At 40.7% G+C, this 135681-nt stretch overlaps 3 protein-coding genes across 5 annotated transcripts in view; 1 reads left to right on the top strand and 2 right to left on the bottom strand.

The window, feature by feature from the left end:
• Nucleotides 1–790, top strand: part of klf4 (Kruppel-like factor 4) — a 3853-nt gene extending 3063 nt beyond the window's left edge. The window contains exon 5 of the mRNA XM_012869006.3: nt 1–790. This exon is cut by the window's left edge and continues 99 nt beyond it. Coding sequence (XP_012724460.2) covers nt 1–77 — 77 coding nt within the window. The 3' untranslated portion in view covers nt 78–790.
• Nucleotides 791–3352: 2562 nt separating this feature from the next.
• On the bottom strand, nt 3353–10806 carry rad23b (RAD23 homolog B, nucleotide excision repair protein). Its single transcript, XM_012868999.3, has 10 exons — nt 10595–10806; nt 9856–9937; nt 8056–8135; nt 7637–7836; nt 7494–7549; nt 7097–7224; nt 5567–5705; nt 5336–5463; nt 3996–4166; nt 3353–3863 (listed from the first exon to the last, which is right to left on the bottom strand). Exons 1-10 carry the CDS (start codon nt 10658–10660, stop codon nt 3750–3752), a joined length of 1164 nt encoding a protein of 387 aa, XP_012724453.2. The 5' UTR covers nt 10661–10806; the 3' UTR covers nt 3353–3749.
• Nucleotides 10807–20350: 9544 nt separating this feature from the next.
• On the bottom strand, nt 20351–81370 carry znf462 (zinc finger protein 462). 3 transcript variants are annotated; one of them, XM_012868974.3, is made up of 13 exons: nt 81043–81370; nt 47866–48134; nt 42442–47636; nt 40652–40786; nt 36510–36940; nt 33858–33976; nt 31697–31894; nt 29013–29280; nt 28783–28922; nt 27468–27691; nt 22781–23192; nt 21995–22124; nt 20351–21539 (listed from the first exon to the last, which is right to left on the bottom strand). In XM_012868974.3, exons 2-13 carry the CDS (start codon nt 48092–48094, stop codon nt 21320–21322), a joined length of 7701 nt encoding a protein of 2566 aa, XP_012724428.2. In that variant the 5' UTR covers nt 48095–48134; nt 81043–81370; the 3' UTR covers nt 20351–21319. The 3 variants fall into 3 exon arrangements, with proteins under 3 accessions (XP_012724428.2, XP_012724430.2, XP_012724429.2); XM_012868976.3 differs by having other exon boundaries at nt 36510–36937; XM_012868975.3 differs by lacking the exon at nt 81043–81370 and adding an exon at nt 80061–80146.
• Between the last annotated feature and the right edge of the window lie 54311 nt (nt 81371–135681).

Below are 135681 nucleotides of genomic sequence, written 5' to 3'. Positions count from 1 at the left end.
CGTTCCAGTGCCAGAAATGCGACCGGGCCTTCTCCAGGTCGGACCACCTCGCCCTCCACATGAAGAGACACTTATGAGACGCGGACAAGACGGCGAAGGCCCGGAGGCTCCAGTATATATATATATCTGTATCTTGTTTTGCAAAATCCCGAACAAACACTTGTTACCAAAACCTGCCTTCAAGCTGACGTCGAGCAACAAGACACGCTGTGGTTGTTCATGGCACAAAGACATTAATAGAAAAAGCCAAAAAAACTGAAAAAAAAAAAAAAAAGCATTACTCCTTTAAGAGCCCCGCTCACGTTGTGCAGGTGACTCGACGAGGCCTCTCAGCCAGGGTTGTAAAACTTTCTGAAAAGGGACCAAACTGGAATTTGTCTTATTTAACCGACAAAACTTGGTGGACCAGGTGCCAGCGGCTTTTAACTGGAAAATTCAGGGAAACCAGGAGCAACAGACAAAACATCTCCAGAGGCCTTCTAGAAGCGAGCAATGGCAAGACTCTACTCCTAATACACACTGTTAAGACAAAACTTTCTGAGTAAACGCAGCGATATTTATCATCCTGTTTCACCTGCAGAAGCCATTCATTTTCAGGTACAATGTTAATTTATACAGAATGGTGCTGAGTAACACAGAAGGTTTCTTTTGGAAATAAAAAAAGGTACCAAAGATGATGGAAATAGATAAAAAAAAAAAAGGGTGAAGCAAGGATAAAAAAAAATGGAAAGTGCCATATAGTTGTTTGTGTTTTCTTCCAAAAAGTATGACTTCAGGTGAAGACTTTTTTTAAAAAAAAACAGCGACGGCAATCTACACCGCACTGCAGCTGCAAAGTGCAATAATTTATATGAAACATTCATATTTTTGTATTGAATGAGTAACTCTGAACAAAGATTCTGTTTTTGTTTATAGCCAAAAAATATGTAATATAAGGTTGAACTTTGTACATTTGTACATAAAAAAAAAGTTTTGTTATTGTTTTTTTTTTTTTTGTATTTTACAGTATAATGAAATAAAATTGTATTTGAACAAAGAACATCCAAGGTGGCGTTTGTAACCCTGATCTCATCCGGATTCCTGTTTCTGTGATGAGGAGCTTGAGGTCAGTAGAAATTTCACAACCCCGTAAACGGAGGAGCGCGTTTAAGCGGCAGCGGCGGCTGACGGTCGAACCGGTCCCGTATAATGATGAGACCGCTGCAGGGCAAACTAGCACAATGTTGCCATTTAAGAGTTTTCCAAAAAGAAAACTCACTCCCTACAATTGTCCTGTTTCTGTGCGCCTTTTGTTTTTTTCTTTCCACCTGTCAGGCAAAGAAAAGAAAAGGGACATATATTCATGGATGACACCAGATCTGATTGCTGCTCTGTGCCGAGGTGTTATGAACGGACACACACACACACACACACACACACACACACACACACACACACACACACACACACACACACACAAACAAAACAAGTGACACTAAGCCTTCCTGTTTCCTATTCATTCTCTCCTCATTGGAGAAAAACTGACATTTAAATCTACCAATGTTGGCAGTTTAATAATAAAACGAATTTCAGTATTTCTCCTTAGTGTCATTATGACTCAGCGACATTTTTTAAATATTTATTTCAGCTGCTGTGAAACAGTCAGAGTCAACAGAAGTCAACACTTCATTTACTCGCTTTCTTTTAGAACAGGCAGCACTAACCAAAACGTGGGAAAACTTCATAGTGTGCAAATTATTCAAAACGCAAGCACTTTAGAACAGATTTTTAACGTAAGCTAGACATGGAACAACCCGAAGGATGCAACTGAAATGAAACATGAGTTTGTAATGTGAGAGTAAACATAAAAGTGGAAGTTAATGGGGATTGGGTTCAACAACCTGCCAGAGACTATGCGTAAATACTATTTTAGAGATTCAGGAATTACTTCTCAATGGAAAACAGTTTTTTTCTTCACATAAGGCTAATAATGAATATAATCTGATTTAAGGCCGGACAATAAATCGATATCAGTATATATATCGCCGTAGACACCTGATCAGCATCAATATGAAATATGTCCGATAAAATGTTCAATAATTCCGCTGAACTCCGACCCAGAACCACACGGTATTCTGGGGGATATAGACAGAGCAGAGGACTTAGCCTCTCATGGCCAAATTTAGCAAAGTTGGCAGTAGGGCTGACATACTTTACAGCTTACATTTAAATAGGGTCACAGTCTAAATTCTGTTTTTTTCTTGTATCAAATAGGTAAACAAAACACTACTCACTAATTATTGATATCGTGATACATATTTCAGCCGTGTCCCACAGCCCTAATCTGATTCCTAGAGTTTTTGCTGATTCGGGTACAGAGGTCAGTGTGCGGCCTCAGGGATTCCTCGGAACGAACAATCTCGTGATCTAGACGTATCTTAAAATATTAGCAGGTAAATAAAGGGATGGATGAACGCATGAGGAGTGGTTATAGTTGACGATATATCTAACACATGGGAAAATAGTGTTTTTCTCTAAAGCACACTGGAAAGCGTTAGGGGAAAAGTGAAGTTCTTCTCAACTTATTAATGGCAAATAGTATTCAGAGGTTGAGGAAGATCAATAAAGCCATTTGTTTTCTCACACTTTCCAAAGAAAAGTGGTAAATTCTGTACAAAATCAAGACAATTTTTTTAAACACTTCTTTCCTTAGCTGTCTGTTTCACCTGTCCAGGGTGTACCCCGCCTCTCGCCCATTGACAGCTGGAGATAGGCACCAGCACCCCTCATGACCCCAATAGGGATAAGTGTGTTGGAAATGGATGGATGGATGTCTATGCATCCTTTTTTAATAACTCTATTTCAGTTTGTTCTGTAAATTATTTCATCATATTTTGTCACATTGAGCTAGAAAAGCTCTATATAGATAAGAGTAGAAATGTTTTTACTGTCTCACACCACAATAAGTGCAATTTCATTGTCGTGGTGTGAAAAAACAACACAATAGCAATCTAGATCTTAAAAAATGGTTAAGTTTGAGAATTTGGTCTTTTGCAATTATGCTGCACTTTACAACAAAAAACGGCTTATAAGCACATCAGGGGCGTTAAAGGGCACAATAATCTTTATTTAGTGCAGTAAAATATCAGCATTTAACCCATTTTTGGACATTAAACATGCATTATTGACACATTCATTTGGATTAAGTTGCATATTATGCCGGGGCTTTCAAATGTGGAACATTGTGGTCTATGTTGCCCCCTGCTGGTTGTTTTAGTTAAAACACCCTGATTTTCACAAGGGGAAACGCTTTCCAGGTCGTCTTTGTACTCATTGGACTTCATATAAGTGGAGACAGAAATATATTGGTTTGTTTTGGTAAAGATTAACATGTTTAATGGTGTAAACATAAAGAACGACAGAACAAAGGTAACACAAGTTGCTTGTTTGGTTCCGATTTAATTTCTTCCCCCAAGGAGCCAATTCATACTCTGAGATTTACCCTTATTTCTGCGAAAAAACATTGCTCTTAAGTAGGAAAACAAAAGGCACATGGGCGAGCTCTGATGCAAAAAGTATCGGATTTTAATTACTCCATTTTATCCTGTTAACAGCAGCCGCCAACAGAGAATCATCCAGTGTCATCATGAAACTTCGATTTGGAACTGGTGAATAAAATACACTTTGGAAAAGGCTTGTTTGCATATATAGTGAACACGAGCAACTGAACAGTGGAGGGAGAAGGGTGAAAACAACTAAAAGCGGTTCCTTTAATCGTCGTCAAAGTTCTGTTGTAAAAGGAAGTTGGCCGCCAAGTTCTCGTTCTTATCGCAGGCGAAGTAGGCTTGGATGACGAGTCCTTCTGGAAAACCCAAGGCTTTTAGCTGGATGGAAAGCAAAATATGCAAGTTAGTCTAACAAAACTGGAATCAAGTTTTTATCTTAAGCTCTAGTGGTGAAACTAAACTGAAGTTCAGGATGATCCAGAAACTGGAGATTGCCACGCTCCACCTCACCCTCTCGATGGCTTCTTTCTCCTGAGGCGTGACCTGGATGTAGCTCGTCTGACCCCCGCCAGGTGTGCCACCCCCCACCCCTCCAGCTCCTCCTCCGCCGCCTGCTGGCACCGGGTCTGGATTAGGATCGTTCAGCATCTGGATGAACTGTTCTTGGTGGCTGCTGATCTCCTAGAAACGCGAAGGAATGGATCAGTGTCGCCGAAAGAAACGTGCAAAGAGGGCGGGGGGGGGGGGGGGGGGGTTGGGGACAAATTAAGAAAACTGCTTGCATGCACGAGTGTGGAAGGTGTTTTACGTGGCAAGAAACCATTTAGGTGAGTTTAGATTATATCAATCCATTTTTTGCAATTATTCTGCAATCTAAGTAAAATTGTGTTTCAGTTGTATCGTGGTGGAGCTCTGTAAGTCAAATAATGTTTAAGTTTAAGCTGCAAGATGGTATTTTTTTTAATTCTTAAGCATCAATTGCATCCTTCTTAATCTTAACTTTTCATATTTCATCAAATTACAACATAAAACCTTGATAAAAAAAATAAAAAATATACAAAATAATATATATACATATACACATTATATATATATATATATATATATATATATATATATATATATATATATATATATATATATATATATATATATATATATATATATATATATATATATAAATACCGACACAAAGTTATTGTAATTACTGTATTATTGTAATTACTTGAGGACTCGAATTCCAACATATAGAGGAAGGTGTCCAGGTTATATTTAAATATTTATGGCCCATTTACCAAATTTTATGCTGGAACATTGACCTGAATATACAGTATGATCCCCACTTTAAAGTTTGGTGGTGGCAGTATGATGCTACGGGGATTTCCTTTGTCCAGGGAGAAGCTGGTCAGTTGATAAGATGATGGGTGAAGCTAAATAATGAATTATCCAAGAAAAAAAAACATTAGAAGCTGCAAAAGACTTGATCGATGCAGAGGTTCACCTTCCAGTGTTACTGATGGGGACTTATTATGAACACATGGCAGACTTTTTAGGTTTTTACTTGTTGAAGAAATACTTGAAAATGCTGCACTATTTTTGCTTTAGCTTATCACACAAAATGAAACAAGCATAAATCTGTCAATATACGGTTGGCTTTGGTGGCAATGTATCTTTAGAAGAGCTAGAAGTTTTAAATTTCAGGCCAAAATATGATGCTAGACTACTAGGGAAGTGTGTCACAAGTAAACTGGCCTTTTGTTGGAACCCCCCCCCCCCCCCCCCCCAACAGTAAACCATAAGAGTTTTTTAAACTAGAAATGACATTTTCTTAAGGTCTGCCGCTTCCTCACCTGCAGCAGCTCCGGGTTCTCCCTGCCGATCTCCTGCAGCAACGAGGGCAGCAGGGCAGGATTCTGCTGAATCAGCTGCCGCATCACCTGGAACTGAGGCTGATTTCTGAGGAAGCTCAACGGATTGCCTGGAAGCACAAGTTAAACCGTTAAGCAGCAGAGGAAGCGTGATTCCTCGCCTCGTTTAGGGCAACTTTAGCTTCTCTTTTGGAATCGGGGTCTTTCTTTTACCGCCTGCTGCAGCGCTCGGTGACGATGCGGTGTCGGCAGGAGAGCTGACACCTCCAGAAGGAGCGGCTGGTGTTCCGCTCGCTGGAGGCGCTGTGGCGTCAGGTCTTGCGACAGGACCCTGATCTCTGGTCGGCATACCCTGTGGGGGGGAGGCAGGCCTTACACTGGTTGGCAAATCAACAGCGAGGGAGGATGACTATTGCATTTCTTGTGAAAGTACTTTTTTTTCCCCTGTGCATGTTCATGGGTTTACATAAAAAGAAATAAAGTGTATTTTGTGAAACCATATCTATCAAGTATATAAGATTTGTGCGCCGCCTATTGTGTAGAACGGATGTGTAGTAGGATGAAGGGTGCAAAACGCTGTTTACTACTTAGCCAGGAGGGAGCAATGTCATTTTTTTCTCTCATTTTTTGATACCTAATGACTACCAGACCATTGTAGGCTGAAACTTCAATTCTATGTCTACGAGTGTTTAAAAAATGATTAGCTGAAATATTCAGAAATATTGGTCAAACGGCCGTTAGTTGAAGCATTCAGCATGCTGAGGTGAGTAAATCCTCCTTGCATGGGGACTAGGGGTGGGTATTGCCAAAGAAGTCACGATTCGATTCAGATCACGATTCATCACGATACTTGAATTATTGCGATGCATCGCAATGCATTGTGATATTTTCACTGAACACTGTTAGAAAAAAATACAGCCATTACCAGTGGCTGACTGGCGGTGTATGATCTGGATAGTGTCTTCAATTGATACATAATTATTTATACATAGCTGTATATATTGAAACGACTTTTGGAGGTATTGTCATGAAAATAAATATTACTATTACTGGAGTGGTCACAGTGACAAAAAGTGCTTAGGATATATAAAACTTAAAATAACAAAATAAAGATAATCCGTGCCGTTTACATGGCCTCAGTGGTCCTTTAAACCAATGAAATGAAAACATTCAAATGTATGCACGTGTAGATGTTGGAGCTAGCTTGCAATCGAGTGTTGTTTGTTAAATCAGTGCTTGTAGCGCTCGCGGCTCTTGTTTTTCTGGATGGCGCCTCTGCATGTGTGCCTTTAAGTTTGTTGTGTTCCCACAGTATTTCATTATGATGCAACAGTGTTTGCAAATTGCGTGCATCATATCAATTTTGTTTTTACCTTCTTTGTTTTTAAAGCCAAAATGTGTCCAAACATCTGACTTGAAATTTGATGGAGCCGGGCGAATTTTCTCAGTCTCCTCCATGTTTTGTTTATGAATGACTCGTCGCAGTATCCCACGGCCGGAAATGCTTGTGACACATCCGCAGCGACATCTACTGGACTGGAAGTTGTATTCCACTTGTTTTTGGCTGATGTTCGCCAACCATTCATCCATTTTATTTATTAGTTTATTAAATTAATAAATCGATACATGGCGTCAAGAATAGCCGGAATATGAAAGCATGGACCGACAAGGACCTCAAGTCAGTCAAGTGATGTGGAAATTTGCTCACATGCGCATTTATTTCAATGATAGGACTCCTCGTACCGAGAGCAGGTATTCCATAGCTCTGTCGGGGTTGTTGAAGCTCGCTCTCAGAGCTGACACCACTTCCTCTCTCCCGTAGCCCAGGAGCATCATCTCGTTCACCATGGCATCATACGACGAACCTGTCACTAAAGACATGAGCACAGACGCTCGCCGGTTCATCAACTGAACTTTAACAGAGAAATCAGAAAGCATTGATCCTAACAGTGATCAGAGACAGCATTCATTAGGTTTCAGGTTCTCTTCAGCGCTCAAGACCAAACACAAAGGGAGACATGCGGGTTCACTTAGCAGCAACACGTTTTCCACCGTAGGGACCTGCAGACGTGTGCTTGATGATTATTAGGCCAGCCGATAAATAACCAAACACAGAAGAGCGTCATAGACACGGCCTTACCAAGAGTTGAAACAGCTTCACTGATCAGGTTTGAGCTCGATGACGACTCAGAGCTCCTAAAAGGAAAAAAAGAAATATAAACAAAACATCCTCGTGTCACTTCTCCACAGCATGATGCAGCCGACCACATATCTGATACTTACCCACTACTGCCACTAGTGGTGGAGGACGGCTCAGCAGTCGGAGATGGTTTCTCCTCTGGCTTGGCCTCCGGCTTGCTGTCCCCGGACGCCGACTCTGCCGGCTTGTCTGCGCTGGTCGGAGCCCCAGGAGGCGCTGCGGGAGCGGCGCTGCTGGCAGCTGAAGCGGCTGCCGCTTGTGTGGTGGCTGCAGCCGCTTTGGGCTGAGAAAAGGGTGTGTAAAATATCTTAGTCAGATAAAAGCTTCTACTTAACTCTCAGTTGTGTTTTATGTCATTGTCCTGATTCTAAATGATGTCCATTGAACAGTAAAAGTCATTAAAAACCTCTAACTTCTCTCCTCATTTGTTATATGATACAATCGTCTACTGTCTGAATAAACCAGAAAAACACTGCAAGTGTTAAAACTGTAAATCCTGAACCTTTGTCACCATGACCACCACAAAGTTCTTCTCATCGATGTTGTACTCTTTGAGAAGCGTGTCATCGTTTAGGATTTTACCTGTTAAAAAAACAAAAACAAAGAAGTAAACGACTGTTTGAAATTAGGCACGCTTCATTGTTAACCAATCACATGCTGAATGAATGAAACATCGATAATGTGGGTGAAGAATTCCCAGGAAAACAAACGTCTAATGGTCACACTGCAACACACTGCAAAAACGGATCTAAAAATAAGCAAAATGTTCTTAAACAGTGTTTTTGTCCTTGATCTAAACAGGTAAATATGATCATTTGCCAGTGGAATGAGTATTTTGACCCCTAAATTAAGATAATAAGACATCCTGCACTTGAAATAAGATGATGGAGATGAGTTGTTACTATTTTAAGTGCACAAATCTTATTCTATTGGCAGATCATCTTATTTACCTGCTCAAATCAAGGACAGATACACTAATTTTAAGAAAATTTTACTTATTTTTAGTTCCGTTTTTGCAGTGCATGCTTTACACTGAAATCTAAAATGCATCAGATAGTGTTTAATAAACAGGGAAAAATATCTGAAAGTGTTCCAGCTAAACAGGTAAGTTTTAACGGATTAGTTACAGTTGCATTAGTTAGAATCACATCATTTGTCTCACTTTAGGGATGAGGGAAAAGCCTTAAAATAAATGTCTGTCATTGCTGTGGCATTATCTCACACTTTACACATAAAAAAATAGTTTTACTTTAAGGACATTGTCTTAGTGGACTTAACAATGTAGAGTAAGACCAACAGTGGCACAACTGTTGGTCCCGCTGCTGTTAATGCTTTATACCGCCTGCTGTTCATAATGTCGGAGCACACAGAGAGGGTGATCTTTGCTCTAGATCAGAGTCCTCTGTCATACACTATCTTTTTCTATTGCTTTTTGTGGGACGTATGTCTAGAGGCTGGTTTTTGAGTTTTTCTGGTAACTGTGCCGCACGTTTTGGATCATTATGAAAGAACCAACCGGGACGTTCACGCAGATTTCTTTCCAAAGTCTCCTGGGTGTTCCAACGCGTTCGTGAACTTCAGGGAGATACGTTAAAGTATCGAGGCTTTAAAGATGGAACCCAGGAAGAAAAGATGAAGGAAATGAAAGAAGGAAGGGTGGATGGATGCAAGTACGGAGGGAATCAAAGAATGGAGGGATGAAACGATGGAAGTAAGAAGACAAGTGAGGAGAGCAGAAAGGAAAGACAGAAAGGTAAATATGAAGGAAGAGATGGGCACAAAGAAAGACAAGATTAGGAAGAGAGGCATGAAAGGAAGGAAAGAAGTGTGGGACGAGGGGGAGGAGGATGGAAAGTAATGAAGGAAGGGAAGAATAAAAAGGAGTGAAGAACTGAAACCAAATGTCTGTATGTTGCAGAGTGCAAAAAGACCGATGGGAGGGAAAGAGAAGTCAGGTGGAAGGAAGAAGGCACAAATGGAAGGAAGGCAGACCAGACAGATACGACTTTTAGACCATAGGATAAGAAAAAAGGAAATCTGGAAATAGAAATATTTTTTCCCCACTCGTTTCTTTTTCCTTACTTATCCAGACCTGGAAAACCAAATTACTTACTTCTCGAGAGTCCAGTTTGCTCTGTGAGATTATGCCACAGCGAGAAAACGGGATTTATCTTCTGGCTTTCTCCCCACAAATCCTTACCAAGTGTTTCCGACAAATGGTAAAGATGAACGGACACGGATGGAAAAAAAAAAAAAAGCAAAAAAAAAGCTGCCCTATCTGATGGAGACGTGCGTAACATACCAGCATAGATCAGTTTCTGTCCGGCAACAGAAAAATTCTCCTTCCCCTTCTCCTGTTCAATCCTCTCTTTTAACGTTTTTACCTAAGGGGGGAAAACAAAGGTGGAAAGCGTTAACAATGGCGTGTGTGTGTGTGTGTGTGTGTGTGTGTGTGTGTGTGTGTGTGTGTGTGTGTGTGTGTGTGTGTGCCTCTTTGTTGGTTTAGTTGCTCTGGGTAAATTGTGCAGGAGCTGGCTGCCGTACAGCTGGTCTCAGGGATCAAACCGCCTACAGGAATGACAGCTTTCTTCTACACTCCCAACACAAACTGGGGGGTTAGCTTGACTTTTACACACAAAGTCAAGCTAAAACTACTGAGAGCCGCCTCTTAATTGGAATAAAATGACGTTTTTAGTTCCCGGGCATTGAAAACATGAGCTTACCGAAAGTAAAACTTAGTGGGTTAATCATTTCAAACCTCATCTGGAAGCTCAGGCGGGCTGCGGCTAATTACTGACAACGCAAGTCACTTTCCCCCCCACATGTACAAGTCAGTTAGAGGAACCTGTTTAGAGATGATCGCTGAATTAGACGTAGCCTTAGTGAGGCGGATTAAGGACACGTGAATCCACGATATTCCGTGGATTTCCACGATCCTCTCCGCAAAGCCGCCTGTTATGACATATTGCAAAACTGTTCTCGGTTCCAGGACATACCCGACTCCCACTCCACCCCCCTTCACTCTTATTTTTATCGCTCACCGTCTCCTCCTCATCGATGTCAATTTTAAAGGTCTGCTGCTGTAAAGTCTTCAACGTCACCAGCATGTTGTCGGCCGAGCTTTATCCACTAGACTGGTTTAAACCTACTCAATCCAACTTGGAAGACTCTTTACTGCTTGTTTTTCTTTTTTCGTCGGCTCATCACAAACTGTCAGCCGCCATGACTATTCGGTTTTCTTCTTCGTGGGTTTTACGTTGAGGTTATGGGTCCACCTAGTGGCTAGATAGTGAACTGCATGTCAGGTGATAGTACGCTTAGTATTTGTAATGTTGGTGTGACAAAAAAAAAAAAAAAAAAAAAAAAAAAAAAAAAAAAAAAATATATATATATATATATATATATATATATATATATATATATATATATATATATATATATCACTTTTTTAAAACCTGATTAACATGTAATATTTGGTTGTGAACTGTCAGATCTTTCGTCACTTCAGCAGCACTTTTACTTGTTCTTGTACTTGTCTGTTTTATAGATAAAACTGACTTAAATACAGTCTATGGGTCAACCTTACTCATTTAATACTAGCCTTGAGTAGAAATATGGCAGTTTTACCACTTTATTTACACTTAATTTAACGCAACAAGTTTAACATGATTCATGTATTTTAATAAGGGGATTGACTTTTAGTTTAATTCCTGTCTGCAGATTTCCAAACTGCATTGGTGGAAAAGTCCAGTGGCATTCTTTCGGCTTGCTGGCTGGCAACGTGCAATAAAAAGGAAGGAGAGAGGAAGCTAAATTAAGTTACTCGATACATTGTAGCCGTTTTAAATCCGTAACTTTTTACAGCCTTGGTATACCTTGTTACCTGTAACCCATGCCTATATTTGTGGGATACACAACACAACGTTTACAGCTTCAGTGTTTTCAGTGTTGATAGATTTGTTTGTTTTGATTTTTTGTTCAATTGTTTGTGTTTAATTCTGGGGTAATAATGAAAATTTTGTTATATTTAAATTGTTTTATGAAGAAATACATCAAGTTCATGCAAAGTATTAATATTAACACTATCAAGCTTCCCTTGGGTTATCCTGGATGAAACTTGTAAGAGAGTCTGAAATTAACATCATTGTAGCTGTGAAGCCAAGGGGTGGAACTATGCTCTTGGTGTAGGTGCTTTGCTACAAGAGGGACTGGTGCACTTCAGAAAATTGATGCCATCATGAGGAAAGAACCTTCCAAATCCTGAAGGAATCTCTGTAAAGTTTAGCATTTTCAGAAGGTTTGGAAAATAACAACAAATACCCCTTATTACTCTGATATTTAGCTATTAGAAATGTATTTTCAAACTAATCTAAACGAGCAAAGGTTTAATTTGATTTGATATCAGTTAGGAACAAGGATGAACCCAAGACTTTTTTTCTATACATGAATATTTTGTTTCAAGTTGGTATTCAATGTTTTCATTAGATTAATAATGGTTTGGTCAAAAATTGAAAATACAGAAATGTTGACAGGAAACTAACATTATTGACAATTTAGCAGTAATAGAAATGCAGGGTTTTGCAGAATAGTTTACTGGTCAATTATTATTATTATTATTTTCATGCTCTCCAAGTGTTTTTATTTAGCACTTACCTGTTTTACTATGCAGCAGTTTGGGATTTGTGTAAATATAATGTGCATTACAAATCCAATGTATTATTATTATTAGTTTATAATTACGCTACACCTGGGACATGACTAGTATACCGTAACTAATAACTAATAACTAGAGTGACTTTAGAGCCCTGCTAGCTAAGTCGGTAGAGCTTGAGACTCTTAATCTCAAGGTTGGTGGTTTGAGCCCCACATTGGGCAATTGTGTTTATGGGGGAGTGGCGGCCTAGTGGTTAGAGCAGGCATGCTTGTACTCTGACAAGGTTTCAAGGACCTGTTTCAATCCCCAAAGAATACCACTGTGGGTCCCTGAGCAAGACCCTCAGCCCCAGATTGCTGCCCACTGCCTCCCTGGGTTACATACAGAAGGTACATTTAATTGTAGTGTACAATGGCAATGAAAAATAAAGATTTCTTTCTCCCTCTACTGTCTGATTTAAGCTCTGATTTTGCCGTCAAGGAAAACCTGCAACAAAAGACGCTTCCTACCTCGGAATCGTTAGTATCTGGGTTTTTTTTTTTTTACTCCATCAGAAGAAAACAAAACTGTCTGAACGCTGTTTCTGCCCGTTAAAACTTGTATTGTAGACCTGAAACCACAGACCCTTCACTCAGTATTCAGAGCTTTTATGTGCTACAGTCTTTTTTTTTTAAAAGTTGCTGTCCAACTCATACTTTATGTGGCCTGCTGAGTGCAAAAGACAAAATGATTGAGGTTTTCTCTTCAATCTCGTCTAGTACTTTGTTTCCTTTCGCAGGACAAATCAATCTGCCCGTCCTTATCTCCCACTTCTCCTTCTGTCCTTCTGCATAGTCTTTGAACGTCTCGCTTTTTCTGGGTCCTGAGATCTGCCTCTCTTCCTCCATTCAGACAACCCCCCCCCTATCGCAGAAGGAGCAGCAGCCTCACTGGCATTGGCCTGTGCATCCTCTCATCAGGCATCGCTTATGCTGCTCCACTCGGAGGCAGCACCGTTGCCCTCTTTCCCCCCTCTCTTCTCCCTCTGCGTGGCTGTGGCTCCCGCTCTTGTCTCCAGGGGTCGTCAGTCTGCCATCGGGCCTTCTTCTGAAGTGGGGAGCTGCAGAGATTACGGTCTGATCCCTGGTGACACAGAGATATTTTTAAAAGATGATGTTAGACATGTGAAATAAAGACTCAGGCCCCCCCCTTCTTAAACAGGCCGGATAGGAAAGGACATGTGAAGACGCGCTTTCCAGCGAAACACAGACACGTTTTCAGCATACCTCCAACAGCTCAACACCTTTTTGTGGGAACATCTGCGCTGCAGCAGTGCACGCGAGGGGGTCTCGGACAGATGTGCGAAAATAAAACACGCAGAAGTGCACAATGTGTGGCTTCGGTCAGCAGGGTTCTTGCAGGCCAGGCTGCGTGGCTCAGAGCGCAAACAGACGACTGGACGGGTGCCGAGGTGGGTAGGGTAGGCAGAAATATTACTCGAGTAAGAGTAGCACTACTTCAACATATTTTTTACTCAAAGTAAAAAGTACCCAGCCAAGAAATTACTCAAGTAAGGGTAAAAAAGTGTTTGGTCAGAAGGCTACTCAAGTACTGAGTAATTATGCATTTATTTAAATGATTTCATATTTAAAAAAAGATGGACTAAGTCTGGCAAAAATATTAAATGATGTACAGATTCTTGTATTTTAACGACTACAAACAATAAATAGTACAAATTAACAAATTCAGGCAGAAGAATTACAGTTCTAGACAATGTTTTTCAACATAAAACATATGTAACGAAGCAATTAATATTTACAGTAAGTAAGAACAGTGCCAAGTACTTGTGATGACAATATCTACTGTTTACTGTATGGTTACTTGACCTGTAAATGGCTCGATGAGCTCTGCAGACAGAAAATACCATTAAAACAACAAAGCTTGTGTACAAACAAAAAGTCTCACCTTAATATAAACTGTAGATGTCTCTCTGGTGCATTTTTTTTGGTCGAAACAAGTTTGTTCTTTATTCAGTGAAGTTACTTGGTTGGTAGAGTAGCCAGAGATTTTACTCAAGTAAGAGTTGCAATACTTCATAATATTGACTCAAGTAAAAGTAAGAAGTACAGTGTAGTAAAACTACTCCTAGAAGCACATTTTGTTCAAAATGTTACTCAAGTAAATGTAACTGAATAAATGCAACTCGTTACTAACCCCCTCTGGACGGGTTTAACAAAATGAAGGCTACTGGCATGCTGTCTCGCCCAAGTGCAGTGACTAATAGTGCCTACTCCTGAAATTTAACTTTAAACAGTACCTTGGACAAAATATTCATACTTCTATGCCTTTTTTTTTTCCCTCAATGCAACCACAAACTTCTGTGTATTTTACTGGGATGTTATGTGACAGACCAAGTAGATCATAAGAGTGACATCAAAGTAAAACACATGTTTTTTAACATCTCTTTTAGAATATTATAATAAAGACCCCATCCTCTAGTACTCTGATACCCCTGAACATAATCCATTGCAACCTATTGCCTTCAGGTGCTCTGATGCTGGTATAAATTCAGCTGCTCTGTGAAGGCCAATAGACAACAAACATCATAAAGACCAAGGACTACAGCTGGCAGGCCAGAGTCCTTACAGAGCTCCATTCAATCATGATCAGGAAATGGAAATAGTATGGCCTTACTGCAAAAACGAAACAATAATTTATAAAAAAAAAACAAAAAAAACAAAAACAAACAAAGACATTCAAGAAGAAAGCAATTGTAGTAAAGGCCATAAGAAGTCCTGCTGGTGGTTGAGATGCTTGTCTGTAGCAGAGACATGGAAGTTGGTTACAGTTGATGGGAGCATTGATGGGGATGAACATAGGAGTGGAGGTTCACCTTTCAGCAGGTCAGCCCTAAACATACAGCCAGAGATACATTAAAACGGTAGAAATCCAAGCGTGTTCATGTGTTAGAACGGCCTAGTCAAAGCCAAGCAGTCTGCGCACTGCGGATGCTCAATGTTCAAGCTTTGTGAGTTGGAGCTGTTTTGCAAAGACAGCCTCACAAAAGTATTCACCACCTGGCATTTTACATGCATGCAACTTTGATGATTGGTTATGCAGAAAACTTCAACACGCATAACTGTTCACCCCCTCCTTTGTAGAGTCACCTTTTGCGGCAAGCATAGCTGTACGTCTCTTTAGATATGTCTCAGCTTGCCAGGTCTTGCCACTGGGACGTCTGCATATTCCTCGAGGCTAAACTGCTCTAGCTTCTTCATATTGGATGGTTTCCACTTATATAATTTTCAAGTCTAGCCACAGATTCTCAATTAGACTGAGGTCGTGACTTTGAGTAGGCCTTTCCAACATATTTGAATGTCTCCCCTTAAAGCTGCAGCAGGAAGTTTTGAGAAAACCACAGACTTAGCCTGAAAATTCGAACAAGCACACTTTACAGGTCCCTCCCTTCTTGCGTTCTGCTGCGCTTACAGCCCTCCCCCCACAGCTCCTCCCCCACAGCGGAGCCTGCCGAGCCGCTCCAGCGTTTACCAGTCTTTGTTTTCTGAGCAGGCGCCACTCAAAAAGTTGGCAGTTTTTTTTTATAAAGCAGGTCGTTTCTCCGCCACAGGCACTCTCGAGCTTGAATGACGGGAGCGTTGTGCGGGGGCAGGGGTGTGAGCGGCGCGTACACAAGAGTGATTGACGCTGCTAACAACCAATCAGAGCCAGGCATGACTGTGATTGGTTGTTTTGGTCCGGGAGTGGTGTATTTCTGCGAATGGCTGTAGGACCACTGGGAGGAGCCAGGTGAACTTGATTTATTTATTTTTTTCAGATTAGCTGTCTCAATTTTTACTGCCAGGACAAAGTGACAGTTGTAATATATATATATATATATATATATATATATATATATATATATATATATATATATATATATACACTCACACACACAAAGTTACCAACTGCTGCTTTAAACCTTAGCAGTATGCTACGGGTCATTGTCCTGCTGGCAGGTGAAACTCTGTCCCAGTCTCAAATCACAGGCGGACTGATACAGGTTATAATCAAGAATGGAACTGCATTTAGCACCATCCATCTTTGACTCGGACCATTTTCAGTCCATGCTGCTGAAAAACATCGGTGCATCATTATACTGCCACTGCCATGTTTCAGGGGGATGGATGGTGTTCCTGGGGTGAAGGGATGTGTTGGGTTTGGCTGAAACGTTCCATTTTAGCCTCATCTGACCACAGCGCCGTCCTCCATGCATTTGGGGAATCTGCCTTTTAGCAAACCTCAAAACGCGTATTCTTTTTGAAAACATCGTTTTTTTTGCTTTTTTCTGGCCACTCTTCCATAAAAGCCCAACTCTTATGGAGTGGACAGCTTATTGTAGTCCCATGGACAGCTCCTCCAGGGTCTGCTGTGCAGATCTGCAGCTCCTTCAGGGTCACCTTTTGTCTCTGTGCTGCCTCTCTGATTAATGCCCTCCTCGCTCGCTCTATGAGTTCTGGTGGGCGGCCCTCTCTTGGCAGGTTTGTTGTAGTACCGTGTGCTCTCCATTTGATGGATGTGATGATGCTCCAGGGGAACATCAAAGACTTGCATTTTTTTAATAAGCCTACCCTGAATTGTACTTAATTTTGTCCCTTAATTTTGTCCTCACACATGGTGTGACACCTTTTGCTTAGTGGTGCTGCAGCCTCTGGGTCCTTCAACAAAGGTGTGTTTATACTGGAGAGGTCACGTGGCACTTAAGATTGCAAACAGGCCGACTTCATTTTCCTCACTATAGGACTTTTGAAACTAATTTGTTGTACCAAAACATTTTCAGGGCTTTTATATCAAAGGGGGTGGATGTATGTATATGTTTTTCATTTTGTTTCTCATTTCACTTTACCAACTTGACTATTTTGTACAATTCCGTCACATAAGATTAATTAGATAAAACTGAAATATATATTTAAAGCATGGCAAGTCAACAGCTGAAACCTATCATATTTTAAAATGCCATTTTTCACCGTTAAATCATCAGATTTATGTTTTAAAGGCTGTATTTATGCAGCGGATCCTGACCCTGGTCCTCAGGGACCGCTGTCCTGCATGCTTTAGATGCGTCTCTGTTCCAGCTCACTTGATTCAAATGACAGCATGATTGCATGACCTCCTCTACAAGCCATCAAGTGCTGCAGAAGCCTCTTAATCATGCAGTCATTTAAGTCGGGTGTGTGGCAGTGAGGAGACTCCTAAAAGACGCAGGACAGGGGTGCTTGAGGGCCAGGGTTAGGAACCGCTGCGTCAGAGCAGGGAGGAAGACAATAGTCCGAATTCTGATAACTTTATTATCAAGTTAAAAAAAGACAATGAATTACAATATTTACAGCATATCCAGAGATAAATGGAATAAAATTGTAAACAATCATTCTAGGCAACATCACAACCCACCATCAGGTAATCAGATTTATATAGGAAAAAAAAAAGGCAAGAAGGAGAGATTCTAGTTTCAAACTATGGAGACAACAGTCTGAAAAGAGAAATGCTTTTTGAAACAAACTAAACATATGTACAAGCATCCAGTGTGTTTTCAGCGAGGGCGGGAACATTTGGTAAACTGGGGAGTTTACAGTCTGGATCCTGAACACAGTGAAGGATTCATCAAAGATCATCACACAACGACGAACAACGTAAGGCCGACAGCTTCATGGCCACATTTGTCCAGACTCCTCTGGGTTGACGCCAGGTCGGGCGACAAAACCGTATTCCCACAACTACTTTCACAGGGCTTTCCCCTCCGGGGTGGGGTGGGGGAGACGAGTCGGTTCTGGGAAATGTGAGAACAGCGTCAAGATTCGGCACCAACTCAACTGGTTTTAAGGTATTTCAGGAACTGCGGCGCAGATACGGGCTGCTGTCATCGCCTGTTGTTGACTGGGAAGATTAGGAGATTATGGGCAGGTACACATGGACTAAACGAGCCGTCACCGTTTTAGGTAACCGTCAGGAGATAGTGGAGTGACAAGGTTTTTGGAGACGCTGGGGCCCGGCTACATCTAGAGGCCGACTAGAAACCCAGATGGTGGCGAAGCTCAGAGGAGGAGCAAGCGGGTGCATGCTTCTAAAAAGGACTACTGTTTCCATCATCCCTTCATTCGCCACAATAAAAACTCTGCCCGGTAATTGAGAACTGCAGAAGTTTCCTTTTTATGCTTCCTTTTTCTTCTCCTTCCCTGCACAACAAAAAAAAAAAGCAACCAGACATTGTACAACAGCTTGATAATGTTGGATTTGAGAGTTTAAAAAGTCTCTAAAAGGTTATCTTCATATTTTTTTTTCTTCCCCAGAAAAATAAAAAACACCAAAAAGAAAAAAACCGGGGTTCAAAAATCCTTTCTGAAACACCACAATTCACACACTTAACAAGGAGTTTTTGTTTTCTATACATGGCTGCAAACATGTAGCTTTCCTAGGCCCTACATGTTGAACTATAATCCCAGGATTCCAAGGTCCAAACCCAGAATTCGCCATCTCCACCGACAGTTCAATGCAAATATATATATAAAAAAAGACAAATACAGCAGCAAACACAGCAGGCTTCATAAATATTTTGGTACCGAGAACACAGCCCCCATTTGTTGGGCTCCTCAATAAATTTAAAAATCAGAGCTATCCGCTGTTTTTTTTTTTTTCTTTTTTTTTCCTTTTTAAATCACAGATTGTTCACCGTTTCCTGTCGGTTTTACTACCAATTGGACAAAAATTTAATTTAATCATTGTCGTATAAGGCTTTAGGGCATTTAAGCAGCAACTTCCAACAAATACAATCTCTGCTTTTCCCCCCCCCCAAGATCAACAAGATAAATCAATGTTTGAAAAAAAAAAAAAAAACACCACGCATATGTGGACTACTACAGGTTTATCAACACAGAAGAGTTTTAAAGTTTTTTTTAACTTCTAAAAAGTCACATATCTGGGGTGTTCTGCTTTGCTTACACTTGTCTTTTCAGTGATTTCTCTTGTTAGAACTGAATAAAGGAAAAAAGCAAAACACTGCTTCCTGACTTACATTTATGATACAACTTTAATGAACCGATTAAAAGCCAATTAAAGTTTTTTTTTTTTAAAAAAGGAGACATTTGGGAACCTGAAAAACTGAGAAAACAGAGCCCAGACTGGACATAATGTTGGCTAGAGTTTCTCTTTTAGTCCTCATGACCTTCAACAGATTGAATGGTGCCAAAAATATTCCAATATGCCAATCAGCGTGGCAGCAGAAATTGAACTGTTGAAGTTGCCAAAGCTTGAAGAAAATAGCCAAGGATGCATTTAGCAACCCTCCCGTCAGACTAAAATTGTACAATGACATTAAAAATCTGCAAGACTGGCCTCTGCAGAATACAAGCAGAAAAAAAAAAACATTCACACAGAACATCTGTGGTGAGATGATGGTGTTTGATCATGGCTGTGGGAGCTGGGTCCCGGGTGATGCGTGGAGGAGTCTGGTAGCAGCAGTGACCGACTGTCCTGCCATTGCATTGTTGCAACAAAAAGCACCTCCCCAAGCAGCTGACACGGACAACCCTTGCTCATTAAGACCATAATAAAATAAAATAAAGAACATCAGTGCACACACCTCCATATTGTACATACTGGCAGGTTGCTGGCAGATTGGGAATCATTATGGCTAGCGTTCAAATGCAATACGCATGTCTCTCACGTGTACGGGAATTTGACAGAACGTGAAAAAAATATTCTACTGCAGAGGCATGCACGCCTTCTGCAAGCAGCTTAAGCTGCATTTTAATGATTGCGAAGGAGACCATGGGGCTTTAAGCTGGGGTAATGGGGAACTAAGGTGCTAAACAAACGTGATTGAGCAAGGAGCGCGCTACCTTTGCACACACTGGAAGTAAGACTGGTTGTTGAACCATCATGTCTTTAATGGGCAAAGGCAAATAAATATATGTCTGGACGAAAATCCTGCTTCCTTAAAGTCGTTAAACAGCTATTTGGTATGTTTGCCAGTATAGGAGTTGCATTGTAAGGCACTCGTTTCAAAACGCAGCCAAGGACTGAGCGTACTGTGGTCTGATTCTGCGCACGGTGTATTCTGTGCTCGGCTCGTGCTGTCTGGGTCTCTGCAGAGGGGGTCGCACATACACCTAACCCAACACTCAGCACTGAAAAGACAAGTGTAATCTGCCTTCCTCAAGAGGCCATTATTTTTTTTTAAACCTATTATTCAGTTGTTCCTTATTTTTAAAAACGGACATGGGTACAGTTATGACACTTGAAACATATCTGTAGGTCTATTACCAACATGACATCTGACAGGGATAACGGGGAGTTGCGTAATTTCACCAATGAACAGGACAAACAGAAAGGAAAGGATAAAGGAGCCGGGCAGAACAGGTAGAAGGCTTATACTCAGTATAATATAATATAAAGGGACCTAGATTATAGCAATTTGCTACAAAGGCTGGGGAAAAAGTTCAAAATCTCTAAAATGAAGAAAAGATGATTTGGGGTTTTACTAACATAGGTAAGGTGCCATTGATTCTAAAGGAAAATTCCCACACATTTAATACAAAACGGAAAGAAAAGTCCAGAATTTCACCAAGAAATAAGAACCGGTCGCTGTTCAGTGGGGCAAACTTTTTCACCCATCGTTGGTTTAAAAGGTAAAAAAAATATATATCACCAAACCTGGATGAGCCGGGGGGGGAAGAGAGCACGAAGCAAAAGATGCTTGAAATAATAAAATGCTAACTTTAAGTCATCGATTTGGACAATACTCTTCATAAATAGCTTGGTTTCATCAAGGTAGGGATCTTTCACGGTGGATTTGACCAGAATGTCAGCGATAAAAAGAGTTCTGTTCACTATTGGTTACCAATATATTAAGTTCTGTCCAAGGGGACCGCCCATTTAAAGGGGCTCCGACGTTTTTATGCAGCACAACCTAATACTTATATATGTAACACCTAAAAAAAAAAAAAAAAAAAAAAAAAAAATCTACTAATGCACCAACTGATAAAAAGTCACTTTTCTTTCAATTTCTGCCTCCCAAAGGTTTCTGCGCTGATTTTTCCAAATTTATTTTTTTTCTAAGCATGTCGACGCTACAATCAGTTCAAGGAGACTGCTGATCCTTTTTGGTGTGAAGCGATTCTTTGTCCTCCACGTACTGGCTTTGACTAGTCAGTGAGAGATCGGTGGGATCTTCTTCCTCTTTGCCGTCGCTGGCCAGGTCCAGTCTGGAGTCCGCGTTCACGGAGGAGTCGGTGGAGGACGGAGCCGAGGCCTCGATGGCTGAAGTGGAGCTGGTGTCCAGGCGACTGCTATCAACTACCCTGAAGATGAAGGAGAGAAACGTAAGACTGGTTGCATTCTTTGACCGTATGTACACAAAAAAAATGTGTTTCCTGGAGGCAGAACTCAGGCCGATGTCATTGATAAATTCATTTACGGGTTCCTACACCCAATTCTAAAACCCATATTTTCCCCAGACAGAAACTAGGAGCGCTCTCAGACCACTTTGGCCCATTTTTTAGAACTGCACAGATGGCAGAAAGAGAGAAACATGCTTTTTTGCCCCATACTTGATTTCATTTCCCATGCTTATCCAAACCTGGACCTCAAGTCAAGTTCCATATTTTTCCAGACTTAATAAAAAGGTGTAGGAACCCTGTAATTTATTTCCACACTAAAAGGTTAGCATGTGGTATGTTGAAGTGTAGCAGTCCCGTGGATGCTGACGGTGCAGGGACTAGCAGAGCGACAGAGGAACAGCAGGACCCAGGCTTACATGCCGTGTCGCAGGACGTGTCTTTCCCATTCCAGGTTGTTAGTGAAGCAGCGGCCGCAGAACTCGCAGGGAAGTCGCTTCTCTCCACAGCTTGGCCCCGAGCTGGTACTGCTGGGAGATGCAAGGACCTCTGGGAAATGGAGTCGAAACGAATAGTCAACAAAATAAACCAATAACGGTCCAAGTAAATGATAGAAAAAAAAAAAGCTCACAGAGATAAGTAATCAAGTCAAATTTTTGTTAACTCTTTCATCACACCTATCTAGAGTCTGTCCACAGAAAAGCTTTGCTTGTTTTATAAGTCTCAAAATCCCAGTTACTGATTTCATGATCCTGTTTTTAGTTTAGAAAAAGCTCAATAAACGGAAATGCAGTTAAAAAGATAACTTTACTAATGTATGAGGTAACGTTACACACCTCCCGACTCCAAATACGATTTTTTTTTTATTATTATTTGTTGCTCTGCTGCCGCTCTAAGATGAATAGGTGAAGCAAATAATTATCGTTACTACGTGAAAACAATGTACTCCCATCACCTAGTTCATGTTACGCATGTGGCAAACCAAGATAAAATCTTGACTCCTTTTAAAACGATACGTGATGAAACAATACGTTTAAAAAAACAACAATCTCTTGGGAAAGCAAAAATACTTTTTAAGTGATAGTGTGCAATAGCTTGTAGTGTTTCACTCTGAATAATGAAAGTCAACAGCGTACCGATTTTGTGTTATTAAATCTGACACAGAATAAATACGTTTGATAGGAACAGATATTGTGGATTATTACCTTGCGGTACAGGGTTTTCCTTCCCCACCTCCTTGACTTCTTGTTCCTCTTCCTCCTCCTCCTCCTCTCCTTCCTCCTCCTCCTCCTCCTCATCCTCCTGTAGCTCTTCCTCTTCTTGCTCCTCTTCCTCCACCCCCTCATTCTCCTCCTTGATGTTTACCTCCGCATCTTTGTCATCCATTTCCTCCTGGTCATGTACCATGGTCTCAACGATTTGCATTCCATCATCTTCGTCATCATCCTCCTCCTCCTCCTCCTCCTCATCATCCTCCTCCTGCTTGGAGGACTCTCCGTCCACCACCATCGCCAAAATTTCACTCTCCTCGTCTTCCTCCGCGCTACTCTCTTCCTCCTTTATCATCTCCAGCTGGTCCAGGTTGACTCGGCCCATCAGCTCAAAGTTACGGATAACCTGATCAGAGACAAAAACGCAGGTTTTCAGTTAAATGCTTTTATATGCTTAAATCAATTGGGGCCCAACCAGAGTTCAAAATGTGCACAAAATTGGCCCACAAGCACACAGATGGATACTTTTCATTTAGTTTTTAGTTCTAGATTTTCACTGACTAACATTTTCTAAAAATAATGACTTTTCACACTATAGGGCGCACTTGTCAACGAATGGCCTATTTTCTAACTTTTTTTCCACATAAAGTGCACCGGATTATAAAGCGCAGTGAATTAACCAAAACTAGCAGATACATCAGTCAGACTTATTAAACCGGTTCCTTTGCCTGTGGTGCGTCCTGGTCCCAGTTTTCTCCGCAGTGCGGTTCACCTCGTCCAGGTTGGTGATGCGCTTCTTTTCAGTGATCTTGTTTTTGCAGAAACTGTGTGTGGTCTTCTTTACTTGGTGCGCCATAGATTCACTAATGTTGAAATATCTTACAGCAGCTCTGTTCCCATGTTTTACTGAGTGATTGAGTTTGAAGTCAGCGTCGTAAGCGTGTTTCTTGACAGGTGCTATTTTGGGGTCCTTAAACCCAAACACACTGATATTATGGTGAAGCACAATGGTTGCTTTGTGCTTGACGCACGTAGATTCCGCGTAGAAATGAGACACGCGGACACGACGTCCGCAGCTTTTTTGTTCCGTGCGGCTCTTCCTCCAATGAAGCAGGAATTGTTAACACTGTTGATCACAGAGATCTTTATTGGCCGAAAACATTTTGACAGAGCGCAGTGTACCACACAAAATCGCTTCTAGGCCAGTGAGTACAACCAGAATTAATCCATATATAAAGCGCTCCGGATTATAAAGGGAACAGTTGTTTTTTGATAAAAATAAGTACGCCTTATTGACCGGAATACATGATAAAACACAGTTTTGCTTTTTTTATTTTAATTTGACAAACTAGAAAACAAACATCCAGCCAATTCTTAAATTTTCTTAGGGTTGGAGCAGATCGTTAAACCTAATTTAATACAGCAAAAATGGACCCAGATTCCATCCTTGTTGCTGAGAGTAGACTAAAAAAAAAAAAAAAAATGCTTCAACTCCAAAATAGAAAATAATTGACCCCTCAAAAAAAATTAGAAACTATGTCTATTCTTGATAACGCAAACATAAGAGACCCCTTAAATATACAATGGCTCTATGAGGACTTGCATATCCCGTTTCAATAAAATAACAACATGTCACAATAAAGTAAGCTTTGCTCTAAAAAAACAACAAAAACATTTCATTTGTTTGACCCGAGTGCTTTCAACTTGATGATTTTGGCCCTCATTGCAAGGAGACTCGACACTGATGCTTCAAAGGCTGGGACTGCATCAAAAACACTCAGATCCCATTCACACCTGGCACCAACACACAACCCAAGTGATTCAATCTCATCTCAACAGCGCTAAATCGAGGGGTAAACCAACCCAAAAACATCTGCAAGACAGTTTCCCTGAGATCTCCTTTGGAGGCGGCCTAGGACAGCTTTCTATGCATTAGTTTGGAAATCTGAATGCAATCTATCACATTAAAGGACCAGCTACTGATCTGATGTGACCTCCCTCAACTATGCAGTACTCGGTACGCAGCGATCGGCGGAGCAGCTTACTCCTCCCAGTTATCCATCACATATTTTAATGCTAAAGTGCTTCACGTGTTAAAATCTTAAGGGTTTGTGTGACGACAGAGCTCTCTGAAGTCCCATATATCACTTTTAATTGAATCAGTCAGGAAAAATGGGTCTGAGCAAGATCTCCAAGATTGTTGAGTATTTTTTTTTTTTTTGGAACGTTAAATATAAAAGCAAAGCAGGTTCATGTTTAAAAGATGCATCATGGAAAAGGATGGAGTGAAATTGCCCCGTTCATGTTTTCTTTTGTTTAAGAGAGAACCTTTGCAGTCAATTAGGCTTGAATAACTGAAGCGCTTAAAACGGTAATCATACGAGTCACAAAATGCAGATATTCAGACTGTATATTTAATCATACAGATGATTGTTTTTAGAGCAGTGTGATAACCTGAAGCAGAACAGACGAGATCACTCTTTCTTCTGCACCATTTCTATCAATTTCCGGCTGAAGCCATAGGTGTGCGGTGCTCTTTAACTCCCTCAGCGCAAAAACTATTGATCTCAGAACTCAACTTCACCCTGAAACTGAGCTGCCCTCTTCATAACGCTTTTAAAGCGATTTTAATTAGGAATAGAGGCTTATCGAGGGTTTAGATTCCAGTGAAAAACAATACAGAAATCCACCATCTGATACATGTATTCATTGCCAGAGAATAAACAGTGAACCAACTCATGTGGCATAAATGTCTAAAAATACCCCAGAATGTCAATTTGTTGTAAAAGGCTGAAATAATCTTGGAGACAGATCTGAACCCCTTCATTTGATATGATGTCTGCTTTCTGGAGCATCTCTGCTTCCTCTTTTGATAGGATTTTAACCTAATAAACACATAAGATGTCCCTCCGTTAAGCAGATGGAACAACTTCCTGTGTCTACCGTTTTGTTCGGCACAAGGATCTCGAAACCATGACCAAACGGGGCGCCAAGAATCTGTCGCATTGACAACCACTGCTGACCAACAAATATAAATATATATATATATATATATATATATATATATATATATATATATATATATATATATATATATATATATATATATATATATATATATATATATATATATATATATATATATATATATTAGGGCTGGGCAACGATTAAAATATTTAATCGCGATTAATCGCACTGATTAATCGCGATTAATCGCGATTAATCGCATTGTATTTACAAACTCCAAGAATGAATTCAAAAGTAGTGTAAAGAGCACTTGTTCTGCTGCCATATGATCAAAAGTGGTGTAACATTTGTAGCACTTATTTTATACTGGATATTTTCAACCCATCTATTGAATTTAGTGCACTAGTTGATCTTTTCTTCATAAGAGAACAGCAGCACTGCAGCCAAAATATGGCCTTTTTTGACCTGCTGTATATTAGCCAGTCCCTAAGCTTGATGTATCATGAAACTGTTGACCTTTTGGGTTTTGTGATTTTTATTTTATTATTACAATTAAATAATAATAATAATAATAATAATAATAATAATAATAACAACAATAATGTTATGTTCAGTGTTTTTTTGCTAATCCACCTCTTATATATTTCAATCCTTATGTAATTTTGTCTGTGTTGTGTGCACCTGCCTGTTGCTTTAATCCTATAAATTTCCCCGTCATGGGATAAAAAAAGGATTAGCTAATGTTATCTTATCTTAAATAACACTTTTTAATATATGTACTGGGTTCCTTTAAGGTCTTAATTACATGTTATGTGTGGGCTCCAGTAACATCCATCCATCCATCCATCCATCCATCCACTGATCTACCTGGATGTTCCATGGAGGACTGAAACGCCTCAGTCAGAGACATCAGTCTGTGGGTCTGTCGGGGCAATGAGAGAAGTTTCGTCTCCTCTCTCCGTTTCTGGGGCTCGACGTTTTCATGTTTTTTCACGTGCTTAGATAAATTTGTTGTGTTTCCACTGAAATGAACCGGCTTTTTACAAAACATACAGCTTGATTTCATTTACGGTATTAAAATAAAGCCAAACGGTGCTACTTCCCCTGTTTTTTCGCTGCTGCGGTCTCTCTCAGCTGTTTGTGTATTAAGTTTGTGTGAGAGCTCAGTGGGCGGGCCAGGCTGAGCCTGCGTGCTGATTGGCTGGCGCCGCTGAGCCATGTACGAGAGGGGAGGGGGAGGAGGAGTGCTGCCGTGACAGCGCGCTGCAGTCAGCGCGCCTGCTGACTGACACTGACTCAAAGCATGTGAGCAACATGCGTTAATGCGCGATAAAATAAATATCGCCGTTAATAGTCTAATGAATTAACGCGAAATTAACGCGTTAACTTGCCCAGCCCTAATATATATATATATATATATATATATATATATATATATATATATAAACCTGTAGTTATCTCTAAACATATCGAATAATTTCAGCATTTAAAAGGATGTAGTTAAGTAAAATAATAATATTATCGACTATAATTATTTTGCTACTTGAAGCAAACCCTAAAATTGTCTTCATTTATTCTGCTGCTACTAGAATAATCTAAAATCCCTTTTGTAGTTCACCCACCAAGAGGCGGCTCATGGAAAGTTTGGTCATGTGTAACCTTACGGGAAAAAAATGTAAATGTGTGAAACCGCACATACTGGTCTCCGACTGACCTTGTGCTCAAGGCGAAGGTGCTCCTCTAGCTGGCTGCGGCGGCTGCTGTCATAGTAGCAGAGCTGGCACTGGTAGGGCTTGAACTCGTCGTGCTGCTCCAGATGGAGCTGCAGGGCATGGTCACTTGAGCATGTGAAGGTGCACTTGTGGCAGCGAAACACGAGGCCCTCTAGGTGGTGCGACAGCTTGGAGCGGCTGATCTCCAGGGGAGCCACACGTTCCTCTGATGGAGACGGCAGGGAGAATTCGTTAGACAATAACAGAGAAGAGGAGGAAGAGGAGGAAGAGGAGGCGTCGTTTCATAGATCCGAATTAAATGCAACAGTGGGGTGGGACACACTGTGCTGCACTTGACTTTGTGAGTTAAAGCAAACAGAGCGCTGGGACTTCCTGTAGTCCTGACGTCACCGTGAGGTTGCCGGGGAACCAGTGAGAGACCCCGGGGCAAGAAAGAGTAAAGAAGCAGCAGTAGACCATGTTTCCAGTCTTTCTGCGAAGCTAAAATATTAATGCTTATGAATGACTTTTCTGCACTGCATTCATAGGTCAAGGCTTCAATTTAATACTTCATGGAAAACCATATCTCATATGAATGGGTGGAAATTCTGTTTATATAAATAAACAAGAGCTTTAGAGAGGCATATTAAGCAACAGGCCTGGGGTCGTTGTTGGGCGGGGTTACTAGTCCATCTCAGGGCAACACAGAGACACGCGGGATAAACAACCATGCACGCACACAATCACGCCAAGGGCAGATTTAGAGAGACCAACTAACCCAACAGTCATGTTTTTGGGTAGTGGGAGGAAGCCGGAGTACCCGGAGAGAACCCGCACATGCACTAGGAGAACATGCAAACTCCATGCAGGCTGGGGTTCGAACCCAAAGCAGCAGTGCTAGCAACTCATAGCGCATGTTCTTAACTTTGAAAATTAGCACTGCAAAAACGGAACAAGAAATAAGTAAAATGTTCTTAAAATTTGTGTATTTGTCCTTAATTTGAGCAGGTAGATAAAGATGATTTGCCAATGGAATAAGAATTTTGCACTTAAAATAGGAACAACTCATCTCAATCATCTTATTTCAAGTGCAGGATGTCTAATTATCTTATTTTAGGGGTGAAAACACTCACTCCATTGGCAAATAATCTTATTTACCTGCTCAAATCAAGGACAAATACACTAACGTTAAGAACATTTTACTTATTTTTAGATCCGTTTTTTTGCAGTGAGGGGAGCTGGCACTGATTAAACATACACCAACAATCTAGAGCAACTCCTTTAAAACCCATGCTCCCTACCAATGGTGACGCATACCTCTGTGCAGCACAATGTGGTCGATCATGTTGCTCTTGTGTTTGGTGTGGTAGAGGCAGAGAGGGCAGTGCAGCTCCTTATGCAGCTCCTCGCTTCCACTGTTGTTGTGACCAGCCTCGACGTGCATTGAGAAGTTATCCCTGAAAAAGAGACGTACACATGGCGGCCTTTATAATGTCTTAAAAATGGAACAGAGCAACTTGCGTTGAACGTCGGCGGCTTTTACTCACTTGCAGCAGGTGAAGAAGGAGCAGTCTTTGCACTTGAAGAGCTTCTTGCCACCGTGGCGGTCCCTGTAGTGCCGCCGCAGGCTCTGCATGTATCCGGAGCTGAACTCGCAGAACTCGCACGTGTGGATGGCGTCTGCACGGCCGTCGCATGCCGCGGACCCCCCGGGTTGAAAGCTGGAAGACATCTGACTCGGGGAAGCCATCTGGTAGTGACCGAACTGCTGACAGACGTCGGCCGGCTCCAGGTCCGACGGATCCGAGAAAGAGGCTGAGGGGGGGCAGGTGGGATTGTTACAATCGTAAAGAGTGAGCCGCCGTGAGCACATTTCATCTCAGGAGAAATCCAGCTGTTAACTGGAGAACATTAATGAACAAGCAGCGTCATGAAGGCCGACGAACAAACCAGACATGTCAGGAGTGAAGGGGTTGGTTTATGAGGAGATAATCGTTCAATTCATCTTTTGAATGCAGAAACAAGACATGAACGTCCACCTAAACTAGCAGAGAAAAGCCATAATCAGAGGAGCAGCCAAGAGGTAACTCTGGGTGAACTGCAGGGATCCACAGCTCAGGTGGGAGAATCCCTTTGACAGGAGAAATATTAGTCGTGCTCGTCAAATCTCATCTTTATGCAAGAGTGGTGAAAAGAAAGCCATTGTTCCAGCGACATAAAAAAAAAAACATTATTTGTTGTCGGAAAACTAGCACACTATCTCACCCAGAAAACATTGTTTCCTGATGGAGGATCGGAGACAGTGAAGCTGGCTAGAGTTGATGGGAAAATGGATGGAGCTAAGCAAAAAGGCAAGGCAAGTTTATTTATAAAGCGCTTTTCAGTACCAAGACGGTGCAATCCTAAAAGAAATACTAAAACTAAAATATTGGATTTTCTAACGACACAAATAGCATCCAGATTAAGATATCTTATCCGTGGTAATCAGACGGCACCAAATTACCTTTGGTAAAAAAAAAAAAAAAAAACACTGCCATAATTTCCTCTGGCATGTGTCCTACATGATGATTATGCACGTTGCATCTATTCTGCAGATTCGTCATGCTGCGGATGTCCCCTAGCTTACGGCTCCATTGAAAATTATTCACGAGGAGTCTGGATGAAATAGACGGGCAATATTCCTGCCAAAAAGCTGCCGTCAGAACCGTCATGAAGACGAAAACAAGGCAACCGTTTGCTGATCTACAGAAGCCTTGATGTCTGTCTTATTGTTACAAATTACGAAGACAAATCCTATAAAATCTGCCTGAGCCACAAAAACGAGAAGTCACGGTAACTGCAAACCGTTATTAATTTGATGTTTAGTTAAAGCTTCAGGGGTGTACCTGCAATACTGCTTAGACGTTGGTTGATTTGTTGAATGCACAAACATTTAGCATTAACCGACATAATCCACCTACTGCCACAAGACGCCACGAATTGGCAACAATCCTACCGCTGAGCATCTTCATCCTCCTTCCCCCCTCCCTGGGGTCTGTGATATCAGTGATCGGGCTCATACTCCCGTCCTACTTTGAGCCTCCCAACACATCAATAAATAAACGGAAGTGACACTAATAGATTATGTACCCATGTAGAAAATGCCTAATTCAGCAACCGGGAGTGAGAGGAAGCACACGAGAAAAGCTTGCACTTTCTACATCCCCCCCCCCCCCAAGATCCAATTTCAGATTTCTGCAGAAGAAGCAGGAGAAGTTCAGATGATTTAACAGTGCCACAGTTGTTTTATGCCTTAATATCCTCGCCGCACTGTGGAAATGAAAAGAAAAGAGAAAGCAGATATGGAGCAAATATGTATGTTTGCTGCACGAACTAAAGCTTGGGCACCTGTTTTAGTAGCAGACGAAAGGAGAATCCTGCAGTTGTTGAGGGTCTCCATCAAATTAACAGCCACCTCACCAGCTTAAACGTTTTGAGATTCACCACAATGATCATGTCCGAGACTGATTACCGATATCATTTCCAGGGAATCTGGGTTAATACTGCAGCTAAAGCCGAGCATATCGACCAGCGATCTTCACAGCGAAGAACAAAAGACCCGCTCGGTCTGGAGTTCAGACAGTCAGAGGAAGGTAGCTGGGTTTGACGCAGCGCGGAGACATTCAATATGTCAGCTCTGCTCTCTCTCAATGCTTCATTTGTCCTGGTAGCGCACAGCTGACAGCGCTGGATGGTGCACTGAGGAATGCTGCACCGCTCCAGCTCCAGGGAAGATTCCACAGCTCCAGCAGCAAGGTGACAGCTGCTGCCAAGAAAAGCCTGCAAGCTAGCGCCGCCGCTGCAGAAAAAAAAAAAAAAAAACCCACGGCAACACCTAAAAAACACGGCAGCGCGTCAACCTACAGCCGAGCTGCTGCTTCGACTAAAACGTATTCGACAAAGAAAAAGGCGTCAACGACGAAACTGAAGGCAGACCTGGAAAGCAAAAAAAATAAATCTAAAGCTAAATTTATTCGGCGGAAGACTTTAAAGATCCCTGACATAACAAAAAAACAAAAAAACTTGTTAACTTGACTTAAGCCTTTGGGAAAATACACATCTTTATCCAACCCTTTCATAATCTATAACCAATCTATTCCCTTTAAACATTGGAAAACGTCTCAATTCCTCCATTTAATATAATGGAATAGTTTGCCACGTATTGAAAAGCGTATCAAAGATGAAGTCGTACCATCTGGGGTCAGATGTGCGTGGTCGGTGTGAACGGCCTGCCGGGGGAGCCTGATGGCGGCGTGCGCAGCCTGGGTAGCAGCCCGTAGCTTAGGCAGGGTCAAAGCCTCGCCGTGGTCCCTCAGAGAATGCTCCTTCAGCTGGCTGATGGTCATAGAGGAGAAGGGGCAGGACAAGCACTTGTATGTGTGCTGCTCACCTGCAGGAAAACGAACGACCACAGACAGAACGAACATTATACTGTGGTTTGCAGAGATATGAAACATGCAGATATAGAGCCAGGACTTTCGGCGTATGACAAACACACCCAGCAGAAACGATGCCAGATGAGCTGGTTCCTAACAGATGAGACAGCCCTTTGGTATTAAATGATGCCTTGCAAACATATTCACACCATTTGAACTTTTCCAAATGTTGTCATGTCACAACTAGAAACCCGCTGTGTATTTCTTTCATGGACCAACACAAAGTAGCACTTAATTGGGAACTGGAAGGAAAAACGATACATGGTATCAATTGTTTTAAAACAAATAGGAATCTGAAAAGTGTGGCACAGATATGCGTCAAGCCCCCTTTACTCTTCATACCCAGAAAAACTACATCCAGTGCAACCATCTGCCACCGAAAAAAAAAAACTTCATTAGTAAACAGAATACAGGCGTTCTTTAATCTAACCTCGGTATGAATATAGCTGCCCTGCCAAGCACCCATTGGTTTGTTAGAGAGCATTAGTGAACAAACAGCAAGGCAGGGTTAGATTGTAAAACATTGTAGCCTGTTCAATTCATCATCTAAAAAAGGGAAAAGTACGGCACGACCACCAACTAAATAAGACATGACCGCCCACATAAACTGTCTGAGCAGGCATGGGGAGCAATAATAAGAGAAGCAGCCAAGAGACCCCTTGTAACTCTGGAGGAGCTGCAGAGATCCATTGCTCAGGTAGGAGATCACTGTAAATTTTGTGCTTTATAACTTGGGTCTTTTTTGGAAAACATTATGACAAGAAAGCCACTGATGGAAGAGAAAAACACTGTAAATGTGTAAGAGGGAAAAAAAAAAAAGAAGAAAAAAGCTAATTTTTCTCCTGGGTGTAAAATGGTAGTTTAAAGGAAAACTGACACTGCACATGATCCTAAACACATGGTGTGGGCATGTTTTTTTTTTTTTTTTTATTAGTTAAGGAGGTGACAGTTGTTGGGAAGAAAGGTGGTGCTAAATAAATAGATATACAGAAAAATAAACCCATACATGTAGCCAGGGCTTCAATAGAATAGTTTTGTGTTAGAATAAGGACCAGATTTTGTATGCCATTCCTATCACTTCACAATTATTCACCACTTTGTGTTGGTCCATCACATAAAATGAATGAAAAACAATTCAGTTGATGGTTCTGAATTGAAGCATTTGAAGAGGTCTGAATACTTTTCAAAAGGCACTGTAGAAAATCCCGACTTTTGGAAGGCAAATATGAGGAATTTAGCTGTGGTTTAAACCTTTTACACTGTCTTGCAAGTGGGATCCAGATTTTTGCCTCTCAGCATTCGTCTTCCATCAAGACAGATTAAAAAAAAAAAGACTTCAGGTAGAGCAACAAAGCTCAGTGCTTTGCCTTTGCATTAATTTAGTGGTGTTGATTATACAGATCTTGTGGAAAAGATTCATAATAACAAATTGCTTTCATGAAACTGGCGGCCAAGCCATTTTAAAAAAGCTGATCTCTCCCAAATTATCAGTGGGCGCAGCCGATTTCATCGCCGTGTGATCTTCTGATGCCGAGCTTGCACCTACATCAGCGGATGCCTGGGTCTGGTTTAGCCGTTTCTGTTGCACGTGCTGAGAAAGCAAGCACCTTCTCAACGTAGCATATCTGATCAGACTGAAATGTGGTTTACAAGAAGTGGTTTGGCTGGAAAATGCTTCCTTATTGAGCGTTATCTAGGGAGAACATCAGGTTTGGAACATTTCAAGCTCCCAATTGTACAGCAGAAGACAACAGGCATGTTTAATTGCAAATAAAAGATAATTTCCTTTGCAATCCAGTAAGCAGAACTCAAACACTAGTGATGTATAGTTAATAAAAAGCATCAGGTCACTGTTTGGGTCTCATGGATTCTGCTGTGAGGTGTGACTTAATTAAGTGTGTGCAGGTCTGTGTTTACCTGTGTGGGCCTTATGCAGGTGGCTCTTCAGGCGACTTGCGTAGGCAGATTTAAAGGGGCAGAACTTGCACTTGAACGGCTTGTGGTGGCCATGGTGAGACTGCACATGTCTGTCCAGGCTGCCGTGGCACAAAACGCGACAGAGGAAAAACAAAAGGGGAAGGAGGGGATTAGAAGAAGAAAACGGACAAAAATACATGTACATTTAAACAGCGACATATTTGCTAATGACTCCATAACACAGAGCCAAGGGGGAGGAACTCATCTCCCCACAATCCCCTGTGGGGAATGAGTGTGTTGATGATCTGTAGAGACGAGAGGGAGCTGTGTTTTTAACGCCGGGCCCTCAATGGTGGCACGGGAATGCGGCTTCTTTCTGGGTCGGGGCATGTACAGTGCAGAGGGATTACACCTGGGAGCTCAGAGGAGATGAGGATTCTCCCTTTCCCCCGTGTCTCTGCGGCAGATAAAACAAATCGCAGGACCAAAACGCCCCGTCTCTCTCGCTGTAATGTTTGCCCTTCTCTCTCCGAGCAGGCAGGAGATCTCGGGGAAGATTGAAGATTTGGAGGGATTGCGGTCGGGTAAACAGAGCGAGGTGTAAAACTGTGCTTAAAACAAAACGAGCTCGGCAGCCAGGTAATTCGGACGACAGATAGTGTTAAATTGGAAAGGGTGCACAAATGATACGTTTAAACATGGGATACATCCTGAATACATATGTTTGGAGGTGCATGTTGATTTTATGATCTAATTTTGACTCATCTTAAAATAAATAAGTTTTTTTTCTGGGGAAAGTAAACAATGATCTTTTAAAAAGTGAAAGAATCGAAGCACCTACAGCAGATAATGTCAAAGATGATTGCACCAACGACTCAGAAATGATACACTGCAAAATGAAGACATTCTTTTACCAATTTTCCACAAACCTAAGCCTCAAAATTGATATTTTCATAAAGGTCAAACCAGTTCATGTGCTAAAACGGTTGCTTACAAGTTTTCCTGAAGAAACTGGTTCAATCTGGACTCCCAACCTTTGCTGAGCTAAAAGAAAAAAAATGGCTTTCATCATGAACAGGAGGCTATTGGCGACCACTTCAAGCATAGCGAGCGAAATGTTTATAACTCCTGAGTTAGTTTTGTTTGGAGTGGGCTAAATTCAAGGGAGAATACTAAAATGGCTTTGGATCAGTAGAACTAGTGCGGGAATGTGGGTCCATGCCATCCACAGAGATGAGCTAACAATCGCTGCTTCCTTCTGAATTTATAAATGCATACTGTGATTTTAGTCGGGTCTTTCAAATTCACCTACGTAATTTTTCAAAATAGAATTACAACTTTCCAGACTCAGATATCCAGAGTTTACAGTCCTGTTCATTCCTTAAAAAAATAAAAATGCAAAAAACTCCCAATGAATTTCTACACTAGATGGGTTTTATACATGGAAGCTGCAAAAACACCACACACTCACATACAGCAGGTAGAAAGGACAAAAGGAAGGAACAGCACAAGCAAGGAAGGATAAAAGGACACAAGGAAGGGCGAAAGGAAGAAAAAGACAGAAAAAAGTGAGGAAAGGAAGGGAGGAATGAAAAGTGTCGCGTTAGGAAAGGATCACAGCAAAGTGGAAATGACACTTTGATAGAAGGACACTAAAGGAAGGGTGGAAGGACAGAAAAACACAAAGTGGGTGAGGAAACAAAAAGGTGAAGGTGGAAAGAAAATTTGAACAGACAGAAAGAAATAAAGAGGGACACAATGACTGAAGGAGGATAGGGAGGAAAGGGAAAAAAATGACAAGACTTACATGGGAAAGGAAGGGTGAAAGAAAATAGGAAGTACACAAGGAAGGAAAGAAAGTAGGACAGATGCAAGGAAGGTAGAAAGAAAAGATTAAGAATGAGAGGAAGAAAGGAAGTAGAAAATGAAAAGGGAATGACATGGTAGGATGGGTGGAAGGCCACAAGGATGGACTAAAGTAGGGAGATCAGAAATGAAGGAAGGACACAAGGGTGAACGGAATGAATTTAAACAAAAATGGAGATGGGAAGGAATGAAGTAAGAAAATAAAGGAATAAAGTGACAATAGGAAAACACGGAAGGACAAGTGGAAGGAGACAAGGAAGGTCATAGAAAAGGAAATCAAAAAGGAAGGTAAGACACTAGGAAGAATCAGGAGATATGAGATAGGATAAAAGGAAGTCAGGACAAGCGAGAAAAGGACTCAACTCTGAAAACATTTAATTAACAAATTTATATTGGTCATTATTTAGCTTTGTTTACATAGTGATGCAAAATTAAATCTTATCCCATATTTTCTCACACTGTGTTTTCATAAACCCTGCTAGAAATGTTGCATTGTGACATTTGCAATATATTTTACGAATAGTGATCAGAGGTCAAAAAAGCCATTTTGCCTGATAAGAGCATTTCAACAGCAGCTGACGTCTGAGCTAATAAACAGCTGGGACAAGGACACCTATATGCATCCCTACTAAACTTCAGAGGTGGCGCCTTCAGCTAGTGACAAAGAAACCATTTAACTGTATTTAGATTTTTGTTTAAAAAGGACCGTTTAAGAACTGATTCATTCAGCAACAGAACCCCCCTGGATTTGCTGCCAAGATTAAGTTCAAAATAACACAGACTTACTTGTGTCTGAAGGGCGAGACGAAGTGGCAGTACTGGCAGCTGTATTTGTCCTCCTTGCTGAACAGAGCCATGGCCGAGTGGCTCCTCTCGTGGGACCTCAGCCCCTGCATGGACATGAAGACCCGGTCGCACTGGGAGCACGGGTGACCCCCGGCCGCCAGCCGCTGATTCAGCTGGCTGCCCGACACCACGGCCCTGGCGGCGGCCACGAGGGCGGCCGCTCTCCCCTCGACGACGTCCCGGTCCGGCTCCAGGGTCTCCAGCTCGACGTCGTCGACATGATGATCGGCAGAATGCGTTGAGAATGGGGAGGCGAGCAATGAGGTTTCGGGTCTGTCAATGCCGTCGACTTGGGCTGCCTCTTCCTCCTCCAGGTCGCCGTTGGTTAGAGTGTTTGAAGACAGGGTTAGGGGGACATCAGAGACTTCCTGCTGCAAAGCAAGGAAAAGGTTTCTGTTGACCAACTTTTTTTTGTATTTTTTACATTTTTATGCCATTTGTAAAGCCTTTTGTTAGCATTTCTTACAAAAATGTCTTTAAAAATAAACTCCCTTGAATAAGATTTATTCCTAATAACGCCACTGCTTATTAAACAACCTTGCTTCAGCCTGGAGAACATTAGAGTTGAAGCATCTAAGAGACATCACAGGCCCCCTGCTGGACCCCCTGCAGTTTGCTTATCCTCCAAACCGGTCGACACATGATGCAGACACCTGGTTTCAACACCAGCGACCCAGTCATCCTTCACCAGAAGCTCACCAGGCTCATGGTGCCGTCCTCCACCTGTCAGTGGATCACCAGCTTCCTGACTGGCCGGCAGCACCAGGTGAGGCTGGGGAGCATCTTCTCCATCAGCACCGGCACCCCCCTTAGGGGAGTGATCTCTCCACACTCCTTTTTTCTCTGTACACCAATGACTGCCCCTCAGCGGACCCGTCTGTGAAACGCTTGTTGAAACCACTATCATGGGTCTGAGCCAGGACAGTGGCGAATCCACAACATAGACAGGAAGTGGATCTGCTGGTGCAGTGCGTACAGGACTGTAGGGATGGATGGATGTCAGGATTTTACCTTCAGGTCAGCGCTACAGAGCGCCGTTTCTAAAAAGTCTGCTGCCACAGAGAGATTCTCACACCAGACCGTCTCTCTGATGAACACGTAAAACACCTTGCAGCCCGCGTAGTGAGCTACACTGCTCTAAAACTAAATAAGTATGATGCACATTCACAACCTTTTAACTTTCTTTACATTTTGGTCATTTGGTACACATTTTTTTTTTTATGTGTACCAAATAAAGCTCTGTCACCAAAGTCAAACTCGGTGATTGTGCTGTCTGAATAAAAATGATTCTAACTGGTTTCTATTTAAATTAATCTGAGACATCACTTCTTTCCTCACCCAATGCAAATTCCTAATTTATGCAACTTTATTCCCAAGGTGTTTACAATTTCTGGGTCAATGCAATAATTGATATTTGCAGTTATACTTCGCTTGCTGTTTCTTTGTTCACCTTAGGGATATAAGGCATATAAAGGATCAACCTTAAGTCTTCTTTGGTACAGACTCCAGACTGAATTAATATAAAGACGGATGCACCAATCAAATTTGAGTCCACCCCCCTGGGTTAAGTTTTGTTGATTAAAACTCATTTTATCATTACTCTATCGCCATGTCAATCCTCAACCATTTTATCAGTGGTGATTAAGTAGGTTTGATCAGAATGTAAAGCTGCAGCTTCGCATACATAGTCTGCCTTAAAAGACGCAAACAGCCAAACAAAATCCTTCCACCTCTCCATTACCGGCCTCATCTGCTGGAGAGCAGGCCAGTAGCTACGGCCATCAAGAGCAGAAAGACAGTCACTGCACTATTTTTCTTTATTGCCAGGAGAAAACTCATTCTTTCTGTGGAAGGACCTGACCCTGCACTTCAGGCGGCCATAAATAAAGCACCAACCGCAGGCTAAACCAGTTCCTGAGTTCACTACTCCTGCCAGCTCTTCATCCATCCATGTGAGAAGCACTTCCTGATTTAAAACTGCCATTCAAAGACCATCGACAACCTTGATGACTCTTCCTCATATCTAGTGATATTGTGGTCAATAAAATCAGGACGCCAACTTTGAACTTTAAACAACCATGAGGAGAAATGGAAATTATCCATCGCTAAGATGAAACATGGCGGCGGCAGCATCATGTTGTGACAGTGACAGAGAGTGGCTGGAGGTTCGCCTTTTTTTTTTTACGCAAGACGGCAGCGCTAAACCTAAAGCTGCAATGGAGCGGTTCAGATCAAAGCAAAGTTCAGACAGAAATCCAAATAAAGATTATGTGGAAGAGTTGAAAATTGATTTTCCAAAATGCTCTCCATTCAATCTGACCGAGCTTCAGTGACTTTATTAGGGAGGGGTGGACAAAGACTTCAGTCTCTAGAGGCACAACGCTGGCGGAGATGAATCCCAAAGGAATCGCAGCTCTAATCATAATGAAAGGTGGTTTTGCAAAACATATTTACCCAGAGAGGCTGCACGCAAAAGGTACACAACACTTTGCAGATTTTATTTGCAAAAAAAAACAAAACAAAACACATATGATTTTCATTCCACTTTGCCATCATGTGCTACTCTGCGTTTGTTACAAGCTAAAATCTCAACATACTTTTTAAAGTTTTTGGTTGGAACTGAACAACATGTAGGGAAGGTTCAAGAGGTTCCTTTGAAAAAGTATATATACTTAAAATGAAAGCAGAGCACGTCCAGTGTTTCGCTCTGAGTGGTCGCCTGCCTATTTCCTCTTAGACAAGTAAAGACAGACTGAGTTTGGTGGGAAAGTCAGACCTCCATCTGAGTATGCCGTTGGATCCTCAGGCCTGATGTCCTTTGCGGCAGCCTCAGAGGAATACTAATGCACAGACTGTTACCCACGGCCGTCTAAAAAGTTATGGCTCACAGCTCCATCCTCTCGTTTAGGATGGGACAGCACGGCTCATTTTCTCTCAGGGAGGCTCGCAGCCTCCGTCGGTAATGAACATAATGCAGAACCCGAGTCTATTAAAGCAGATCACTGCAGTTCTCAGAGGCTGAGAGTCAGGAAACAACACAGACTCACCAGGGACCGGGAGAGCGTGCTTTTTACTACACCCTAAAATAAGATCTTTGGATCATTTTAGCGCAGCAGGAATCTGTACATTTGCATGGAGTCCCATTTTGTGGGGAGCATCATTTTCTTACAGGAACAGCTTGACATCTTACTGTTGACAATTACAGCAGCGAGGGGGCAGGAATTAGAGTTAGTCTTTCTGAAGCGAATCTGGGACGCAGTCCTCAAGCAGTTTTAATGCTCTTAAAGTTCTTAGGTAGAGGGATCCTACACAGTTTTCACGTGCTATTCAAATAATCGTCCTGCCTTTTTTGGCTGATTTAATCTCTCAGATTAAGAAACTGAACGTAGCATGGATGGATGATGGATGAATGGATGGATGGATGGACAACCCATATGAAATGATGAATGGATGAATAGAGGGATCACAGATGGATGGAAAGATGGACATTGGTGAATGGATGGATTCTCTTTTTCATTCTACACAGATGTGAAAAATGCGTTACTCAAACTCTACATTTTTCCAGACCGTTCTCAAAATAAACTCCAAATGTGTAAATATCTAGGAACTCCAACATCACTCTTTCACACATCCGACTTGTCGAAATTAACCATCTTCCTAATAAACGTTTGAATAAAATCAACAATGTCTTCTCACACCAAGTAAAGATGAGATATGGCTGAAGACAGAGCATCCCTGTTTGCCGACTCACATTTTCAGTCAAATCACTTGCTGCAGTGATTAAAATACCATCCATGCATGCTGGCATGACACTCTGCACGCTTCCTGATAACCATAAGTGGATTCTCGCAATTACATAACAATTAAGTCGTTAAAATGAGCGTCTCAAGACGGCAAGATAATTAACCCTTGATCTAAAAGATACCAGCATTAAAGTGTGATTGAAAGCTTCTTTTACCTTTTGTAAATATATTACTGTTCTGTAACAAAAAAAAAGGGGGCTTGCAATTGGAACCTTAAAAAGAAAGATATGCTTATTACTAGATCCATAGCATGGAAATGTATAAAAATGGTTTGCTTGCCTTGACATGACCCCGTTTGGCTTCTCCGTACTGGACATGCTTCCTAAGATGGTTGCAGATGGCTCGGAGGGTCGGGTGGATCTCCACGCAGAAGTTGCACCTGAATCCTATGGGGGTTTTATTTGTAAGGCTTTCCTGTTGACCAAAAAGAAAACAGACTCTGGTTTGTTTACTGTTCCGCTATCTTTATTAAAGCTGTAGATAAATTATTGAGCTTAAAGATTCCATAAGGACTAAAATATCAATAATCAGTCAGTATTAGTGGACATAGTCAGAGGACACTAATATGCTTTTCACGGCTAACCTTCTCCCCCGGAAGTTAAAACGTGTGACAGTTCTCCAACAAGAAGACTGAGGGTCTTTTAAAAAGGATTTACAATTAAATCACAATGCATTGTTACACCCAGTTACATAAATTAATAAAGTGAACGCTCAAATAGAATTATGCATTTATCTTTTTAACTAGTTATGACCAGGATGAAGAAGAAGTGAAAGCCTACAGCTTTCGGGTCACAAGAAAACCCGAAATCCATTTGATAAAATGAACATACGATATCACGCTATGCCTAAAAGACAAATAGAGGGTAGTCTAGAATTGTGTTTGTGTTTAAAGATCACAAGCAGTTCTTATTACAGTAGACAATAATAATGTCAATAACGTCAGTGGTTTTCGCAAACACTATTTCAACAACCTTTAAGCCAACGCAACATTAATGTTGGGGGTTTCCTTTGTAGAAATTACTGATAGATTTAGTTTTAACATCTGAAAATGGAAAAATATTTTAATTTTCTTAGATTTTATACATACGTTCAAAATGAAAGAAAAATATTTTTAAAGCCATCTTCTTTTGTGGCTAGACAACTTTTCTGGGCCAAATTTGTTTTGCAGGGGGTAGAGAAAAAAAAAAAACATTATCTCTGAATTTTAGAGGTTGCCAACCCCCGAACTACGACAATAAATTGGTTTCTCTGTCATTAGCAACTGGGGTTTCTAAACGTTAAATATATTTACATACCTATTAGGCACAAAGGAGATGAGAGTTGTGAAGGTAATTTGCAGTTATTTTAATAATAAAACAACGTAGACTATGTATACAACATGTTCTATTGTTTCATTCCCCCATGGTGGTTACTTTTCCTTGTATTATGCTTTTGTAATTTAAAAAAAGTGTATAATTAAGCCCTGTATGTTAAAATGTTAGTCTACTGTATAGCCGTGACCCAATGCAGTGACATGTCGATCATCTACAAATTGGATTGCCTGATGTCCCTGGTGCAGGGACACCATGGTCCTGCGACCATGAACAATATTAGTTTCTAGGTTTTTAGGATGCTGTTCGCACCACTGTGACATTTTTGAACTTGGAGCTGTAAGACTGAAGTCCACTTTTGTCTCTGTTCTCTTGGACAACCTAATCTAGATTTATATTAAATGAAGATGAGTGTTAATCTATAAACCGTAAAATACTGAGAACAATTTATTTTGTATACATACACACACATACATTTTTTATATTATTATTATTATTTTTTTTTTTTCTGGGTTTTTGTGGCAAGCTGACAGGAAAGGGGGTTGAGAGAGGGGGGAAGACCCCAGACCGGACCCAGGTCAGCCGCATCGAGGACTAAGGCCTCCGTACGTGGGTCGTGCTCACTACCCCTGCGCCATCGGAGCATGCCCACCTCAAAACATTTTAAGAGCAACTTGTATGAATAATTCTGAACTATGATTTTAACCCAAAATAATTGTATGCTATGCACATTTCTCACATAGAGCTCATTATGCTCACCTTCTCAAGTTTATTGTTCGGCTGCTCGGCTCCTTTCTGCTTGCCAAGAAGCTGCTTCTTCGTTTCAATTCTCATAACCCTCTTCTCGAACTCCTCGTTGTGATTCAGGAGATGGTCCGCCAGATCAGGTAGAGCCGTAAACTTTAGCTCGCAGTGGGAGCATTCGTATAGCTCTGACTCCTCATCCTCGGGGATAGACGACACCAAGAAGTCCCTCTTCAGGTCCACGCTGTGGTGGTCATTGTAGTGCATAGATAGCAGCTGTCCCGTGCTAAAGGACAACCGGTAGCATTTCAGACACTTGAAAGGAAGCCAGTCGTCGTCCTCCTCCTCTGGCTCAAGCGGGACCTCCAGCACCTCCTTGTCCTCTTCGTCCGGCGTGCCGTCCTCGGCCTTCTCCGGCTCCTTGGCGTAAAGAACGGTGAAGTAGCGGCCGAGCTTGCTGGAATGCTGCTTCTTGGGGAAGACGCCCGGGTGGCGTTTAATGTAGTGCGAGACGATGCTCTTTCTGCTGAAGGCCTGGAAGCCGCAGAGATTACACTGCCGCTTCTCCACCGCCAGACGCAGCTCTTCGCTCATTTCCGAGCACTCCCCGTCTGAGGGCGGCTGAGCGATCACTTTGGCGGGCTTGTCGCTCATCGTCTTGGAGGCGGCCAGGCAATGTGTGTAGTAGGCGTCGATATCGTGCCGCTTTTGGTAGTGCGCTGCCAGGCCTTTGCGGATGGGGTTCGTGTACGAGCACAGAGCGCACTTGAAGACGTTGTTTTTACCCTCCGGTTGGGCGCGCACGTTGTTGTGCTTGATGCGGTAGTGGCGAGCGATGCCTTTCCTTGTGGAGCAGAAGTACTTGCAGAGCTGACACTTGAACACGGCGTGTTTCTCTGGCTTATTGATGGGTAACTGAGAGAGGGCAAGGTCCAACTCACTCACCTCCTGGACTTTAGCAGAGCTGGACATATTGCTGCCGCTGCATTCAGCCATCGGCTCCGTATCCCTGCAGGAGGAAAAATTACCCAGAGAGGGGGTGAAAATATCTGAGGCCGACTGATTGTGATATTTCTCATAATGGATTTTGAGCTTCTCCAGCGTGCCGTGGGTGTACGGGCACATTTTGCATCTGTAGGCACCGTAGCCCTGCCTCTGAGTCTTGAACTTGTCGTCGCCTTCGTGCAACTCCGAGATTTGCTCTATGTCGTCCGCAAAGTCCTCAGCGGTGACCTTCACCAGCGGGTGGCGTTTCTGATAGTGAGTGAGGACCCCGTGAATGCGGGAGTTCACGTACGGACAGTGGCGGCATTTATAAACAGAGCTGGGGTTGATGTCTGCCTCTTGTGCAAAATCTGCAGCTTTTACTTTCATGCCCGGGTGCTTCTTGCCGTAGTGCGTGAGGAGGCCGTGGAGGCTGTTGTACTCTGACAGACACACGGTACATTGGTAAGGGTTGTTGGAAATGGAAAGGCGTGGGTGGGAATAGCTTTCTTGTGGCGGGGCGTCAATAACTAGTGTTCCTTCGTCCGACTGGCAATTCAGAAGCCCGTGTTCCTTTGCGACTTGCTGCTCAAACTTGTCTGCGGAGCCGTTCCCTTTGATGATGTCCAAAAGCACCGATTCATCCTCTTTGATAGCCCAGGGGTGAACAGCCTGGTAGTGACTTGTGATGTCCCAAATTGAGCAAGCCTCAAAGGCACAGTCTCTACATTTGTAATGTTTGCCGTCGATATTTCCCCCGTGCTGGGTGGTTTCTGGCCCCGCCCACAGCTTGCTGGCCATGTACGCGTAATCAACGTTATGCTCGGGGTGGCGTCTTTGGTAATGAAGCAGAAGGCCCTGGGGATCAGCATGAGAATAAATGCACCACTCGCAGTGATAACCCGCCTCTAGAATGCCGTCTTGGTACGCCCAGTGTAAAATAGTCATGGCTGTGGCTTTGACAGTAGGGTGCTCCTTCTTCAGATGCTTCTTCAGGGCATACACGTACGGGGTTGTGTAGGAACAGTGCCTGCACTTAAGGGAGCGCATGGGTGTCGCGTTTTCATGGTCGGCAGAAGCCGATATCGCGGTGGAGGAAGCGCTGCTGGACTGGACCATCTGTGCGCGCTCGCGCTGACTCCGCACCACCGCCGTGTGACGCCGCACCAGGTCGGCGTTGGCCTTGGTCTCCCTGTGCTTTTTCTGGTAGTGGATTAGCACCCCTTTCACGGTGCGGTTGCCGTAATCACAGTGCTGGCAGAAGAAGAGCTCTTCCTCCCCCTTCTCCCCGCCTCCGAGCTTGGAGCTCGAGTTTTTGGAGCCGCCGTGGCCGTTGTTTTGAAATTGCTTCAAAAATTGCTTGGGAGCAGCGATCTGCAGTTCATCCATTAATTTCATCAGACCAGGGGTGGGGGGGCCATGCTTAATGTATTTAGCCGTCACTTTCACTTCCGGGTGTCTTTTCTGGTAATGGACCAGCACGCCCACAACAGACTTGTTGCTGTACACGCAGTGTTTACAGTAGTACATTTCTTCATCGGATCCATACACGCTGACATTGGACTGTTTTGTAGTGCTGGAGATGGTAGGGCTGAAGGAGGAGTTGGCTAAAGGGTGCGACTGATCAACTGAGACCACCTTCATTGTTTTCTGTATACGGAAATAAGAGGCCTTTTGCTCGGGGTGTTTCTTTTGGTAGTGGACTAACACAGAGTGCATGTTGGCACTGGAAAAGGAGCAGACGTCGCAGTCGTAGACAACCACATTGCTGATAGTTTCTTTAAGGGGTTCTGTCTCGGCACCGGCCTCTGGAGACTTGGGGACCGTTTTCAGCACTGGGCTTGAGGAGGACCTGGGCGCTGAAGATGATGAGTTAAAACTTTTGGGGCCGGAGTTCAATATCTCTCGCAGCGTTTGCGACTCACTGGTCTTGTTGCTCTGCTCGACAATGTAGCTGGAGAAGATCATGGCATTGTTGATCTTTACAGTGGGGTGCATTCTTTGGTAATGAGGCATCAGGCTCCTGACGTTTGGGCTTGTGTACGAACAAAAGCGGCACATGTACAGAAGATGCGGTTGGTTGAAGTTGAGCACGTTGCTTGCTTCCGGGTGATGATCCATGTAGTGTTGGTGCAGGTCGTTGTAGTTTGTGTATTCGATGTAGCACTCCAAACAGCGAAAGACGGCACTCTGGTCCTCCGGATCCAGGATGTACTTGAAGCTGAACTTGATGTAAGGGTGCATCCTCTGATAGTGAGTGCTGACACTTCGAGCTGACTTGTTGTGGTAATCACAGTGTTTGCAGTAGAAACGCATGGTCCCAGAATCATCTGAATAGTCCATGTTCTCGTGGATGCCGCCGTCACTCGGATCAGCCGAGATATTCTCACCGTCGTCGGAGAGAGTCAGAGATATTGGAATGTTCCTGGGTTTCAACTTGGGGTTGCTTTTTCGTTTCCCTATTCTGCCCCCTTCGTGAGAGATTGGGGAATCTTGATGAAACAGATGCGTGTTGTACGTAAAGACCGGGTTTTTGTTGTCATGGTTACCACTCTCGTCCCCGCTGCCATTGTTCTCCCCATCTTCATCGTCCATGTCATCCAGGTTGATGATCATATCCTGCTGACTTTGGCTTATCTTGCTTTGAAGGTTACTGGCGATTTCATCAATTCTAGTTCGCTTTTTGACCGAGGACAGATCCAAAGGCAAGTCATTTATGGACTTTCTAGCTCTTTTTCCCGTGACTAATGTTTTCTTGGTGGCCGATCCTAATATCGAGGTCTGGGTTTTTTGTAGAAACATCGGAAAAGCCTCTGCTTCGGCGTCTGGCTGGTCGCTCATCTGGCTTTCAAAGACGTTGGAGTCTAGGTCATCACAGTAGGAGTGCTTGTGCTGCTGGTGGACTCTCAGACCTTTCAGAGTGGTGGTAGAGAAGCTGCAGAGCGTGCAGCGGTGAGGGTTCTGCTGGTCATTTGATGTGCTGGTTGGCTTCTTCCCATTTACTCTGGAGCTTATACTGCCCCCGTTTAGCGGCTCTGCGGCACCGTCGTTCTGAGGCTCCGGGCTGTCGCCTGTGAGGTCCAATGTCTCTAAGTCCGAGGGACTGTGGCTCTGTTTGTGCGTGCCGAGCTTCAAAGCGCTGGTGCAGATAAAGGGGCATTCGTCGCATTTGAACACTGTGGTTTTGCCGGAGAGGTGAATGTTTTCAATGTGGCGGGAGATGCTCCGCCTGTGCATCGTGAGGAAGGAGCAAAAGGGGCACTGGAATCGGTTCATGTACCTCCTGAACGGAATTCCTTTAGTTTCCAGTAATTTATTATCGCCATCCGATAGCAGCTGCTTTGCATCCGCAGAGAGGGTTCCCGTATAGTTGGGGTCGTCTATCTCGCCCACTTCTTCGTCGTCGTCATCATCCTCCAAGCTGCTCCTTGAGTTATCATCGTTGACCAAGTTAGTGTCCACATGAGAAGCACTGTTGGAGACATCAGGGGAGGCGAATCTTTTCGACAAAATCGAAGAACCTGTGCTGTTGGGTGTGACGGCACTTATCTGTGCGTACTGAATGGAGGAGATTTCTGCAACTGACTTTTCCACCATTTGTTCTGCTTTTCCCACAGAGTCGTCCTTTCCGCTCAAAATCACGTTTGACCCCGTCGGGCTAGGGGAAGAAGCGGGAGAACTGGGCTTGGGCGAGCTTGCGCTTGGTTCCCCTTCTTGATTTTCAGTGTCGGAAATGACGTCCATCTTGCCACTGTGTTCTTTAACCACATGGTTAGTCCAGCTGTCTTTCTGGTCAGTCTGGTAGTCGCACCATTCGCAAGAAAATGTTCCCTTGACAAGTCCGGCATCTGCTTCTGATTCCTCGTCACCCTTGATGGGCTCCGGTTGATCTCCGGTGCTGCTGGAGGGAACTTTGTTGTGATACATTAGCTGGTGTTTCAAGATCCTTGCTTTGCGGGGAGATTTGTACGTGCAATACTGACAGGAATACACTTTTGAGTGATCGTTGTGCATTATTACAGTGTAGCTGGCCTGCTTGGCGGCGTCTGGGGAGACACTTGCATCTGGATCCTCCTCTGGGACGTTATGGACCTTTTTGGTGTGATTTCGTAAGAACGACTTTGACCGGAAGTAACGGACACAAAACTTGCATTGGTAAAACGGGAGATGGGTTTCAGTAGTTGGTTTCTGTGATGTTTGGTCGGGGCCTTCAGACGAGTTGGGACCTGAAAAAAAAAAGTATGGAAGCTAGGTCTTAGAATATTAACTATTAAAATAATAATATTTACCATTTTGCTGTCCAAGATATTTAATTCTTTATCTGCTCAATGTAAAGACATCATCACTGTGCTATGAGGGTCCTACAAAACATAATGTAAATGATTCTTAATCCTCATCAAAAAACAAACAAACAAACAAAAAAACAGCAGCATCTGATTATTGCAGTGTGCATACTCATTCCAGCTTTAGGAGGCGCGTAATCCTTGTCACCCTTGTCTTCCTTGTCTTCCTTCTCCTCATTTTCCTCTTCTTCCTCCTCATTCTCATCGTCTTCTCTCAGAGAGTCCGACTCTTCAGCATCTGAGGGCTGCAGGAAAACAGTGTGCACTTCCTGAATGTGGGTCTTCAAGTCGTCGTAGGACTCGGCACGGAAGTCACAGCCGTCACACTGCAGCACCTCCATCGCTGAAAAGGGGGAGAACACCCTGGAAAATCAGGGAAACCTGCAAAACAGAGATAAAAATCATGAGTACATGCTGCTTGTTGCTTTGTTACATTCATTCAATGATTGACACTTATATATATATACATACACAAATATGTATTGTCTTGGTGTACAATATAACAGAGACAGTGATGTTAGAAGTTAATGACTGAGGATGCCGGCGAGCTCAACCTCAATTAAGTCTATATTAATGGCACTAAACATGACTTTCATAAGTAGGAGCTTGCTTCTGATCTTAGATGATTGCAAATGATGATCCCTGCTGTGATCATCTAGCACCATGAATAATCAGGTGCTAGATGCTGACACACTTTTGTGCATGACAAATAAGACAATGCATGGAAAATGCTTTTAAATGCCCACAATTTTAGGGTGTCAAAAGATATGTAGGTTTATTTCCTGTCTTGCAAAAAAACAAAGTGTAGCTTCCATGACAAAAAAAACAAAAACCTTGAGTACATGTTTTCATTATCACAATATAACCCAATAACAGGAAGGTTTAAAATATAATTAAAATCCTTTCAAATCTATGGAATGCTTAGATGTGTCTGTAAACTCTGGCAGTCTGACTCGACGTGGCAGAAGGGACGATTCAGCAGATGCTGCAGGTTCATTTTTGTGCAGCATAGCATTATTCCAAGAACAATGCAGGGACTGAGGAGGGATTATGGGTTGATTTGTCCCATTTTTTTTTTTTTTTTACCTTGGGATAAGCAACAGCTGGAGAGCAGCTCCACAGCTCAGTATTTAGAGCACAGCATTCCATCTGACTGTATTAACTGCTCTGAAGATTGCATGAATCAACCAAGAAAGGAAACCTTTATGTTTCTGGGGTCATCTCAGTTATTCCGACGTGGATGGGAAATATGGAAGTTAGTGGTGTGAAATTCATGTTACATTCAAAGGGTTGAGGGGCAATCTAGCAAAGACGAGAGCTAAAGTGTAATCCAGGCAAAAATATTCCCTTTGGTTGTAGTTCAGTTTTCAGCACTGTGGTTGTTTGAAAACATAGAAATCAAAACCTAGGAAGATTTTGCAGGAAGATCCATCGTAGAGAGGGAAGGCCTTATTAAATCCTCATTTTATAGGTTATCTAAAGGTTTGCTAATATCTAATTGTTTTTTTTATATGAAATAAACTTTGTAATAAAATTGGTTTAGGGTCAATCCAATGTGAATGATTAAAACTGCCCAAACCTGCTCAGCCCAAACACAAAGGAGTGGGTGATTTTCTATTAAGTACTCCACCAAGTAGGGTTTCACTGGCCAAGACCAGTTTTAGTCGACTGAGATTTATTTCATGTGTCCGTTTCGAGGCACCGGGTAAACTTAAAATCCAGAGGAGTCACGTTTAAACTGATCAGGAGGACTCTTCCCCGTATTTGATAACCGATTGCTTCATGATAGCTTTTTGTTCTCTTTTGCTGTAGTTTTTCCACATTTCTCACACATAAACTTAATCTGATGCAAGACTATCACACAATTGCATGACCTCACAGCTTTATTACCTATTTTAAAACATAAGAGGATAGTTGTGACACTGCAGAGAGCTACAATAGAACCATGTGGCCATTTTTAGAGCCAAACAAATCCCTTAATACAATCACCAGCCACTTATGCCATTTCTATAAGTCAGGATAAAGTGTTTATAGCCTCAGCCAACACCGTGTCCCTTCCAGGTCTGAACAGGGTTAGGTCCATTCCTGTCCAACATGGAGGGAGATGCTCTGAAAGCAGACGATGCCCTGATTTGACGAGACAAACCTAGACCTGAACTATATCCAAAGAGACTGAGAATACAGTGGATTAAAAACATGGAAAGCTGTAAACAAATACATTGGGACCACACTCGCTGAAACTTGTGGTTGTGCATGCTAGCAGGACCGTCACTGATAAGTCAAGCTCTCCAAACCACTCCATCTCTGTGGTTCAACTTAAAACAGGGACGAAAAAGAGTATGTTCATCACAAGAAGACAATTCGTTTGCACACCATATTATCCGATTTTGAATCCTTCAAAAATGGAAAAAAATTATGGAATATTTTAAATCAAAACCGACATTTGCAAATATTTAACGAACCATGTTTCTAAGAACTGTTCCCATGCAACAAGAAGTCATTTGGTTATTCTATTAGTCAAAGACCAAACCGTTTGCATGCATTCAAAGGGGATAAAGTGATCAAAACATGAATGTTGCTCTTTGGTAAATTTATTTACAGTAATAAATAAATTTACGGTATATATGTGTGTGTGTGTGTGTTTTGCACGAAGAGAGGAGCCATTAAGCTGTACGAACAACCATGGATCTACGGCGGCTAAGTTTTTTTAAGGCAGCAGTTTCTTACAAATTAAGAGCAAAGAATATGATTAAAGTACAATATGACAATGTTTTAACGTCCCTACAGACATGGCGCTCCCCATGCGAGAGGAAAGGTCAAAAATACCAACTGGGAACTTGCAAAAAGCTGCTCAGAAATGATAAAAAACGGGTTTGGCAGTCAATGAAGCCCTTTCCACTGATTAATGAATCATATAAACAATTCTCTGCATGGCAATTTTGTTAAAATGTAAGCAGAGAATAGGAGTTCTTTTGCAAAATATACCTTATGTGGGCTATACTGTCTTATTGTTTGGTAGATACATGGCATTTCCTATGTAAAAGAAACTAGTTGGTTAAAAAAAAAACTAAACCTGCCAGCGTTGTAAATTACTTTGGGCACCTTAGACACCATACAATGATCTTCAACTCAAGATTTCTATTTAGAGTTATTGTTCAAAACGGGAGCCGTTTAATCTGATCAAACCAGATAAACTAATCCTCCCGTCCTACCTCCCAATCCTAAAGGTTGGCCTGTGGAGCACTCCAAGCAAACCAGCTCAACTGCCTGCATGTCCCTGAGCAACCAGTGGATCCATTGTTGTTCAGGGTCAGGTTACAGCCTCATCACATGTCCACACCCCTCTCCTGGCAGTTTGCTCCTGTTCTGAACAAAGTTGGCTCCTAGCACGAGGTTCCTTGACATGGATATCAAGGGAAGCCTTTCAGGAAGGAGACGAATACAGCCATGAAGCGGGGGAAGAAAAAAAAAAAAAAAACCTCCTTCTCAACCCACCATCTGCCTTGCAGTTGTGCTGCGTCTTTTCAGCCAGTGAGTCTCTGCACCACACCAAGCTAATGGGCGAGATTGTGCAACTGCTTTCATCTAGTCAGCTGGGGCCCCAGCAGACAGCGCCTGAGCAGCTCAGATCCTCCTCTGAGCTGAGCTTCAAGGGCAGCCATTTTAGGAGCAGGCTATGTGTGCTTAGGTGTTCACAACATGGACCCGCAGATCTGATCCTCTTCCTGAAAGGCAGAGAGAGCCTGTCACTGGAGAGCCGCTGACAGAAATCTATCTGCCAGATGTACAGCCGTGTACCCGAGCCGTCTCTACCCACACAGCTCAGCAGAAAACATCTCCCACTCTCGCCAGGCTGGCTTTGCTTAGTCCTTTCATTTCTTGGGAACATTATCTCACACATCAGGAGATTTTCGGAGAAACGCTTGATTCCCCGTTCTCCGAGGGGAAAGGGAAGAATAGGTCAGAGCAGGCTGCATGCACCCAGAAGAAAAGCAACAAGAATAAAAAAAAAAGTGGAGAGAGCTACTGCTTTCTGTAGAAGCTGCCAACTAGTCCTCCACGAGGGGGTCTAAAAATGTGAGGCATGTCTGAACTTCTTTAACTCGAAGCTCTGCAACCCCGAGGAGAAGAAGGAGCAAAAAAAAAAAAAAAAAAAGAGGCGAGAAGGGGAAGGAAAAAGCAGGGAGGCGGCATGACGAAGCCACCTGGTAGACCTTCGCAAGACAAAGCCAGTGGACTGGGCTCCCCAGATTCCAAAGTCTACGGACGTTTGTTAATCACCAACCGGTCTCTCTGCAACAGCGAGCTCTGCCAGCAGTCACACCCTCTACTCAAACTGGCTGACAGCAGCTGCTCGGTCTGAAAGAGGGCCTTTGAATAAGCCAGCATTAAGCTGATTAGTAGTACAGAGGTTTTGTCCTTAACAGTGGGTTAGAGCTACCACCTCATACCCTCTCTCCTGGGAGAGAGGAGCCCACAGACATGTTACATTATTATATGTCGGGGCATTCTGGCTGCAGATGAATCATCTGGCAAACGAGACAGGATGTGCGTCTTGTCAACCTGCGCTGCCTCAATAATTAATGACCAGCTGATTGAAAATGACAGCCTGCCTTTTGAAACAAACAAAAAAAGGAGAGAAAAGCAGAAGATACTGAAGATGGAGAGAATCGATTTCTGCAGAGATGAGATGACAGCATCAGAGAGGGATCAATGTTTTTTTTTTAGTTCAAAGGAAGTTATAAAAAATAACAAATAACTAAACGAGAGAAGAAGCGCTTAGATAACCACGTGACGCTTCGAATTCAGATCGCTTCGGTCTGTTCAGTGTTCCGATTTACCCAGAAGACCTCGGAGAAAGATCCCATTGTGTCTGCAGAGGAGCAAGTTGGCTTTTTGCACAAAGAGGAGAAACTGGAGAGCGAGGCTGCTGCACTGATCGCGATGCCTAAAAGGGAGGGTTCACCGAAGCAGATCTGGTGGCGCGCTTGTTCCCCTCGCAGACAGAAAACCCACGGCCCACGTGGGTAGGATAATGACTAAAAAGAACTACAGCATAAAATGACCAACACTCTGGAACATTACCTCCATACTTTCAATAAAAAATAGCCTCAAACAGAAAAAAACTTGGAGGATTACCATCCAACTTCTCAGCACAAAGACATGTGAGCTACCTGAAACAAAGAGGACGAGATCTTACAGGATTGCACTGAATCATCAACTTCTAAATGCATGTCTTAATGAGGTAACTGACCAAGTCTCAGTCAGTCCCAATGAGACCTATCTACAACCTATCCATACCCCTTACACCTCATCATATCGCGTGACGACCACAAACAACCACTTAACTTAATGGGATATTATTTGATAGACTAACGTAGGCTCAAAGCTTTATAGAACCAATCATTTGGGGGTATGTCTATAAGGGCTCTGCTCAACTACAGACGGAAATTTAGTCCCCTCCTTGGAAAGCTGCTGAAGGTCAAGAAAATTGGATAAAGAATATTTTTTGAGTTCTTGCCAAATCCCAGTTGGATTTGGGTGCGTACTTTGACTAGGTCTTCTGACACATAGATATGCTTTGAAAGGTGAATCTCTTCCCCAGTTTTAGGTCTTTTGAAGACTAACTCTTACTTGAGTAAGACTTCTGACTACTCTACCTGCTGCGAGAAACTCCATGAATAAAAACCAGACTTGTTTTACCCAAAAAGGCACAAGAGACAAAAACCTAGATTTTATATTAAAGTGAGACTTCTTATTTGTACACAAGCTTTGCTATTTTAAAGTTTTCTATCTGCTGAAATCATTGAGCCATTTGGAGATCAAATTAACATACAGGAAACAGCAGATATTGTCATTGGAAGTACTTTGCACTGTTTTAACATAGTATATATACATTAACTGCTATAATTATTGCTTTCAAGTTTAATGTTGAAAAAAATGACTTGGAAAAGTGTTTTTCTCTTTAGTGTCTTTAGTCTATCTTGTGTCTATAAAATACCAGAATTTGCACATAACCTTATATTTTTGTCAGTCCTATTACATAATTTTTAAATATTAAATCATCAGATTTTATGATTAGTTACTCAGTACATGAACAGCCTTTTCACTGAATACATTTTACTCTTGAGTAATTTGTTAGCTGACACTTTTACTTGAGCACAATCTTTGGCTACTCTACCCACCTCTGATCATCTGACCAGAGCATCTTACACAGCTTGTGGCAAGCTGTTAACAGGATTTGTTATGGCTTTCTTCTTACCATTTCTTTTTTTCATAAAAGCCAGATTTGTTGAGTGCAGGAAAAATGGCTGACCTGTCAACAAACTGTCCCACCAGAGTTTTTGATCACCATAGCTCCTCTAGTTATGTGTCTATCTTTGTTCACTGATGTTCTCCAACAAACCTCTGAGGCCCTCGCAGAACACCTGGATTTATACAGAGCTCAAACTGTGCACAGATGAACTCCATTTACCAAGTAGGTGAAGTCTGTAGGAAATCATATTTTATTTGGGAGCTTCAAAGCAAAGAGATGTGAATAAAAAGCACACCACAACCCTTTTTTTGTGCTGAAAATGTTAAAAAGCATGTATGATCTTCCTTCAACTTCCCAACTGTGTTTAACTTTGTGCTGGTCTACTGAATGTAATCTCAATAAAATACACGGTTTAGGTTGTAACGTGCAAAACTGTTAAATTGATGAAGGTGTATAAGCAGACAACTGATTATCAGATTAAATTTACAGACCAAGGACCGAGCAAAGACGCATATTTATTTATTCTCCAGCGATATGAACTAAGTGCCGCTCAGACCATCAACTTAATATCCAAAACGACACATCCTGGCTGCAGCTTCTGACAAAGCTGAGCAAAATAACAAAAAGAAAATCCAACCCCAGAATCTGCAGCAGACTGCGTGACCCGACGCTCATACAAAGAGTGAGATTCTGCAGGGCGACGGTCTGCAGCTCTCCACTGTGATCATTTTATCATAAATGCATCGCAGCCACCAGAGACGAGGCGTCTGCTGTACAGCCCTACAAGACAAACAGGTTCACGACCGGCAGCTCCTGCGTGTTGGCGCACCGACTCTCTGTGTAAATAACAGCTATTCAGCTCCTGAGATAGGGAGGTTTACACAGCCGTGCCAAAGACAGCGCTCCTGTATTTTCCCCTCATGACAATCGCTTTTCTCTTGGATAAATGATGCCTTTTCAAAGCCGTTGTTGCCAAACATGTCAATTTATGGCGTCCGTTAGAGGATATGACATGTGAACGCTTGTTTCTAATGAGCTCAGGGATCCATGTGCGTGAATGAGGTTTTAAAAGACGGCAACAGGTGCAGGAACACCGTGACGTAATTATGCAAGTCATAAAAATTTACAAAAAGTTCAAAAACCCTTTCTTGGTTGAAATGTACACACACCAATGTCACCAGGTTATCTGATATTGGTTTTAGTTCAATGTTAATAGGTGTAGATTAGAAATATGATCTTTTGGTAATCAGATTAAAGCATGAGAAGACTTTGAAAGGTTATCTGAAAACAAACAACTTTTTAAATAAGCTCCAAGCACAAAGTTTAAAAATGTTATATGGATACCCATTCTAAACCCAAATAACACAAAAAAGTACTAATTCCATGTATTATGTCCAATTACAGGTTAGCAAGGCTCAGCTAAGCTTTTTAAAAAGGTGCATGCACACTTGTTGGACTTTTGCTACTGGTCAATTTTGCTATTCAAACGCTGATCATGTCAAACCAAATTGTGCCTGATTAGACTGGACCAGTGCTTTTTCATTAAAAGACGTTAGAAGCGACTCCAGCAAAGCTGAAGGTTAACCATGCTGGCTGGGCTTATACAGCACGTTTACCTGCTGAAATGTCACAAAGAACTATTTTAGCTAATAATCCCCTGAGATTATTCTGTGCATCTCAGAAAAAAAAAGTAAAATTGTGCTGTAGGGAGATGCAACATGCCTCCAAGGCTTTTTCCAGACTAACCACACACTAACAGAGCCAGCACATTTGATTTGCTCCAAGTTAAAACCTGTCAATTGTGAGCACACCTTAACTCCACATTTGCACCCATTGCTTCAAGATCATCACTCTCAGTCCTGATGCATTTTCTGGCCGATCCGCACATCCACGCTGATTTGAAATGTCTGAAAACTGGGAGGGTTCTTCAGAACTGGAGCCTGTACTTTTTTAGAAGCATGGTGGATTTGGAGGCAATTCTGATCTTTCTGTCTTGACTCTTAAATTCTACAATCTGTTGACTGTATCCAGGCCTGTCACATATTTATTGGACTCTCCTATTTATATTTCTTGCAACCAAAACCTGAATTAGTTTCTTTTTAACCTAATAGTTTTTTCCTCTTCAGACTTTGAGTAAATCTAGACTTTGTCTGTCCACCCAAGATAAAATGTATAGGTTATGCAACCGCTGGGTTGCATGTAACCGAAGCTATTGTATTTTGAACATCAACGTGAAACCTTTTCTTCTTACTCTCCTGTGTCGACTACGTCTCTGCCTGAGACCTAACGGAGTGGGAAAATTAAGCACGTTGCCCACTAAAGTACTAAAATGTTGCATCATACGACCACTGCAGTTGAAACTGCTTTTAATGAGACACCAGGTACCTGCTGCACACCATGAGGCAGCTCTATATCATGACCAAAGGACGTCCGTTCTCCTGGAACGTTTCAGATCAAATAAAAGGAGGATGTAGGTAGCTAGGAGTAAACCTGTGATTCCGTATATTCCAAATTTGCTTCTTATGTGAATATTTAGAGATAAGATTCTGCCGTCATACATATTTCTAAAAAAAAAAAAAAACTATTAATTTGAAATATCTGAACATCTAGCTATTAAACAACTTTATGCGTCAGAACTTTCTAATCCGGCCCTGGGTCTGGATTTCTGACCGCTTTCATCTGGTTAGATGTCGAAAGACATCAAGTCGCAGTTTAATTGACAGTCTCGTATGATGATCCTAATAAAGCCTGCCAGTTTCACAGTGTGAAGAACCTTTGCACTCTTATTGTATTTGAAGGAACAATTCTTGGTGAATTCAAGCATCTGCTGATGCAAGTGAGGGCCAAGTCGAGCCACAGCAAGAGGTATCTATTTTGGCACCTAGGCTTTAATCATTCTCTTTCCCCAGATACAACAGAGAGACTTTGAAAACAGCAATAAACTGATGTAAGGCCTCAATTCCGAGGTCAAAGTTTGTTTTCAAAGTTTTATTTTCTTCTGTTGGTCATCCTTAACTTGATGATCATTAAATGGTTCACACAAAGGGAGATGTATACCTGTCTATATCTTACAAACTGTATAGAGATATGTCAAACTAAAGACCAAATCCGTGCTTAATAATTAGGTCTGAAAGACTGAAAATCATTGTGGTGGATTTGGAGCTTGATGCTGTGAGACATTGAGGAAATCTTATAATTTTGAATCTCTTCATTAGGTAAATTTAAAACAACCCAATGAGAGGGAATGAAACTATTATTGGGAGGGACAGTTTAAAGATATCACATTGTTGTTTTTTTTAGAGGCTCCAATGGGCAATCTGCACGTTTTAAATGGGGTACATGCAAAAAAATTTATCATGCATCATAAGAGGAAATGTATTATGCAGCATGCATGTTTTCAAGACAAGGAAGTTGAACTCAGATTATAAACCGCTTCAGCATCTAAATTAGCCTGTTGGTATCAAGGTAGACACTCCTAAACAAAAATTGTATTTAATTTCTAAAATCCTCAGTTTCCATCCATTCCTAAAAGGTAACCCTCAACAGCATTTAGATCAGAGAAGCCTGCAGGATGGTCCAAATGAGGGAACCTGCTCTATAGGTTGAGGTCCTTTGTAAGAGAGACATTGATCACTGCAGTTTACTTGTGTTGAAGGACCCAAGCATCTCCACAAAGCCAGCCGTGGCCTGATACCCTTACACAACCTGAAGCTCACTATTGGCATGTAAAAGCTCCCTGATCAGGGTGGAACCTCCTCCACTGTGTTGCTTGGAAAACAACTCCAATGGCATCTCTTTGTCATGCCAGCAACGCTGGAAACCATCAGGAATGTCCATATTACACTTTTGTTGAATAAATGTTTCTTCAAACTTTCAAAGTCCCTCTTTAGTACTCACTTGCAAAGTCCAAACAGGCAAATTTGTGACATAGAAGATGCGGTCTTTGAAGGCATTTTTTGACCTTTAAGCCCTTTCCTCACAGACGCTGACTAATGGTTACTGGGGTGCTGTTGGCATGAGTAAGAGCCTCGGCTCTAAGTCTGGAGCAGAATGGCAAAAAGTTAATACATGTTACAAGATAAGATTATAAAAAGGTGTTGCTTTTCTGTTTTAAACAAAAGTAATTAGATTACATCACACGTTGTTTTGATTTCTATAATAATGTGGCCCTTTCACTCAAGGTATAGCATGAGAATCTCATACTGGTCTATCCCTAGTCTGAACAAACACTTACAGACAGGAAACTGGTGAGATCAAGGGTCCATGAATCAAGGTGGACAATAGCTCACAGATAGCAATGAAGCATGTTGAATGATGGTCCAAAGAAGAAATCGCAATCGCCTTTGGGCAACTGGGTTTGGTGGTAAAGGCCTGGTCTATAGCACAGCTGCCAACATACTGGTGCCAGATACCACAGGGCACCTTCAGGTCTTGTGGACTTCACGCCTTGATGGGTCAGAACTGTTTTGGAAACAACCAAAGGACCAACAGTGTGTTGTTTGTGTGTGTTTAGGGGGTCACAGCGGCATCAACGAGTATTTTATGGAGATTCTTCTCTCCCAAACAATCCGGCTGCCCCCGGCTGTCCCCAACAGCCTCATTGTTCCTTTAATGAACATTCATTGGCTGTAATCGGACTCAGTCGGATGGAAAATCAAAAACAGTACAGACAAGGTGACTACCACAGTCGAGGCTTCCTTGGGTTGCAAAGTCACGACAGACATGACCAGAGGGTCAGGACAACTGAGTCACTCCTTCCACACGTGTGGGAAAAGTTAACATGCTCCTGCTGTTGGAGCTCTCACAAGTTTACTAAACGTGAACCCCCAGAAAAAAAGGACTTTATTCCACAACTTACTTTTATCTCTCTCTACAAATAAGTATTACGCACATTCAACATGGAAGAGAGACAGTTTCAGGGTTATTTTGGAACATTTGCATCTCTTTCAGTGACATTACAGAGCACGCAACAGATCTGTGAAAATAAAGGTTGTCACAAAACTAAGGTTTCAAACTCGATAATGATACTAAGAAAAATACTCTGAACCATTTTCAATGCCGTTTTGAAGGTACAGGGTTATCTGTAGTGCAATTAAGAACAAAAATATGATCAATTACAATATTTCAACATGTATAACAACAATATGATACTATCTCAACCTTGTTTAGGACAAACCCAATATGTAGGAGATAATTCAGCCCTTGTTTTGAAAATATATGTAAATTTCAAAGTATCACTTCCCTGTTTGGCAAAACACTAGATAACACAAAATTGTGTGTAAATGCTAATATCTTCTATGGAAACGTACATTTGATTCAGCAATCAGTTTATTTTATTGTCTTATCTTTAGTGTGACACTGTGTGCTCTTATTTGCCTTTTTTATTTAATGTTATCAAAAATAAACGCTACTACTTAGGGACAAATGAATGATCTCACTTAAATAAATTGAGTTTCAAAACAAACATGTTCTCCATGTAGCAGTTCCACTTTTTTTTACAGCGTAAACAAGGATCTGGTTCATGAAAATGTATTCAGCAGCATCCTTGTACACGTTCTGGTCATTTTGCACATTTTCTTTAGTGATCAACTACAGCAGCATTTAAATGAGTTGGACATTAATCCTAGTTGAACATAAAGTGCAAAGTGCAACCAACAAATAAGTCTGTATTAAACTGTTTGCCGGTAATTAATGCTATGGTGACCTTCCTGAAAGTTTGGTAAAAACAGAATGATGATTATATAAACTCTACAACAAATAATAAAATTAGATTATCTCACTGCTGCAACTTCCATGTGGAGGCAGACCCACCATAAACATATTACCGACACCTAAAGGACATGTCTAATCCGGTAATTGTTACATAGCCAAAAATTGCAAACCCTTGCGATTTGGAAATTCCAGTTTTTAAAATTGTGATTATATTGCAAATGCAAATAATTGTCCAGCCCTAGTTCTCTGCGTTGTCAGATTCAGTCTGGCTCCAACATAACTTGTGTTATTATTAGGCCCATTAGCCTGCGATGCTTTTACAAACCACTGGAAGAGTCAAGGGGAAAGGTTTGGTTTGTTCCAAAAAAAAAAGTAAAAACAAAACAACTGGACTCGTTTTCTGTAGTTGAAGACGTTTCCCTTCTTATCCAGGAAGCTTTCTCAATTCAAAAAGTCTGGAGTAATGTGGAGTATCAAGCTTTATACTACTGCCCAACAAAGGCCTTATAATGGCTTAGATAACATGCAAATTCAACAGAAACAGGTCCACCCCCTCTGAGGGTCCTGTTTGGTTTGAAATGTACTGGGATTTTGTGTAAGCGAAAGCGAAACAACTTCAACTTTGGAAAACAAGTCCAATTGTTTTGTTTTTTTGGAATGACCATGACCTGGATGACTGAGAATCTTCACCAGCAGTTTGGTTTGTTGCTTCGCTGGTTAGCAGCTGACTGAGCAGCCAGCTGATACATATGTTCTTGCAATAATTCATGCCGCACTAGAATAGGGTGTTGCGTGGTTTGGAACTTTGCACCTAGAAAGCACATCTCGGTGGGAGCTTAGGCCGAACACTGTCATTCAGCTGTCTGTGTCCCTGAAGCTAATATTTAGACAAATAGAGTTAGCAATTGTCGTCAGGGAAATCTACTACTTCCTTGTTGCAGATAAAGATGCTTTACTGACCTTCTAAAGTTACCCTCAAACATGGGTGTTGTAGCGTTCGCTTGCAACTTAAAAGCAGCTAGAGTTTTGCTCCTGCTCATCTTTCATGTTTTTCTTATTGACTAAAGAGGGCCGTACACATATTTCCTGGCTATACTCGCCTTGTTAGCAGAGTTTAAGCTTCCAGCAGCAGCTCATGGTTATGGTTAGGGGAGCCGCTGAGTGTCTCTGTTAATTCAGCCCTGCTGCCAGAAGTTCAACAAATTAGGCAAATGTGAATGGGTCCGTATGTACCGATTGACACATATGAGTATCTTTGAATAATTTTTATCGTATTTTATATCAAAATATCAATTAAAAACACTTTCCTAATAGGGAAGAATGAAAAGGACTGTTGAATAATTAATAATCTAACTCAGCACCAGCAGGGGCATTCTAAAGAACCTTTATTTTACCCTAAATACGTTACCTTGTTCAGTAACACTTTTCACAAAGAAAAGCATAAGCCAGAAAGGACCATCAAAAAACGTTTCTCAACTAACTCATTGACTAGTATTGTCAAGTTATTGCTGTCAAAGTGAAGCTGCAGCTTCTAAACTATTGAACATTAACATTTTTGAAACGTTTTATTGCAATACGATTTATTATGCATCAATGATTGCACAGTATTTTCCCCCTGCTGATAAGTCTTTATGCTGTAAAGGTTAACTGTACAGCATAAAGACTGTAAATGTATTGTTTTTGCATTTTTGAGGATCTTCTCTAGGAATGCTTATTCATTGCTTTTCCATGGGTGTCTGATTTGTGTCTGTTATGTGCGCATCCTGAGCCAGCCATCTGACCAAAATTTCATTATGATTACCTAATGGAAATATAGACTATTGATTCTATATCAACATATTTTAAGACATAGCTAAAAAGTTATGATTACAAAACTTTTACCAGTTTTCTCTGCCTGTATGGAAAGCAGATGTGTTGGGTCAGCTTTCTAAAATACATCTCCCACACTTATTCCTTGATAACAAAAACAATTAATAATTTGGGGTTTGCAAATATTTCTTCATAAAAAATAATCATGATGCAACAACTGACGGAGTAACACTGTGATGGAGAAAGACCCTCACAACACTTATGAAGTAATTTTAAAACTGTAGTTTTAAAATTTTGTTTTAATTTTTTGTACAAAAAGGACATTTTTTGAATTTTTTCCCCTCATGTTTTTAGACACCAAATCTAAAATTAAAAGAAATTGAATTACTAACGGTTATGAGCTGGCCAGAAATATGACCCCCGAGGAGCTGGTCTGCAACAGTACTTACTTACAGAATGTGTAAGTAAGCAACAGTTTGCTCAGTTTTTCCAGTTTACTTAAAAAGGTGATGATATGTCGGTGCTTTGTTCAGAGTGGGTAGCCTCTTAAAGCATCCAAACACATAATAAAGTTAAATAATTCTCCGTTGTTAACACTTCTGTATTTCCACACATTTACAATGCCAATTTTTCTATGGTGAACAAACAGGTCGTTGCAGGCCCCAAGTTCAAACCAGAAAGCCAGGAAGGGTAATTAACATTTGTACAGTCAGCTAACATGCACCCATCTACACCTAAATTACCTGCCCTGCACACAACAGTCAGTCTGCAGAGATTGTGGGCACTAACGCACAGACTCAGAGGACCAGCACAGCCACACAGCCAGCAGCTAGAGTTTAGGTGCCAAACTGGGTTTTTGGTGGATTGGCGTCACTTGAAGGTTTAAGAACAAAAGAAGTGATATCACTGAGCATCAGTCCTGGATAGGATCTCCAAGCCATTAATAAATACAAATATTTTTAACAAATCACAAAATAAATACTAGGTTTTGCAGTGATTCCTAACCTTGCGTAATATTGTGTGACATTTTTCTGTTCTAACAATACTATATATTTGCACTACATAACCCATATAGATCACAGAGATGATACGACACTGATCAACTGTCTCACAGATCTGAGTGAAGCTCAGTGCACAGAGCTCAGTTCATTTATTTACCAGTAGGTCAGTAATAAACACATTCTCCTTCCTCTTAACCAAACTATGAGTTGCATTTATGATGGACACATCCGTCACATTATCAGCATTTTAACATCAAGTTTCTCCATCTGTTAATAACAGCTAGTCTGTAAACTTGCACATGAAGGTAAATTCATAACAAATTGTGTACAAACAGTCTTTAAACAAGCCACTTGTTTGAAGACTGAAAAACAAAGTTACTGGTGTTGAACCACATCAGTAAAAGCCTTTTACTGATGTGGCTACAAGAGATAAAATGCCGGTCAGTAGCTAATGCTAGCTAAACTTCCGCTAACAAACTAAAAGGCTTTCCTAACCAAAAAAAAAGGCTTATGCATGTTTTCCTTCTAAATAATTGTATCTCATACTTAACATAATATATATAAATTGGTATGAAAAACCAAAAGTCTTGTGTTTTTATTATGTTTGCTTAAGAAGGTTCCCCAGCTCTGACTGTGGGCCTGTGACAGAAAGGAGAGTGTGCTACACGTCCACAGGAGTGAAGTGCTGATCAAAGATATGCACGTTTAAAACATCGATGGGGTTTGCGGGTTCAAGACCGAGTGCCGACACTTGCCAAGAAGCAAATACAGCCTGATACAGCCTGATGGTATCAGTGGACCTCAAATATAAACAAACATTACTTTCAATAGTTGATATCCAATAGCTACAATGTTAGCCTTACCTTTCAAATAAAACACTTCACATTTGTATACAATTCAAGTACATCACTTCGGTTGTTTAATGTTTTAAGATCCGTCCCCCTATTATATTTCTGTCAAAAATATTCAGATTTAGGGCTAAAGTACTATTGGAGTGATACCAGCCTATTTTGTATGACTGAAATAAGTAATAATGCTTTGGAGACCATGCCCAAACTTAGAATATTGTAGGATAATAAGAGCTGAACATTAGGGTGATGAAAAGGGGGCCTTCCAAGTTAAAAAGCTTGGAACTCAAAATACCCCTTAAAAGCATTTTAATTAAACGTAGATGTTGAATTATTATAAGAAAAGTTGTGTGGCTGTAATCTGAATTAAAAAAAATAACGGATTATTGAGAACGGTTTACGCAATTAACAAGACATTCTTAATAAAACGCAAATCAAAACAATTTTCGGCTAAAGTTTGTAAATTGTTTACATAATTGTATCTTTTTGAGACATGCTTGTCTAATTTCCTTTCAGAGGAAAAACAAACCTTTTGTTTAAATTAAAAGCAGTATAAATCTAAATTAGCCACGGTGTGAATACTTTTGGGCTGTACTTACATTTTTTTATGTATCCCGTATGTGGACACAGGGATAACTTTTGGCTCATTCAAGCACCAGATTCAAATGTACTGTATGTCTCCAACTGATCATTACGTTTGTATTTATCCTGAAATCTAAATATAAGAATGTAGCATATTAACAGCTGGGCTTAGAAACCGCAGTTTGAGATCTTCAGTGGTTCTTCGGTGGATTTAGACTGTTTCAAAATGTTTATATCACTTCATAATCCTGGACAGAATGTTGTTCAGATCCAGATCCGGGTGGAGTGGGGGAGGGGAAGGTGGGCAATACCATCTGTTGCAGGACTTCTTTTCTTCTTGCTGATGAAGATACGTCAACAACTGCGTAGGCTTAGGGTTGTTATTCTGCTGCAGAACTGATTAAGATTCATTGAGAAACCTCTTGAAGGTTTATGTGTCGGAGGAGGATTCAACGGTCAATTTAAGGGAGAAAATGCCTTAAAGAGTAATCCTTCAAATACATTCATGAACCTGGATTTTTAAGGTACTGACAATACAATATGATACTAATGAAATAGTCTGCAAGCTATCCAACTTAATTCGACTTAAACATCTTGTTTCGGGAATCCTTGATGAGCATATCTGCCTTATTACAACAGCATTTCAGCTCGTGTGTGATAAGGACTAGGTAGAGGGACACTGACCTCATTCCTCTCTGCCTGTGATCAGAGCAGAGCCCTTCCCTAAAATGATGTGATCACATGGTGCGGCTCATTTGAGGAAGTCTGAATACAGAGAGATGAAACATCGATCCCACCTGACCGATCAATGATCTGGGTCGGCTTCAGAAGAGATGTGAGGAATCAATGTTTACTATGAACATTTTGTCATAACATTCATCAGACGACTCCTCAAATTAAATAAAAATGACAGGAATGAAATGAAGTTAAGAAAAAAGGGTGCAGAGGACATAGTAGTACATCAGCCATTTGGAATCCATATCTGCATGTAAACTACTCAGAGTCTTAGAAAATTATAATCTAATGCCATAATTTAGGTCAATGAAGTCATAATTTTTTGCTAAAAAAAAAAAAGAAGAAGGTAAAAAAGGCATGTTTAGAACCAATGTTACACAAAACTATGTAAACCAGTTAAGCTACTTTGGATTTCAGGTCCTGATCAGAGTAAGTCAACCAGCGCCGAAGAGTTCAAAGTAACCTGAAGACACGGCAAAGACCCCAGGATTGTCCTAAAATATTAACCAGCCACCTGATCAAGAAGTGAAGCAATAATCTGGAGACGGATACTTCTCTCAAGGCTTATAGCATTCAAGAAAGTAGGTCAGCCGCTGCCCGACAAACAGCACTAGGCTAGGGACATCCACCAATCAACTCCACATCAAAAACCCTGGTCCACCATGAAGCAAAACATGGCTGATTTCAAGACAGCGCCAATTGTGAAATGCGACATGGCACATGCTTCCTCTTATGAGTCAAAAGTTCAACTCAACTAATGAAACCCATCTTTGCTCAACTCAGAGTACCAACCGTTTTTCCACCCCTTCTGTTTCTGCTGCTGCAACTCTACCCAATGTAGTTTCACCAGTAGGTTTTCCTTGCTATGGGAGACAAAGCTTGTCAATGGTGGTCGAGCGTAGCGAGCTTTACGTTGAAACGCTACTCTGGCAACTTTGCTGGAGAGGTTTCACCATGATCAAACAAATTTAGAGCAAGTTGAGATACAAACGCTAGCAATCTTTTCATAACAGTTGTACGTCAAATAATTCAATCATTTTTAATTGGAAGAACAATAGAAGAACTTTTACACATACCTAGATTATATTGTAAAAAATAAGGATGGTTATAGCATAAATGTTAGTGTAAGGGTTTCTAAATCTCTATCAATTTTCAATGGAAGGTTTGAAAACGTACGTACCGCCACAGAAATTGGCAACATTTCAGGTTGTTTTTAAAAGAAATATTGCCATATAATTTCTTTTAGGCACTATGAAGGACTCCTGAACCAGACCTAAAATGTCATAAAAAAAGTAAAAAAAGAAAGGGAGGTCAAGGTCAGGCTACTTAGCTACATTTGAGAATTGTTGGATTGTTGGATTTAGATTGCATCTTAAACTGAAAGTCCTGATGTATTTATTTAGTTAAAGACCTATACATTGTAACATGGTAGCTTGTTGGTCCAAAAAAAAAAAAAAAGAAAAGAAAACTTGGTTGTGCGCTTCAGATAAAACATGGTTTTGTTTGACTATAAATTTGACGTCTTGCTTATGTTGCTAACAGGAAATACATAAATTGAACTGTAGGTGCGTTTACTTTCTTGAACCTCCAACATGTAATAGTAAATAATAATAAAAAATATATATTTTTGAGAGAATAGCAGAGTGCAAATCCAGTGCAATTTACATCCACTTGGAGAAAAATACCAGGTGTAACTTCTCTACTTTTAAAATCACAGTTATCTTAGTTTCTTTTTTATACATTTATAGGAAAAAAACAACAACACAATGCTCTCTTTCTCTTTGAAATAAGTCTTGAAAAACTGGTCAGGTATTACAACAGACCGCTGCACTGTGGAATCTCAAGCAGCTCTTAAAACTCTCAAAATCTAAGTTTAGGACATAACTCTCAAGCTGCAACTTTTTCTTGATCTTCTTGTTTTGCTTTTTTCCTCCAAATGTAGGGAACTTTCATCCGTTCCTACCTAACAGCTGTGTAGTTTAGGGTTTTTGATCTGCACGCCATGTCCCAGTGCTCCACATTTACAAATTTAGATTTCTACCTTGATTTCGTCAGACCACAAGTTCGGCTTCCTGGCTTGGGAATTAACCACATGCTTGGAGAAAAATCGACATTAAAATAGACCTCATGGCCAGAAGACGTATTTTATGTCGTTGCCTTGAGGAAAGCTCAGAAGTATCCAGAGCACATAAAGCTCAAGCTAGGTGGAAGTCACAGACAGATTCAACCATACAGACCTTCAGTTATTTTTAGCTTTGCTGTGGGCCTCTTGGTGTTTTTTTTTTTTTTCCTTCAAAGCTTCCGCTTAATAGGACCATCCATCATAGAAAGATGACCTCAAGTAGACATGGCCTTCGTTCTGTCATTTTGTTCTTTTTGTCACCGTGTTTCTGGAATAACTAAGGGCTTTGATCTGATATTTTTTTCCTCTTCAAACCCGTTATCCACGTTCAGTTCTGTGGATTTATAATAACAGCGAGCTTTTTTTTGACAAGGTTCTAGTGAACATTCAGAAGATCTGCTCCGTGGTTCCAGTCTGCCTCAGAGGAGCCATAAATACACGTGCAGAGCCCTTCAGACACTGCAGTCCAGCAAGATTTGCTGATCTGTCTCCTGCCTGACCTTCACTTGTGTCACATTCAGAGCAAGTAAGAGAGAGAAACAGCTCATGGCAGCAGGATAGGGGTCCCTCACGAAAAAGATCCCAGCTAAATGAGACAGAAGGTCTTGTCTGCACAGTTTGCAGCTTCATTGACACTTTTTAAAAAACCCAATTCGCAAAACCTTCTCCCTGTCAGTTTAGTTAATGCATAACAGCCTGAACACATGCCACCTCTGTAATGGAGGACGACTAGCAGAGCCGTTTTGATCTTTGAACCTCAAAGCATTCAGCTGACTGAGGGCTCCAAGCTAGTCCTGAGATCAAAAACAGACGGAAGTTGGAAGGGAGACAGCTGTGCCTCTAACATGGGTTCCTGGTTGGAAATAATATGGCCATCCTCCCAGAAGGACAGGACCTGTTTTTTTTTTTGTTTTTTTTATTTAACATCTGGATCGCCTATACTGCAAAAGGCAAAGTGTGCCTGTGCCCAGGGTTCCTATACATTTTCCAGCTGAAACTTTACATTATTTTCCATGTTTTACATAAACTGGGTGTAAAACATTTACCTTGAAAATGATAGTATAGCAGTAAGGTTTTATCTCAATGTCAGATCATTACACAGTGCAGCTTAATTTGACCATTTTACAGCTTTTTGGTAGGTCAGAACAGGCTGGTTTCAAAATATACCACACTCAAACTTGTCAAATCAGCACTGTATTATCCTAAACCCATTGTTCTCAAACCAGGTTAAAGGTAGGCCTACCACTGGTGGTACTTTGGTTGCCTTTAGTGGAACTCTGAGGATGTTTGCTATTACCTTTTTGCAAGGTAAGCACTATTGGTACTAAATGTCCCTACTTTTAGGAAGGAGTACAACTTTTCAAAAGGTTAATCCAACAGGGTATCAGAGGTAATCATTTTAGTGACAAATATATGAAGGGTCAACTACCGTCTCACCAAATTATTAACAATAGATGGGATGAAAGCTTTGCACGGTTGGTGCTTACACTGTGCCCTTTCCTATTAGCTGAATGTAGAGCTAAGCCAAAGAGATAAATTGTTTGAACACATTGGCCAGTGGGATTTCCCAATTATTTTACTCGATGGCCATGCTAACTACTATTAGTAACAGAAGCCAGTAGCAATTCACATCTCTGCCTTTTCTATGATCTTATACTTAAGGAACATGCTCGCAAATAGAGGCTCTGAAGTACCATATGTTAAAAAGATACAAGCCCTGCGCACATGTGCAGTATGACTTAGTGGCGCCCGCCTTTTTAAGCAGGGAGTGTTTGTGCACATCGGCATGTTATTGAGGTTCAACGAACATACCGCCTACTAGTGGTGCGGCTGAGAAATTACACAATTTTCTTTACATTTCTACCAGAAATTAAAATGAATTCTTTATTAAGTGCAGATATGACCGATTGTTAAATAACCGCCGCATAAAATTTTGAGGACGGGGTTGGTGGGTAGCCTCTGCCTTTCCCCATTTAGAGTTCCAGGTTAATGCCGTATTGTCTTGTAGTTTCACAATTTTTACAATTTTACTTCTCAATGAAAATAGAATGCATGTCTAAAAATGTAAATTTTTTCCTGTCTATTTATATCTTTGGGGACAAAATCAACAAACGGATTGGTGCAACCAACTGCGGCTGGAGTACCAGTTCAGACAGCAAATTGGTCCTTCCAAGAAAGAGAACCGCTGCCCTACAGTAAATACAGCTGCTTTAAAACCAAGTTTGTTATTGTGGTTTTATATTTATTTATATATCTATTCATTTATCTATGTGAAATTACAGATGAGTGCCTTGTGTGTCGGAGCAGTAAGACCCTCTGTCCAAAGCCAATTTCTCCCAAGAGAGGTAAATAAAGACACTCCGACTTGAAAAACGGTTTAACAACAGTTTAAAAACTATGGGTCCAGTTTAAAAGCAGGATTTATATTGTCCAGAGGCCAATAAAAGCTTTATTACTTTTCAATGACTTTCTTCATCTGTCGGCTCTCAATCAATATGGTAAAAAGGTTAAACTCAAGATTTGATGAGGCAACTCAAAGATAAACTATTTGAATACAAAATCTATGACACAGTATTTTCTAAAGAATTTCTGAACTGTATATTTCTTTAAAACATATTAGGGAATAAAGTACGGAAACCTATATCTAAATGAGAGAAAATGTACTTTCCTCTCATATAGACCAATCCTGACATGAGGTATGTTAAAAGTAAACTATACTTTGAGGTGCTTCAGACAAGAGTAGTAACCCCGTGGGTTGAGCTCTTTATCTGTGGCAGATGGTTACCTGGCCTCACCCATGCAGTGAGATTAGCGAACTCATTCCCTTCTTTTCAGTCCAGCATAACAAACCAAGACACTTCCTTTCCTAATATGTCCAGCTCTCTTTTTCCACGTTTCCCCCTCTAAAGCTGCACGGAGTGGGGAAAAAAAAAAAAGGGGAGAAAGAAGCTGGCCATCATGGAACAAGTAACCTTGCTCCAAGGGTAGCCTTTGTGCTCAGCAAAGGGCTCAGATTGTTCCTTCTGAAAAGAGGGAAGACTGCAGCACTGAGCACTTGGTGACAACGTTTGGCCTCTTTCTGCTCAGATGATAATGACCAGGCAGATTACGGAGAAGCAAGCATTTAAGGGCCATCTTCTGCGTCGTTACCATCTTCAGGTTGTCATGGTGAAGGCTCACCACCAGGAAGAATGCAATCAGAATATGATCTGCTACATCTGCATTCAGACGCGATTCTCACAGGAGGTATTTATGCAACCTTCAAGGCTCAAATGTTCAGAAAACGACAAGCTGGTGAATTCCACAGAGCCTTCTGGGTGTGAAGGTTAGATAACGAATACCCATATGTATCTATCGCTTTATTCTCGTTACAACCCCCCACACCCAGAAAAAAAAAATCATAAACTTAACCTTTCTATTGCCATCTGACCCAAAATTACACCAAGTGAAAATAGCTCCCAACACAAATCTAGATGAAATGAGGAAGCAAGTCTACAGAGCAGCAACCTGAAAGTCCTCTGCTCAGCCTTCTCTAAGCATAGTCACCTCACTTGGCTGCTCTCGCGTCTCTCCCCTCTCGAGGCTTACAGAATTATCTTCTGCATCAGAGCTGAGGCTGGGCCAACGCTCCACACAGAGGACTCCATTTCACACAGCCAGACCCCGCAGCGGCCAAGGAGACACAGCCAATCGCACCGGAGTATCAGTGGCACGGCTGGCCAGCCATTTTGTGCTCCTCAAGGTCTTTGACCGTCCTGCTCGAGCAGAGTGGAGGAGCTGCTCGCCTCGGCTATCCTGTTACACAGATGGAAGTGTTTAGCTTTAAGAGCGCAGACCTGAGCAAGCAGCTTCCTCTCCTGCCGGTTCCTTCTGCAGGCTGTCATGGCCGAGACGCAGAAAGCAGAAGTGAGATGTGTGGTTTTTGTTCTCAGCGACCATGACAGAAGCTGAGGGCTCCATCCAAAAGGCTGGTTATCTTGCTTCTAAATATAAAAACGTACAGTAATCCAGCCATCAAAAAAAAAAAAAAAAAAAAAACTTTTAAGAAGACACATGGAAGCTTGTGTAAACAAGAGATATGGGTTACCAAATACAATCAGTGAGAAAAGCATGGAAAGCATGGGATGAATCTGAGGGCAACCCTCTGCAACATGATTAAATATTCCATCCAAAAATGATTAAGGGCACAATTTAATTAATAGCTCCAGGCGTGATTATTTTTACTATTTTACAAGGGACGGTGGGTAGATATATTTGGTTTTTCTCAAGAGCTCACTTCCCTTGGGCTTTAAAAAAAAAAAAAAAAAAAGGAAAACTCAGAGAAATTAAATCATGTACACAAGTAGGCTAAATGGAGGAACAGGAACAACCTTCGCTGTGTGGCACACAACAAGCAGGTCCAACCAGAACATAGCCGCTGTCGGACGGGAGAGCTGAGTCATAGCTCCTAAAACTGAAGCGCATCAGCTTGTGCATGGGCTAAACAAACATGACCAAGGAGACAAGGACAGACTTTGCAGAGAAACCAGGAAGTGCTTTTTCCACAAGGACAATTAGTCCAGGAAACCTTACATTCCATGCAGCCTTGGAAGATCGCTTCTCCAAGGAAACGGTTTCCTCGCTCAAAAGCCAACCGGCCTGCGGTCTCGCCTAAATTCCACAACATTTCAGAAACACGTGAAGTGCAAAGAATATTTTTTTGTAAATGAAAATTCAGAAAGTTGTGGGACACGTATGTATTTAACCCATTTCATCCAATACCCCATCAATGAAATGCTCTGCAACCAATCGGTCAACTAAGCAGTATCTACAGCATTTACCCGTGGGTAATTTAAACTCGGTATAAATACAACTGTTCTGTGAAGGCCTCTAAGGTTTGTTAGACAACATTCGCGGACAAACAGCATAATGAAGAGCAGAGTCAGGGATAAAGCTGTGAAGACGTCCAAAGCAACACTATCTTTTATATGACCTCTGAACATCTCACGATCAAAAAAAATCTTGCAACGATATCAGAAAGTTCTTTTACGTTTCCTTCTTTCTTTATTATTGAGTATTTTAAAACATTGTGACATTGTCTTTTAGTAAGTCTTGTGATTTTGTTCCGAGTTTTTACATTTGTGCTACTCTTGTACACTCAAAAAGTAAACCAGGGCAGTTGTCCACCTTACCTTAACATTTTGTTTGCAGTTAACACATAAAACCGGTGTTTGTTGGGTTAAAAACCAACAATTACGTAACGTTTACAAAAAAAGATTTAAATGAAATGTTAGCATAAAGTGGACGACTGCACTAGTTCACGTTTTTGAGTGCAAATGAGAGCTCGTCTCTCCATGAGACTACATGTACAAACAAAGATTTAATAATAATATCATCAGCACCATCATCATGATCATCATCAAACAGAGTATGGAACAACTGCGAGAACCTATCAAGCATGGCGGTCCACCTACACCGACAGCCGTTAAATCAGAGAATTCATCAAGATCCTCAATGGTAACTCCAGAGGAGCTGCAGAGATTCACGGCTCAGGTGGGAGAATATATTGACAGGACAACCATTAGACATGCATGCCACAAAATCTGCACTCAAACGAGACATCAACTTTCTGGCCTACTTGCAACACACGTATTCTAAAAGATGCAAACTTCCCCTTTGAAACACAGTCTTGGTAGCCTCATGCTGTGGGGATGCTTTTCCTCAGCAGGTCAAAGGAAGCTGGTCTAAGTTGATGGGAAGGTGAACCGAGTTCAACACAAAACAAATCCTGGACCAAAACCTGTAAAAAGCAGCGACAGACTTGGGAATCAGTTTGTTTGGTTGTAAGCATGTTTACTCCAGACTTGGGTCCGACTGAGAATTTGTGGCAAAAACGTAAAAATTGAAGAAGTTCACAGAAGAGGGCTTAATACAAATGGACACCACGCCGTCCAATTGTTGATTTTGCAGAAAAGGGAATCGTCAAGGGGTATGAATACTTGTGAGGCGTTGGATGCCCCCCCCCCAAAGCTTGCCATCACGACTCGATTCTGTACCTGCAATGTCTCCAAAAAAAAAAAAAAAAAAGTCATCTCCAACTCAGCGTTTCTTCCCCAGAAACAGACAACCAGAAAAAAGCTGCAGGATGCACTGAAGGGTTTCTTTTGAGTTGCACTCAGTGGACAACTGCCAGAAAACACTGCAATGCTGACTTCCTTGTAAGCCTGACATGGCAGTTACTTCAGTTACAGGAGGTGGGTGAGGTTACAAGCTAGTCAGGACAGAGCATTTCAGAGTAACCACGAGAGGACAAGGGAAGCAGTAACCACCCCCCCCCCCTCCAAAAAAAAAAAAAAAAAGAACCCAAGAGCTCAAGATGGAAACTAAGAGCAGATTACCCTCAGAAAACAGTAAAGACCTTCAAAGTTGGTTTTAAGATGAGAGGAGGTGAGTTTCTTGTTCTTTAGGTCCACCAAACTGACCTCTTGAGGCAACTCAACAAGTTTGAGAAGGGAAAGACGAGAGACGCATCAATATTAACTTACCACAGGGACCTCCTTTCCAAGCTTCTAAATATTTAATTGTGGATGGACAGCTCTGTTGTCTCAGAGGCTGAGCCAGTGTGGATCTCTCCCTACAAGACCAGTCCTGTTCCTGCTCAATGAAAGCCTTGTCCAGAGGCACCACACTGCCTAAGGAACGGGCGTCTCCAAAGAAGCCTGAGGGTTTTTTTTTTTTTTTTCTCCCCTTTTCCTCCCTCCACCACAGGCAGCTTGAGGCTGACAGAGTAGGTTCACTGTGTCCTACTGCAGAAGGACATTAAAGCATGATGAGTTTGGAAACCGTAGGACTCCTCATTCATCTCGCAGGACACACGGTCACATCGACGCCGTCATTTTAGACCCCGTGGTTTCTTTAAAACCTGCTGCTTAGGTACAGGCATGTCGAGAGGAGACAACCTCCCTGAGCTACAAACAGTTTTTTTTTTTTTTTTTTTTTCTCCAGGAGGGGAAACGCTGTGAACTGTGATGTTCAGATGGAAAGCAAAGAGGAGGAACCAGTTCTGCAGCAGTGTAACGTGGCAACTGACAACAGAAACTGGAATGACACCTCTACTAAGCCACTTCCTTGTTCCACCTAAAACCCAGACATGATGATGCGTTTAGATCTTTAAAAAAAAAACAGGCCAAATGCTAAGCAGCAGAAACCATACTACGTATCACGCCACAGTTTTAACACAATCACCAAGCATTTTCCAGAAAAAAAACAGTACAATGTGAGAGACTAAAGGGATTTCTTGCTGTAGTTTTCTTTTTTTTATCTGGCCAGTGCTTTGGTTGCTACTGTAACAGCAGGGCCAGGCTGTACCCTCATGAGCCATGCATCACGTCAAGAAAGCACTCACTGGAGCATTTCAATTTGCTTTTGTGCGTCTCTCCTGGCCTCCTTCACTGCCCCAGGTAGAGAAGAATGGAGGAGTGCATCATGCAGTGTAAGTGAATGAGTGAGGTTAGGATGAGGGGGGTGGGGTGGGGGGTGGGGGGTTGTGTACGTGTGAGGTAGAGAGGAGGTAAAGAGCAGAAAGCGTGCGAGTTATGAGCTTCTTCAGCACTTCCTTCAAGCATTGAAACCATCACAGAGGTTCTCAGCCGTTTGCTCCTCTGTCTTACCAGTTAAAAAGGGTTTTTGGTGTGAACCTGAAACACCTCACAAACCTGCTAGCTTCCAGGATTTTACGGCTCTGCCCCCTTTCGCCTCAATGCTGAGTTTTGGAGGTAGTTTTCATTGGGACAAGTGTGCTTCCAGAATAGTTACTAGATTTGAACAGTCGTTTATACGACTATGTTGAAGAGGTACTCTGACGCTTCACTTTAAGTTAAGAGTTTCCAAACAGTTAAGACAGGCCTGGGTGTATCCGGCAACTTTTTTCAGACAGATAGGGGGTCCCGTCCAGACGAAGCGGCCAAGAAGCCGACAACGTTTGAAACCAAGTTCCCAGAATGGGAAGGTTTCAAGGCACCCCATCTGCTACAAACTGGTGTGTGTGTGTTTGCGCAAGCAAGCTAACTCAGACCTCCGTTAACACAAAAAAACAACTGGTTGTGTTTCAGACACTATTCAATGTATTGTGGGTTTTTGACACATTTTGCGCCGCTACTGCGTTTGTGTGGACCTCCTTGTCGCCAGTCAACAAAAACGCTTCCTTTCTCCTGCGTTTGTTGTTTTAGCCTTGCTCTTCTTCTTCCTTCTTTGACCCTGTGGCAGCGTTACTGCACCACTCACTGGCGCGGCATAAGTATTACAATGCACATTAGGGAACCTCCGGCTTGGTGCGGTTTCATTTTTACACTCAAACTTTTCTGTGCGGATGCCGCATTCGGCTCCATGCGGGTGTAGACATAAAAAGGTCTAAAATTCCCCAAGAAACCCCAAAATACATATACATTTTCCACACTAGGTCTTAAAATAGCCTTAAGTCACATCTTAATTTCACCTTGCTTCCTCCATGTTTTTATTTTTATTTTAGTTTTTATAAATGAGTTGGATGCCTTATTCTGTAGCTCTAGCTGAGGAATTTAGATAGTATCATGCTGTAAAAAATAAATCAATGAACGACAAAACCAAAAGGTAAAGATGCAGCAAATAATCGAGTAGTTCTTTCACCCCCTTCTATATTTGGTAACCAGAAGGTAAAATGTAAAAAAATTAAAATTAAAAAAATAAATTATGTTCATTAAATGCAACAAAACTTTTTGTTCTGGGATTAAATACGTGTGTTTACGGCAGTTATAATCAATGTGTTTTTATACTATCACAACCAGCTCTTTCATCATGGGAAGGTGAATATTTAGGAGGTTTGGCTTATTAACAGGGGCATCAATGGCTTGCAAAGCACATTATCAATAACAGTAATAACATGCTCTGTGTACCATTAGAAGATGTTGAAGTCAAGTAACCCATAAAAACTACTTTGGGTAAAAATAAACAGAAGAATTTGGGAGCAGAAATATTTTCAAAATTTACTGAAATGTACAACTAGAAAACATTGATGCTTTAGGGTTACAAGCGGAAAACAACAACAAAAAGAACAAAGTCTGCATTTGAGGTAGGAGCCACAAAGGTTCACCAAAGGTGCTCCACACACGCATGGATTTCAACACCTCCCATTTTGAGACGTTTAGCATATCTATAGTTCTACTTTTACCTTCACTTGGTACTTATAGATTTCATTTAATTCTGTTTCAAACACCAGATCTGGCTAATTTAATTCTATTTACTTACTGTCCAATAGTATCATGATGACCATATAGGTGACCTTACGGGCCCAATCACCGGCACCATTCTAACTACAATGTATAAGCCTTATACTCCTCATCCAGGATCAGAACTATACAAGACTTTTGCATGATAGTTCAAAGGTCTTCAAGAGACGAGAAAAGTCTAGTTGTCTCCTATTTGGGTCGTTGAGATTAATGCCCGATTTGTTTTCCATGAGAAAATCTCTATACTTAGTCTGAATTTTCAGATTTGTAGGAAAATTCATGTTTTAGATGTGTCATGAATTCAAAAATATCACAGTGACCATAACTTCTGTTTAAGACATGAATATTTCTCTTGAAATAAACTGGAAGATTAGATCATTAACTGATAAAAAGGTTTTAAATCCAATACGATTTCTGAACAAGACACAGAAGGACCAATTTATGAGTAAATATTAGCTTTGAGTTTTCTCTGATGGGGTTACTGACGATCACAATATTTACCAATTGATTGACTGGTCAGCTTCACATTCAGGATAAGAAGGCCTCCAGACGAGGCTTTCCAGTCGTTGCATTAAACGTATGGTAAGACGTACATTTATAGCGCTACAACGATAACATTGACGTGGTAAACCAATAAACCTCGGGAGTCTCAAAACCCTGCAGACCCAAAGGTAGAATCCTATCAATCAGCTGTTTGTGCAGAAAGAAAAACAGATAAGGAATGTGTTGCGCACTTGTGAAAGTTAAAGCTCGAGCTGGAAGTGCAAACAGAGCACCAGCTATCTGCATGGAGGCTGGAGCTTCCACCAAAAGACCTCAATCACCCCTTGAATAAGCAATCCCCAAAGCTCATTTGCAACAACCTCCAGCAGAATACATCCGCCGCAGCCAGCCTGTCTTGCAAAGCCGAATGTGTCTACCACAGCAGATTCTCGCCTGCTCGTCCTCTTTTGGCTCCTCCTCGAGAACTTGTCTGCCCTACCGAGGTGGGGAGAGAAGGAGCGTGGCCACCATTTTGATTGCTCTTCCCAGCCCCAGCCTTGTCGCAGCACACTGTGTCAAGCTCACAGGCTTCTCGTCAGCAAGATTTCACACAGTGGCAAGGAGAGCTACAGGGCTCGCACGCACACACACACACACACACACACACACACACACACACACACACACACGCGGCAGTCAACCAGCACACCTTTCAATCTCCAAACAGGCTGGTCACCTTTAGTCTATTATGCACAAGACATCACCTAAGGCTGAGCAGATAACACAGAGCGTGTTCAGGCTTGAAAACTGATCTTTAAATGGCTTGAAAACCACATCAGTACAAATAATTATGCGATATAAAAGCAAGAATCATCATGAGAACTTCCTATTGGAAACCGCCTGCAACAGCCGTTGCTTCACTCGCACACACACAGAGAAAGGTATATATATATATATATATATATATATATATATATATATATATATATATATATATATAGATACCACTTTGGTGATATTTAACTACCTGCATAACCAAAAAAAAAAAAAATAAATGGCAACGTCCTGCTTTCAAAAATCCTATAGCATCACTATGCTCAGTACTAGTTAGAGCCGTAGTTCTCAAACTGTGCGACAAGCACCACTGGTGCTGGTTGGACTGTCCTTGGTGGTATAAAGGAGAAGTTTTGGCACTTCATTTCCAAGATAAAAACTAATGAATTGGGATGTGGTGCCAAAACCCGAAGCATATCAAAAAGCTTGTCAAAAGAAACGGGAGGGGGGAAAAAAATTCAAAGATCTCCTTGTACAAACTCAAAAAGGAACAAGTGGATCCACATGTTTTTTGTGCCACTAAAAGTGGAAACTTGGACCTGAGAATCCCACTCAATATAATACAACAAGTTCCAGGTAAATACATAAAAAAAAAAAAAAACACACTGAGATATCCCAATTGGTATAATCTGTGACCAAGCTAGCTACTAGCAACACAAGCTAGCAATGCAATGATCTACATGCAGTACACTGTATAAACCTTTATAAAAGGAAATTGTATTTAGTAGGACAAATCTTTATAACAAAATAGACCATTTTAACTGCCACTAGGTTTTATATGCATGGCAGCCATATTGGATCTTGATGTCCAAATTTCCCACCAGAAGGACAACTTTAGGGGATCTATCTGCTGTTGTTTCCAACTTAAAAAACTTGGAAATTTTAATTGCTGAGAGTGACTTGAAGATATACTTAAACTGCATCCTTCAACAAAGTGTTGCAATAATGTTTAAAACAAAGCATTGTGGTACCTAGACAACTTCATGTTGTAGTAGCTTTTTTTTAATAAAAAGTTAGAGAATCACTAATAGGATTTTCTAAATGTTTCTGTTGAACATTGTTTAGATGATGAGCTGATGAGTTTGCAAGATGCTATTTGCTGGTATGAAATTCTCAACTTATAACTTTGAGAGAAATTAACAAGGTGTCGCGGCCTTATGCTTCTTGTGACCATAAAGACAAGTCTAATCCAACCCTGTTTCATTTATAAAAGCACGTTAAAACCAAAATGCCACACATATTTAAAGACACAAAAGAGAAGCAATCAATCCTACCAGTGCCAAAATAACATATTGAATATTACAGTTATAAATATTATCCAGTACGTTTCTCATTTTGATGCAGAAACAAAAATACAGAATCTCTCAAATGCCTATTTTGCAGGCCATTGTGGCCTTTTGCTGTCCATCAATAGTTATATTAGGCTATTTATTGCAAGCTAATATTAGCTGATTAGTCAGGCTGTTGCAGTAGCCAGACTTGGATGGACAGCTTAACAGACATAAAACAGCATCGTTATCAGAGTATTCCAACTGTCACATAATAGTGACTAAAAAAATACTTCCTTACTGAATAGGTTGGTCTTTGTTGTAACCAAGAAAAAGCGTGACTCTTAACAGTTTGCACCTTTGCCAATTTGTCTCTTACAATTTTCATTTTGTAAGCCACAAACAAACCATGCACTAGAACCCTTGCACAGTTTTTGCTGTTACAGACTGTAGAGCTATAGTCACTGAAGTGATCAAATCTCGTATAAATTGCCTATTGTTTTCTAAAACCATCTAATTACACATCCTGTTTCCATCTGTCAGTTTTGATTAATTTGATGAAATGTGAGACATTAGGACCACTAGGTGCTGATCAACCAGAAATACCTGAGTGACTTCATCCAGGTAGTTTCTTGGAGTAATAAACAAAAATTTCCTACCAGCAGACTACGATCAGAAAATTAAAAAAACATTTAAAATCCCTGGGTATAAAAGCTGGCTTAAATTCACACATGGTCGGCAGACTGCACCATTTAGTATCTGCAATAGTTGGATACAAAAGGGCCAAAAAAAAAAAAACAAACAACAACTTATATTTAAATTGTTAGATGCTACTTTGACTAAATTATTTCTCTCCTGGGATAGATAAAGTGTTTACTTAAATAGCAAAGGTAAAAAAAAATAAAAAAATAATAAAAATATCTGGCACCCATAAAATGTAGTAGTCCTCTTTCAGCCAGCTGACTGGCAGTGTGCAGCAACAGGTCAGGAATTACACTCCTCCATGCTCCAAAAAATAGAAAACTACTTCTCTTCCGTCTCGTTCAAATTAGTTTAGACCAGAAGAAACAATATAATGGAACATTTAAGTGGTTTTGAAACACTAGGTAGATCTTAATACTGGTAAGCACCCCTTGCCTGTTTGTGAGCAAGCTAAAACCCTGAAAGCACCACCAGTTTTAAAGTTCTTCTGCTTCCTTTAAGCAAACTACAACTTCAGAGCTGAAAGAGCAGCAGAAGAAGAACTGAAGGAGGAGGAAGGAGAAGAAGAAGAAGAAGAAGAAAAAGGTGGATGAGCTCATTCTGAACACCACCTTTGTTCTGCCTGCCTGTCTGACTCCTGGGGCTCTCCTTGGAGACTCATCTTCCCTTCCTCCATTTTATGGTGAAGCCTTCTACTACTTTGTGTGACATACCTGACTTGAGACCAGTGACAAGCAGAACAGCACCTCCAAGCAGTGAAGCTGGCAACACTGTAGCAATAAGCACCCAAGAATAAAAATAAAATAAAAATAATAATAAAAAAAAAAAAGCTTAGGACCTAATATAGGTAAGACCCAAGCTGGAGGTTCTCCTAAGAGATATAAAGCACCAGCGCTGTGGAGAACCGAGTTCCAAAAAAAAATAAAAAGAAATCGCTAGCTGATAAGGTTTCTTTCTCTAGAAGCTGAGAGGAGGAGGGGATAGGAAAGCACTGGACATGGCTTTCATGGTGAGTGAGCGTGTGTGTGTGTGGCTGGACCAGCGGCTATGGCAGCTCCTCTGTGTCGCTAATGGAGTCTGGTTTGGGAGAGGAGAGCAACCGGGAGCAATGGCTTCTCCATGAAGCTACCGCGCAGGCACCACACACGTTGTGCGCGCGTGTGTGTGTGTGTGTGAGTGTGTGTGTGTGAGAGAGAGAGAGAGGGGCACCGACTAATTCCCCTGACCAGACATGCCGGCGTAATAACAAAACACTCTGCTCCGGTGCAGCCGAAACACGCAGGCGAGCCACCCGCCGCCGCCGCCACCAACAACGCCGCGTCCATTTCCTTGTGTCACTTTGACAACACGCCGAAAAGGCGACATACGCGAGGAAGCGGCGGCGGCTTGGGAAGCGAGAAGACCCACTTGACTTTGGGCTGCCTAGTTACTAAAAAAAAAAAAAAGAGAGAAAAATCTCGCCCCGACTTCCTCGTCTGGACCCTGGACTAAAAACACGAGCGAGCACGCAGCTCTTTCCAGGTCATTCACGAGGCGCTCTCCAGATTATATCCCATGATCTACCACACCGACGTTCTCTTGGACCTTGAAAGCCCAGCAGAAAACCTTGACGAAACTGGACACATAATCAGAAGAAGCGGAGATTTAAACCCCCTCCAAAAAAAAAAAAAAGAAACAACAACAAAAAAAACTCACTGGTACAATCTTCTCCTCGAGCGATCCTCCCCAAAGTTGTCCTCGTATTTCATGCGTGCGCCCGGTCGGTCTAATGGATGATCGCCATCTTTCCTGCTTCTCCTTCGCTGCAGCTGCAGATGACCTGAGATCCGTCTGTCTCTGAATAATGAGCAACCACACAGACAAGGAAGACAATCTGCAAAGCAGGCTACACAAAGAAGTTTGGGAGACTAGCAAGCACCAGAGGGTGCACAAGAGTTTACGATGAGACGAGGAGGGAGCATCAGCAGGATGGACAATGTCTATGCCCGAGAAGCTCATCCTTCATCTAGACTGAAGTCAGATGATCTGCAAAGCCTTATCAGCGGCTCAGAGCACCAGCAGATCCATGCGGCCGCCGTCAATTTTTATATAGGCTGGCATACTATGTGCGCAACGTCATGAGGTTATCTGCAGTTCACCTTGGTGATGCTGCAGTTCACACCATTGAAAGATAAAGAAATATTTCCATATATATATATATATATATATATATATATATATATATATATATATATATATATATATATATATATATATATGAGCGCAGGACATTTTAGATGTTTCTAAACACAAAGTCTCACAATCACATTTATGCCAAAAGGTTATTCAAATTTAGTTCACCAAAATCCAACTGCCCATTATTATTATTATTTTTTATTATTATTAATTTTATTTTATTTTTTTATTATTTTTATTTTTTTAATATGCTCCAATCACGCGCACGCACACGCACGCGCACACATGGCTGATGTGCTCCTGCAGGCTACTGCTGCGACCAGCTAACAAAGAAAGGAGCCCGGCACAAAAGGTGCAGGGGTCCTGCTCAGATGTATGTCAGTAGGAAATGGATGGGGTTGGATGCCTGGGAGGCGGGGGGGGGGGGCTGAGCTGCAAGAAGCAGAGAAGAGGGCAGGCATGCATGCCTGTATGGGTGGGAGGGCGGTTAGTGAGGAGAAGCAACCTACCTACCTTGCATGATTGAGCAACTAGAGTGGAATGTGGCACCTGAGAGAAGAGGGGTATGCGTGACTATTTCTATATTTGCTGTTTTTTTTTTTGTTTTGTTTGTTATAACCTACGGCACCCTCCGAAAATTAAAATAAAGATTTTAAAAGGTCACATTTTAATGCAGTAACATGGAACAATGAGGAAAAATAAAGTTTATCCATCCATCTTTGCACTCTTCAAAATGGGCAAGGTAGGAGAACATGCAACTGAAGTCAGACAAATGTGTGTTGATCATCAAGTGTCAGGAAACGACTGCTACTAAAGCTACAGTCTGGGCAGTAACCAAAAAAGCTTTTAATAAACCTCCTTTTTCTTATCACAACACAGTGAGCAGGAGTCTCCAAAAGGAAGTTCTATTCTATTTATTTTAAGCATTTCGGACACATCTTTACCCGAGTTATTAATAATTGCTGATGGTACTCTTCTTGTATCATTTGCAATAAAATAATAGTATACTACTGTTGCACATTTTAAAAATGTATACGCATTATGCCACTGCAAGACAAGTCTCATGTCTTGACTATTTCATGTTTTCTTATGAAGACAATTATGCCGGTACATGTCATGGTGAATGAAAAGCAATATGAAAACATAATTAATTATCTACCATGCAGCAGTATTTTAACCATTTGAGACCATTTCCAATATGCCATGGTTGCTTTTAAATTTCAGTCCAATTCTAGTTGAGTGTATTTCACAAAACAATGACCTTTGCTTTACAGGTTTAATGAACAGTTAGAGCACAGTACTCATCTAATTTTAACAGAATCCCTTACAGCAGATGAAATCCATGAAAACAAAGAAAGAAAGAAAAACTATTAAAAATGTATAAATGACCAATAATTTGGTTATTTATTTCCTGAAAAAGGTCTGCACTGATTATTTAAGAGTATTCAAGAGCCAGAAATAAATATACAGACTTATTTTGAGTTCACGGAATATATATAGGAGAGTTAAATCAGTCATGACCATCAAATATAAAAGGGTTAGTATTTAATTTTAATGAAACAACACAAATATGTAGATGTTTATCAATTAATGACCCAGTTGACCCGGATTGTGGAACTGTATCATGAGCCTCCCCGAAAAACAGTCGACGCCATGCGGTCTTGAAAAAGTACGTGTTTCCAAAGAGTTTCAACTTTTCCAATTTGTTTTCATTCAAACGATCTACAAATGGAGAAAAAAAAAAATCAAGACAAGTTGTATCCATCCAAGCATCAATAACAGCTGATGTTCCTGAGCTCCTCCTCTGCAGAACTACCAACAAACCAGAGGGCTGTCGGAAAATGTTATAGGGACACGTTTTAACTTAGAGAAAAGAAAATACTTCATTCTGGCTTTACAATTCATCCCAACTGTGAATCATGGTGATGGGAGGAACAAGTCAGTCTTTTTTTGGCATCATGTGGACCAAGACAGTTTGCCATCAGATTTGGAGCAATGAACTCCTAATTATACCACCTTAAAAAAAAACAAAGTTCACATTTTGTTCGGGTCAATCCAGAACCCTGCATTTCCCCAAGGATGTGTGAAGGAATCACAAAGAGATTTAGATGAAAATATTTACCCCCTCCTTTTTTTTTTACATCCAATCTCAGACATGTGGCAGTGCAGCCGATGCAGTTTGGCTTATTCCCTTTTGTAGGATTTCAAGACAGAATCTGCTGGAATTTTAGGTCATATTTATGCAGATTAAGAGCATAGTGAAGGCTTTACGGGCCTTCAAACGGCAGCAGAAATCAGGTCAGCATCTACTCGTCTATTAATCAACTTGCAGCTCTTTTGGGTTGTTGGCTAGTAGGTTGTTCCAGGCATGGTGGAGATGCATACCCAGCAGCTTCTGCTCCTCCATCTAATCCCAGACTGAATCTATGACTCTATCTTGTTGAGAAATGGGGCCTGGAGCAGACGTTTCCTGGCTTGAATACAGCCCCTGCAGAATTTAGTAAGAGACTGAAGAGATAATTCAATGATACCAAACGGGTGTTGGAGCAGGGGCACATCATCTAAAACATGTAGGACACTTGTCCTTAAAGACCATTCCAGTCCACCTCTGATCTAAACTGTTCAGTTGTAGTTTTGGCTGTAAGATAGGTCCCCTTCCTCCTGGAAAGTGACCACTTGCCCCAGTCTCAAGTCTTTTGTGCCTCTAACAGTTTTCTTCCAGGATGTCCTACGTCCAGCTTCTCTGCCCCTGCCCAAAAAAGCATCTCCACTGCATGATGTTGTCCCCACCATGTTTCACACTGGAGACATTGTGTTCATGGAGTGCACTATTAGTCTTTCACTACACATAGTGTATTGCAGGTATACAAAAAATAAAAATAAAAACTTTAAGTGTCCACATATTCCCTGTTTCCAACTAAAAATGGGACTTTTGTCTTCATTTAATGTATTGCTTTCTTGTTGCTGCTCTAACTCAAAGGCCAGATTTGTAGATTTTAGGACTAATAGCTGTTCTGTTGACAGATCCCCCGCCCCCCAACTGAGCTGTGGATATTTACAGCTCCTCCAAAGTTACCATGGGCCTCTTGGCACTTTCTCAGTTAAATGTTTCCCCGATTGGGGTGGGGGGCACAGTGGCGCAGGAGTTAGTCCGTCCTGCAATTGGCGTGTTGCCGGTTTGACCCCCCCATCCACCCCGACCGTCTCAATCGTTGCATCCTTGGTCGTTATGTCTTTGGGCAAGACACTTCACCTGAATTGCCTGCTGCCGGTGGTCAGAGGGTCCCGTAGCACCGTTTTATGGCAGCCTTGCCTCTGTCAGTCTGCCCCAGGACAGCTGTGGTTACATAACATAACTGCCTGTAGTGTAAAGCACTTTGGGCTCATCGGCCTTGATAAAACGCTATACAATTACAAGCCATTTACCATTTTTTGTCCTCATTAGCTCCATCATCGTTCCAATAGTGCTATGAACGTTATTACAGCATTAATAGGGAGTATTAAGAACGATTTAATGGTGTTTCATAACTTTAAGGTAAACTGAAGCTAATGTAAACAATGGCCACAGGAAGTGTCCCGATATGTCCTTTCCAGTCAATCGTCTGCTTACAGCGCCCTCTAGCCTTCCTAATATCTTAATTATTTCCCGGTGAAATAATTACATAAAAAAAAAAGGTTAGTGATTTTTACTGAGCAAATCGTTCTTTAAAATGTTATTTCCTCGAATAATATTCTATATAACTCATATTTGCATTGTGAATGGGCTGAACATACCAAATATTGTTCTAAATTAGTCAAGCTAGTTTGATTTCATTCCATATTCTTTAAGATGAACTTTGGTTCTCTAACTTGGCTCTGCAGTGAACCAAGATTCACTGAATCATTCTGATTATACTTTTCAACAATTTTATTTGTCCTTTTATTTCTTTTGTATGCACATAGTTCCTTATTTTCTTTTCATCTTAATTTTGCTTAGTAGTTTTAGTTAAGCTTCACTAGCCTAGTAGAGAGCATTTGTTGATTGAAGTATAGTGTTAATTCAGGTAAACAACATTCTATAGTGGTGTTCTCTAAATGTCCATTTAAGGGCCCGGTGGCGCCGTTGTATGGCAGCTTCCCCTCTGTGTGGCTACTAACATAGCTCACCACCGTCAGGGTGTGAATGATTGTGTGTATGATTGTAAAGAGCTTTGGGGTCGTCGGATGAGTTAAAGTGCTATACAAATATAAGCTGTTTACCATTTGATGAGCCTGTCAGTTCAAGTTGGTGAAAGTACGTTGCATGTTTTATGTTTCACAAACTGAGCACACACAAATGGCAAACTTTTACATCTAAAAAACAAAAACAGAATATCATGAAAAAGGTTAAAGTTCTGTATTAATCATTTCAGAAAGTGAAACTCGTTTTGTTATATAGATACAAAACAAATGGAGTGGAATATTTCAAGCCTTTATTGCTTGTCATTTTGATTATCATGGCTTACAGGAAACAAAAGCCCCAAATTCAACGTCTGAAAAAATTGGAATACTGTGAAAAGTTAATTATTTGAAACACATGGAATCACACCCTGATCAGCTAACACCTACAAAGGTTTCCTGCACTTCTAAATTGTCTATTTCTCTGTCAGTAGCCTACATAATCATGGGGAAGACTTCTAATGTGACAGGACACAGTATTTGGCACCCTCCACAAGAAGGATAATTTAAAAACAATTCATCAATAAAGAACCTGGTTGTTCACAGAGTGCTGTATTCAAGCATATCCATAGAAAGTTGAGTGGAAGGAAAAAAGTGTGGTAGGAGAAGGTGCACCAGTGCCAGGAGTAACTTTAACATTGAAAGCATTGTCAAGTAAATCCAAGGATTTGGGGAACTGAGTGAACTGAGGCTGGAGTCAACAAATTAAGAGGCACTACACACAGATGAATACTATCCTAAACCAGAGACAACATCAGAAATGTTTACCTGGGTTAAGGAGAAAAAGAACCTGACTGTTGTTTAATGAACAAAGGTCCCATTTTCAGCTGAGGTTTCCACAGTGGGTGATGATTTGGAGTGCTGTGCCACTTGCTAGTTCTGGTCCACTATGTGTTCTGGAGTCCACATTCAACACTTACGTCTATCAGGTCATTTATAGAGCCTTTTCACACTTTCTTTCTGCTCTCAGGCTTTATAGATATTCTGATTTCATTTTCCAGAACGTGGCACCTGCTTACTGTCAAGAGACCTAAAGCTGCCTCAGTGACCATGATGCTACTGTGCTTCATTGGCCAGAAAACTGGCCTGACCCGTATTATCAGCAATACCCAGTGCAAGACATTAGATCCAACAAAGCAGACGACATGAAGGCTGCCATTGAAGCAACCTGGCTTTCATGATTGCACCTCAGCGGAACCACAGACACCATGTGTCTCCTTGCCTTGATGCAGTAATTCATGGAAAAAGAAGCTCCAACCAAGTATTGAGTGCATAGAAATTGACATGTTTTTCCAGAAGCCAGACATTTCTGTTCAAAATATCTTTTTTATTGATTTTATTTGATTTTTTTTTATTGATTGATTTTATTGAATATTATTAATATTCTAATTTTCCAAGACACTGGATTTGCGGTTTTCTTTTTCTGTAACCCGTAATGGAATGAAAGCATGACATATTTCACACCATGTGTGATTAATCTATATAATGAGTTTCACTTTCTGAAATGAGTGACAACATTTTTTGAACTTTTTCACTATCCATCCATCCATCCATTTTCCTACACACCTTTACCTGCCTATCTCCAGCTGTCCTTTTTCATGATATTCTAGCTTTTTGAGATAAAAACCCGTAGCAAGGACAGTCAGGCACAGGTATATTTTCAAAAGCAGGGTTCTTTTATTTAACCCAAAAAGGATAAAATGTACAAAAATGGATCCAGAAAAGAGGTCAAAGGAACAAAACTACTCAAAATAACTAACAGAACTAACTCAAACAAACTGACCTCCCTCAATGGAACAAAGAGGAACTTAAATAGTGGCAGAGCAGTCCTCAAAAGAAACACATGGGGTAAAACATACACAAACCTAACTAAACCAAATGAAGCAAACGCCCCCATAGACTGATTTGGTATGGTCCAAATCAGCTCAGCCCCTTGGCCACCTGCTGGTTCCTCAGCCAAGGGACTAGAGCAACTGAAAAACTCAAACAGTCATAACAAAAACAGGGTAAAGCAAAATGTGCACACTAATTTGAAATACAGTGTTATGGTGATAAATACATTCCAAATAATTAAATGTCTCTGTAAATGAAGCCCTATATGAAAAAGAAACTAAATGACATACATGGTATTTTTACCACATCTGTGTGGCTGTAAATGCAGCCATCACATGAGGAATTGGTGACAGGCTGAGGAAATAAATGAAGCATTTGATCCAAGGATGTTGGGGCAGGAAGACACCTGAAACATGCAGCCATGATGGCTACATCTTGGTAGGTTTGTCGTTGTGTCATGCTATTCCCATTTTCTGATGATGGATTAAGCAGTGCTCTATAAGATGTTCAAAGGTTGGGGTGTTTATTTTATAAACCTGACAGTGATTTAAGCTGATTTTATCCCCAACCTGCCTGCTGTCCTCCTCTGCTGTGCTCCGTGGTCCTCATGGTGCTTTTAGTTCACTTATATTCTCTAAAAAAAACTTCCAAGTTCCTCACTGAATAATTTTTCCTTACACTTTAAATTATGGAGTACATAGTGCTGATTGTTGCTTGAAATCCCAATAAAAGACAATAAAGCTTATGTTTGTGACATGGTATAATTAGTAAACGTTCTAGGAGTGTGACTACTTTCCCAAGGGAATGTATGATGCCCACAAAATGAATGAAACAAGTCTTTATGATTTTAGTATTTGTATTTTCCTGTTTCATTTGTGGACAATAAATGGCCATATCTCATCTGATTATTCAAACAGAGGCGCTGATTGTCGTCATAAACGCTGAGAGAAATCACTTCAGCACTTTCTCCTTCTCGTGCTTGTGGCACGTAAAAAGCTCGGTCCCGATTCTCGTCCAGGCTCAGCGGTGATTGCTGCCTGACATCCAGGCATCCTTTCAGAAGGGAATTAAATGTGCGATCCAAGACACTTACGCCGTTAATCATGTTTGACAAGTGTTGATGTTCCCTCTTGTGATATTCGTCGATGAATTACGAGACGCATATTTGTGTGGAACTAAAATGAAAGCTCGAGATGGACGAATGATTTTTTTTGCTCTCTGCGCTATCAATATGCCACCCTTGTCACCAGAGATGAAACACAAGTATCTCCTCCACACGGTTGCCAAGCAGTGCGGAATAAACTGCATCTAAACCATGACACCTTGGGAGCGGGGTCGCGTAAGAATAGGAAGCATGTAACATTCTGTTAAGGAAGAGGTGACAGATGGAAACAGGAATGAGCTTCGGTCAACGCGCTTCCATTCTGCCAGTTCTCCTGTTTGCAGTGACGTGCACAGCCCCATGTATTTCCCTAACAATGTGGCAATGCTCACTTTGCCAAAAAAAAAGTGACTTCCTCCTCCACCGGGTTTACCTCTGATGTAATGTCGCAGTTTCCTGCTGTTTTTTCACCAAAAAAAAGAAAAAAAAAGAAAGAAAGTCAAAAGCAGACATCCATGCCAAACATATCCAATCTCTCAGCAGTTCCTTGAAGGAGTACCTCTGGATGAACAAGAGCACACTGTGTTAACAGTGCACCCTAAGAGGCGCCGGGGAGCAGCGAGGGTTTATCGTGCTGCGATGACATATGGCTGCTGCAGCAAATCTGATTAAAACGGGACGGCCAGGAGTCCGGCGTACGGCGCGGGACAGCCTGCGCCAGGACATCCCCACTGGTCCGGCCTCCCCCTCACGCGTTCTAACCTTAGCCTGCACAGCTAAAAAAAGGACCTTCCACCAGGGGATTCAGATGGTCAACGCTGCTGGGGATCAGGAGAGGGGGGTGCTGTTGGTTAAAAGGTGACCGATGACGGGGAACTTTTTGGGTATCTTAAGCCCTGGAACAAATGTTTTAGCTCCAACTTCTTTTAAGGTTGGGACCAAAAAGACAGTATAAATGAAAATAGTAAGATTCTTCTTGATTATATTACATTTTTTGTAAGACTGGATCTGAATCGCTTGAATAACCTTGCATGCAGTATCACCTCTGCATGCAAGTTAAACATCTGAGAACGAGTGCTGATCCAAACAGGACTCAGTGAAGTTCAAAGTCAAATCATTTGCAATTACTCTCAGCTCAGATGCATTAACCCAACAGAACCATTCAAATAACCGAAGCATATACTTAGATGTCAAACTCTAAAACAGTAAGCAAGTTAAATATGAGCTGATGCTTAAAATGAATTGCTTTAAACAGCTTAAGATAACAAATCTGTTTTTTTTCCCCAATTCAGTAGATTAAAAAAAAGAAAAAGTTAATGAAACCAGTATCAATCATAGCTTTGACCGTGTCAGAGATAGAAGCTTGGATCATATAGTTAACTTCTCAGAGACATTTGGTCTGCATTAGAAAAGAGAAGGTTAAAGAAAGTTCAATTTCCAAATCTGCTGCTACCTGGGAAGCAATCGCTTAGTTCTTTAAATAAAACGATTTACCTGGAATTGACAATAAGGATAAGAAAGCAACACACACTTTCAAGAGGCTGCAAGACATTTGGGAGCAAACCACTCAGAGGATTGCTTATAGCACCAAATGAACCGTCTCTGAGGAAATTATAGAGGACCCATCGAAGAAATACCTTTCAGATTTCCAGCCCACAATTTTTAGCATCAGAACTCTACAGATAAGAAACTGAAGCAGAAAGTTTTAGCTGAAACCGAGCAATGTAATGTTTATGGAAAAAAAAAGGTTCAGAGTGTTACATATATGCAGTTTGTAGATACTGTCAGTTGCATGACGACTGTTCATCTATCTATCAATCTTTATGTCTGTCTGACCATCATTGTACTTGTACATCAGTTATTTTTGTTTTTATTATAATAGATCCAGGAGTCAAACCCAGGAAACCCTCTGCCCAGTGACTCTTTCAAGCTCATCCTGGGGAAACACCAGGCGTTCACATGCCAGAAGGGAAATATAGTCCCTCCAGTTTTTTTCTGGGTCTGCCCTGGGGTCTCCTCTCAGGGGGGGTTGTGCCCAGGATAACCCCCAGGGCGTGGTGCCCAGAAGGCATCCCGATCAGCTGCCTTTGTATCAATGCAGGTTTTAGTAAATGAGCCAATTCTCGCTTTCTCAGCTTGATCAGAAGAACCAAGAGAAAGTTTTACTGATCTGCAGCAGGATTCTGATTATCAGCTCACTTCACAATCCAGAACAGTCTGCAAGAAAACACAAACACCACCAGTCCAAGCAAAGCAAGCTCCGTTTGGGGTCATTGCACTGTTCCACTTCCAAATTAAGCCCAAGCTTTAGCCTACAAGTCTGCAAAGCATATAGGACTCTTTCAAATTTTGGTTTAGTTAACAAGAGAGGGGTTTATCCTTAACTGTATGACTCAAACACCCTGGTTCTGTGCCATCAAACCAAGCCCAGATAATAAACTTTCCCCCACCATGTTTGACAGTATGAGGTGTTTGTGTTAATATGTTGTGTTCAATTCCTGACAATGACGAGCAACAATGATGCCGTGGAAAGAAAAAAAAAACTGGTCGTTAAGAATACTTAATATATAAATCAACCAACCAACCAACCAACCATTTAAGTGTACTTAGTTACATATAAATCAACACTGAATAAGTACAACAACATTGTATAGCTATAATAATAATAATAATAATAATAATAATAATAATAATAATAATAATAAGTATAAAAGTCCTGTTGTGGTTTATAAGGATGGACCAGAGAGCAGGACTAAAAATGATGGAGGCAAAGGCCAAATAATGCTTTATTCAGAGGAGTACTGATTAGCAGCAATAATTTAATCTCTACTAAACTAACAGAAGTACTGAACAGACTGGACAAAGAATTTCTCAAATCGGACCATCAAGTGAAAAACAGTCCAGAAGAAATTCCTGGGACTGTGCTTACACTCAGAGGTAATGACAGACAAAGAGGGGCAGGTGAGAGGTCGTGAAAAAACAGGTGTAAAACAGACTGGAAGGAAAGCTAAACACAAAGAACAAGGTTACAAAAGTCTTTAGAGTTTAACAGGATATAAGAAAAAAACACCACGTCTTCTATTTTAGTGATAGTCTTTAGGTTTTAGTTTTATAGTTTTACTGTTTAGGTCCCTGTGTGTTAATTGTTCTGTTCATTGGTCATTTTCCTCAGAGCTCCTCTGTGCAGGGCCACAGCTGACTAAAATGCATCCCACTGATTAGTTAGTTATACTTGGCCCCTTTCCCACTGATCGCCTCCCTAACAATTAAAAGCTTGTCACTTTCATGACCTTTCATGCCGGTTTGCCTGTGCTCCTGGCACCGCGCCTTTGCTTGGTTTCCATCATACCCGTTCTTTGCAGTTGTACGTTTCCTCTTTGTTAAATCTTCATCTCAATATGAAAACTGCCAGCTTCCTCCCTGCAGCACAAATATTACACCATTAAAATAATGTTGTTTTACCAGATGATGTTTTTTTTAAACCCTTCCACCACAATAAACTTTCTTGTTTGTCCTTGTGCCATTACGCACGGTTTTAAGCTAATGTTTAATAAATAACTCTCAATCTGTTAGGTGTTGTCCGGTAAATATCAGCCCAAACAGCTGATATTAGGACAACAGTTCCTTTAACAGTAAAACTCTGCAACCCTTTAAATTAAAAGGGGTGTAAACTTCTCTTCAAGTTCAATACTTTATTAACAGAAATAAATGGACATCCAGAGAACACCACTATAGAATGTTGTTTACCTGAATTAACACTATACTTCAATCAACAAATGCTCTCTACTAGGCTAGTGAAGCTTAACTAAAACTACTAAGCAAAATGAAGATGAAAAGAAACTAAGCAACTATGTGCATACAAAAGAAATAAAAGGACAAATAAATTGTTGAAAAGTATAATCAGAATGATTGCGTAAATCTTGGTTCACTGCAGAGCCAAGTTAGAGAACCAAAGTTCATCTTAAAGAAAATGGAATTAGTTCAAACTAGCTTGACTAATTTAGAACAATATTTGGTATGTTCAACCCATTCACAATGCAAATATGAGTCATATAAAATATTATTCGAGGAAATAACATTTTAAAGAATGATTTGCTGAGTAAAAATCAGGAACCTTTAGGAAACTTGGTTTTTATGAATGTAGTTATCTCACCGGGAAATAATTAAGATTCAAATTGGTAACTTAGGAAGGCTAGAGGGCGCTGTAAGCGGACGATTGACCGGAAAGGACATGTCGGGACACTTCCTGTGGCCATTGTTTACATTAGCTTCAGTTTACCTTAAAGTTACACGAAACACCATTAAATCGTTATTAATGCTCCCTCTTAATGATGTAATAACGTTCGTAGCACTATTGGAACGATGATGGAGCTAACGAGAACAAAAAATGGTAAATGACTTATAATTGTATAGCGTTTTATCAAGGCCGATGAGCCCAAAGTGCTTTACACTACAATCAGTTATGTTATGTAACCACAGCTGTCCTGGGGCAGACTAACAGAGGCAAGGCTGCCTTAAAACGGTGCTACGGGACCCTCTGACCACCGGCAGCAGGCAATTCGGGTGAAGTGTCTTGCCCAAAGACAACAACCAAGGATGCAACGATTTTCTATTCCTATTCCCTGCCAAACAGCAGTGTATAACCGTCTGAAATTAGAATTTTAATCTAATTTAGGCGTCGCGTAAATACGCTCGCTTGTATGCATGTATTATGCTTCTTGTGTAAATTAATTGACTGATTAAGATCAAACGCTCCCCTGCTTTCCTACGCATACACTGTGGAACGCATCTGGTGTATTTTCTCCTCGACTGTTTGAGGCAGTGGACATGTGTCTTTTATACAGATAAGGTCAAACAGTAGTCCATTAATGCAGGTAATGACAAAGTAGAAGACATAGAGTTTCTTATAGAAGAAGCTACAGGTCTGTGAGGGCCAGACATCTTGCTCGGTGACCACATACTTATTTTCCACCATAATTTACAGATAAATTCTTTAAAAGTCCTGCAGTGTGATTTACTGGATTTTTTTCTATGTCTCTAATAGTTGAAGTATACCTACGATGAAACTACAGGTAACTCTCTTATCTTTCTAAGCAAGAGAACTTCCACAATCAGTGGCTGACTAAATACGTTTTAGCCCCACTGCATGAACTGCAAATGTTAAAACAATGAATATGTGTTGCTTTACAGCAGCAATGAGCTTCAGAAGAGGCTGACTTCTGTCTTCAAGCTGTGATGGCAAACAACAGAATGAACTAAAAACATTTCATTCCAGAGTCTGAGGTTTTAGCAAGTGCTTTCATTTCTCCATATACATTTGTAAACTTTAAAGGGACTTAAACTCCTACCTGTTATGTATTTATGTTACTCCTACTGCATCTTTAAACATAATCGACTTTAATATTATTGACTCAACAGAAAATACACTACAGTCTCCAGGATGAGCATGAATCTTTTGAATACCTTTCCATACATAATTTAAAACATTTAGCTGCTCTTGCTGCTTAGAATTACTTTTAGAATAATCTCCTGTCTCTGAAAAGTCGGCTCTACGTTTACCTGAAAGTTACAGCAGACGTGAGCTGAGTCCGTTCAGCCTGCAATGAGGAGGAGAGTTTGTAGATCATTAAGAGTGTGGGTCAGACCTAGCCATCACAGCGAAAGGCAGATCTGGTAGAATATATGCTTCAGATGCAAAATATTCTGACATTTTGTTAAGCTTCTGACACACTGATCAAATGAGGTTATGTCATATAAAAGTTTTTTTAGTGTGAGTTGAGTTTATTTTCTTGTGAATCTGCCTAAAATCCTCAGGGCTGCTGCTCCCTGGGTTTGCGTCTCCTGCTTAAGTCTCTTAACGTATCGCCTGGATTCAAACAAATCTGTATTTCTTTGCCAGGCTTTCATTCCTAACATTTAGAGCGCCACCCACCACACACGGCCAGGTAATGAGAACTAAAGATTTCAGTTATAAGTGATCTTAAAGCTAAATTAATCAGGAATTAACCCATTGGTCATCATTATTATATTTTACAGACCAATGTGGTAAAAAAAATAAAAAAGAATAACTAAACTTGACTTTCACTTTTTGAATGAACATTCAGAATATTGTGTGCTGATTAAAGGTCTGTATGATCAATAAGTCTTTGCACACAAGGAATACGAGTTTGGTTTCACTTTGCTCTCAATGAAGACATTTCAAATAAAAAAATAAAAAGGAAATAAAAAAATAAAAATTTATTTGTAAATCTGTGTCTTAACAGTGTTTTGACAAGACAGGAAGACATGGTTGGATTAGTGCAATATGCACGGCATCTATGATGGATCCATGGAGCACGCAGATTACCTCCAGTCAATAACAGACACTGATGAACTTATGTGTATAAACCTGATTCAGATTCTTCCATGACCAGGAAGCTGTCTAACGATGCCATCAAAGAATGAAACAACTTGAAGACCATCAGGAAGAAGCTTCTTGAGAAGGTGAAGCTGCTAATGTGGCAATTTGGAAACGGAGTAAATAGAGAATGACCATTAATCACCTTGTTTCTGGAGCTTCATGTAGGATCTTCCCGCAGGAAAAGCTGATTTATATCCATCAGGCAGCCGGGACAACGGCCACCAAGAACTCCACTGGTGACACACTAAACTGGAAAAGATTGTAGTCTTGCTGAGCCCTGCAACAGATGGCACAGATTTAAGTTTTCCAAACATCTATTATCATAAGTGACCAAAATGCAGTCATGGGTCCTTTGGAGCCCCCAAAATAATCCTATGCAGCCATCGCCCACCAGTCAGGAATGCCACGACTTTGGTCTGCCAGTAGCACAGGTGGTTGATGCAGATGGACACAACCCCCCCTCCCCCCCCCCCCCCCCCCCCAAAAAAAACATTTGCCAGCAAAATTTTTAATCTTCTAAAAAAAAAAAAAAAAAAAAAAAAAAAACTCCTTTGTCTTTTATTAATGTTTTGCTGTTGTAAGAGTTCTTGGCAAATGTGACCACAAATATTCAATAAACTGGCTGCATGCCTAAAAAAATATATAAAAAAAAGAACTACATGTCTCCCATGTCCAGTTATTTGAATAGACAAAAAATCTTCCAGAACAAGAAAAATATAGAACATTCAATGGCAGAAATTTAGGAAACTTCATGCCTTTTATTTAAAAAGGTCATCATGAGAGACCATTTTCATTTTTCAAACAGTAATTTAGCCCATGAGCTCCTTCAGCTTGATCATTTTGGCTTTTGTGTCACACAACTGATCTAAAAGTCTTAGAGAAAGCTTGTGAAAAAGTGCTGTGGTCCGATGGAAATAGTCAACATCTCTGACACCAACTGGACCCTACATCTTTAAAAAGAGCACCATGATAGAGTCGTTATGCTCTGGGTCTGTTTTTCTGCTAGGTTTAGCTACATGATAGTTTCACGGCACTGAGGAGCCAATGGATGGGTCCATGCACCACAAAAGCTAGGATAAGAACCTTCTTCCCACAGCAAGAACATGTGTCCTCTCTTTTAGGATGATGGCAATCCAAAACCAAGAAGAAAATCAAGAAGTTGGTCCAAATGAACCAAATTAAGGTTGCGTAGTGGCTAGGGCAGTCCCAGAACCTCAATCCTATGGAGAGGGAGCTGAAGCCTGAGCTGCAAGTGAAATTCAAGCACCTAAAGGATTTAGATTTTTTTTTCAAAGCGGCGTGGGCTCGCTTCCCCCACTACAGATGTTTCGAATTCCCCAGTGTCAGTGGAAAGGGCTCAAACCAAGAAGGTCAGACGTTGTCAAGCTGGTTTTAAATCCTTCATGTAGTTAGCAAAGTTTTGCTCTTAAGGTCATGTTTTGATGATTTGATCCCTAAAATTTTGAACAATTTTTTTTACCTTTGCATCGTCTCATTGTGCAATAAAACATTTTTGTAAAAATACACTTGTGCATTTGTTTTGATTTTTATTTTGCTGCAGGTGTATTACGGAGTAAAAACCAGCTTGCCTTGGACAAATTGCAGACGGTGTGATGATTTCTACTCTGGGAACTCTGGGTACTTAAATCTGCACCAAGCAACTGAAAGCAATAACACATTTTCTGCCTTTTTCCTTCCAGAATATTCCTGCCACACATAGCTACTGTGTCCAAGGTGATGTTGATATAAACATATGTATTTATTGACATTTTCAAAGGAACAAAAATCCTAAGTGATGGAGAAAACTATGTTCCGTCCGTTTCTGGTTGCGTGTTGGCAGATAAGTTCTCACTGTTTCAAACTTTATGGCTTTCAAGTCTTCATTGTCTGACCTCAGTGAAGTGATTGCCTGTGACAATGCCATTAACTAGTGCCTACCAATTTCTCCGGGGCACAATCAAGACAGTAAGAATGGAGAACACTTCCATTTCTGAAACACCCAAAGGCGTTTTTTTTTCTTTTCCCTCTCATAATTTATCAGGACAAAAGAAGAGAAAAAAAATATACTACACATTACTTGCTTCTAACTAACTGAATGACATTGGTCTTTGGGCTTAGATTAGCATGCCAGTGTTTAATGAGAAACGATCCAGTGATTTCAGAATCACATATCACATAAGCTTAGGACTTTTTGCAGTGTCCTTTTTTTAAATCTACTTTAGCAATGAAACAAAAAGTCATCATTGCAAAATAATTACTATTGAAGTTTATGATATTTAAAGATTGCTACACTGGCCAGTTTAACTGAACAATAATAATACAGAATGGCAACCCTCCTCCATCCATCACCTATACTTGCTTTCCTTGCAGGTATAAGGGGCGTATCTCCAGTGGTCATCGGGCAAAGGGTGGGGCACACCCTGGGAAGGTCACAAGTCTGTCATGGGGAAAACACAACAATAAAACAATTATGCATTTATATACTTATGAGAGCAGTTTAGAGAGACCATGTTTTTGGACTGTGGGAGAAACCCAAAAAAACAAAAAAAAAGAAACATGCATGAAAGAGAAGACATAAACTCCAAGTAGAAACAACCCAAGTCCAGATTTCAACCAAGGATCCTCTTACTGCAAGGCAACAGTGCAAACCAAGCAGCCCGCGACTAAACTCCAATGAGATATTTGTATCTTTTGAAACCAACATTACTCTGTAAATTGTGGTTAAGCTCTGCCACAATTTATGATTTATTTTGTAGCTTGTGTACAAAAGAGATCAATCCTTAAAACAAAGCCTTGACCCCTTACAGGTTTAATGTCTTTTATTCATGAAAAGGGGAGAAGCTGTCCAAACCAACCAGTATGACAGAAGAGCAATAATTTTGACAGAAGTGAAATGAGAATTTTTAAAAGGCCTATAGGGTATTTAGTTTTTCAACTGAGAAATTAAAAGAAGTATTCTAAAAGTGAAACAAAACAACAACACAAAAAAAAAAAAACATTAAAAATCCCTTAATGATGCATTAAGTCTGATGGATAATAAAAAAGTAACTTCATTCAGGCAAAGATTTTCATAAAACTTGTCACATTAAGTCTGTAAATTATGTAAAATAAACAGCATTAATGATACATATTTTGTTGCAGCAGCATGATATAATGCGGAAAATGTTTAGAAAAATTCAGCCTTTAATTACAGTACATTTATTCAGCAGCAGACTTTTTTCCACTATATTAAATTTACCTTTTACAAAAGTGTTGCAATTGGTTTAAAGGAGGGGCCAATTATAGAGAATTTTAATAACGTAACAAAACTTACAAACGTTTCTCAGTCAAGGAGACCAGCCAGGATTCACAGCAACAGAATGTAGGGAATGTCAGGGGACCGGAGAAATGGGACACAAGAAACCAAACCGAATAGGAGGCACAAATCCATGAAAGAAATCAGCAAAGAGAGCCAGTGAGAATAGACACAGATGCTGGGTGGAGAAGTGGCAGACAAACAGAGAAGCTGATTAGGAGGAACGAGGAACAGCCTGGACCGAATGAATGGGGGAGCAATCAGAAGAGATGTGGAGCAGCTGGCAGAATAAAATGGACTTGAAGGACTTTTCAGTGGTAATAGCTAACTTTTTCTTTTCCTGGGGTACCCAACAGGAAATTAGCTGCTCACCTATCTCTACCCATATCTACAGTCAGTGCAAGAATTAAACCCTCTTAAACTTCGGAAAACATTGAAATTGTGACAAACAAGACGGACCCAAGTTTCAAAGGTGGATGGATATGGTGGAGGATCTGTTATGCTGTGGGCCTGTTTCTGTTCCTACAGCCTTTGTAGCTGTGTTTGAGGCCAAGACATTGTAAACTTTTAAAAACAGCATGACATTTTAAATGAAAATATCTGTCAGTCAGTCAAGTGAGGTACATTGAAAACCTTAAAGCTCCCCAGTCAAATAAGATTCAGATTATTCTGCTAAAGTTTTTTTAGATCTCCTGTTTTGGTTCAAAGTCCGTTCGAATCCGTCAAGATTTCCAGCGGGTTTAGTTGATGTACCTGTTAGATGTCACCATTACAAATGAACAGCAGCTTATTTATTCGTTTCCATTCATATCAAGGGTTGTGCGTAATCTCATTCTGTTATAGTTATGGTCTTGTTACATTTTCCCGCAAATGTGATCCTTCTTACTGCTCGTGTACAATTTCCAGCAAAACGATAGAAAACATACATTTGCGGATGTGCGTTTACTTCAGAGGTCTTTGAATTCACCTGGATCCCCTTTTCTCTGTTGCTCCCTCCATCCCTTTTATCTGTGTTGCTTGTCTGCACGCACAGTCCAGGATGGCCAGACTTTATCCTCATCTATGCAACAATAAATCTGCTCTGCCACAGGAACTCTAAAGTCCCCAGGTGAGAGCTGCACAACGAGGCTGTCCTATCAGAGAACAGCCGAGCACAGAGTGGACAGTGGCATCTCAGGGATTAAAAAAAAGTGCTGCATCCACTGTTCCCCTGGCCCATTGACGGATGGATAAAGCCTTGGACTTCACCTTATTGAAAGGAGGAGAGAGTGCCCGGGGAGCCATGAAATCCATAGAACCTTCTTTAAATGGGTTTGTAAGCGGCTTCTGCCTGGCAAACCACGGTTGAAAGGGCCCATTAAATAAAGCCGTGCTCCTCAGCAAGGAGCTGCGGTAGATTCATCAGAGAGCAGAAGCCAAAGATAATGATAGCTCATGGCCAGATGCTAGACTCTGGCTCCATTCACATGTCATGTGGGACCATGTCAATAAGCAGACAGCAGAAAGGTAAACAGTGCTTCCGCTCTTCTCCTACCACCTCTCCGCTCGCTTCTTCTCTACAGGAGGAAGATAATGTTGAGCTTTGCTGCACACATATTTAAAGTGCATTGCTGCCCTAACAAGATCCTACGACTTTTACACTTTTATAGTCATAAACGTATCTAATACAGAATGGGATTTTATGTCACTGATCAAAACAAAGTTATAATATAGAAGTGGATGGAAAATGGTACACGGTTTTCCAAATGTCCAGCACAAACAAACTCCATCAGAGGTCACCTCCTTGCGTTCCTTTTGCCTCGGAGGTCGGAGCTAACAGGTTGCAGATTACGTCATCTTGTGTTCCACACTGCAAAAACGAAACTTAAAATAAGTAAAATGTTCTTAAAATTAGTGTGTTTGTCCTTGATTTGAGCAGGTAAATAACATGATTTGCCATGGAATAAGATTTTTGCACTTAAAATAGGAACAACTCATCTCCATCATCTTATTTCAAGTGCCGGTTGTCTAATTATCTTATTTTAGGGGTCAAAATACTTATTCCATTGGCAAAATAACTTATTTACCTGCTCAAATCAAGGACAAATACACTAACTTTAAGAACATTTTACTTATGTTTAGATCCATTTTTGCAGTGCAGTTTCCCTGTTGTCGGACAGCAGGAAAAAACATGGATGCTCACACTGTTGTTAAAGGAGTAAAAGTGACAATAACGTGGTTCTAGGCAGTATTTTGTGCAAATAAACAGAGCTGAAACATCCCGTCTGCTGAACACTGAAAGGTAGCACCCGTACGACTGACCAAATGTTACATAAATAAACAGCTGCTAGAAACAGAGTGTGAGGTTTTACTCAATGTTGCTACGAGTAGCAGCCTTCATGAATGCCAAAGTTGGATACCACCCCGTTGCACTGACTTTCCGACTTGTGATACAGACTTTAGGGGTTGTTTCAGTAAAAGTTTCCGACCCGGAGGTCAAGCATTCAGACTATTGAGGACAAATGGAACGCACTATTATTCCCTGTCTAAATACCCCTGAAAATTTCCTGTTGAGAATCAATCTAGGAAACGGCCCACTGTGACTCTGGAGGAAGTGCAGAGAGCCACAGCTCGGGCTGGGAGAATCTGTTCATAGTACAACCAGTATTCATGCCCTTCACAAATCTGGCCCTTATAGAAAAGTGGCCTTCCAGTAGAACAGTGACCCTAAATACACAGCCAGAGCTACGATAAGATGGCTTGGATCAAAGCATGTTCATGTTTTATGACTGGACCAGACAAAGTCCACAACTGAATCCAATTGAGTATATGTGGTAAGAGTTGATGCACTCCATCTAGTCTGACAGAGCTTGAGCTATTTTTTAAAGAATAAGGGGAAGGTGGTTCTACAAAGGGTTGACTCAGAAGGGCTGAATGCAAATGCACATTTTATATAATAACTTGGTGAAATGTCAAGAAGGCCAAGAGGCATGAACACTTTGCCTTAGCCTGGCTTGGGATGTTATGCGGTTTTCTTCTCTCTTGGTTATCCAGAAAGACCTTCAGCGAAGGTGGAACTCAGCCTGGATCAAATTTGAATATCAATGGCCGTCAGATGAGATGGAAAGCTGCTGGAAGGAAGGACGAAGGATGTCTGAGGAGAGCTTCCAGCAGGCGAGTGGGCGAGAGACGCAGGGAGGAACGGAAGGAAAGATTTGTCATTTGCCCCTCGTTCCACCTGCTACCCTGTCATGCACCCCGTCGGGGGGAAGGAGCTGCACCCTGATGTCTGAGGGAGACCTAAGGAGAAGAAAAGGGAAAGGATGCGGTGGAGAAGGAGGGAGAGACGGACAGAAAGATGAAGGGAAAAGATGTGAAGGATTGAGAAGGAGACAAAAGTAGGTGAAATGTAAAAAGAAAAAAAAAAGTGCTGTGATAAAAAAAAGGGGGGGGGAAATATATGCATACCTTTGCGCATTTCAGATGCCAAGTCCTAAAATGCGGCAGCTAAACACAGGGGCTGGCAGATATGCAAATGGGAGGATGTACCTGTGCACCACCAGATTACTTTTCCTGCATTTGCTATTCATATATTTGCAAGGTGACTCACTTCAGACAAAGCAGGTGATCAAGAGTTCTTTCCTCCTCCCCCCCTCCTCCTCTTCTCCCTCTTTCTTCCTCATCTGAGCGGCGGTGAGAAGAGGAGAGCCGGCGGAGACGCGATGGATCCACAGCCTCAGCAGAAGTCATAAGCCTTGCAAATGCCGCAGCCCCACAATTGCATGCCCTAAGATTTGATATGTATTCTGTCAGCAAACCCCATTTAATCCATTTTGCTGTCAGCTCTCCTTAAAAGCATCTCGGCTAATACAGGCAGAGTTGGGACTGCAGTGGAGGAGCAAACAAGGCAGTAACGGCTATTGCAAACAATCACAGAAAGGTCTGAGAAACAAGAAACATTTTCATCTGCATATCTTTGCGGCTCTGAAGCATTTCTCTGAAAAAAAAAATCAACCTTGATCATTCAAGCTTGTCCTCACATTTACACGTTTAACTTACAGACTTTTGTCACTTGTGTTAGTGGAAATTTGGAAAGTTTTAGGAGACCAAAACTTTTGCTGATTGTTTTGTTTTTTTCAAAATATGCTCAACTCTGTCAGATTGGATGAAAAGCATATGTAAAGAGACGTTAAACATATTGTGTTCAGTCTGGTGTGGAGTGTTAGTTCACTACCACCTATAGCAGGGGTCACCAACAGGGTGGCAGGGGGCACCAAGTAGCCCCCGGGGACCACATGTCGTTCCCACGAGCCTGTTTTAAAAAAAAAAAAAAACACAACACAATCCACCAGTGAGCTCCATCTAAAACTTTACTTTATTCCGTTATTCTACTTGTTTAGTCACACTTGTATTTATATGGATTTAAAATGACGATATCTATAACAAAGCATGAAAAATGTATTTATTTTATGTAAAGTCAAGGTAAGCTCTGACTCTTCTAGTTCAGATGTCAGTTCAATCTGAAAAACTCACAGAGAAAGAAATGGCAATTAGAAGGATTTTATTGACACGATAATTTAAGTCTTTGGCGCTCAGACCTCGGCAGGAACATTAATGCTGAATTATACTTTAATATGCATAAGTAGATGTATGAGAACAGGGATGTTCCCCCCAGGTCTGAAACTGGTGGTGGAGTGGAGATAGAAGAAGTTTGTTCAGTCCATATGGTGATCTGTTTAAGATAGATGTCCAACTTGATAAACACAGGTTTGCATGAACTGTCCATGATGAGCAAGCTTGAAGCGACTGTGGAGAGGAAAAACTCCCCTTTGGGAAGAAACCTCTGGCAGAACCGGGCCCAACATGGTGGTCTTCTGCCAGACCAATAACGAGGTGATAGGGAGTGCCGAAGACTGGGAGAAAACACTCTGATGGGTTGAGGATGGAGGAACGTCATGGAAGCTAGATGAACTCAGCTACGATGGTGGAGAAGTGGTTGGGGGTGGGTTGAATCGGGCATCTGATTCGTAATCCGACATGATGCGATGCCGTTTGTGCTTGCTGGTTAGCAGGCTGAGACGTGGATTTGAAGTTGCTTTAAGAGATGAGCTCGGGATGCTAATTGGGCTTCATGCAGGTGCGGTTCGTAGCTGATTGGCTCACATCAGAGGCGGATCGGCCTCTGATTGGATGGAGGCAGGCGATGAGTTTCTTCAATTGAACTTCCGCTTTAGCTTCATTACTGATAGCCCTTTGTATGACACAACCCCAATGAAGTAGCTCTTAGTTTCAAAAATGTTGGTGACCTCTGACCTATGGCACTTAGTGTAAAGGGCAAAACGCTGCCATATAAAGATGCACCAATATGTGAAGAAAAGATGGTTTTTGTGAGCAGTGTATGTAAATTGCCCTGTAAAAAGTGTCCATGCTGCTTGAACTCTCCCCTCTTTGTCATACTTTAAAAACATCCACGTATTATATTGGGATTTTATTGGATAGACCAACACAAAGTAGTGCACGCATTTGAAATGGTAGGGAAATAATACATAGCGCACAGAAAACTGAAAAGTGTGGCTTCCATTTGTAATAATTCTCCATTGCTCTGTTGATATCCAAACATCCTATTTAAGCACAGAAACAGAGAAGAGGCCCAGGGTGTGACTCTGGGGGAGCTGCAGAGATCCACAGCTCAGGTTGGAGAATATATTGACCGGATAACGATTCTTCCTGTTGTGTAAGGTACAGACAGTGAAGACTACATTTTAGATCCACGGCCATTATTTCAACTTCCAATTCTCCTTCCTCTCATCTTCTGGGTGCTGGTGCCAAATGATAATATACCTTTCTATGCAGCATTTTACTTTTGCTACAAAAAAAAAAAGAGAAGTAATTTAGCTTTGCAGTTAACTGTAAGATGCTTCAGGTTTTCTGAAGATTGGTAGTGGTGGTGGAGATGTTTCTGCCAACCTATATAATAAAAAAAAATTATGGTGTTGTGATAGGAGGTGCTGAAATCTGAACTGATCTGTTCAATGCCTAAACCTGAAAGAAAACCCAAACAAGCACTTTTGATAAGTCAAAAACAAATTAAATGTAAAGGAAACATTTGGCACATCCTAAAAATGACAATTCAAGCACAACAATACCTAATAGACGTATTGCACTTTAGATTCTCAGTCATTAAGGCCCCTATTTAGACAGAACTAGATGAGGCAAGAAACTTTTTTGGCACAAAATAGGGGCACAACTTGGTGGTCTCAATCCGGCAAAAACTAAAACTCAGTTCACTTTCATTTGCAGGTGAACTGTAAATGAAAACAGAAACAAAATAGATAATGGCACTCGGCCACGTGAACTTTATACCTAAACTTCATGTATATTTTTTCTACCTTAAATCTGATAAATGATGAATTTTATGAAATTCATTTCTACATGTTACTACATTCATGTCTACAAACAGTGCTCTTTATTGGGGATTAAGCTCCATCTGTACAGTAACGCACTGCAGGTGGCTGCATCAGAGGACTGGGTCGAGAACATGGATTTGAACCAAGAAAAATGCATTTATGATTTTACATATACTGATGCCTATAAGGATTTTATGGGTTCCAAAAGACTGCAAGGTGTATTTGAAGACATATTGGCACTGTGGTGGGGTTTAATATGTTTATACTTCTTTTTGGTCCATTTTGGACAAACATTGGGTTTGTTTATTTGAATCATCACAAATTTTGATTATTTTATTTTACTGATACACTTGTTTATTTCTTTACTTGGCATGTTTAAAATCATCAAATAGTCCTACCTAATTCTAATCCTATCCCAGCTGCAAATTTCCAAATGACTTTCTTATTGCCTGCATTTATTATCGCACATGAGTTCCCCATTGTCAGCACCCTCCTGGTTCAATAAACTCTTCCTGCTCAAACACATCATTGATGTGATTATAAAGGGACAGAATTTAAATCACACCTATTCTTGGAGCTAATGCGTTAACGTTAGCATGATCATCATTTCATTTCTCTTAGGAAATGTTCTTAATGATTGCTAAGCTAAGTGACAATGAGATCAGCATGTTACAGTGATTTATGTTTGATTTGAGTTGTATCTAAATATCACTACAGTATTTTTTCCACAGTCGGTTTACAGAGTATATCTCAGGCAGCTGGTGGTTTTCCTTTGAGACAAACACTTTGTGTAATTAAACAGCCCAAAGCTTCAGTATGCTGGTTGGTCAGAATTATAGCCGCTCCATCCAAAGCAGTAGCAGTTTGTTTTTTTTGCCAACAGATTTATCTGTACTTTCAAGAGAATTCATTGCAGACTGATTTGTTTCTCTACACCAGAATCTCGACAATCCTCAGGAGGCTTTTTTGGTGAGATGAGATCCTCTCTAAACTTCTAGGTTTTTTTTCTTGGCTTTGTGATCTGTCGGGAACCACAAACGAAAGGATTTTAAAAATACCTCGAGCGCATTTTTCATTAAATACATGATTTTTCCCGCACTCCTTCACATGTGAGAGACACGGCACATAAAAAGCACGTCTGTGAGTGCAACAAGATGGGATGGTCTCTCCAAGGTCACATCTTTGCACCAAGGATGTCATGCAATCATGAGAAATAAATGAAAGTGTGCCACTTCCTGAGGGGGTAAACCACAACAAAACATCGGGTTGAGGTCAAATATAATCCTGTATGGGTTTTTTTTATCCAACATCTAGTCTAAGATTTCAAGCAATTTACCTTTTTCTTAAACTCCTTATATGGTCTATTTTTTTATTTTTTTTTGGATGATGGAGATGATGTAAAAATGCTGCAACAAATGTGTGTCAACTGTATACGGTTGGCAAAACGATCCCTTAGGGTTAAGTCCCAAAAATGCAGTCCAATACTCAAGGCATTATTGTGACCTGCATTTCTGTTGCTGCTTCCATCTTTCATTTCACTCAATATTTTCCCTTGTGAAAACTGTTGTTGCAGTATTCATATCCCCAAAAACTCTTTTTCTCAGAACACAAACTTAAGTGTTTTTTCGTTAAGTTTTCTATGAGGGACCTCCACACATATTAATGCAAAATTGTGAAGTGGAAATCACAAGCTGATTTGCTTTACATTTTAAAAAGTGTGACACGCTTTCATATTCAGTCCCCTTTACTCTGACGCCCCAACTTAAAATCCAGTGCAACTGATTCAGAATCTGACCGAGGAACACGGGGAAGCTGACATGGGCAGATAGAGGGAGCTAAATAAGTTTCATGTTCTTCAAGTGTTAGGATTTTGATTTTTTTTTTGTGTTTGCATTTTCAGTATTTACAGTTACTTAGGCCTTCCAATATCAGCATCTGCTTTTGTGCTTCGTTTTTTTTTTAGTTCATTGTTGGGTTCTGTTCTTTGTACATTTAGTATTATTTCTATTACATCTCTGTTAATATTCCTCTTTGTTGATAATTTCTTTGTGGCTCAGCTCATTTCATATTAATTAGTCTCTCTCCCTCAGCTTCCCTACTTTTCTTCTGCCACAGCTGATTGCTGTTCTGCTCTGTCTCAGTATTTAAGATCTGGTTGTCGTTGCACATTGTTGGATTCTCCCGTCAAATTCCTGGACAAAATGAAATGCTCTCTCCATTCTGCTGCCTTTTTTCTGCCCTGTTCTCGTTGTGTCTGATGGAAAGTTTTTATCCTTTTTGTTCATAAAACCCTTCAATTTATCATGCTGCTCCTGAGTTTTTGGTCAAGCTCCGAAACAGCAAATAATGATAATAAGCAATCATTGAACAAAATATCTTATGGCTGCAAACCACTTGAGACTTGGAGAGAGGCTTACCTTCCAGGATGTATCCTTTTCTTTCTGCTGAAAACTGTAAAGAATTATTCTATCACATAAAATCCTAATAGAAACACTGAAGCATGTGGCTAGCATAGCAAAAAATACATAAAATAAAATTGATATACAGAAGAAAATTAACTAACATTTGTCTTCTTCTTCTTCTTCTTTTGTTATTTATTGGCGGATGGCAACTAACTCAAGGTGCATTTACCGCCACCTACCAGACTGGAGTGTGGTCTTCAATGATCCCAGAGGGAAATTAGAATTAATAATACATACCTCAATGGTATACTAGAATGCGCAAATTAGTATCCATACACACTCTAAATACGATTAAATAACCCAGTGTTTTTTAAAAATCGAATTAATTGAATTCTAACTAAATTAGATTTATTTCCTAAAAGATTTATGATCGAAAATCCTATCTTCTCTCTATTTAGTACTGACTTTAAATGCTGACGTTCCTCTGAATACTTATTACACTCAACTAATACATGTTCCACTGTTTCCATATGATTACAGTAATTACAAGTGCCTGTTTCATGTTTCCCTATTCTAAAAAGAGACCTATTAAGTCCAGTGTGACCAATTCTAAGTCGAGATATGACTACCTCTTCCTTCCTCCTTCCATTCATACAACTATTACCCCCCACAGTCTTTTGAATTTTATATAAATCTCTACCAGTGTCATTACTATCCCATTGCTCCTGCCAAACCTTACTGATTTTATTTTGAATAATAGATTTACCCTCACCTTTGCTTAACGGAATACTTAAGTTAATGACATCTACTAACATTTGTCTAAATTGAACGGCATGTTATCTAGTCTTTCCTATTTTGAAGAGGTGGCCAACATGCTGTCATGTCTGGCCAGTCTGCTTGCTGCCACACTCTTCCTGTGCTTCTGCAATTACTATCATCGGATGCACCTGTGAGCTTCCTCCCTTGGTAGCGCAATCAAGATCATCTACTTCACCTGTTCAGCTGCCTTCATATGCCAGACTTCAGGAGAGTGGGAGTCCCAGATTACTGAAAGTCTTGTGCCTGTAGCTGTCCAATGTTTTCCTTGCCTGATTTCATGTTTTCGATCTCGACTCCGTTCTCTGGGTTATTTCTTCTTTGCTTGGTGCTTTTCGAACATCTGCTGCTTCCTTCTCACGACTACAAGCCTTGCCTAGCCCTTTTGATCTGTCTGTCCTGTCTCTCCTTACATGTATGACCCAAGCCTGTCCTATGGATCTGATCCAAGCCTCTGGTAGCCTGCATTTATCTCTCATCCTGCCAATCATGTCCTGTTGTGAGCAGCTTGCTTGCAGCATCGCCAGGCCTTTGCTCACTCCAGCAGAGGTGTTCCCCGCCTGCCCCAGGTTTTCTGGTTTTTCATCAATGGAACACTTTAAAGCACAACACTGTGTCTGGCTGAATTTTGGCCTATCTGTTTTGTCTGATTCGAGACCCTGTCAGTCTAAAGAGGTGGCAAATGTACAATGTCAGTCTGAAGTCAATCACAAGGAAACAGACAAAAACTTTATTGAGCCCTTGTGAGAAATCTTTATGGAAAATCTAAAATCCAGCAGCAAACAAATAGCAAGTTAAAAATAACAATGTATGTGTAAATAAGGAGTAAAATAGACATACATACGTATTTAAGCATCCAGACAGGCGTCCAGTTGAATCTTGTTAAATTTGTCATGAATAAGAGGCTGGATAGTATTAAAGATGCTGGAGAGGTCCAGGAAATCTTCACTGTGCTATGTCCCTCATCACGTTGCACATGGGGCTCTGTGTAGCAGGTGAAAGATAGCATGGTGGCACCAACACCTGCCAGGTGTGCAAACTGCAGACTGTCCTGATCATGTTGCACCTGGAGGCTGAGGAGTCCGAAGAAGAGCCACTAATCCTAATCAGGTTTGAAGGGAGTGCCATGGGTCGGAGGTCATTCAGCTCGCTGGGCCGGTTCCAAAGAGGACCTGGAATGATGCGGGATGTTTTCTGATACAAAAATTATGCTTAAAGGCATTGTATACAGACTCCTCAAGTATAATATTTTCTCGTTTAAAAAAACAGTATCCTATAGTGCAAAGTTTGAAGGATGGTGTAATTTAACTGAAAAAAGAATGACTAAGTTTGGACTTCTCTTTTTCGTTAAGCTAACATCAGTAACTGTCTTGCTTACAATGTTTTGTATCTTTTGAATTACCTAATTTCTGAGATTGACGTGGATATTTGTTCCTTTTCTTCTGGCCAACATTCAAGTTTTAACAATTTAGGGCAATCAAAGTATTTTTGAATTATGTTTAGCAAACGGCAAAGCAAGATATTCTGAGCAATTCAGAATGTAAATTTCTTCTGGAAATTAAAAGCATGACTGACATGCTAAATAATCCAATATACTTTATATTCTTTGAAAATAATATAGTTCTTTTTTTATCCCTAACATTGAAAAAAATCTTTAGTTAGGATCTATGACAGAACGTTGTTATCTTGTCTATTTCTTTGAACCTGCGCTCTCATAAGGTCAGACAATAAATAGATGTGGAAGATATGGAAGCAAGTATGAAATATTAAAGCGGTGGTGTAACTCCGGGGCAGGCAGAAGAAGTTGTCGGCATTTAATTTCACTTCTTTGTTGAGATTTCCTCCTGACACAGTCGGCGGTGTCAGCAGATTCCCGTCGCTCGGGCTGAAATTCATGGGACAAGTGTCCGTGTCAGCACTTTCTCCCCACCCCTCAGCCGGGGCGTGCAAAAGGACATCACGCTTGTCAGCTGCGCCAAGCCAGAATTAAAAGGACAAATAAAATGGTCTCTCTGAGAACGGGGACCTCTTTCAAAGAGAGGTGTCCTTTGGGCTGAGCAATATGATAACTTGGAAGGGGTTTCAGATGAACTGACGGTTCTCTAAATGGTTCGTGTGCATTCACGGGGCTGCTATGTGTGAGCCAAACAGCTGTCTGTGTGTGCCTTTGTTTTTTGTAAAAACATCCCTTTAGGACGCATTTAAAGATGAGTCTTGTGATGTCGCTACAGCGAATATGTGTCGCGGGTAATTTGATCTTCTCTCACTTTTCCTGCCAAATAAGATGAACTATGACAATTCTGTAGCAGCTATTTAAGATGCTGTCTTATACAACCGCTTAGTATTCCTTTCAGCTGTGGGGGACTAATATCTGTGAATGGTTGTTACTAGTAACAGGCCTTTTTAGATGATTAAAAATCTGTTTTTAAACACCAACAGCTTTTTTTTAGTCTTTCAATTGAGATTTCCCAGATATGTTGGCTTTGACTTAAGTTCTCACACAGCAGCAAACAAAGAACTAGAGCTCACAATATGCAAAATAAGCACAGACTGTTATATAGGCCATAGGTTGTAGCGTACACATCACTTACATTATTTTCAGCTAAATAAAAATCTTTAAAACCTTTAAAAAAAACATAAATTGGCAAAAAGGGAGGATATGCATGCAGTCAAAACACGCCACACCTTTATCTACGTACAAATACTGGATATGATTAATATATTCTTCAATTATTGTTATTGATTTCTGCTCTAATTTACATTTCACATTGCTACACACACATACACTGCTTTCTCATTGATAAAGCAGTGTATGTTGCTGTGTCATAACAAAACCGGTCACATAACTTTTTTTTAATCATCCATATTTGCTTTCCTCCTGTGAAAAAAAAAACGTATTTCCTACCGTTTAGAATGTTATAATATAAATCACATTCCTGTTAGCAAAAATGTAATTTTGAGAAATATATAATGGGTACCAAAGCCTCAGATGCATAACAATAATTGAAATATCAAATCGTTTTTACTTAGAGAAATATTAAAAGGAAACTTACATAGTTGCTGTTTGATTTTTCTATTCAATTTTAGGTCAAATATTTAAAATCTGCTCTGCCTAATTTCTCTAGATGTCTAAAAAATGTTTTAACCAAACAAAAAATGAATCATAAATGTTAATGCTAACCATTTTACTATCATATGTTTGTCTTCATGGCAGATAGCATCGACATAGAAGAAGATGGAGCAGAAGTGCTTGTCAACAACCAACAGTGTAAACTTGGATTCGGACCTGGCCTAAGGCTGAATGGGGCCCTGAGCCACGTTTCATGCAGGGGCCCACTTCCAGTTTAGTCCCCCAGCTATCCACAATGCTACTAACCCTTCCTTTTATATTTTTCAACAGTTAAATACTGAGCCAATGATAAATTAAATTGAATGACAGATTGTGTTTTCCTAGACAATCACATTATTCTTTTCAATTATTTATAAGATATACACCACTCCATATAAACTACGTGCACTTTTTTTTTCGACCTTTGATTACAACAGCAACTCTCCAAAACTTTCTTGAGTTCAGCAGTGATAAACATTAGAAAAATATATATTTTCCTTGTTTTTTCTGTGGTTCATAGTTTTGAGTAGTTGTCATTTTTTCATGTGTTCTGTCTCACCATTTCCGGCTTACCATACGGATAAGCTATTTGCCGAGAGGTTTTACTCTAGAAAAGAGATATGCTGAAATGGAAGCCTAATTGCTTGAAATCAACACTGCATCTGGCATCAAAGTAGACAGGCCGCATCAATAAAATAGGAACTTATATTTCTATGACCTTCAGCCGTTTGGATTACTGTAACCGAATGGGTGGTGTGGAGACATTGTGAGGGATCGATGTGCGTGCAAATCTATCACCAGAATTGGTGCAAAGATGTGAGATGGGTAGAAACCTCTCGACACTCAGCGCCTAAGAGCAGCGCAACGCAGGTACGCTGGTCCCCTTAAAGAAGCAGCAGCCCCAGGCAGGCAAACGACACGCACCCCCAAAGGATGGTCGTGTAACCAACACAGCGGCATGTCCACAGCAAAGCACAGGGAAATTTGTCCCCAGGCCAAAAAGGGAAAAGGTTATATGCAGGGAACCAAAGCCACAGACACAGCATCGCAGCCGCATCGCGCACCGCAGGCCAAGCCTAGACCCTGGTTAGCTCAGTGGCCAGGCACTGGCTGAAGCCCCTGGCAGCAAGACATCCCCCAAGAACCCCCACAGGGAAGCAACAGGGAAGAAAAGGTCACAATATTACAATATATATTTAAAAAGGTAACTCTTATTTGAAATTAATTTCAAACGTGACAACCACATGTACATAGACTTTTTATCCGGATATCATAGAGGAAAGTTCAAGAGACGGTAAAAAAACAAAACAAATTAGTACTCTCTGATCAATTTACAGATCGAAGGAGGTTGTATAAAATCTTTTAAGAGCTCAAACAGGAGCAGAGATGATCAAATTAGCTTTAAAATATGAAGGTTATCCCTAGTATGTGTACAGCTGATGCATTTGTCAACATGTCCTCTATGAATGCACGTCCTCTCAGGGCCCCCAGCCTAGCAGGAGGCCCTGAGGCCCATCACTGATGTGATGACATCACCATCACTTTGTTAACATTTTGTTTTTCTTTTTAAAGTTGCTCAGATTCTAAACACACCTTTATTTATTGAACTATGACTTTCTTTTCCTCTGGGATAGTAACATGACGTCATCCAGAGATCTGTTAGCCTTTTAGGCCCTCTTTAAGATCGGAATGCCAAGAGAAGACACCATTCATGAACGATGCGTCTTTTTCTTGTGTCAAGAAACGGCCATAACTTACAAGCAGCTCACTTAAACGTGCCCGTGTCTAAAGGTAGAGCTTTAAATGGGCAGTTTAAAGCAGCTGGAACTGAGGCAAACAAGGCTGTACCAAGACTCATGTTTATTTGGCCTTTCTGCAGAGACAAGAACATGGTGAAGGAGGCAAAGCTATCACCATACAGCTAAAAAAGTGCAGAATATCTAAACACACCATGGGGGTTTAAGGAGGCATTCAATGAAAAACTCTCTGTTCTGCAGTACATGGCAAAGGTAAATGTTGTGTTTGCTAAACACTGCTGGATTTGAACTAGAACCATATGCAATCTTAGAAACGAACAATCCAGTCGGGTGTGAAATAAAAAATTAAAATATGGAAAAGCATCTCGTGCCCACTGTTAGGTACAGTAGAGGATCTGTGCTGCTGCTGGCCTGTTTCTCTTCCAAAGGTGCTGGAAACTTTGTTAGAATGTATGACGCCATGAACTCTTTGAAATACCAGCATATTTCAGTAAAAAAAACAATCAGAAATTCAAAAGGTGTTCTATTTGAGTCTCAATGATCCAGAAGAAATGGCCGAATCAACCAAAATCTGGTTCACTTGGCACAAGACTGCCATCTTTAATTGCTGCCTCAGTCAAAAAAAAAAAAACTCCATCCTGCATGAAGCATGTTGGGTGAGCTGAAAAAGGAAAGGAGAGGATAAAACAGAACATAGGAATTATGATTATCTAAAGAGATTGTATAAAGTAGTACTGTGTCACATGAAGGGCCACCAGCACTGACCTTTGAACTAGAAGAGTTCGCCAATAAACATATTTGCAATCCCATTTTGCTTTTTTTTTTTTTTTGATATTGTCTTTTTTAAATCTATATAAAGGCAAGTGTGATTGCAAAAGTAGAGCAACGGACCCACGGGCACCATGTTGATGACCCGTGGCGGGAAGGAATGTTCAATGCACAAAGACCAGGAATGGTCACTTCTTGGTCTTTGTGCTCCAACCTGATGGCATGTTAAAGAAGGAAATGACTCAATACTGTCCTGTTGGAACAAACAACAGGGCTGTACAAAGCAATAACAGCACCGATAACTATGGCAGCAATGCCTTTGCTAAGAAGAATAGTGTTGCGGTAAAAGCTCCTCCATTGGATGAAGTTGATCGCATTTAAAAGTTAAAAGGCATCTCTCACATTGTCAGTGTGTGTGATTCTGCTGCTGCGGTAAACGATGGATTTATTTTAAGGCTTGTCAAACAATTTTATCACAAGGGGAGGGGGGTGGGGAGGTTATATTTGTGGAAAGACGGTGTAAGAGCTTGATTTTGGCAGCACCTTCTTTCCCCAAATTCATGTGTTGGCCTTTGTTTTATGAATCATCAAAAAATATCTGAAGGAAACACGCTTTGGTACTTGTATAAAATTTGAGCCCAAGATGTTCCCTCAAAAAAGAAAAGAGACTGTGTGGGTCTGGCTTTTTTTCTTTCTTCTTCTTCTTCTTTTTTGCATGAGCTGAGCCAGGACCGCTACAGTAAATGTGCCGGCCTGACAGTGAGGCATGTGTGCAGCTTGTGTTGAGGAGATGACATTTATAGATGACACCGTGTCTGTGGATCTGTCAAAATACTGGCTGACAAGATGACTCGCAACTTCTAGAAGGGTGTCAGAGGAGGAATATTCCACCTTGATGGATAATCCAAAGCGCACAGCCAGAAGGAAGATGGAAGGAAAGCAACATACCTGGCCATCATGTCTAATGTGAATCCAATAAGACTTCTGTAGCTATCTAAAGGACATCTCTACAGCCCTGGCTATAAAGACCTGGAATGAAATAGCCCTCAAAATTGTGCAGCTCTGATGATCTAAGTTGAGAAGGGGAATGAGCCAACCATCAAAAGACATGAATAGTATTTAAAACATTTGAAAGGATTTGATTTTACTGGTGGAATTTTTTTTTTAAACCAGAGGGAAGCTTCAAACCACCGCAGTGCTCTCGAGATGCACTGCGGCATTTCTGTGGCAACTGCATCCTGTGGAAATGAGGTGTCCTGACCTTTTTTTCGTGATAGATCATCCTATTTATAGTACAGACACATGTGAACACACATTTTAGATGAGTGTGCGTATGCCATTTTTGAAATTGCGTTAGACATGCATCAAAAGCTTTCAAGAGGTGCTTTTCTGTGACACAAAGTACATTTATGTCTTATTTAAAAGTCACAGAGTAAAAGACTCATGGAAATTAAGCTGCTGTGGAGTAACATTATTAGATTATTGACAGTTTTACTGATGCAGAGAGCAGTAGGTAATGACAGTAATTCACCCTGTACATGAATTTGGATGCTTGGCAGGCAGGTAGCTCAAAGTTTGTTGGGGGGCGCGCTGCTACAGTCGATTTAAGCTCTTTTGGATGCGTTTGTCAAATAAAAGCCGACTCAGTGGAGGATGAGACGAGGGAATATCATCTGCTGCAGAACCTGTTGTTCAACTTTATGCTGCAGGGACAATCTAATGAGTTATAATTATGTCAATCCTTGCATTTCAGAAAGTGAAACGATGGCAGTACTTTGGAGATGGTCATCGGCATCTCCTACACCGCCTTGCTGGCAGGGCTGAATTGTTGATGGTCCACTGTCCTCTGAAATGGAGAATAGCAACACATAGGTTGTTTCACGGCCATATTAAGAAATGCTACGTGGTTTAAGTGAAAAAGGTATGTTGGAAAAATGACAAAGCTGAAGCTAGCTTACAGTCGTGGCTTCCCATCTCTAAATTGAGTTTGAAAAATACTAAATATTATTTAGAATGCCTTTGTCCATCTTAAAAGTGCCTACATAGTAAATATTGCAATCTAGAGCTGATTAAAGTCGCTTAAGTATTGAAAAAGCATGTACCGGTGTATATATATATATATATATATATATATATATATATATATATATATATATGTATACACACAGCCCAATCGACTGATCCAGTCGAAGGGAAGATGGGAAGAAAAGACTACCATAGCACGATGCTGCCACCCCCATGTTTCACTGTGGACATAGCTTGTTTTGGGTGACTTGCAGTGTCTTCGGCACAGATTGTTTTGCATGTAGGCCAACAGTTTCACGTTAGGTAGGATCTGATGTTTGCTATAACCGTTAATTGGCTTGTGACAAACTGAAATCCGAACGTCTTATTGCCGTGGATGTCTGCCGTACCCTCAGAGTCACCATTGGCTGAATTTCAATTCAATTCAATTCAATTCAATTTTATTTATGTAGCGCCAAATCATGAAACATGTCATCTCAAGGCACTTTACAAAGTCAAGTTCAATCATATTATACAGAATTGTATAATATGTATAACATATTATAATGAATTTTAGATTCATTTTCTTCTTTCTGGCCCGTCAGTCCAGATGGAGCTATGGTAGCCATGACTTATACGCTTTGCAGTTGTGCCGCACTTTACTTTTTCATGAATTAACTGAACAGAGCTCTGTGAGATGCTCAAAACTTGAAATAATGTTTTATAACATAACTGCTTTCAAATGACTCACATATTCACAACATTCCCTTAATATTATTGTTTGTTCAGCATTAGAATAAAAGCTGTATTTATTCTCTTATTACAGCACTCACATGTAAAGCAAGTTTGCGCTCTTCCGACATGCGCTGCATGTATTTAGTGGCAGCGAGAAAGAACATTTAAAATCAACAATATTTGAAGAATGGCTGCAAACAAAATGGATTGACAAATGTAGTAACAGATGGTGGAGAAAGACCAACTTTTCATGCTCCAAAAATAAATAAATAAAATAAATAAGTAAAAAAACATTAGATAAAAGGGATAAAAGCAATGTTTCTGTCTCTTAAAAACAGAGATATAGGCAAAACATGTAGTGTGGCATGTATCAGAAATGATTAATGGTAAATCAAATATAGTTTTGAAATGTATCTGTTGAGCTGCCTTAAGAAAAGGAAATATCAAAGCATTTGGATGCACCCTAGTGAAAGTATTTTTTTTTCACTTATCTCCACTTGAAATGAAATGACTAGCCTGAAGGGAGGCGTTTCTTTCTGATTAGACAACTTTACCACCAAATACTCTTTCTTGTTTTTTGTGCCTGTGTGGCTGCACACACATTCCTGGTCAAACTCTTCTCTCTTTGTGCTCAGACCAAAACAGATGCATTCGTAAATGAGCAAAAGAAAAGAAAAAAAGAGAGCTGCATCGGAAGCCACCTCATCTCAAAAACGCTGCACAGAGCTTGACAATCTTTGGATGTTTAATATTCAAGAGTAATATGTGAAATCAGATGAACAGAGGCATCCAGGTGTATGTGGCCTCTGTGTGTGCAGGATTCAATCAAAGCCAGGTCAGATTTATTCAATCTTCCTCTCCCAGCCCTCTCGCACAAGTTCTCCTAATTTCACTTCAATTCAGAAGGCTCTGCGGGAATGAATGAGCACTTCTCCCACTGCATCCAACAACAAACATCATTTCTGACTGTTTGCATGATTGCAAACTGTAGATGAATGTGTATCTTTGTGCATTATACCGCGCCAGACCGTGTTGGATCTTCATTTCCATATTTCCTATCCTCTTCTGACAGACAGGAAATCACATCTGACACAAGTTATCATTGTTTAGCTCATGAATTTAAACCAGGTAAACAAAATTTCTGTAATGCAGCTCAGCCCTGAGGTTTTCTCAACTTCTGTTTGTTTCATTCTCAAGATGACCGGTTGCATCGTCAGATTTGTGTATTGGCAAAATTTTCTGTCAGAAAAAAAAAAAAATCTCATTGGCCAGTTACAGGTGTGTTTAAGGAAGACGAATAACAATAAATATGTGCATTTTTATTTTTGTTTTCTACATCTGACTACTAGTCATTAGTTTGAGATTACATCGTGTTTTTTACGACTTCGCCTACCTTGGTCTAACATCTTTTTTTCCACACTTATTATGTCGATCTGTTTAACATTTATGAGGCTTGTATTATTGCAGCCCCTAGAAACACCGCAGTTTTTCTAGATCACAGCAAACGTCATCTTAGAGTGTTTTACCAGAAAAAGAAACCTGTTTAAGCTAATATGTAGCCACATTGTTCAATTCAGGACAGTCCAATTTAGTCTGATCAAAATCCAATTTAACCTTTTCTGACGGGAATGTTATTTTTAACTCAGACTAATTATCAGTAAGAGCAAATGTGATTGAGTCCTAATGTTGATTTGCTGCATTTTATTTGATCTGTCTTTGATCTGGCGAGAACTTGCTCGATTTCATAAAATGTTTTACAGACGTCTACAAAAGTGTGGACGATTAAACTTTAACCTGAATTTTGTGAAACTACATATTAAACTTCTTTATCATGATGCTTAGGTTTTTGATCAAAGAAATGACAGAGCTTTAAGTGGCAAACTGAGATATGTCTGTTGAAATAGAAGAAACCATTAAGGATTTATAGCCGTTTCAACTAGACTACCTCGTTTGAGTATTTTGGATATTTTCCACACCGATTCTAATTTTGAAGAATTCTGCAATTTATTGCCTTTATGTTAAACCAAGAAAATATTTTGGTTCCAAATTTAAAATAAAATTCTTCATGGAATTGTTAACAGAACTTTTTTAAAACCTTTAAACTTATCAGAACATAAAATATTCCATCCTTTAAAGAGGACATATCATGCAATATCCACTAGTTTTAGCCCTCAATCATATTTTGTTGTGCACTTGGAGTCTCTAAAAAGGCTGAAAATTTGAATGTAGTCTGTCCAGGTGCTGCGTAATAACTTAAACTGATATTCTGTTTGGATAATTTTCCAAGCCATTCTGTTTTCTCTATTCTCTATTATGTTTTTTGAACAATTATGTCACAACAATTGCTGCAGAGCTGCTAAGGTAATGGCTTTCCAACTTACCAATTTTACGTATTCGGCATCTTTACGATTTTCGTTGCGATTTTGTTGTCCAAACTCAAAGATGCCGAAGCTGCAAATGGTTATGTATTTTCCCCCACAGTAACAGGGGTGAAAGAGGGGCTGTGGGGCAACAATTACGAGGAATTTAGACCAAAGCCTTGCCGTTTCACTTTATATAGACCACAACTGAATGATTTAAATGTGAAAAGGAATGTATTAAAAAACATATGTCCCCTTTAAAGGTTCTGAAATTATCCAAATCTGTACCTCAAGTGCACAAAATCCCACAGAGTTCACATTTTCCAAAACACAAAGGATGGAGAAGCATAAAAAATCTGAATTCATCCATATTACTTCTACCTAAAGTCAGGTTCTGCTTATGAAATCCCGTTGATTGTCTGATCAGCAGTTTGAGCTCCTCTACAAAAACAGTTTTAGCTGTTTGCCGGTCTGGACCACACTGGTTCCTTTTAACACAATGCCAATATGTTAAGGCATCAGCAGTGTTCTTAGAGAAGCAGATCTGTAAAACGTCATAAGACCATCACTAATTTCTCCATTTGAGAAAAAAAAAAAAACATTAGGGGAAACATTTAAGTCAGTAGCTATTCTTTGTCCCAGAAATTCTCCCAAACAAGCCATCCTAAGAGACACTGCAGGAAACAATAGATGATTAGCCATGAAGCCCATTGATATTTGATTTAAAAAAAACACATAAAAGGCATTACTGCCAAAATAACATCATATGAACTGCCAAGCATGGTGATGGATGGGTGATAATTTGGACGTATTTGTGGACTTGCAACAACAGTTTCGGAACCAGTTAAAGTCAATGAGGCAGCCCCTGACTCATCTGAACGTCTGCTGCAAACAGAGCAACATATCTACGAAGGAATCTACAAAGTCCAGACCTCTACTTGAACAAAATGCAGCTGAGGGCTCTTAAGACAGCTATGCAGAAAAGAAGTTACTGCTGCGAGCTAAAGGTTGCTCTATAAGCTATTGACTCAATGATTGAAGTGTGTTGATTGCTATTCTGGCTTTGTTTTTGTGCGGCAAAATGAAAGTGCGGAATATGTTGTGTGGGTTTTGCACACTCAAGGTTGGGTTTAAACGATTTTAGAACATCATACCTGGAACCAGGCTGGATGTGTAAAACCTGCAAACTGAAGGAAGGTATGTTTTGTTTTTACAGTGATTATGGACGGCTGGCTTCAGACAAAGACCTACGAAAACCTTTTCCAGAGCGTAGCAATTGTAAGAAATAACATAAAACTTTGAGCAAATTCCTCCTCTCGATAAATCCATTGCTGACTGCTGTGGAGGGAAAGATCTTCATGCAGTCAGGTTCTATGGAGACCACTGGCTCCTCTGTGCGCTAAGGATCACAGTTTGCAGAGAAGGGATTGGATTTTCTCTCTCCAATTGGGCCACCAGAGATTAGATGAATGTTTTAATCCTTGTAGGAAGGAGCACCAAGATCCATGAGGCGTGTTTGTGTCCAAGCACACACACACACACACACACACAAACACACACATATGAACTTACACAGTGACAATTACGGTTCCAGATGTATCTTCTTTTTTTTTTCTAAGTGCTGCATCTGCAGGGAAGCATGTGGCCCTCATGGCATGGGCCCAAGCTGCTTATTGAAGGCCAGTTTTTACCCTCTATCCATTTGAGGTAGACTTTTCATTGTCAGACCCTGTAGCCACTCTTTTTCTCTCTCTCCGCAAACACACACACACACACACACACACACACACACACACACACACACACACACACACACACGCACGCACACACTAAAACACACACTCAACTTGATATATGTCATAAGGACCATATGTTGACTCCCATTGACTTCCATTGATTTTCAGTCCTTTTCAAACCTTTCTATGCCCCATTCCGGTGCATACTTAACCTCAAACTTAATTTAAACTCAATTCTCACCTTAGACCTAAACCTTACCAACAAAAGGTCCTCACTCTACATCAAAGTCCTCACTTTAGTGGTAATATAGGACAAATATGTTCTCACACAGCTGCAAGGACAAATACAAACACGAACATGGTGTGTGTGTGTGTATATATATATATATATATATATATATATATATATATATATATATATATATATATATATATATATATATATATATATATATATATATGTATATATATATGCCGTGTTTGTATATACGTGTGTTTGAATGGATGGCGTGATGGCCATCCATATACATGTGTTTGTATATATATATATATATATATATATATATATATATATATATATATATATATATATATATATATATATATATATATATATATATACAAACACACATGACAGAGCAAAGATGCTGTAGGACTTTCAGATACAAACAGACAAAATGGTAATGGCCAACCACCCGCACATTGTGATCATTGGTAAGCAGCAGAAGACACCCATTGTGATCAATGTGGCCATCCTGAATTATGGAGAAACTGGAGAAATGCCAAGGGCTCGGGGAAGAACTGATAAGAGCCTGGAAGGTGAAGACAACAGTAGTACCTATGGTCATTGGAGCCCTCGGGGTACCTGGAGATACCTGGAGATATATATGGCTACACAGTGGAGCAGTGGGTAGCGCTGTTGACTTGCAGCAAGAACGTTCTGGGTTCAAATTCAACCCTGGGTCTTTCTGCATGGAGTTTGCATGTTCTCCCTGTGCATGCGTGGGTCCTCTCCGGGTACTCCGGCTTCCTCTCACAGTCCAAAAACATGACTGTTAGGTTAACAGGCTTCTTTAAATTGTCCTTAGGTGTGAGTGTGTGAATGGTTGTTTGTCCTGTCTGTCTCTGTGTTGTCCTGTGACAGACTGGCGACCTGTCCAGGATGTACCCCGCCTCTCGCCCAGTGAACTCTGGAGATAGGCACCAGCACCCCCCGCGAACCCATGAGGGATTAAGCGGGGTTAATCCCTCAAAATGGATGGATGGATATATATATATATATATATATATATATATATATATATATATATATATATATATATATATATATATATATATATATATATATATATATCCAGGAGGTATTTTTATATATATCCAGGAGGTATTTTTAAAAACACTGTAACATGCAATCTGGTTTCTTTTACTAACTCTGGTCTTCGTGGAGATTTTTAATCACAAAGGGGATTGGCTAATTGACAGTATTCTGCATATCACTCCATATTATGCTGCATAAATCTGCTTGAGCCAGAAGGACAGCAGGGTTTTTAGCATAATAATTCAGTTTCTCTACTTTATATTAATATTCATACTTCATGACCCTGACAATTTGCACCTGCCCGACATCTGTGTCAAAGCAATAGCCTGCGTGCCATTCACTTTTGCTCTTAAAAAACCTGGCTATTCTTCCACTTTTCCGGTTAAACAAAGATATGTGGAGGTTTTTGGTGCTCAATCTAAGGCGCTGTGCACACGACAACAATCCATTAAAGATGGTATTGTTTTATGTTTGTTTATTTGTTTCTAAATAACACTGTTTTAATTGGGATATCCATTCACAACACACAAGTAAAAACGATAAAAATTGTGTCATTTCCCTCCCACACCACTAGGTGATATGTTCTTTGAAACTCAAAATATGTGCATGCACACAGACACAATGCGTAAAAAGGCACCACCACTAAATTAACTATTAGTCGATGGGACTCAAATGTTTAAATGGACAGACAACGCGGTTCAACAGTTGCTTCAGGGGACTTTGAATTAGCGTCCAATCGGACGGAAAAACTGATCATATGAAGTCATAGCAGTAAAATCTGGTGTAAGTGAATGAGGCCAGGCAGATCGGTTGCAGTTCTACACAACTGTGTCTGCAACCAAGATAGACCCCATCTTGGTCAGAACTATGCAGCAATTTGATGAGAATGTCATGAGTCAGACAGGAAGAGAGAGGCGATGACAAAGTAAAACACATTTGCTTTGTGGAAAAGACTAAATAAAATCTCTGAACCGCAAGGTAAGCGGTACACAATTTCCCGCTATGTTTGTCCCCGTACAGGTTCGTCCTGGAAACACACGGCTCAATACAGTGAAACATTTCAGTAAGCAGTGTACTTACCCATGGTAGGAGCTCAGAAGTACAGAAAACGGATAAAGTGAAGCGCCAGTCCTCTTTGAGCTTGTTCGAGCAGCAACTTTCTGTTGAAGAAAAACATCCCCAAAGCATGATGCTGCCACCCCCCCCCCCCCCCCATGGTAAACAGAGGTGACTGTATTTTCAGGGTGATGTGCTGTGTACATTTTCTAAAACACAACCCTTTGCATCAAGTACAAAACGTTAACATTTGGTCTCTTCTGACCGGTGTACACACTTTTACATACTTCCTAAGTGATCTATGTGGGTTGTGGCAAACTATAAATAGGACTTATTATTGTTTTACTTCAACACCCTGTCCTTCCTAAAACCTAGATTTTAATCCCGTCCTCACACCCAGACTACAGATCTTTGGAACCCCTGCAAAGTAAGTTTGACCACCTCAGTTGCGTCTTTGATTAATGCTCTTCATCACGTTTATTCTGACTCTGTGGATTTGTAATTGCAAATATTTTCATTTTCAGATGATGGATTGTGCAGACAGTGCCCTGCGTAGGCAAGGGAGGAACAAACTGACTTAGGAAAGAAGTTACAATGATAAGCTAATAAACAGCTTCACAGCTAATTCATTTATTTATTGAACAGACTCAAAGTCCACGTAGACATAATAAAAAAAATAAACACAACAAAGATCATAAAAGACTTACATACCATGGTTCCACAAAAATTACCCTGCATCTGCATCGGCCTAAATTTGCTGAAGTGATAACGGTGGACTGCTCCCACAGTCTCACTGCCCTCAAACAAAAACGCCGTCTACTGTGGAGCTCTTCAGATTCCTTTGTTCCACCTTTTTCCAGGGACCTGAGGTGGTCCTCACACATAGATGCTGTCCAGGAGAAGAACCAGCAGAGGTTACATTTCCTGCAGCAACTCAAGGAAGTACAACCCACCACAGGAGCAGCTGGTCGTCTTCTACTCTGCCATTATTGAGTCTATCCTGTGCGCATCCGTCGCTGCGGTCTGTCGCAGTCACAAAAGAGGTCAGGACCGGAAGGCGACAAACAATCACGTCTGCAGAAAAGATCATCTTCCCTCCATGTGAGAGCCGTACAGGTCCAGGGTCAGGAAAGGGGGCGCCAGCATCTCTGCAGACCTCACACATCCTCGACACCATCTGTTCAAACCTTTACCTTCAGACAGGATCATGGTGCAATGGAAGAATGGTTCAGGCTGACCCCTTCAGCGCCTGCCTGAACCATTCTTCCTGTCTGAAGCATTTTTTTTTAATTAATAAAACTTTTAAACGCAACACCGTGTCAGGTTTGTATATCGGGTTCCCCGCCTGTCAGCTACGTTACACTCTCAGCCGTAGATGAGCTGCTGCTCCAGGAAAGTACACCAAAGAGTCAAAAGCGCTCTTCATGAGCGCCCCCTGCACTCCAAAAGGTCTTGTGTCTCAGCTCTGTCTTCTCTAACCTCCAGTCGGTCGAGGCAGCTGACCGTTCATACTGAGCCCGGTTCTGCTGGAGGTTTTTCTTTCCACTGTCGCTTCATGCTTACTCAGTATGAGGGATTGCTGCAAAGCCATGGACAATGCAGACGACTCTCCCTGTGGCTCTATGCTTCTTCAGGAGTGAATGCTGCTTGTCGGGACTTTGAAGCAATTGATTGGTTCCCTTATATAGGACGTTTTTGACCAAATCTGTATAATATGATTGATTTTAACTTTGTAAAGTGCCTCGAGATGACATGTTTCATGAATTGGTGCTATATAAATAAAGTTGAATTGAATTGAATTGAATTGAATTGAATTGAATTGAATTGAATTACAAGGGCATCAGCGTTGTTCCAATCCTGTACGGTTTACACTGGAAAAAGGGAACTAAAAGTAAGTAAAAATTTCTTGAAATGGGTATATTTTTCTTTGATTTGAGCAGATAACTAAGACCATTTGCCAATTGAATGAGTATTTGAACGAGTACCCCTAAAATAAGATAATTAGAAATCCTGCACTTGAAATAAGATGATGGAGATGAATTGTTCTTATTTTAAGTGCAAAAATCTCATTCCATTGGCAAATAGTCTTATTTACCTGCTCAAATCAAGGACAAATACACAAATTTCAGGAAGATTTTTCTTACTTTGAATTCCCTTTTTGCATCGTACTGTTCAATGAACACGCTGGGATTTATACGGTATGAGTCCACAATCTCAACGCCAGCTCCTTGGGTGTTCACCGGTATCATTACACAGTAAAGTATAAAATGACAAAGCACTGAAATGGCCATCGCGCCATCCATTCTTATTTTGCAGGAGTTTGATTAATCTTACGCATTTGATTTTGCGAACTCAGACTTGCTCTGCCTCTCATCAGAGTGTGTCACTTGACCAGAGAATGTACTTTAAACGCGCGCAGAGACCCAATGTGCAATATTTCACATGTGACTTAGACATTTTGTACTACTTGTGATCATCTTTTCTCCTGGGCAAACAGGACGAGCGGCAGCAGAAATATCCTCTGATGTCCATCGGGGTAGAAAGCGAGGGGGCCTGGTCTTGTCATTTAACTAGCGAGCAAAATCAAAAGAGGGCTGTTGTAGAGTTAAAAGACAGAAACAGCAGGGGATTCAGAATATCATCAGAGGTAGAGAGGAGCAAAAGCTGCTCGATGTGGTTCGCAGATGAAGAAATTCGGTGTTTACATTACCATGCGGAGTTTCTGTCCCCAAACAATCACATTTTGTCCATGTTTTGATCCTCGGCAGTTCTCCACGGATGACGGCAGATCCCTGCAATCCCGACAGCCTGTCTCAGATCGCGCACTTTATTGTGACAGAGACGGCGAAGAAATTGTTCTCTGCGTAGATGTCTCGCTTGTTCTCAGAGGTGAGCATCCTGCAATTAGTATGCAACCGAGGCGCCTCAATGTGGCTGCAATCTGAATAGAGAAAATGAAAGTTATAGGAAATATGATGTGTTTTGGGAGCCTTGGGAGAGAAGGGAGCTAATATGCGTGTCAGTCAGTCCCACCGGCTGCAGATAAAGCCCAGCCACCTCTTTATACCCGAGTGTGACGAAGATATTGGTGTGAACTAAGTGACCGGCTGCTGTTTTCGGAGTCAGTGACCTCCAAAGAGAGATTTATGCAGAGTTGGGAAGTGTGAGAGGAGTGAACTGGGATTTTCATTTGAACTAGATGTCATTCAAATGGAGAGTAGAGTGACACTTCAATTAACTCGCTGTCCTCAACTAAGTTTGCCATGCTCTTCGGAAAGGCACAGTGTTTCAGTACACCTGGCAGGATTAGCCGCTCATATTCCAATCTCAGACCTGTCACCACAGTGCCACCGCACTGCAGCTGCTATTCAAAATGACTGTTTCTCTTTCTGCGTTCGCCTTGGATTTCCACCGCGGAACGTAACACCCTTAGTGGGCATATGCCTTCAAGTGTCCTTTTCTCATATATACTCAGATTAAATCTAGTGTTTTATGTTTACCGGAATTAAGCAGCTGCACATCTTTACAGTGCCAAGGAAAAGTATTTGGCTCCTCGCAGGCTGACACCATTTCTAGCTTTCTTTGTCATACTTGATTCTGTCAGGTTATGGTCAGACAAGATAACCTGAGTCAATACAGAACACAGTTTTCAATTGATTAATTTACTAAGGGAAAGAGCAATTTTAACCAACCTGGCCCAATGTGAATTTACACTTAACTGGCTCTGCCTTCAAGTGTTTGCGACAAACAACGATCCTCTTACAGGACTGCGGAGAAATTTGCATCCATTTAAAATCAGCCAGGCAGGAGGGCTTCAAGCATAAACGGCCTATTAAAGGCCATGCCGTTGCATTGATTTATGTCACTCCAAAACCTTAATTTTGTTATTATTGTTTTTTTGCCGTGGTTGGGATTGTCCAACTTTAAAACCCAATCACACTTGGCAACCTGATGTCCGGATATTTCTGCCAGAGAGCAGTGACAATGGTTCCACCCTTCACTTCAAGCCATTCAAGCCCTCAAGAAGCAAAGCAGACACAGATCATTACACTACTTTTACGCTGTTTGACCATAACAACGAAGTTCATTTTCTGTGATGCTGTGCAAGCTTCAATCTAGATGTAACGGGATGTGCACCTTCCAAAACGTCCGTCCAAATTTTGTTTTTCTTTTTAGTCCCCAGAACATTTATTCAAACAGTTTTGGGGATCCACAAGATTTTTTCTCTGGCAACTGTGAGATGGGCCTTTCTGCAGCTTTTGGTCAGCAGGGGTTGTGACCTTTGACCTCTCAAGGAATGCCCTATTTTGCCTATTTGTTCATACTATAGTAAGTCTTTTTTGTTTTTTTACCCATGGATGAGCTGTTGATGCACTTTTTGAGGCATTTAGAGAGTGATGTCAATCCTGGGAAGGTACCATGTATTTTAAGTTGCTTGCTCACAGTGTGGTTTGTTGGAGTCCCAAATTCTCAGAAGTGGCTTTGTAAGCCTTCCCAGACTGATATCAATGGCTTTTTTTCTGATCAGTGTTATGAATGCCTTTACTCTGAGGTATGATACGATGCTTTTTAGGATCGTCTTGTCAGACAGGTTCTGTTTCAGTTATTATACATTAATAACTTAATAACACTATATTTTGATTATACAGGTCTGGCAGCAAAGCAGACCTGGGTGTAGCCAATGAGATTGTTCAGAAAGTGTGATAATTCAGTCAATCCATGATTTAACGGACTAAATGGAAGTAACCTTTGAGGGGGACAGGAACTCTTCACACTAATTTAAATCTGTTTGTTTTTATCTATCAGTTTATCAGCTGCAAATGCAGACTGGTTGTTTTTGGAGGTTTCCCTGAATATTGGACTTTTTTTTTTTCCTGAAAAGGGTCATTTGCTCCTTTCCAGCATTCCACCCCTGGGCTGGGTCACACCAGTGGTTTCTGCCTGAATCCCAGATGATGTTGGCTCCGGTCAGCCTGCAGCAGAAATACCCCTGGAATGAGACCAAAGCTTTGTGTCCACAAAGCCTCCTCCACAGCTTCTGGATTAGGTTCTGAAAATACAGAGACAGCCCAACACTTTTCACCCTTACAGGGTCAAACAACTATGTTGATAAGAGTTCAAAAATATAGATGTAAAAGGGGGGTATTACACAATTAGATGTGGGGGAAGAAAGAAACAACAGGGGATTGAGGATCTTAGTGAAACAGCAGTGCAGCAGAACCAGTGGAAACTGATACTGTTCCAGATGTTGTAGCTGCCTCCATCTGCTTCTCCCACTGCTCCTGGAATGAAGCACCAACAGACAACCGAGGAATGCGGACAGATGTTCAGCATTATTAAATATAGGCCTAGTTTTGCACAGCAGCATGTTAGAAGCCATCATGGATGATCTAATCTGCATCTGCAGCCAAACAGGTCTACATAGATGGGGGTCTGCTCTGGTGCTTGCTTCCTACAACACTTTAGTGGAATGAAGGTCTGGGCTCTTATGTATCCATCCATCCCAACCATTTTCAGCAGCAGAATGTTATTGTGCTTAGCTGATCAATTCAAATTTAGCTTAGACTTTTGAGACGACCCCTTTTTATGAAAAGTAGAAAAGTTAAACCTAATTACACCAACAGTTGAGCCCAGAATTAAAGACATACAAAAAGCTGGTAGGCAAATAGTAAACAGCATAAAACAGGGACTTAAAAAATAAACAATACCCTTAGTAAATTTTCCTATTCTTTTTTCAGGAGATGCCTTTGTCATTTCTTTTTTTTTTTCCAGTGTCCTGTCTAGCAATGTGGCAATAAGAATTGATATCTTAATGCCAAATAGAGCTCGACAGATTTTGCTTTTACAAGTGGAGCAAACAGCTTTCGCCATAATGCTCCGCTTGATTCGTGCATGTAAATAGCTTTTTTGTGATTCCTGCCTTTGTCATTTCTTACCAGAAGCAAACCCCTTGGTTGAGAATAACTTTACGTCTAAATCTACTACATGTATGAATGCGCTTGGGCTCAGCTGTACATTTGTATGTCTTGTAAATGTAATGAACTGAGAAAGCGGACCCAGAATTTAGCCAGACCAGCAGAGGTTCAGTTTGATCATCTTTATTAACAAAAAGCAAAACAGGGAAAAAAAACAAAAAGGACCGTCAATCCAAAAGACGGCACAGAAGCGGACGGATTCTCGGGGCAGACCAGGCAGGAACAGACAGAACGGGATGGCACAGATTTCTGGAGACAAGGTGGCAAAACATAACAAAACTTGCAAGAGGAGAACTCACCTAAACTCAACAAGACGACCTGGCACTGATGTCTGGTCTCGACTGTTTATATGGAGGAGGAAGCAGGTGAGACCGGTCAGAGATGATTGCAACAGGGGTGGAGTTAGGCAGGAGTGCAGAGTGGGTAATTAGACCAGACATCAGTGCAGAGGATCAAAACAAGAAATAAACCAGAAACCAAAGCTAAAAAGCTGACAGGACTAGTGGACAGAAACTACACCAAACTTACTAAGAAAAAAAAAATCACTCTAAAGTACAAATCTAAAAACAGAAGATAAAGCTAAGACTAAAACTGACGACAAAACAGGATAAACTAACAGTAAATAAAAACCCAGACAAAACAAAAACTCAAAGTAACCAGAGAACCTAAAGCAGGAGAGTAAAATAACTTAAAAATAAAACCAGAACAGAAACCAGAACGTTACAGTAAAGTTAGTTTTAGAACAGGGTAAATTGTGCGTAAATTCCTACGCTTTAAAGTCCTTTAAAGGCAAAAACAGAAGAGATTCCTTTATATCTCAAAGACAAAGAAAACGTTGTCTTTATTAAAACAGGGAAGACAGGTGGCTGGAGAGAGCTAAGGGACAGAAGCGTTGTTCGGAAAGAAACACCAAAACTTAACAATGGAAGTAGCTTTACAGTTCACGTTTCTAACGCCTAGAATCCATCCATTGATCCCGCAGGGTCACAGGGTTGTCGGTGCCTATCACCAGCAGAGAGGCAGGGTACACCCTGGTCAGGTTTCCTGTCTATCACAGGACAACATAGAGACACACTGGATAAATAAATCACCTGTGCAGCCCCACCTAGACTTAGCTTCATGCAGTTTTACAGCTACTAACACTTTAACACTTTAACAGTTGAAACGCGTTCAAGATAAAAGAGAGAAGAAGTCCAGTTGCATTTTAGCAGTGTTTAGGATTACCATTTCTTAGACGACTGATAACGCTGACACCAGCATAGAGTTGGTAAACTGCATGCAGCATGCAGTGGACTGCAGGCTACCTGAGCAGTTAGCCCAGAAAATTAATCCTTTTTATGTCAGCTTTCTTTGCTGGTGTTACACTATATAAATGCAGAATAGTAAAAATAGATATCTGTGTGCGCAGTAAACACATTTCCTTGAAAACCACTACCGAATGGAATCTGTATTTCTTCTTCTTCTGTTTTTTACTTTAATCCATGCATCAAAATCATTATTAACAGTAAATAATGTTAGAGATAACATTTTTAACTTTAATAAACATGTAATTATCTTAGCAGCAGTTGGAAAGAAATTGTTATTGAGTTTTCAAATAAAACAAATTTGATCATCTTATACATTTTTGGTTTTTGAAACGGTTCTTTTGTAGACACCAACAAAACATTTAGTTCTTGCCAAAGATGGCTGTATGGTTGGTTTTTTTTTTAAAACACTTGGACTGTTTCAGTAGAGACCCAAATGGAAGTACAAAAAATGTGCAAAAAGTGTACTTTTCATAATGGGTTACCTTTAAATCATTATTTCTTTGTAGGGTTGGAAGTTCTGTTTGTGCTCATTCTGAACTGCATGATCCAAAGGCTGCTCCCAATTCCATGCTTGCAATAAAATTGATAAATCATTTAATTTGAGGGAAGCTTACAGAAACTATATGTGTATTCTTTGAAAATAGCTAAACAACAAGAAACAAACAAACAAAAGAAATGGCTAAACAATGACCCTTAATGTTCATTTACATGTGATGACAATTTTAAGCTCTTTAGAAAAATCACCCAAACAGATGGATGTCTAGATGTAATGCGTGCTATTCTTCCTGATGATTCTCACACTTCACTTTCCCTTCATTTATATTCTAAAATCACATCTCTCTTCAGCTACGTTGAAGGACCATTATAATCTAACTAACTTCAAACACATTTCCTATATACTAACACTGACTAAGGAAATGCATGGAGCTTACAAGACAGCATGCATTACTTTAATATTAATCAGCATCCATATCTCATGTTTATCACTGAATTAAAGTCTTTTGACATGACTGTTGTGTAATATGTAAAAAAAAAAAAAAAAAAAGCAAACAGTGAGTGACAAATCCAATACCATACTTTTTCTTTTGGTCTGAGTCCAAGTCCCATCCTGCATGCAGGACTCATTCCAGCTGATGCAAACTAACAAATGTTACTTCCTCCACAGCCTGGTGCCGCGGGACACGACTCCTTCATCATAACACACCTTTAAATAGGCAGTCATAGCTATGAATATAGATTCAGCACTCTAAAGGAAATGGACTTCAATAGCAGCCACTAACAGGCACATTTATACCATATATCAGCTGAGGCATGCATGAGTAAGCATACCTGGGTGATGCTGTTGAAAAGGTAAATGAGAAGAAATTACTTACTGGAGAAAACAAAGAGGTAATGGAAAATTCTGACATTGACACCTATTTTAATGTAATTTATGGTCTTAATTTGTTTCTGTAAAAAAAAAAAAAATAGAATAACTTGAAATGTTCAAATATTGTCATTTCATGTACAAATCTCAAACATGAAATACACTTAATTTATCTTGCTTAAGCAATGAATTGTTAAAGTCAAAATTGATAATACTCCAGGAACAATTTATTCTTATTTAGTCTCTGCGTTTGCCGAAGGATAATAAACAAAGCACAAGGGCTATCATTTTTTAAAAGAAAAATTTCTCTGCTTCCTGTACTCTTTAATAAAAAAAAAAGTTTAAAATGATGTATACCCTTCTTAATAATCACTAGAATCGTCTTTATTTTCTTCAGCGTCGGAAGCTTCCTATTACATTGCTTTTTCCACTCATATCTTCAAACATTCATCTTTCGTAAAGAGCCATTGCGGTCAGGTTGACAGGCCCTCCTTGTACATCACCCTCATATTTTTAAAGTCTGGACTGTAGATGTGTCATAAGCAAGACAGCCAGGGAACCCGATATTCAAACCAGACGCGGTGTTGCGCTTTAAAAGGTTTATCAAAGAAAAGCAGAACCGGGTGCAGGCAGGAATCCCCTCTCTGCAGAGGCAAGCAGAAGCCTGGCAATGCTGAGTGCAGGCAGCTCACAGCAGACGGAGACAGGCAGGAAGACTGAGGCTTGGTAGCAGTCCGGGATGCAGGCTTGGGTCAGACACGGGCTGGTCTGAGCTGAGCTAGGCAGATAAATCCCAAGATGAAATCACAGCAATTGAACAGTTGTTAAATTCACAAGGCACATATAGTCAGTCGAAGTGCACCAACCAAATACTAACAGCTGCTGACATTAGAAACTAAAATATGGAATACGATTTAATACGATACAGCATTAGTCTGACTAGACTATCCACCAAGGTAAAGTTCACTTTCTATAATGTAGCTGCAACACATTTGTTGTTTAAGAGTTCTAAGCCAGCATCCAGGAAACTGATCAGTTTATCCTTTAATGCACAGTAGGGTAGGGGAAAAAAAACACAGGAAATGGTAGAATAGCTGACAGTGAAAAGAACATGAAAAGTGCGTTCGCAAATTTACACTTCTCAAATATACAAAAATGCAGTTCTCTAATGCCTGGGTTAGGCCACATCTTTTCACCAACATTACAGATTATATCACCTGAACCAGTAGCTACAATCCAAATAAAATGACCTACCACTGGTCTTCATAGCATCAAGTGGGGACATGTGGTTATGTGGCTGATGATCATAGACTTTCCACCTCCACGCATCCTTGGACCTCCCTTTGTCCCACGCCCTGGCTCCCTTCCCACTCCACCTTCTTCTCGACTCAGGTCTGCTCCTCTCCCTTGAGGAACTCTTCGTCTTTCTTGTCCAAACATTGTCTTCTGTTGTGTTCTGGTTTAACAAATGACATCAGTCCCCAAACTCTTACTCTAACATGAGTGTAAATATAATTGAAAGAACTTTTAAAGTGCATTTAGTTCAGTTTAACTAACTCTTTACTATAACTCTTTACTGTGCGCCTGCTTCGTCCTCTCATACCCCGGGAGGCTGGTTAAACTGAAACTGGTTCTACTGGAGGATTTGCTTCCTAAGGAGTCAAAGGGAGTGGTTCGTTTCCACTCAACATATTCTTGCTCAGGAGGGGGGGATTGCTGCAAAGCCAATGACTGACTGAACGCTTTTTGCAGTCAAATTATAAACTGAATTTGACTGCATTGTCTTATAACTCAGATAAGACTATAATGCGTTTAACTGAATGTAAATCGGTCTATGTGATGGAACTGTTTAGTCTTAATGTCTTACAGCAACAACAACAAGAAAAAACTCCACATCTTTGGTTTGAGGTATTGCTTGTCTGTTAGAAAATGATTAAGCATTTTAGAAATGTTTTCACTGGATGAAAATTGTGTTTGGAACATGAAAAAAGTCAAAGTTATGGCCATGACAGATCACTGTTAAATGTGTTTAGTTTTAAAATCTGACTCCTGATCGCACAAATGCTTAATAACATCCAAAAGATAACTTCTTTTCTTTTTTAAACAGCAAAAGATCTAAATCTCCTGAGGGTATGAATAAGATTGGGCTTAACTGTAAAATGTAATTTTAGATCATTGCGTCATTCACCAGTAAGCTTGATAATTCTGTCCTCAGCTTTCGTAACCTGACCTTTGCCAGCTAATTTGCCTCTCTTTTGCTCTCTTAAACTTTGTTTCATAATGGTCAAATTCCCAAAGCATATACTCTGCATTTACATATTTGAATACTTTCATCATCAGGAGGCATAATGAACCAGAAATTTTCACCAAGAGGTGGTTTGTTTCTTACTGTGTGGCCACTAGTGAAGCATTTTGAGGATGTTGCTGCTCCTAATTAAAATCCTGATCCTGTTTCAGCACCATACACGGACAAAATCTTTAATCCCACAAGTTAAATATGTGAGCTGTTATTTTAGCTTCTTACATGTACGATGGTCTGAGAAAAGTCAGAAGGAAATACACTGAGGTGCAGAATGTGACAAGAGCACAGTGTTGAGTTCAGGATCATACGGTGACGATTAAATGCATGGGAGCATGATGGTGAAGAAGACCAGGGCAGATCAGAAAAGGCCGATTTCATCATCAAAGTTTTGGCCCGGTTCATGCATTCCGCCAAGTTGCTGGAACCGAAAGATGATTTTCAGATTCTAGTGAGATTTCCAGTTGGAACCTGCAGAACTGCTGCTGCAGCATCCACCAGCAGCATTGCATGGAACTGAAGCAGCAGGAGAGTTTGTACCTCCCGAGTCGATAGCATGTGAGGGGCTCTGTTTCTGCTTTGAAGGAATCTGTAGCACCTTTGATCAGCTCGATTCCTCTGCAGTGTCCTAGACTGCAAACTAGATTCGTTAAAAGCTTTGAAATATTCCAAATGGATCCGAACTGCCACCAGTGGCAAAATGACTCATTGCCCACGGATACCCAGTTATTAGAGGCAACAAAAAGTAGCTGAATTGATCAGTATATTGTATCTTAAATGCGTTTATTATTGCCAGAGGTGGGTAGTAACTAGTTACACTTACTCGGTTACATTTACTTGAGCAAAATGTACTTTTAGGAGTAGTTTTACTGCACTGTACTTTTTACTTTTACTTGAGTAATAATATGACTCAAGTATCGCTATTCTTACTTGAGTAAAATGTCTGCTTACTCTACCAACTGAGTAAATTGATGAATAAAGAACAGACGTGTTTTAACCAAAAACGGACCAGAGAGACAAAAACTTAGAGTTTAAGTTAAAGTGAGACTTCTTATTTGTACACAAGCTTTATTATTTTAATGTTATTTTCTATCTGCTGAGCTCATTGAGCGATTTGGAGGTCAAATTAACATACAGTAAACAGTAGATATTGTCATTGGAAGTACTTTGCACTGTTCTAACACACTATATATATATATATATATATATATATATATATATATATATATATATATATATATATATATATACAACAACTCTTACAATTATTGCTTTCAAGTTTGATGTTGAAAAAATTATTTAGAAAACTGTTTCTTTTGTCTTTAATATATCTTTTGTCTATAAAATACCGGAATTTGCACATAATCTTATATTTTTGTCTGTCTGATTACATAATTTTTAAATATTAAATCATCAGCTGTTATGATTAGTTACTCAGTACTTGAGTAGCCTTCTTACAGAATACTTTTTTACTCTTACTTGAGTAATTTCTTGACTGAATTTTTTTTTATTTTTACTTGAGTAAAAATATGTTGAAGTAGTGCTACTCTTACTTAAGTACACTTTTTGGCTTCTCTACTCACATCTGATTATTGCTTAAAGGCATGCCAGTCACTACGGAAAGAGCGCCCTCTCTGTTGTCTGGATTATACGGACGAAGAGAAAAAATAACACTGATTTCAGCTGAGAGAGATTGCCATGCAGGTTTATGAGTCCAGTCTGAACAATATCCCCTGCCATGCCTGTACCTGCAGAACAGCCTCAACCATCGCCATCGTTGCAATCAAACACTTTTCAGTCTGATTATTTTATTTTATGTATTAATTTTTTATTTTTCTATTATTTTTTTGAAGTTCTTGGTCTCTTGGTTTTATGTAGTCCAGCAGACAGGATGACAATACTTTAGAATCCAAGTTTGAATCTGACAAAATCAATTCG

This window comes from Fundulus heteroclitus, chromosome 8 (genome assembly GCF_011125445.2).
Source record: "Fundulus heteroclitus isolate FHET01 chromosome 8, MU-UCD_Fhet_4.1, whole genome shotgun sequence".
Classification (NCBI taxonomy): domain Eukaryota; kingdom Metazoa; phylum Chordata; class Actinopteri; order Cyprinodontiformes; family Fundulidae; genus Fundulus; species Fundulus heteroclitus.
The sequence above is the reverse complement of the archived record's forward strand: the minus strand, read 5'-3'. Positions and strand labels throughout refer to the sequence as shown.

Coding starts and splice junctions, on each gene's coding strand:
- znf462 (XM_012868974.3), bottom strand. CDS start 48,094: ATGGAGGTGCTGCAGTGTGACGGCTGTGACTTCCGTGCCGAGTCCTAC. Junction 28,923..29,012: donor TCCTTCTTCACCTGCTGCAA/GTGAGTAAAAGC, acceptor TCTCTTTTTCAG/GGATAACTTCTCAATGCACG. Junction 23,193..27,467: donor ACCTTCGCCTTGAGCACAAG/GTCAGTCGGAGA, acceptor GTCTCTGATCAG/GTTATCCGTAACTTTGAGCT.
- rad23b (XM_012868999.3), bottom strand. CDS start 10,660: ATGCTGGTGACGTTGAAGACTTTACAGCAGCAGACCTTTAAAATTGAC. Junction 8,136..9,855: donor ACAGAAACTGATCTATGCTG/GTATGTTACGCA, acceptor TTTTTTTAACAG/GTAAAATCCTAAACGATGAC. Junction 4,167..5,335: donor AGAACCCGGAGCTGCTGCAG/GTGAGGAAGCGG, acceptor TCGCGTTTCTAG/GAGATCAGCAGCCACCAAGA.